General features: G+C 43.7%; 3 protein-coding genes and 1 pseudogene across 59 annotated transcripts; 3 read left to right on the top strand and 1 right to left on the bottom strand.

Annotated features, from left to right (window-relative positions):
• The first annotated feature begins 19,185 nt into the window (after positions 1 to 19,185).
• MOSPD1 (motile sperm domain containing 1) lies at positions 19,186 to 43,015 on the top strand. 2 transcript variants are annotated; one of them, XM_005654294.4, is made up of 6 exons: positions 19,186 to 19,260; positions 31,918 to 32,172; positions 32,284 to 32,359; positions 33,774 to 33,991; positions 39,135 to 39,296; positions 41,570 to 43,015. In XM_005654294.4, the coding sequence occupies exons 2-6, from the start codon at positions 32,019 to 32,021 to the stop codon at positions 41,599 to 41,601; spliced, it is 642 nt and encodes a 213-aa protein (XP_005654351.1). In that variant the 5' UTR covers positions 19,186 to 19,260; positions 31,918 to 32,018; the 3' UTR covers positions 41,602 to 43,015.
• Positions 43,016 to 54,317: 11,302 nt separating this feature from the next.
• On the bottom strand, positions 54,318 to 117,376 carry PABIR3 (PABIR family member 3). Of its 7 annotated transcripts, none has more exons than XM_013983825.3 (10): positions 117,204 to 117,376; positions 114,506 to 114,601; positions 113,871 to 114,048; positions 108,756 to 108,831; positions 96,387 to 96,443; positions 84,405 to 84,448; positions 84,227 to 84,281; positions 81,582 to 81,640; positions 78,327 to 78,425; positions 54,318 to 54,430 (listed from the first exon to the last, which is right to left on the bottom strand). In XM_013983825.3, exons 1-8 carry the CDS (start codon positions 117,250 to 117,252, stop codon positions 81,614 to 81,616), a joined length of 582 nt encoding a protein of 193 aa, XP_013839279.1. In that variant the 5' UTR covers positions 117,253 to 117,376; the 3' UTR covers positions 54,318 to 54,430; positions 78,327 to 78,425; positions 81,582 to 81,613. The 7 variants fall into 7 exon arrangements, with proteins under 7 accessions (XP_013839279.1, XP_084862803.1, XP_084862805.1 ...); XM_085006677.1 differs by having other exon boundaries at positions 117,286 to 117,368; XM_085006675.1 differs by lacking the exon at positions 54,318 to 54,430 and adding an exon at positions 77,208 to 77,882 and having other exon boundaries at positions 117,204 to 117,363.
• Positions 98,782 to 99,308, top strand: LOC146394794 (annexin A2 pseudogene; annotated as a pseudogene).
• A 1,404-nt stretch (positions 117,377 to 118,780) lies between the features above and the next one.
• Positions 118,781 to 142,608, top strand: PABIR2 (PABIR family member 2). Of its 50 annotated transcripts, none has more exons than XR_014834687.1 (12): positions 118,781 to 119,797; positions 121,882 to 121,960; positions 126,078 to 126,134; positions 126,437 to 126,480; positions 126,564 to 126,618; positions 126,896 to 126,997; positions 127,462 to 127,544; positions 128,322 to 128,383; positions 130,889 to 130,985; positions 135,006 to 135,049; positions 140,851 to 141,037; positions 141,129 to 142,608. XR_014834687.1 is itself a non-coding variant. In XM_085006670.1 (11 exons), exons 1-10 carry the CDS (start codon positions 119,700 to 119,702, stop codon positions 135,019 to 135,021), a joined length of 693 nt encoding a protein of 230 aa, XP_084862796.1. In that variant the 5' UTR covers positions 118,781 to 119,699; the 3' UTR covers positions 135,022 to 135,049; positions 140,851 to 142,608. The 50 variants fall into 50 exon arrangements, 40 of the variants coding, with proteins under 40 accessions (XP_084862796.1, XP_084862792.1, XP_084862794.1 ...); XR_014834686.1 differs by having other exon boundaries at positions 128,319 to 128,383; XR_014834685.1 differs by having other exon boundaries at positions 127,459 to 127,544; positions 128,319 to 128,383.
• The last annotated feature ends 1,178 nt before the right edge of the window (positions 142,609 to 143,786 follow it).

Here is a 143,786-nt window from a genome sequence, read left to right as displayed (position 1 = left end):
GAAGTTGATAGCCTGAGAGCTAAATTAGATTCTTAGGAAGACAGAAGTCAGAACTAGATTTCATCTTTAACATCAAGCTTGTAAAAGAAACAAATATTTTCCAAGTGGTTTCTGCAACTGTTCCGGGCATCCCTGCTTTTGTTGTCAGTGTTGCTGGGCTCTTTGCAACACTTGTTTCCATTATTGGGTGGCACAAACATGGCTGTGAAAAACAGCATCCCTCAGATTTGGAAGCTCTCTTTGAAAGTTTCGCTCTTCATATCATAGGCAACATTGAGACTTAGTAACTGATTAAATAATGACTAGCTATTTATGGGAATTATCTAGTGGCATAGCAGGTTAAGGATCTGCTATTGTCACTGCAGTGGCTCTGGTCACTGATGTGGTACAGGTGAGATTCCTGGCCTGGGACCCATGTGGCATGGGTGTGGCCAAAATAAATAAATAAATAAAAATAAATTAGCCATTTATAAGGACTAGAGTTATCCAGATATTTCAAGAGAATCCGGGAATATTTCAAATTATACAGCTAAAGCTGGACAGAATCTTAAGATATCATCTCAATTTTAGGAAAAGAAAGCTGAGTAGGTGGTTTTTTCAAAGTCACTCAGAGCCTTACCGTGGAATCCGGCCTCCAGATTTCTAACCCGCTCCAGGATGGAAATTAGTTTAACGCTCATGAACAAACCAAGTTAGATGATTTTTGAAACTTTAGGCATTGCTTCAATTGAATAGTCTTTAATAGCAAGAACAATAGCTACCTTACAAAGTAACTTTGAAAAAGAACCCACACAAAGAGTTTTAGAGACCCGTGCATCAATTCCGTTCACTAGCTCTCAGGGTAACAGGGGCGCCATTGTGGTCTGGACCAGGATTTATATGAATGTTCTCAAATAAACGTGCCCAGATTCCAAATGATATTCTAAGGCTTTTAGACGCAAGTTTCCGTAGATATAGAATGACCTATGAGAAATCACTTAGTGGAGTTCCTGTCGTGGCGCAGCAGAAACCAGTCTGACTAGGAACCATGAGGTGGTAGGTTCGATCCCTGGCCTTGTTCAGTGGGTTAAGGATCTGGCATGGCTGTGGCTGTGGTGTAGGCCAGTGGCTACAGCTCCGATTAGACCCCTAGCCTGGGGACCTCCATATGCCGTGGGTGTGGCCCTAAAAAAGACAAAAAAAAAAAAAAAGAGAGAGAGAGAGAGAGAGAGAAAGTGTTGGCCAATGAACTGGGTGGTAGAATGTGCCACCAGATGTGACTGTGCTACTTGCAAGCCAGATGACCCTGCTGCCTTTCCATAGGTTCACAAGTGAAAGGATGGCCTATGCTGCCATCCTTCCATGGTCGTGGAAAAGACTCCATGAGATATTGTTTATCCCAATAAAGATATTCATAATTGCTAACACTTAACTCTTACCCTACCCGTGAATGAGGCGGTTCCCGAGAGTATCAGCACTGACTGCTGGATCCTGAGGCAGCGGAAGGTGGCCCAAAGCACTGAAACCCCCAAAGGGCTCTGCAAGTGCGGGGGATGGTTGGGATGAGGACGTAGAGGGCTAGACGTACAGATGTGACCTTGGCCAGTCACACCCCCAAACTGGGGTTTCCTATCAGAAAAAAGGAGAACGTTGAACCCTCAAGGTACATGTAAAACTTTCAGAATCTAAATCCAACAGTTTGGAGCAAGGTCCATTGTCTCCACACTAAAAGTAAATCATTTCAAGAACAAACTCCAACAAATTCACTTGTCATGCTCCCTATAGCGGCTCCACTCCGTTCCCACGTTGAAGCCTGCGTGACATTTTCACCCATTGCCAAATCTCTCTTTTCTTTTATGTTTATTCGACAAGCATGAATGCTTCAAAATGTTCTGAATATTTCCTCCTTAGAGCACAATTAAAGGACCAAGGAACATTCCCAGTAAAACCTGCTTAGCGCCGGATTATAATTTAATAATTCGTACGTGGCTCCCTTGGTGTGCCCTGCTGAAATGTCCAATGCGCATTCTACTCTGCGACCAACAGAATGCACTTATTTTCCCATGTTTTCATTGGAAATAGGACATGAAACTTTTTCAGAGAGAAAGAGGAGGGAAGGAAAGGAGGAAAGAAAGGAGGGGGCGTGGGGAGAGCACCTCTGCTCTGACCTAATCTCCATCTCCTTCATTCCCACAGGCTTCCTTCTGTTCTTGTTCACCTGCTTCCAGATGTTTCATCCCTTCGTTGCACAGGTATTTGCTAGGTGATACCATGTGCTCACTGCCCTAGGGACTGAGTATGCAGCAAAGACAAAGTCCTGGCCCTGGTTGCGACCCTGGTGCACGTGCACTTGGCACCTTTATTCCCCCTCACTTTCTTTTTGGCTTAACATTGTCTCGGAAGCATTTTGTCCATGTGTTTGCTCTGAGAGAATGAGCACAGAGACTGCGCTCTGGAGGTCAGAGGGAACTGAAGTTAATAAAACATTTGTGCAGGGCTGTTGGCGTGGAGATTGGAAGCACTCTCTAGATGATATTCATTCGTTCTCTCCTTTAGTTTCAGCTCTTTGGGGTCAGAACTCTCCTTATCTTATTCCCATTTCATGTATAAGGAGACTGAGGCTCAGCGACGTTATTAGTGGCTTCAGATCACATAACTTCTAAAAAGCCAGAATTGGAGTCCCAGTCTGCAGCAGCCCAAACATTTCCCTTTATTTTGGGGATGGAATGGGGCCTTCCAGGTCATCCTTAGGAAGATTTTCTTTCCTTCCTTCCTTCCTTCCTTCCTTCCTTCCTTCCTTCCTTCTTTCTTTCTTTCTTTCTTTCTTTCTTTCTTTCTTTTCTTTCCTTCCTTCCTTCTTTCTCTCTCTCTCTCTCTCTCTCTCTCTCTTTCTTTCCTTCCTTCCTTCCTTCCTTTTTGCCTTTTCTTGGGCCGCTTCCACAGCATATGGAGGTTCCCAGGCTAGGGGTCGAATCGGAGCTGTAGCCACCGGCCTACACCACAGCCACACGGCCACACCGGATCCTTAGCCCACTGAACAAGGTCAGGGATCGAACCTGCAACCTCATGGTTCCTAGTCGGATTCGTTAACCACTGCGCCATGATGGGAACTCCTCATTTCCTTCTTTTTAAGGAAGGTGGGGTTGGAAAATCATTCTGCACCGCTTGTTGCTCAATTTCATAACTCCTTCCAGGTTTGCAAGGAATAGAGGTATTGAGAAAGGAAGTGATATGCAATTGAGCGGAAGTGAAAGACAACAGGACCTGTTCCTTTCTTTTTCTCTTTTCTTGCCTCAAGCCTGCCACTGCATCATTTTCGTTTAGAGAAACAACTGAAAAAAGAGTACAAACCATATACTAGTAATGGCAGAAAGCACAAATGACTAAGCTCTAGCAGCTAGGCTGAAGAGTCGAGGAATGCCAAAGACCCGCAGCTGTATTGCACACACACACACACAAGTGGTAAAGGGAGGCCACGGTCACCTTGAACCTTTGAGATATCTCCAAGGTAATAACGGCAACAAAAACAAAATTCCAATAACTGGAATCCCCAGATAGTCATGCAGCTCTTTATAGTATTTAACTCCCTGTATGGCAGTTTCTCAAATATGAGCAACGTGTCAACACTTTCTATTGGAAAAAAATTCCTTCGGTCCCTCAGCTGTGATCTTTTCGTATAATATTACTTAAATATATGGAAACGTAAAAGGAGACATTAGCTCCTTGTGCTTATACTCGTTAAACAACTAGAAAACCAGAATGATTTGGCCTATTAAGTGCCAATGAAACTACAAAGTCAATAAAATTCAAATCACTGACATTAATTTAAGGGGATGGATGATGTTGTTTTGCCAAAACTAAATCGCTTTCCCCAGTGTGAAGACTGGTACGAACATTATTGAAACACTTCCTCTGAAGTAACTATGATACGATCTGCCTTCGCTTGGAACAAATACATCATTTATGCTTTGGGTCCACCTCTGCGCTTTTCTCTTGGCTCCAAAACAATTAAAACAATGCTCTTTGTCCTATTTGATTGTAAACAGAAATGCAGATTCTGGGGCTGAAATTGCCTGGCAGCACTTGGTTAGAAGGTGGCCATCCGCTTAATACGGTTCTGGGAGACACTTTAGGACCACCCTTCTGGACACACTAGAGATTAAGGGCAAAGGTTTTGGAATCCAACAGATGGGAGTGTGGATCCTGGCTCTGGCGTTGCCAGTTTCTAGTTGGGCAAGGTATTTAACCTTCTGTTCCTCAGGTTTCCTCCTCTATAAAATGGGGATGATAATAATAGTGCTTTACTTTTGCCAGCAGAAGCAGGCACCGTGACCCACTTTCTAGACATGCGTGTTGTTTTTAAGCCTGAAAGTGTAGAGAAACTTCTGAGCTCCTTTGTAACTTGAGAACATGGAGTTGGGCAAGTCAAAAACAAGAAAACAAAAAAACCCAAACATTTGTCTGGCCTCCCACCCTGTCCTCGCCGTATCTTCATGTGCTGTCCCAGGTCCATGGTTTAGAGGAGAAATGGAAACTATGATTGAACCTAAGAAAGGGAAACAGCTGGCAATGCCTGTAAATACACAGTCGAGGATCAGTTGAACCCATGCCACAAGACAGCTGTTTTTATCTGAAGCCCACCAATAAGGGCCCACTTTTTTGCTTCCTGGCCTGGAATGAATCCTTTGATTCCTGAGGCCCCCAAGGTTGAAAATAGCCTAGCCACCTGCCAATGTTTGGTATATTTTTAGGACCAGCAGGATTGGAAACAGGGCTCTGTATGCCTGGAACTTGAGCCAGGCTGCTGGGTGGGTCTCTCACCTCCGCTGGGTCCTGAGTTGTTGGATCAAACCCAGCAGCTGGTCATGGAAGAGAGGAAGCTCTGAGAGGAGCAGCGTGGAACAGTGAATGGCCGCGGGTTTGTCTCTCTTAGATCAATTTAACATTGATCTCTTAGGACAAGGATTACAGGAAGAATGGAGTCAGTAGATGGTCTTAGCGGCTATTTGGATAAAGGTATAGGAAAGTTGTATAAATGCCAGGACCCCACAATAAGCAGAAACCACAGCACTAGACCCTTTTCTTTGCTTTTTTTTTTTTTTTTTTTAAACGTAGGTCAGGGGAGTTCCCATCGTGGCGCAGTGGAAACGAATCCAACTAGGAACCATAAGGTTTCGGGTTCGATCCCTGGCCTCGCTCAGTGGGTTAAGGATCGGTGTTGGCTGTGACTGTGGTGTAGGCTGACAGCAACAGCTCTGATCGGACCCCTAGCCTGGGAACCTCCATATGCCATGGGTGCGACCCTAAAAAGGACAAAAAGACAAAAAATTAAAAAATTAAAAAGTAGATCAATTTAACATTGATCTTATTGTCTCTCAACCTCTGAACAAAAAAACCAACTTCTCAAACAAAAAACCTAACACACTTGAAATTGTCCCCAGAGTGCGCATTCATTTTTATAACAGACAAATCCAAAGATTTTGTTTTCTCCACCCTCCTTATCCCCGTCTCACTCAAGAGGAAAATTAGTTCTTCTTGTCTCTCTTTGAATCTCAATGTTCTCAAGCCACTTACGAAAAGCATTCTTCCAAACCAGCACCACATTCCTCCTTAGCAAATACACACAAAGAGAAGATGTGTAGACAAGAGAGCAGAACAGGAGGACCTGACAGTCTGGGAGATGGAAAACATTTCCCTAAGAAAACAATAGGAGTGGAGTTCTCACTGTAGCGCAGTGGGTTAAGAAGCCGACTGCAGTGGCTTGGGTCCCTACGGAGATGCGGGTTCGATCCCTGGCCTGGGGGTTCAGATTCAATCTCTGGCCCAGGAAGATCCAATCCACATGCCTCAGGTGCAGCCAAAAAAAAAAAAAAAAAAAAAAAAAAAAAAAAAAGAGGGAGAGAGAGAAAGAAAAGAAAGGAAGAAAATAATAGGAATAAACAGACGGTTACAAACATTCATAGCAGCTTTATTTTTAATAGCTGTAAACAATAAACGGCAAATGTCTGTCAGCTGCTGAAAGAATAAAAAAACTGTGACATAGCCATACTGCTCAATAATGAAACAATAATGAAACACTATTCAATAATGAAAGGGAATGGGGAGTTCCCGTCGTGGCTCAGTGGTTAACAAACCTGACTAGGACCCATGAGGTTGCGGGTTTGATCCCTGGCCTTGCTCAGTGGTAAGGATCCAGTGCTGTCGTGAGCTGTGGTGTAGGTTGCAGACAAGGCTCGGATCTGGCGTTGCTGTGGCTGTGGTGGAGGCCGGTGGCTACAGCTCCGATTGGATCCCTAGCCTGGGCACCTCCATATGCCTCTGGTGCGGCCCTAGAAAAAACAAAAACAAAAACAAAAACTAATAATGAAGGGGAATGAACTACCGATACACATAACAAGAGAGATAAATATCAAGATAATTATGCTGGAGTTCTCGTCGTGGCGCAGTGGTTAACGAATCCGACTAGGAACCATGAGGTTGCGGGTTCGATCCCTGCCCTTGCTCAGTGGGTGAACGATCCGGCGTTGCCGTGAGCTGTGGTGTAGGTTGCAGACGCGGCTCGGATCCCGCGTTGCTGTGGCTCTGGCGTAGGCCGGTGGCTGTGGCTCCGATTCAACCCCTAGCCTGGGAACCTCCATATGCCGCGGGAGCGGCCCAAGAAATAGCAACAATAACAACAACAACAACAAAGACAAAAGACAAAAGACAAAAAAAAAAAAAAAAAAAAAGATAATTATGCTGAGTCAAAATAGCCAGACCAAAATAGAGAGGACATACTATCTGATTCCTTTGTATAAAACTGTAAACATGCAAAGTATAGACATGAAAGGTGTGCAGCTTTTCGTATGTCAATCATATCCCAATAAAATGCAAAAATGCAAACGAATCTATAGGGACTAAAAGTAGATGTGTGCTGGAGAGACCGGGGAAAAGCAGAAAGGCAGGGATTAAACAGGGCCATGAGAAAACTTTTGAGGTGGTGTGTGTGTGTGTGTGTGTGTGTTCACTACCTTGACTGCGGTGATGGTTTCATAGGTGTGTGTGTGTATATATATACGTAAAACTTACCAAATTATACACTTTAAACAGGTGTCGTTTGTTGAATATGCATTCTACCTCTATTAATCTGTTTGAAAAATATTTTTTAGGATTGAATCTGAGACCCGAGGAATGACTCGTGCGAAACGGTGCTGCCCACGTGGGTGGAGGGGGGGCGGGCTGAGGAAGCGAGAACTCCAGCCGGAGAGAACCGTGTGCGGAGTCTCTGAGGGGGAAGGGTACGGCGTGTCCGGGGGGTTCAGAAAAGACCTGTTTGGAAGGAGTTGAGAGATCTAAGGGCAAAGGGGCAGGCGACGAGGTCAGAAAGGGCAGCAGAGGCCAGATGGCGCGGGGCCTCGCACTCTCTTACTGGTTCAGCAAAGACTTGCTGAGGGCATCCTACGTGCCAGGAGCTGCTCTGGGGGTTTGCGATTGTTTGAGTTCACGGGGGCTGCCGTGACAAAGTAGCACAGACGAGGGGGGGGGATCAAACAACAGAAACTCAATCTCGCCCGGTTCTGGAGGCCGGCAGTTGGAAGTCAAGGTGTCCGCAGGGCTGGTCTCCTCCGAGGCCTCGTGCCTTGGCGGCCGTGTCGTCCCGCCGTGGGTGGCCGCGGTGTCCCAACTTTCTCTTCTTATGAGGGGCCCAGTCTATTGGATGAGGGTCCAGCCACATGACCTCATTTTACCTCAGTTACCTCTTTAAAGGGCCTCCCTCCAAATACAGCCACAGTCCGTGGGACAGGGGGGTGAGGATTTCAATGTATGGATTTGAGGGGGGACACAGTTCAGCCCACAGCAGATAGAGCTGTACATAAAGCGGAGGCATGGGCTCGCAGAGAAGGTCTCAGTCTAGACAGGGGAGGCCCAGAATCCACTGTTATAACAAAGGCTATGGCCTGTTAGAAGGTGAGGAGTGGTACTGGGCATATGAACTGGGTGGCGGAAGGTGGGGGAGGGGGTAGAGGGAAAGAGGGAGGGTTGTGAGTTTTGTTCTTTATGGGGGGGGGGCAAGGAAAAGCTCTTGAAGGGTCTTAAAGGGAGGTATGACATGATATTTGCTTTTGAAAAAGGTCACTCTGCTTATGGAAAATAGACTTAAGGGTGGGGGAGGCACGTTGGAGGAGTTGGCCATGGTCCAGATACAAGGTCAGCCTGGTCTGAACTTGAGTGGTAAGAGGGGACCGGGACGAGGGGATGGAGTTCAGGTATGCTAAGGCAGTGGACTCAGTGGCACCTGCTCATTGATTGAACGTAGATGGTGAGGAAAATGGACAAAACCAGCATGACTCCTAGGATTCTGTCTTGTACAAGAAGACGGATGATGGCTAAGAACACTAAAGAGGCCCTGGTCTGGGAGAGAAGATCATGAGTTTCACTTTGGATGCAGCGGGTGAAATGCCTGTGTGGTACCCAAGCGGAGTCACCCAGGGGTCAATTAGACATGTGGGCCTGGAGGTCAGAGGAAATGCCTGGACTGGAGGTAGAGGTCTGGGAGCCAGCAGCATATAAATGGTAGAAGCAAGTGGTGTAGACGAGATCAACAGTGCCTGCAAGGAGTTCCCACTGTGGCGCAGTGGAAACGAATCCAACTAGGCACCATGAGGTCGAGGGTTCGGTCCCCGGCCTTGCTCAGTGGGTTAAGGATCCAGCATTACTGTGAGCTGTGGCATAAGTTGCAGAGGCGACTCGGATCTGGCGATGCTGTGGCTGTGGTGTAGGCCGGCAGCTGTCACTCCAATTGGACCCCCTAGCCTGGGAACCTCCATATGCCCATGGTGCAGCCCTAAAAAGACAAAAACAAACAATGCCTACAAGACTGCTTTGTTTCTCTGGTCTGCTTGCTCTCCCACTTTCTGCAAGGACAATTTCACACTTTCACCACCCTCTTCGGCGTGGGTATACTCCTCCACCAGCACACAAACACCGCCGCTGCCACCGCCTCAACAGAGCCCCAGATCCCAATCTCTACTCCTCAGTTCTGCCTGCTATTCCCTCTGCTGGTTCTTCAGTCACTACTTCTCTATTTTCTCTGTCCCTTACCGTCTGTTAAATATGCTCAGGTCTTTCCCATCTTTAGAACAATCTTCCTTGGCCCCCCTTCCCCCTCCAGCTGTCAGTCTCTTTGCCCCCTCCTCACGGTTTAACTTCTCCCAAGAGCTGTCTATTCTCACCACCTCCATTTTTTGTGAAGTGCTCACTCACTTCTCAATGTGCCCCAACCTGTGTTCCACCCTCACCATCCACTGCGACCTTTTGAGAAGGTTGGTAGGACCTTCATGTTCCTAAACCTAATGGGCAGCTTTTGACTCTCGTCTTCCCAGGTAACTTGGGAGTGTTTGTTACAGTTGACTTCAGTTGAAAACAAAGCTTATTCTCTTAAAGTGCCAGGCTGACTTCATTCATTTATGAGAGAAATATCTGCCAAATACTAGGTTTAAATAACCTAGTCTTAGTTACCTTATCAGTTTGCCTATCATTCTTTCAAATAAAAATAGAGTTCCATGAAAAAAGCAGCTAGTTCAGTTTGTAACTCAACTGAGCAAGTTGATTTTTTTTTTTTTTTTTGTCTTTTTGCCATTTCTTGGGCCGCTCCCACGGCATATGGAGGTTCCCAGGCTAGGAGCTGAATCAGAGCTGTAGCCACCGGCCTACACCAGAGCCGCAGCAACGCAGGATCCGAGCCACGTCTGCGACCTACACCACAGCTCACTGTGACACCGGATCCTTAACCCACTGAGTGAGGCCGGGAATCAAACCCGCAACCTCATGGTTCCTAGTCGGATTCATTTTCACTGAGCCATGACGGGAACTCCCCGTTCTAATTATTTTAAGTTGTCCAGGCTTCTACCAGAGCATATATTCAGTTACAAAAAAATCATTATCAAGTGCTATAAACAGAACACAAATTTAGTTAAAAAAAAAAAAAAGGTTATAGGATTACTATTACCATGGGACTCAAAAGAGACAGGATTTGTCCTTGGTTGAAATATTTAGATACTGCTCTAAACAAAATAAAGAGATTTGTTACCTATACCTAAATAATCTCTAATCTCTTTTAATCTGGTCACTTGGTTTGTGCTGATGTATTAAGGCAATATGACAGCTAGTCACTGCCATTGCAGTCGGTCTTACCTAAAAGCCTGCAGCACTGGTAGCTGACTACAGGCAAGGAAGTGGTTTGAGTTGTTGATGGGAAAACTGTCAGAGCAGTTTTTTCTTGCCTATTATCAGAGGCTCACTAATGTGGCCACAGAAAAGTACCATTTGGACCCAAAACGCCTTGGTTCTTTTCAAAAGTCATGGACTTTCCATCACTGCTGAGAATATACAGTTACGCAAGCTTGAACAGCCCAGCTTAAAAGTACCACTGGCTAATCAAAGTGTTGTTTTGATGACATAATCCTTTGTAATAGTTTCTTATTAGTTAAATAGGGTTTCATTGGGGGGGGTTGCTTCAAAGACTAGGAGGTTGTTTGTGTGTAACCAGATTAAATTAGAATTGGTTTCTTTGCTTTGCTTTCTTTTTTCTTTCTTTTTTTTTTTTTTTGTTTGTTTGTTTTTTTTTTTTTTTTGGCCTTGGCCTTTGGCTTGATGTGGGATCTCAGTTCCCAGGCCGGGGATCAAACCCAGGCTGCAGCAGTGCAAGCACTGAATCCTAACCACTAGACCACCAGGGAACTCCCTAGAATTGGTTTCTTAAACATGGAGTTTGGGTCTTTTAAATGTTAGATTTCACTCATTTAGTAAAGTTACTGATTCTAAATATATAGCTACACGCTTATTTGACTCCAAATGTCAACGTAAAAAATGCATTTTGGGAGTTCCCTTTGTGGTTCAGTGGTGAACGAACCCAACTAGAATCCATGAAGATGTGGGTTTGATCCCTGGCCTTGCTCAGTGGGTAAAGGATCCGGCGTTGCCGTGAGTTGTGGTGTAGGTCACAGACACAGCTCAGATCCTGAGTTGCTGTGGCTGTGGTGTAGGCCAGCGGCGGTAGCTCTGATTCGACCCCTAGCCTGGGAACCTCCATATGCCACGGATGCGGCCCTAAAAAAAAAAAAAAATGCATTTTGCGTAGTTATATTGAGACCTTCAGCATTTGTATAATCACTCCCATCTTACAGATAAGAAAACCAAAACTACAAGAGACAAACTCGCCTAAGGTCACACACCGCTGGCAAATGTCAATGATGAGGTTTCAACCCGGATCGGAATGCTGCTTCTCCCTGCTCTTAAAACCACTACCTGCCGTCTGCAGTGGACATTTGGAAAAGATTTCAAACTGGATTATAGGGTTGGTCACTTTTGAAGTACAAAATCCCATGGGCTGATGTGAAGTATAATTACATACAAGCTACATCTTAAGTATGTGTTACTGCAAGATGTCCCCGCCAGGGCTCACGCATTCCAGTCACTGCCATCCGCCCTCTTCCGTGAGGACAGCTTCTCAGATGCGCTGTGGCGCGTGCCCACCTCGGCGTGGTCCTCAGCTACGGTCGTTCCGCCCGCCTTCCAGGGTTGCCGCGAGGGAGGAGACGGATGGGTGCGAGAGTGGGACCGGTTCTATGTCTTGGATGCTTCAGAGACTTGAGTGCAGCCCTTTGGCATGGCCCCTCCACGGAGTGTCCCAAAGCTTTTAGTGTGGTTTTAAGCTCTAAATATACATACATTTTTTTTTTGTCTTTTTGCCTTTTCTAGGGCCACTCCTGCGGCACATGGAGGTTCCCAGGCTAGGGGTCGAATTGGAGCTGTAGCCACCGGTCTACACCACAGCCACAGCAACGTGGGATCTGAGCCGCGTCTGCGACCTACACCACAGCTCACGGCCACGCTGGATCCTTAACCCACCGAGCAAGGCCAGGGATCGAACCTGAACCCTCGTGGTTCCTAGTGGGATTCGTTAACTACTGAGCCACGATGGGAACTCCTAAATATAAATACATTTTATTGAACACCTACCAGGACTAGATAGAAAAATCCCAGGTTGTTCTATCATTTATGAGAGAAGCCATGGGTCACAGGGGGTAGAGGCTTTGGAAAGGAGCAGAGTGAGAGGGTGGAGACAAGAGAGCAGGGGTGTGAAGCATGACCCCTCTGACAACCTTGACCACTGGCAGTCAAGTTACCAAATTTAGGAAATGCTGAGCCTCTGGATTTCTTGTGGAAAATGGCAAAACCTCTCCGGGTTGGATGCAGGCCCGCCAAAACGGCACGCAGTGTCCGAGGGCAGGGAGGCGCTGGAGGACGAGGGCGTTAAAGCACGGAGGTCCCTGCAGGCTGCAGAGACCTAGCCTGCAAGCGGGGAGGAGGGGGCCCCAAGCCAGTGGCTGGGCTACACTGTCACTAGATAGTATGGCTTTCCCTTGAATTTGTTTGACAGAGTTGACTAGTCTCAGTGGCTCATGGCCTTTCTTTCTTTATCAGGTCTCAGATTTTTCATAACAATAACAGTAATAATTTACTGTGTACGGAGTGTCTTCCGTCTATGTTCCGGGCTCTTTACAAATGGGCATTATTTCCTCTATTGAGGCCAGTGTCTGAAAGCAGGTTTTATAGCTGAAGGATCTGAGCCCCGAGAGGTTAAGCAACTCACCCCAGTTTCCACAGCTACTGATGCCACGCAGCTTCTAGGAAAGCACACGGTCTCCCGTGTCTCTCCCCACAGCTGTTTTCTGTTCTCAAAAGGAATTCCTGACTTTTGCTTCTTTTCCCTTAATACTATGCCTAAGGCCATGTCCTTATCTCGGTCAGTTTTTTTTTGATAGTGTACTGCATAGACTTGTGTAACTGCTGTGACCTGACAGGTGCAAAGAGTCCACGTACCTTGGTTGCCACAACAGAAGATAAAAACCATCCTTAGCTCTGCCCACAGGCTCACCAAGTCATAGGTTCCTCTTGGTGTCACCGAGGCCACCTCAAGTTCCTGGAACATGGCGAATGCTCCTGCTATTTAAAGAATAAACCCAAATCATTCATAGCTGGTTTTGACATCCAGCAAGTCAGTCAATAGACGGTCTTGACGAAATGGGAATTTATCCCATTTTATTTTTATAATGTGGGCTGTGAGGTGGAAGGGAAGAGAAATACAGGACAGTTTATTGGTAGTAGCTTCTATGAGTTTGGATGGGGAGTCGGGGCAGGAGAAAATCTATTTTCTGGACGTTGAACAAAAATTTCTGGCAGGCCTGCCCTAGACTTGTAGTTCAGCAACCTCACTGCACAAATGGGTGAGTTTTTTGGGTTTGTTTTGGCTGCCCCAGGACATGTGGAAGCTCCTGGGCTAGGGATCAAACCCGGGCCGCAGCAGCACCCCAAGCCACAGCAGTGACACCACCAGGTCCTTATGCTGCTGTACCGCAAGAGAACTCCCCAAACGAGTGAGTTTTGAGGCCCCGGGGAGCTGACAGTCACGAGGCTGTGGAAGTGAACTGTGACTGTCCCCAGTGAGCTCCCAGAAGGTGAAGCAGACAGGAAACAGTTTCATAGATCAGCTCAACAGACGCACCTACACCGCTTCAGGCACAAGGCCACCCCCTCGGGGTGCGAAGGTGGGTACAAGTCCAGCCCTCACCACCCAGAGACAAACAGCAAAACACCGGCCATGCTGTTTAACCGCTGCAGTAAAAGGTCTGCTTGCGAAGCTGGGGGAAACTCTGAAACGTCTCAAGAGAGTGTCGGTCACACTGAGAGAGTCCTGGGAAGCTGCCAATTGCATGGAAGCAGTAAAGACCCCGTTTTCTTCATCTTGCAGCGGGAAATCAGATTAGCTGCCAGCTACACGGCCTGAAGCCAGTTTCTGGGCGCTTGGGGCGAGGACACGGAAACCCATGGGGAGGTTTTGCTTTACTCGTTGCAGGCACAGTTGTGATGCAAAGCAAGGTTTGTCTGCTCTTCTGGAGGCTCCTCCTAGGTTCTGTTCCAGTCCCCCCACCCCACCCCCCGCCGCTGTACAGCATGGGGATCAAGTTATTCTTACATGTATACATTTTTTTCCCCACCCTTTGTTCTGTTGCAACATGAGTATCTAGACAAAGTTCTCCATGCTACTCAGCAGGATCTCCTTGTAAATCTATTCTAAGTTGTATCTGATAACCCCAAGCTCCCGATCCCTCCCACTCCCTCCCTCTTGTTGTTTTGATTTCCCCCTGTTCCAGTTTTGATTTCCCCTTATCTGAAAGGCCTCTCCCAGGAAGAATCCTAAACCAATTCCCTCTGACAATGTGACTAACTGGTAAGAGCCCTGTCTCCCAGGCTTACCTGAGGATAACAATCACCTGATGTCACTCCTAATTGTACTGTTGGCCTTGTTTTCCTCCTAGTGTGATATTGTGATTTATAATAAGAAACACGGGGAGTTCCTGTCGTGGCTCAGTGGTTAACGAATCTGACTAAGAACCATGAGGCTGCGGGTTCGATCCCTGGCCTTGCTCAGTGGGTTCAGGATCTGGTGTTGCCGTGAGCTGTGGGGTAGGTCGCAGACGCGGCTTGGATCCCACGTTGCTGTGGCTGTGGTGTAGGCCGGTGGCTACAGTTCCGATTCGACCCCTAGCCTGGGAACCTCCATATGCTGTGGAGCGGCCCCAGAAAAGGCAAAAAGACAAAAAAAAAAGAAGAAGAAGAAATATGTCTTTGGTCTTCCTCCTCATTTCTGGCACCGAACTCCTAAAACTCTTGAAATATCCTAAGCGATGAGAGTGCTCAAGGTGTCTAGAAATTCCTAACAATCCCTTTCAACCCAATGGAGTGGCTTTTAGGAAGCCCCTGACGGTGGGGGGAGGGCTGGAGGTTGCCTCAGTCACCAGTGGCCAGTAATTTAGTCAGTGATACCTACGTAAAAAATGAAGCCTCCATAAAAACCCAAAAGGGCGGGGTTCAGAGGGCTTTCAGGTTGGTAAACCAGAACGCTTCCATGTGCCACCATGCTGGGGCCCCAACTCCAGGAGGACAGAAGCTCCTTGGCTCAGGACCTTGCCCTCTGTATCTCTTCATATGGCCAGTGGTGCATATTCTTGACTATGCTTTGCAATACATGGGTAAGCCGGTGAGTAAAGTGGTTTCCTGTGTTCCATGAGCTGCTCTAGCAAATTAATCGAACCCAAGGGAGGAAGTCGAGGAAACCCCTGGCTGATAGCCAACGGGTCAGGAGTGCGGAGGGCAGTCTGCTGGGACTGAGCCCTGAACCCGTGGAATCTGACACTCTCTGGGTGCTGAGGGTCAAAGTGGCGTGGAATTGAGGGCGGTCAGCGTCAGAGTGGCATTTGGTCAGTGGCAGAGTGGCATGGAGTTGGAGGACACCCAGCTGGCATCAGAGAATGAGCTAGTGGCCTGGCAAAGCTCACGCTTCAGGATTGTTAGAGCAGAATCTTACCTGGAAATTTTTATTCAGGTAAATAAATTTTATTTAAGTCTGGGCGGCTCAGGAAATCTGTTTTTTGTTTTTGGGTTTTGTTTTTTTTTTTTTTTTTTGTCTTTTTGTCTTTTCTAGGGCCACACCCTCGGCACATGGAGGTTCCCAGGCTAGGGGTCTAATTGGAGCTGTAGCCACCGGCCTACACCGCAGCCACAGCAACGTGGGATCCGAGCCGCATCTGTGACCTACACCGCAGCTCACGGCAATGCCGGATCCTTAACGCACTGATGGAGGCCAGGGATGGAATCCGAAACCTCGTGGTTCCTAGTTGTTAACCACTGCGCCACAATGGGAACTCCCAGGAAATCTGTTTTTAACAAGGGCTCTGTGACACAGAAGAACAAAGAGAGTTGCTCACTCCCAGCTCTACAAGGGTGAAGTTATAACCCATTGCATTCGCTAATGGACAGTGCACCCCGAGAGAAACTCAGGATGAAAAACTGGATGCGGCATTCCGTGCTTTGGACAATCAGGCCCCATAGATATTTAGATGCATATTTTAAGAGGAATTTCAATGACCCCAGATGCTTGCATCTTCTCATACGCAGTAAAGCACTAAACTCATTAACTTGAGTTATCTGTTCTTTGTGATTAGCAGTAATCTTTTACCAGGAGGTCTACTGACTGCACATATTTCCAGTCTAAGAGTCATAGATAATTTGGCTTCTCCCCTGCCACTGCCGAGCACTTTCCTCAGAGCTAACGGAACGGTGGTCTCCAGGGCACGTGTCTCAGCAAAACTTTGAATAAAACTTAAACTCATTGGAGTTCCCATCGAGACGAGGAGGAAACGAACCCAACTAGCATCCAGGAGGATGTGGGTTCAATCCCTGGCCTTTCTCAGTGGGTCAGGGATCCAGAATTGCTGTGAGCTGTGGTGTAGGTAGGTCACAGACGCGCCTCGGATCCCGTGTGGCTGTGGCTGTGGTGTAGGCCGGCTCCTATAGCTCTGATTCGACCCCTAGCCTGGGGACTTCCATATGCCGAGGGTGTGGCCCTAAAAAGCAGACAAACCCCTTAAACTCACAACTCTTGTGTTGTGTCTTTCTTTAAGCCAACAGTTTCAGGTGATTCTTCAGGCAAATTGGGGAAACCATGATTTATTATTTTATTTTTTATTTTTTTGTCTTTTCTAGGGCCGCACCTGGGGCATGTGGAGGTTCCCAGGCTAGGGGTCAAATCATAGCTGTAGCCACCAGCCTACACCACAGCCACAGCAATGCCAGATCTGAGCTGCGTCTGCGACCTACACCACAGCTCACGGCAATGCCGGATCCTGAACCCACTGAGCGAGGCCAGGGATCGAACCTGCCACCTCGTGGTTCCTAGTCGGATTCGTTAACCACTGAGCCACGATGGGAACTCCGGAAACCATGATTTAAAGCGTTATCCCCAGGACTTCACAATAAAGGTTTGGATTTCTAATGTGGCATCTCAAACACATGTACCTAAGTGGTAGCGTGTACAGGTTTTAAAACATGTAATAATAAAAGAGCTCTCACACTTGAAGCGCATGCGTAGTTCTGTTATCACATATGCTCTAGTATTACCACATTAGAACCTCCTAACAGCCTGTCACCTGGGTAGGGCAAGGATTCTTGTCCCCATTTCAGGGATAAGGAAACTGCCAGAGTGTGGCTGGTAATGTAATTAGGGAGAAAACAAATATGCGTTCAGTGATGCAAGAACAACCCAAAGCAAGATGCCTCCTTTCATAAAAGCAGTCCTGGTAACATCGTTTCCAAGGTCTGAAGGGACATGGGTGGAGCCCAGGAATAGCCCGAAGCAAATAGGAGTCCGAAGCCATCCCAAAGCAGGAGATACGTCTGCATTTGGAAACTCTGTTATCCTCGAGGGCACCATGAAATCTTTCTACTCCGGACTGTCATTGAACTATACCAGCTACATTATCCACAACCACATGTTGTACCACAAACCAGTCTGACCTGCAAGGGAAGTGCAAGCTTTGGTCCTTTTGCAATGCTCTTCGGCCTAACCAGTTTGTGTTTGCAAGACGACACGTGGCCGGGCCACGATGGAGATGTCCTAGCGAAGGAAGGGTGGCGGTTGTATGAGGCTTTGCCGAGGATCCCTTCTGGGCCTGCTGAGGGCTTCACATGCAGTGAAGCTGAAGGATTCCGTTCGTTTCATCCAACTGTGTGATGTCTCCTCCGGATCACACATTCTGCTGCCAGCGATGCGTGGGCTTGGAGGAATTCTTAGTCTAGGCAGGAGAGAAAGGAAGACATATACACGACTCGTGGTTACATAAGTCAAGAATTGCAGGAGTTCTCATTGTGGCGCCGCGGAAACGAATCTGACTAGGAACCATGAGGTTGCGGGTTCGATCCCTGCCGTCGACATCAGTGGGTTAAGGATCTGGCATTGCCATGAGCTGTGGTGTAGGTCGCAGATGCAGCTTGGATCTGTCGTTGCTGTGGCTGTGGCATAGGCTGGCTGGCAGCTGTAGCTCCGATTGGACCCTAGCCTGGGAACCTCCATATGCTGCGGGTGTGGCCCTAAAAAGCAAAGAAAGAAAAAAAAAAGACTTGCAAAGCATGGAGTTCCCGTTGTGGCTCAGCCGTAACGAACCCAACTAGTATCCATGAGGACGTGGGTTTGATCCCTGGCCTTGCTCGTTGGGTTAAGGATCTGATGTTGCTGTGAGCTGTGGTGTAGGGTGCAGAGGAGGCTCCTATCTGGCGTAGCTGTGGCTGTGGTGTAGGCCACAGCTACAGTTCTGATTCAACCCCTAGCCCAAGAACTTTCATATGCCAAGGGTGGGGCCCTAAATAGACGAGGGGGAAAAAAAGAGAGAGAGAATTACAAAGCAAAATAAGTAACATCCTATGGTGGTGGAGCAGGAGTTAATTGTTCTCAGGGATGATTCTGGAAGGCTTACTGGAGGAAGTGACACTTCCACTGGGCCTTGAAGGATAAGCAGGTACTCCAAAGACAGAAGGGCATTATAAACTGAGGGAATCTATGAGCAAAAGCATCTGAAGTCTGGGCCCAAGAGAGATTTACTGGCAGCCTATTGCTTGGGTAGGACAACTACTTCGGGCATTATACTTCTGGGGAGGGGACCTGGCGTGACTGTACCTTGCTCTCCTTTATGGACATTGTTAAGATCTAATTTTGAAAATTCTATCTTTAAGGATACTCCAAGGGGCCTATAAGCATTACTGACAATGAGGCTGGCTTTCAAGGGGGAATAACTTGTCACATATACATCTTAAATCTCTCTGGTTGCTGTCTGGGAAATGGTTTATACAAAGACAAGAGTGGAAGCAGAGAGCGTGATCAGGAGGCTACTGCAATGGTCCGAGCAAAAAGTCATAGGGTCTAAACAGGGCCCGTAGCACTGAGGATGGCGTGGAGAAGGAGGTGGTTTAGAAGCCTCGTCTCAGAGGTAGACTCGACTAGCCCCTGTCCTCACTGGATGTGTGTGTGGGGGGGGGGGGTGTAGGGCAACAAGACAAGAGAGGAGTCAAGGGTCACAGCGTAACAAGTGCGATGAGAGGTGGCCCTCTGTCAGAGCCCCTATTCTCCGCATGGGGCGGCAGGAAGCTAGGGGAGGGGTAGGTTAGAGAGAGAGAAGGGAGAAACCGAGAGGCCAGGTGGCAGTAAGGAAGCCCCGCCCCCGACTCCGGCCCCGCCCCCGACTCCACCTCTTCCCACCCACCCCCCCAACCGCAGCTCATCCTCGAGGGCGGAGAGAGGTGGCATTTGAGTCCTCCGGTATCCCAGCAGGCAGTGCAGCCTAGAGATGCTGACAAAGGACCGGAGGAGCAGTCGCAGCTGCTTTCCGAGGAGCCGGTGTTGCCGAGGTGAGAGTCCCCCACCGTCCCGTCACCCACTTCCTCCGACTTCGGGAAGTCGTGGAAGTTACGTTGCCGCGAGACCCCGCGGAACGAAGGAGCCTTGCCCAGATCCCGAGCTCGGCTCTGCGACTGACCGCCGGGCTCCGCGGCGCCGGGCTGTGGGTGGGAGGTGGGGGGAAGGCAGATGGAGTCCTTTCTGCCCCCCTCTCTCACTGGCAGTTGCCCCGCCGCCCGCCCGCGGATCCCCGCCCCAGGGTCTGGCCGGCCCGTGTGGGTTTCGCTTTTGCCCGGGCGGAGGCAGCTGGCTCGGGATCCTCCCGGTTCCTGCCCGGCAGAGTTCGGTTGCCCCGGGGATGCGACTCCAGGGACAACTCTTCGGCGGATGTTTCGAGGAGGGCTGGGGGAGGGAGGTCGATTCCCTGTTCGAGGTGACACCGTCCTTGCCCTTCCTCCGGCCCAGCCGGTCCCCGCGGCGAGCAGTTGGAAGGAAATTGGCGAGGCTGGAGCGAGGCGTCCCGGGATGGCTGGAGGGCGATGAAAGTGGGGTGGACAGGCAGCGAGTGAGAGCAGACGCCTTCTTGAAATAATGGGGGGAGGGGGTGGCGGCCGAAGGGGTACGTGGCCTGTATCCTTTGCCTTCCCTGGACCTCCGCGCGGATCCTGATGGTTGCACCAGCTGCTCGGCTGTAAACAGGCTCACATGACCGGTTTCACATGGAGCCGGCCGGTGTGGGGACGAGGACTGGAAAGACTGGGCCCCAAGCAGGTGGAGCTGAAGTCCTAGGATGGACCGTTTGCTTCTCACTCTTCAGCCTTGCAGCCCTTCATCTGTGCTATGTGGTCTCCCCTCTGGGTAAAGTAACTGACATCTGTCCTCTCCAGACTGAAGTAGCATTTCTGCCCCAGTAGAATCGAAGAGCCCTCACTTCGGGGAGCAACAGGGCAAATGTGAAGTGAAAAAGGTCCCAGATTTTTTTTTTTTTTTAACCTTCGAGGGAAGTAAGATAAGGATGGAAACCTGAAAGATTGAGTCCTTTGGATCTTGCCTAAAAAAGCAGTCCCGTACTTGCGGAATGCATTGCATTCTTCATGTGGATTCCAGGCCGAAGGGGGCAAATATCTACCTCTTCGGGCAGGGCACGCACGGGATTTCACGTATTCTTGATGATGCAAGCCTTCTCCACTTGTTTCCTCTAAGTGCTGGGAAATCGCTACCTCTAAAATATCACATACAGGATGGTGGATAGGGAGTGGGGACACCACCTTTGAGATTCTACATGTATTTGGTAGAATAAAGCAGTGGGAAATTTGGAAAACAGGAAATGGATCCAGATGTGCCTTTCAAGTTGTTCTCATCCACATCTCCAAACAGGATTCGATATTAAACTAGTTTCTGAAGCATTTCTAGAGCCCTCAAAATGAGAGGTTTACTCAGATACCAGGATATTTGAAAATTTGGAGTGTTTCAAATCTATGTATAGATGCCCTTTATGTATAAAATACAATTAAATGTAGTGGACAATATTCCGTACAGAGTTACCAGGTTATAGGCCAAGACAGAAAATAGAACAAAGAGCTTATAAAGTACTGCGTGTTTCTCCCTTTAAATTGTTCATGCACCTTTCCTTCCCCAATTTGGTATTAAATTTTTTTTTCTCATGGACCTTTTACATTTCACTTCAGTTTCTGAAAAACAAAAATGATTAAACGGTAGGAGTTCTCTTGTGGCACAGCGGGTTAAGGATCTGGCACTATCACTACAGTGGCTTGGGTCGCTGTGGCACGGGTTCGATCCCTGGCCTGGGAACTTCCACATGCAGTGTGGCAAAAGAAAAAAGAAAAACTTCAAGAAAAGCTTCCCAAGCCTCTAATAGCCCAATAAAGTAATTTTCTATTCTTCTGTTTTTAAAAAGATTAAGATGGAAAATAGAAGAATTTTAAATCTTGTGTAAAACTTGGATTATTAGTGTTGCTCTGAATCTTGTTTTGCCACCTTGTAGTATTCTGGAGAGAATCTTACCCTACAATAAAAAGATTAAATAGTTGGGAGTTCCCAAGCCCTGGCTGCAGTGAAGCAATCCAACTGGGAACCATGAGGCTGCAGGTTCAATCCCTGGCCTCCCTCAGTGGGTTAAGGATTCGCGTTGCTGTGGCTGTGGTGTAGGCCCACAGCTGTAGCTGTGACTCAGCCCCTAGCCTGGGAACCTCCATATGCCACAGGTGTGGCCCTAAAAAGACAAAAAAGACCAAAAAAAAAAAAAGATTGAATAATTTACTCTTGGAGTTCTCGTTGTGGCTCCATGGTTAAAGAATCCAACTAGGAACCATGAGGTTACAGGTTCGATCCCTGGCCTCGCTCAGGGGGTTGAGGATCCAGCATTGTGAGCTGTGGTGTAGGTCGCAGAAGTGGCTTGGATCTGGTGTTGCTGTGGCTGTGGTGTAGGCCAGTGGCTACAGCTCCTATTAGACCCCTAGCCTGGGAGCCTCCATATGTTTCGGGTGCAGCCCTAGAAAAAGACAAAAAAAAATGTTACTCTTTGAGGCTCTCCCTTTCCTTATCTGTAATACGAAAGTTTTGTTTTAATCTCTGGAGCCCCTTATAGCTTTCAAATTTCATAAAATGGTGCAATTTTTGATTGGGAACTACTCTTAGAATTAGCTGGTCAAATAAACCACGATATTGGTGTCAACTAAAAGAACACGCAGTAAGCAACGCGAAGTCCCCAGAGCCCCAACGGAGCGAGGAGTTGCCTTCCGCCGCATTCTCCTCAGGGAACTCAATCATGTAGGTCAACACGTACCTGTCTCCCTCCCTCTCAGGACGCTCAGGATTGCCTCAGCTGAATGCTGTCTCCAGAACTGGAAATAACAGTTCCACCTGACTTTCGTGAGCTCCTGGGCACAGTGCAAAGTCTGGTTCTTTCCCTCATTCCGGCTTCTTCCTGAATTAAATGGGCTATGTGACCAGAGATGAAGTTAGAATAAAAAGAAAGTTCTAGCAAGGTCTCACCTTGGCAGTACCTTGATTAGATCACCCGAACCAACGTCTGGTTTTCAGTTTTTCAGGGTTCAAAATGAACGTTTGCCAGTCCCTCCAGAAATGATCAGACTCGGGGATGGATTCATACTAACAAAACTCACAATTTCTATGTTAACATGCATATGCCAATTTATTCACTCAAGTCAGACGCAGAACTGCCAAGCAGACCAGAAGACTCGTGTACGAGCCAGGGTACCCTTCGCTCTCGACACTGTGGGGTTCACAGAGACATTTCTCTTGACCTCCCCTTTTTCTAGGGCCTGTGGGCCACTTCCTTCTTAAAACTCTTAGTAGTTGATACATTCGACAAACTAACAGCTTGCTTTTTCTTTTCTTTCCTTTTTTTTTTTTTTTTTTTTAGGGCTGTACCCGAGGCATATGGAGGTTCCCAGGCTAGGGGTCAAATTGGAGCTGTAGCTGACGGCTTACACCACAGCAATGCCAGATTCAAGCCATATCTGCGACCTAAACACCACAGCTCACGACAACGCTGGATCCGTAGCCCCCTGAGCGAGGCCAGGGATCGAACCTGCAACCTCATGGATCCTAGTCGGATTCGTTTCTGCTGCGCCACAACAGGAATTCCTAACAGCTTGCTTGTAAATAACAACCATTTCAGTCATAGCTTTGTACGGATATAGCTCAGTCACTAGATTTAATGTGGGCCACCTGCAAAGCATCTCTAAACTCTCTCCTCTGCATTCCTACTGCCTTAGTGTAGCCCCTCGTCTCTCCACCCCACATTTGCTCAATATTTCTTTTTTACTGCAACTACTCTGGAGTCAGGCACTGTGCTTGACTGGCCAGCGGCAGCTAGTTTCCTACCTCAGATCTGATCCAGTCAGTTCCTGCCGAAGACCCTTCAGAGGGTCCCCCTCCGCTGCCAGCAGTGGTTCTCAGAGCCAAGTGTACAGCAGAAACATTTGGAGGGCTTATCAAAACACAGGGAGGAGTTCCCGTCATGGCACAGGGGAAACCAATCCGACTAGGAACCATGAGGTTGCGGGTTCCATCCCTGGCCTTGCTCAGTGGGTTCAGGATCCGGCGTTGCCGTGAGCTGTGGTGTAGGTTGCAGACGCGGCTCGGATCCTGCGTTGCTGTGGCTCTGCCGTAGGCCGGTGGCTACAGCTCTTTTCCACTCCTAGCCTAGGAACTTCGATATGGCACGGGTGCAGCCCTAAAAGGCAAAAAAAAAAAAAACCCAAAAAACAAACACCCACAGGGGGCTGGGCCCCAACCTCAGAATTTCTGATATAGTAGGTCTCGGGCGGGACCCAAGAATCTGCATTTCTAGCAAGTTCCCAGGTGCAGCAGCAGTAGCTGCTGCTGGTCTGGTACCACATTTTGCGAGATAACTGGCGCATCCAGAATCAAGTGTAAAGCCCTCCAACTTGGCTCACCGGACTTTTGGCACCTGCCTCCAGCTTACCTCCCCAACCTTCCCTCTTGTCGCTCCCCACACACGCTATTTTTTCACCACAGGCAGCGCCCAAGCTCCTTTCATCACAGGCAGTGCCTCCGCACATACTCTTCCTTGTAACTCAAGTCCCTCTGCCTCCACCCCTACTGCAAAGCCCTGCGGAAGGCAGACCGTCTCTTTCTTTATGCTCCCGGAGCATTTTGTATCTGTCAGCATTTTAACACTTGTCACATATGCCAATTACCATATACATCCATTGTTCCTGCTAGACTGCGGTTTTTGGAGGGCTTGAGACCATGTTTTCATGTTTTCTCCATTTCCCTTAGCACAGCGCCTGCTGTGCACTTAGCCCTCGGTGAATGTTTGTTGAAGTAATTTGTGACTTCTGAGAGTGCTCTGGGTAGCAACGTATGTATTTCATATAATGAATGCATGTGGACTTTGCTTTGAGAAGTACACACACATCTTGAAATACCCGAAGACATGTTGGCATATTGTAAAACGAGGCTTGGAAATAACTAGTTGGAAGGAAATGTTTTGTTTATTTTTTATTTTTATTCATTTTTGGCTGCCCCACAACATGGAGTTCTGGGACCAGAGATGAGATCCAAGCTGCAGTTGCGACCTAAGCCGCAGGTGCAGCAACGCTGGGTCCTTAACCCACTGTGCCAGGCAGAGGATCGAACCCGAGTCCCAGCACTTCCAAGACGCCACCATTCCTGTTGCCTCACTGTGGGAGCTCCTTAAGGGAAATGTTTTTATTTTAATTTTTTAAAAAAATTGTTTGCTCTTTAGGGCCGCACCCAAGGCACATGGAGGGTCCCAGGCTAGGGGTGGCATCAGAGCTGCAGCTGCCGGCCTACACCACAGCCACACCAATGAGGGATCCAAGCCTCGTCTATGACCTACACCACAGCTCACGGCAACGCCGGATCCTTAACCCACTGAGTGAGGCCAGGGATCGAACCCACAACCTCATGGTTCCTAGTCAATTCGTTTCTACTGCACCACGACGGGAACTCCCAGGAAATGTTTTTAAACATCGCTGGAAGGCGTCCTTGTTTCTTTTAAGTCTCAAAACATACACTACTCAACTTCTACATCTTAAATCTGTAATAGCCCATCACTCCATAACATTTCTAGCAGTCAATCCATTAGTGAGACGTGAAATTATACCATTAAACTAGAAAGTGTATAAAAATAGAATGGCCGAATATCGAGGGGTGGACCATTTACAAATTTTAAAAAAAGTGAACATTATAATGTCGCTGGTGAAAGAGTTAATTTTAGAGACATACCAACCATTAAAAATCCCAGTGGACGATACTAGAATGAGGAGAGAGGGTTTAACAGCAGCGAGAGTAAAGCAAAAGGACGTAGGAGTCGTAACTGTGTCGTGCCCAGCGGGCCATTGGCAAAGACTGCACCAAGCGTGCAGGAGAGAGATAGGCGCTGTGCCCAGATAAAGGGGAGCTGGCCTGAAGGTGGGGCTGGGAACCCTGAGCAGTAGACACAGGAGCCGGGGCCAGGGAGTGAGCAGCTCCTGCACTGTAGCCAAGTGGAGGGGTCAGTCGTTTCTGGGGACATCTGTACCTGGAATCAGCCTTAACTGTTTCAAGCTTGGAACCCCTTTGGTCCAGGAATCCCCAAGGTTCACTTATTTCATCTGATTTTTCTCGTAGTCTCTTCTCCCCGCTCCTCCAAGAGTCGGGAGGTGGGGCGTGGAGGGGCAAATGACTATGCTTTGAAAGTGGTTCCTGTGCTCTTTAAGGCTCCAGGTTTTAAATCTATGGGGATAAAAGATTTTGAAAGTCCCCTGTTTATCTCAGAGTCTTATCTTTTCTTCCTGTGATCCATCCACAGGGAGAAAGACAGAGAAAAATGATCTCACTTTGGGGTATGGGTCTCCCTGGACCAATGCTGGAAAGTCTGCGAGGATTTCAGTGTGTTGAGGGTTTTTTTGTTTTGTTTTTTGTTTGGTTTTTTTGTTTGGTTTTGTTTTTGTGTGTGTGTGGGAGAGAGTATTTATTTTGCAAACCGGTCACAAGGTGGTGTGCACACCTAAGGTTTTCTTTCCAGTTTCATTCCCGGTTGCATTTCTGTGCTTCGGGTACAGAGGAAAAGGATGAGGCCGTTTCCTGCACCGCCAGCTCCCAGCTGCACTGTCTCCCTGTAAGGTCCGGGGTGTGTCAGGGCCTCAGGTTTCCAAACTTGGCTGGCCCGGTTGGGTGTGGAGGAGGCAGCCGGGATGATGCGGGGATGATGAGGAGAGGGAGGGAGGAGGGCAGAGGCAGCTGGAGGTGCTGATTCCCTGGGCTCTTGCCCCAGCCCATGGCAGACAGCCGCCCTAGATGTACTGTCCCTCCAGTCGGGCCGCTGGCCCGGCTTTAGCGAAGGGGGGTGGTCAGCTCTGGGGAGAGGCATGGTCCCTGATGGAGGAGTCACTTATTAGCGGGTACCTGTGGGTTGACTGCTGAGGTCCGTATCTGCTAAGTGCTTTGCCCCGAGTCTTCAGATGCAGAGAACGAAACGAAAACAAATAAGCAAAACTCCTCAGAAAAGCAATAGGGTGTTATTGTTAAATCTGGGGAGTCCCAATTGGTCCACACAAAACAAATGTCCAAATATTCACTCCAGGGAGCTCCCGTTGTGGCTCAGTGGTTAACGAACCCGACTAGCATCCATGAGGACAAGGGTTTGATTCCTGGCCTTGCGCAGTGGGTTAAGGATCCGGCGTGGCCGTGAGCTGTGGTGTAGGTCGCAGATGCGGCTCAGATCCATGTGGCTGTGGTGTAGGCCAGCGGCTACTGCTCTGATTTGATCCCTAGCCTGGGAACCTCCATATGCCATGGGTGTGGTCCTAAAAAGACAAAAGACGAAAAAATTCACTCCATCCAGTAAGTACATTAAAAAAAAAAATGTAATGGTGAGATCCATGGAGATCAGGGTGGTAGAAGAGGCCCACAAAGAAGGGACATTTGAACTGGGCTTTGAAGAATGTGTCAAATTGTGGTGTGCAGCGAGCAAGAATAAAATAATAAACCTGGGTCACTACCGCCCCAGCTATGCGTTCATAATCAGGAAGAGTGTGTGCAACTTAGTAAGTGAAATTGTCTCTCAGGGTTTTTTTTTTTTTTTTTTTTTTTTTTGGTCTTTTTGTCTTCCTAGGGCCGCTCCTGTGGCATATGGAGGCTCCCAGGCTAGGGGTCTAATCAGAGCTGCAGCCACTGGCCTACACCACAGCCACAGCAACACCGGATCCTTAACCCACTGAGTGAGGCCAGGGATCGAACCTGCAACCTCAAGGTTCCTAGTCGGATTTGTTAACCACTGCGCCATGACGGGAACTCCCTCAGGGTTTTTTTCTTGATAAAACTGAAGGGGAAACACAGGTATCAGGACTGAATTTTGAATCATCCTTTGAGAAACTCTTCTGGAAACAGCAGGGGAATTTTCTAGAGATGAGTGCAGGCGTGGGCATCAGCATCAGGGAGGCAGGACTTTTGAACTGAGACAGAGATGGTTTCTGTAGAGTTTTCGCCACCAGTACCACCCTGTGCACCCTTGGTGAGGACCCTTAACCATCCTGGGCCCACTTTCCTCGTTGGTAAAATGAGAAGGGTTAGCTGACATCCTTTGACTGTGTGTGCTCGACTTTGGGAAAGCAACGTTCTTAACTGATCTGCAGGGAGGTTGGTTGGACCAGCTCAGTGTGTAACCTCTCCACAGAATCCGTGCGCTCTGTCATTTTGCACTATTGACTGGGGGGAAGAGAAAGCGTTAGTCTCAGGAAAACCATCGATGAAAGGCAGGTGTCATGCTCTCGTGTTTGTTGGCAAGAGTCTGTACTACTGCACTGGTGACCTGGTGCCAACATCCTCCCTAATCTTCCCCTGGTTGGAGTTTCGGTGGTAATTTATGTCTTAGCCAAGATAAGTGAGAAAGGGGAACAGAGATCCGAAAAGAAGTAACAAACTGCTGAAGAGTGAGTGATTCGATGCTTTTAACATGGTGATCAGAGGACAGACAGCCTATTCCTGGTTCACGGCACCGTAGCTTGGAAAGAGAAAGCTTCAGAAGTCAAAGAATCAGAATTTCCACTAAGCCATTATTTAAAACTTCCATAAAAATTCACCTCTCACCCGTGCCCACTAACGCACTGAGGTTCGAAGCGGGAGTTTAGTACTTGTTCTGTGGGTTTAATTTGGACTCCCCAGCCAGATTTATAAACCATCTCATACTCCCTAAGGACAAAGTCTTACATTTATTTCCTTAAGCTTGCAAGTTGCCTTAAATAAATCTCGGTTTTTCTCATTTTGCTGAGTTTCTTTTGCATGTAAAATTTTAAATAATTAAAATCATTCCATTTAACACACAGTTTGTTTTTGGTCTTGTTAAAAGCTCATAAATTGGAAAATGCAATTAACAGATTTTTTTCACACATTGTTTCTAAATTCCTTCTTATGTTTCAAAACTGGCACCTTTTCTAAATTAGGCTCTAGTAAGGTTGTTGTTTGATTCAACTTTTCTCCTGAATGCTGCTGCATTTGAAGATCCGTCCATATCCACATCACACAAAGGGCTTCCTCTTTCTTCTTGACAGGTAGCAGGTATCCCAGTGAATGGCTGTATCTGACTTTATTTAACGAATCCCCTATTAATGGCCGGTGCGGCTGTTTCCAGTCTTTTGCTTTTGACAGTAGCAACAACGAGCTCTTACTGCGTGCCAGGCTTTATTCTGTGTGCTTCCCATGAATTATTTTACTTAATCCTCAGTGTTGCAAAAAATTAAAACCCTTTTCACATACATGATTTCACACAAGAGTTTTACTTATGGCCGATAAGTTCCTCGAAGTAGAATCTCTAGGTCTCAGGCTTTAATTGTGCATTTAATTTTGGCAGATATGGTAGATGTGCCAATTGGTGTTTATGTCCCTGCCAGCAATGTAAGAACATGCCTGATTGCTCCCACCGTGTGCTGTCAGACTTGTTGATTTTTGCTAATCCAACAGGAAAAAAGCCTGTATTTCAGTTTAGCTTTAGTTTGTATTTCTCTTGTGAGGTTACGCATCCTTTTGTAAGTTTAAAGACAATCTGTCTGTCCTTTTCTATAAAATATTATAGGGCTTGCTCAGTTTTTTAACGATTTGAAAATATTTTTTCGACTTTACTTATAAAGTTGTTTTTTTTTTTTCTGCCATGCAGAACTTTAAAAGTTTTCATGTAGTTGAATTTTTTATGATTTTTCAGCTTCTGGTTGTTAGAAAGCCTAAGATTATAAGAAAGAAAGATTTCCCATGGTTTCTAGTGTTTTTATGGTTTTAATTTTTTATACATTTAAAGCTTTGAGCCATTTGGAATTTACCATAATGAAATTTTGGAATTTTATAAGGAGGAATGAGAGATAAATTCAACTTTTTTCCCCTAGATGGATACCTGGTTTTATCAACATTTATTGGTTGAACTATCTTCCACAAATTTTTATCTATCTTGTCTCTTGCTAATTTATTTATTTGTCTTTGTAGGGCCGCACCTGCGGCATATGGAGATTCCCAGGCCAGGGGTCCAATTGGAGCTACAGCCACAGCAATGCCAGATCCCAGCTGTGTCTGCGACCTACACCACAACTCATGGCAACGCCGGATCCTTAACCTACTGAGCGAGGCCAGAGATCGAACCCACACCCTCATGGTTCCTAGTCAGATTCTTTTCTGCTGTGGCACAACGGGAAGTCTGTCTCTTGCTAATTTAATCATCACAATGAATCCTTAGAACATCGCCTTGCCTAGAACAGGTGCTAAAAGCTTTACATATATCAAATACTTACAGTATGTGTTACTACAAAGTTTGTAATCTGTTATGAATTAAACAAATGTAACAGCGTATTGCTAATAAAACTGCCGATAGGCGCTTTCAGTTTAGTTAAAAACAAAAACCGAAGAAACGGACCAGCCCAACAATGTCATGAGCTTCATGCCTGCTCTAAAGTATATGAATAAAAAGTGGAATCCGAGAGTTCCTGTTGTAGCTCAGCAGGTGAAGGACTGGACATGGTCTTTGTGACCATGGGGGTTCGATCCCTGGCCTCTCTCAGTGGGGCTGTGGCGTAGGCCTCAGCTGTGGCTCGGATTCGACCTCTAGCCTGGGAACTTCCAGATGCCGCAGGTGCAGCCCTGAAAAAACAGAAAAAAAGAAAGAAAGTAGAATCCGGGGCCGCTTTAGCCATATTCTCCCCACCTTCACATTCCTGTGTCTTTACTTAATGCTGGTCACTAGGTCTGAGCGCCTTCCCTCCTCCCCCCAACACCAAAGCACCCCATTTCTTTCAGGACGACCCCAAATGTTATCTCCTGGCCTCTCATCCAGGTAGAATTATTTATGCAGTCTTCTTTTTTTCTTTTCTTTTTTTTTTTTTTTTTTTTGTCTTTTTGCCATTTCTTGGGCTGCTTTCGCGGCATATAGAGGTTCCCAGGCTAGGGGTCTAATTGGAGCTGTAGCTGCTGGCCTACACCACAACCACAGCAACAAAGGATCCGAGCCACGTCTGCGACCTACACCACAGCTCACGGCAACGCTGGATCCTTAACCCACTGAGTGATGCCAGGGACCGAACCCGCAACCTCATGGTTCCTAGTCGGACTCGTTAACCACTGTGCCACTACGGGAACTCCCTATGCAGTCTTCTAACTGCCTAGCATTGGTGTACAGCAGTACGCGCTGTAATGATAATAAAGGCAGCATAAATATTTCTTTTGTCCTCTCAACTAGACTTGAGTTTCTTGAGGGCGGGGCCTTGTGCCTTATTCATTTTTCTATCTCTGTGCAGCTCTTGACACAACTGGCCTATCACAGGTGTTCAGCTAAGAGAAAAGAATAAACATTTGCAAATATGATTATACAGTTTCTATTTGATAAAAATTGCAAAGGCCTCAATCAGAATCCGAGCCCCTATAGCGGGTGACACCCAACAGTTTAATCATTTGTTATATTTCTCTTTGCATGAGAACCCGAGGGCAAAGTATTAAGTGGTTTGTGGCCTATTTTCAGGGTGAAAATCAGACATTTTCTGTGATTGTACGTTGTAGCTTTCACATTTTATTTTAAAAAGCCACCCTTGGGGTGCTCGCTAAATAAGTAGTAGGTAGTTGATCAAAACTGGATTAGGAATATAGAAACCTTCTCAGACAGTCAGACTTTTACCAGCTACAACTTTCTGGAACATATTCAGAAACCCCAGAAGGAATCCAAAAAGGTCTCTAAAGTTGGAAGAAAATAGCTCTTATGAAGCCTGTGTACTTGACGTAGGAGGGGAGGCATGGTGCCACTTGCATGCCAAAGCCTGCTTACTGACTTAGGATTTTCATAGAAAACTCTAAGGACTGCTTAAGAAGTTTGAATATTTGGCTTCTTTTCAAGACATTTTTGCTTGTCTTGGGTTTCAGTAGGGAAAAAAAAAAAAGGTAAAAAGAACTTTTCCACCCAAACTGCCAGAAGGTACTATCTAAAGCATTGTGGAAATGAATGTAGAAAAAAAAAAAGTCTCATGTTTTTCCCCTGTAAATCATGGAAGCTTACTTTGTTTGACATTTTTTCGTCTTTAAGAATTCTCATTGGCTCACATACAATCAGCTGTGGCAAAACTGAATTTATTCTTTTGTAAAAATCTGGGGTGTTTTTTTTCCTTCTTCTGTTTTTGGTCACACCCACAGCATATGGAAGTCCCCTGGCCAGGGATCAAATGGAGCCACATCTCTGACCTACATCGCAGCTGCAGCAGTGCTGGATCCTTAACCCCCTGTGCCAGGCTGAGATCGAACTGGCAATGCCCTGGAGATCAGCCAGATCATTAACCCACTGCACCCACCCACTGAGGTTTTAAAAGAGTCATAGCCCTTTGATCCCACCTCTTTGAGGGTGATTAATTTTAAATAGAAAGAGTTGTTTATTCCCATCTTCAAGTTTTTATGTAATTTATCATAGGTTGGTATCCAAATGCGAAAGGAGTGTGTGTAAGTTTTTCTGCAGAGTTTGGTAAAAGCTGTATAGGTAAGCCAAGAGGAAACGTCAACAGGCAGGTTCAAATGATTTGGGGACTCTCTTGAAGCACGCTTCACAGGCTCGTCATAGCTAACTCATGAAAACAGGATCACTCAGCTTGCTTTCCTCTCTTCTCTTTCCTCCTTTTTTTTCCTTCTCTTTCCAGATTGCCAAAATGCTTTGGAGTTTTTAACTGTTTTTGAGAAAAGCCCCAAATCGATTTGAGACTGTAACAGCAGAAGCTGCAGCAAGAGGGATTCAGTGCCAATGCATCAACAAAAAAGACAGCCAGAGTTAGTGGAAGGAAATCTTCCCGTTTTCGTGTTTCCCACGGAGCTAATATTTTATGCAGATGACCAGTCAACACATAAACAAGTGTTGACTCTGTATAATCCTTATGAGTTTGCCTTAAAGTTCAAAGGTGAGTCTCCTAGGTCTATTTTATGGATTTTAACTACCCCCTACTAATTTTTTACTTGTAGAAACTAATTTTTTAAAAACCACTAATGGCTATTGTGACTTTTTCTTTCAGTTTTGTGTACTACTCCAAATAAGTATGTTGTCGTTGATGCTGCAGGTGCAGTAAAGCCTCAGTGTTGTGTGGATATGTAAGTCAAAAATCACTTCCTGGTAACATGTTTTACGTGTGTTAATATTTACGTGTTTAACTTGCAAAGGCTCTTTTCTTGAAGCCGCTGTCACAGAAGGCATTCATTATATTTTGAATTTGTGTGGAACGTTTAAGTCCATCCACATCCTTTTAAAGACATTTCTGAGAAGTTCGAGACAGGTCGGCCAAATAATAATTCATGACGTTGGAGCTGATGTGTTTGTTAATATTTCCACAAACATTTCCTCATTTTGATGTTTTGGTCATGGCAGGGACCTTGATGGAGGTGAAGGTCTAACTTATCCCTTTAAATATCTCTGGCTATAACAGCTAAGTGAGCCTTCTTTAGATCATTTTGCTGTTATTGTGACATTTGGGAAACTAATACTACGGTGCTTTCAGAACACTGCTAATAGAAATTCATCTGAGATGATTCAGCTCTTAAGCCTGAAAGTTCATCTGTACGAACAGGAAGCCAGTGTGTAACTACTCATCTGCAAAAGGTTATCTGCGCTCTTCCAGATAATTTCATCCTGGAGAGTCAGATAAATGATTGTGTGTTCAAGCTGTTCGTATGCTGCGTTCACTTTAGAACTAGTGCTGACCAGCTGGATGCAGTGACCAAAGCTCAACTTAAGCTACCACGTAAAGTGTATTTGTTTAGATCTGCTTTTCTTCGGCACACAATCTCACCGCCTCGGCGCCATGAAATGATGGATCTTTGCACACGAGGTTTTGCACATTCCTTTTGATTTTCACCCAGTACACAGTAAGCAAGGCCTCTTCCAAAGCAGTGCGGGCCCTTGCCAGATACATGTGTTACCTCTGACCTAAATGTTTTGTGTCCTCTATTAAGAATGAAGTAAAATAAATGACTTTCAGAAACATTAAGGTGCTTTCTGGTCTTTTCAGAGAAATGCAAAAACGGATTCTTAGCCTTCCGTTGCCTTGGTCTTACTGGGTTGCTTACTTATTCGATTGCTTGTTTTTGCTTTCGGCCCCGGACTTCCATTTGAAGGCTAGAGTGAGGTTTGTTACTTGAACAAGAATTAAGTGGCAGTAGGAATTGACACGATTGTTGTGGGGAAGGAACGACTTCATCTATCCTATTTAGTGAACACGGGGCTGCACACAGATATCCAGGAAAAAATGTCATTGGTAAAAGGAATTTTCTTTGCTTATCATCCTTTTACTTCAGACTCTTATTCATCAGCCATTTCAGAATTACCTATTTCTTTTGGAGTTACACTGTGATTTTTTTTTTTTAAAAAGCATCATTAGCAAATTTCTGTATTTGAGTATCTGGTTATAGTCAGTTAACATGTGTGAAATCTCTTGCTGAATTCTGCTTGACGGGCCTCTGGGAACCTAACCAGCATTGTTATTTTTTTTTTTTTTTTTAACATTTTCAGTGTGATTCGTCACAGAGACGTTCGATCCTGTCACTATGGTGTGATAGACAAATTCCGTCTCCAAGTGTCTGAGCAGAGCCAGAGGAAGGCGCTAGGAAGGAAGGAGGTTGTGGCTACTCTCCTCCCGTCGGCAAAAGAACAACAAAAGGAAGAAGAGGAAAAAAGAATAAAGGAACATTTAACTGAGAGTTTATTTTTTGAGCAGTCGTTTCAACCAGGTAGTTTGGGTTGCTTTTCAAGCCCTTTCGAGGTCTTCCTTTAAAATAATTTCTGGGAGTTACCACTGAGGCTCAGGGAGTTAAGAGCCCGACTCGTATCCATGAGGATTCGGGTTCGATCCCTGGCCTCGCTCAGTGGGTGAAGGATCCGGCACTGCCGTCAGCTGTGGTGTGGGTCGCAGATGCGGTTCGGATCCTGCGTTGCTGTGGCTCTGGCGTAGGCAGGTGGCTACAGCTCCGATTCGACCCTTAGCCTGGGAACCTCCATATGCCGCGGGTGCAGCCCTAGAAAAAAAGACGACAGTAAAATAACTTCTTACTTTAAAATAATCAGGGAGCAAAGAATCATTACTGGAACCATGATCTGCCCCTTGTAAAGCTAGCTCGACTACTTCACAAGTGAATGTAGGGATCAGGTACCTCGAATTGAACCAGAGGCCTGGAGCTGGCCTTTCAGAGGAGAGAAGCCCTCCCACTGGACCGGCGGTAAGGAGCCGGGGCGGTAAGGGGCCGGCCAGCCGGCCGTTGTCGTTCTAGCCTTTTTAGTCGCTAAAGCCTGAGAGTGCAGGCGCTGTGCTTTGTAATGCGGCACGATCTGGCAACTCTCTACCTTTGTTCCTGTGACTTTCCTATATCCTTTCTCGTTTAATGAATTCCAAGAAGGAGAGACACTGTGTTTGGCAGTAGGCCAAGCTCGGTGCACTGTTCATATTATTTTGAAAAAAAATCTCATTAAAGTAGAAGTTAATTAAACTAAGTAGATTATAATATCCCCTACGGGCTATTAATTGAATCCCTCTCCATTCCTCATTTCCTTCCAGCTTAGACGTTCAGGAGTGTTATGATATATTCTTCCAACGTTGACACTAGCCTCATCGGCAGCTCTTCGGACGTCATTCCCCTCCCCTCCCTCTTCACGTCTCATTATCTCCCTCCAGCCCTAGTATAAGGGGAGGAAGATAAAATTTTCCATGGAAAAAGCATGGAAACTTCTTGATGGTGCTGTACAAATGAGATCGCAGCTGTCCCTGAAATTGCAGCATTACACAGGAGGGATTAAAGCCACCCAGAGACCGCTATCCGTTTGTTCATCTTGGAATGTTTATTTCGACAAGACAGAGTCATGCCTCCTTGATGTACTTAGCCAAGGGTTTTCTCAGTCCAAGCAGGGAGTGCCCAGATTTTCTGGTGACACCAAGCCTAGGAACTAGGTAGTAGCGAGTAGATTGTTTTCTTCTCAGCAACTATTATTAACTGACAGGACTAGTTTTTCATGTTTTGAAGCTGAAAGAGAATCTCAGTCAAATGTCACTTCACTGTGCAGTCATTATGGTGAAGTTGACTTGTAAGTAAGTATGAAATGCAGGATTCCTCTTTGAAAAAATGCCTCCCGTAGAACAAGAAAGGCCATTTTGAGTACTGGGATTTTGGTGTTAATTTTGTAATTTAAAATAAAGGGGTCACTGTCAATCATTTTTGTATTTAAAAGACTGGTTTAATGGTCAAGGATAATAAGGGTTTAAAGTTTAGTGTTTTACATATCTTTTCTATTATTTCCAAATGTATTAGAATTCAGTTAAAATCATCCTAAAAGGCTAATTACAAGTGTATATTAATTGGGCATCTTATTTTATAATGAACCTTTGTTTCTGAAGTGTATTAGAGACTTCTCATTGTAAAGTTGGAGTGGGTAGATGAATAATGACAGGTGATAGTGGCCTAGTGCATGGTTGCCTCTTTTCTGCTTTTCTCTTTTGGCTGGCCCTCCCTACGTGGAGTTTATGGGCCAAGGAGCAGATCTGAGCTGCAGTTGCAACCTACGCCACTGCTGTGGCAACATTGGATCCTTTAACCCACTGTCCTGGGCTGGGGATCAAACCTGCGTGCCAGGGCTCCAGAGACACCCCTGATCCTGTTGCACCACAGCGGGAACTCCACGGTGGTCGCTGTTTTGAAAACCAAAACCAAAACCCCTCTCCAAGGCATCCTTGTCCCGAAGCTGAAGAAGGCAGGCACCGAGTAGTTACACAGGGAACATGTCCATGGACTTGGCTAGGAAGGCTGGACTTCTCACTTGGCAGGGGCTGTGGGATTGGCTTTCTTTGTCTTACAAGGTTTCCAAGGCTCCTGCTACTTTCTAGAGCAGCGGCGATACCACAGGAGTCCGCCACCGCCACCGTCTCTGCCAGCGAGTCCCATTTCTGAGTAGTTACCCTAATGCTTCTAATACGGCAGGAAATTAATATGGCAGTAAAGGAATAGAGCATAATAGTGACTGATTTAGTCTCTGCTGATTTAACTTCTGTTTATTAAGTTAATAGCAAATTATATGTTTTGCAGTATGTAGAATTCTAAGGTTTTTCAGTAAGTTTCTCCAAACTACAATGTTGAAACAAACTGAGATTATTTAAGGAGGTTTTGAAATGTCATTATCTTTGCATGTCTTTAACTTTAGGAAGTATTTATTAGACATGTTACAGGCACAGCAGTGTTGCAGGGTTCTCTCTGTGAGTGTAGCTAGAAAACGGAGGCTGTCTCATGAAAGATTGGATTTTTAAAATGAAGTGGGGAGTTCCTGCTGTGTGGTTCAGTGGGTTAAGAACCCTACATAGTCTCTGTGAGGATGTGGGTTTGATCCCTGGGTCTCGCTCAATGGGTTAAGGATCCCGCGTTGCTGTGGCTGTGGTGTAGGCCGGCAGCTGTAGCTCCGATTCGACCCCTGGCCTGGGAACGTCCATATGCCGCAGGTGCAGCCCTAAAAAGCAAAATCAAACCAAACCAAACCAATCGTGTGTGCGTATATGTGTGTTGTATGTGTGTATATATATGTACACGTATATGTATATACATGTGTGTATATATACATTCATTTTTGGAAGTTGAAGAGAAACTTCCAAAGCATACTTTCACAAAATACTAAAGCCAAGGTCATTAAAAAAGTCTTTTTAAAAGATTCAGCTGAATTCTAGTGGGTTTGTCTTAATTACATCACTAATGAACTACTGTGTCTGTGCCAGGTTTGAGCCGGTGCCCTCTGGCTTAAGAAAATTATGTTATTATTGTTTGCAATAATAAAGACTGAAAATGACCTAAAAGTCTATCAATTGGGATTGATTAAATTATGACTATTCATAAGATGGCATGTCAGGCAGACATTTACCAAGATTTCACAGACTGGTAGATAGTTAAATACTGACGGAGAAAGAGGTTCCAACATATTTCCAGGTTGAGAGGCAAAAAGTTAGAGATCAGCATGTGTAATATGGTCTCATTTATGTAAAAGTTATTTATGTTGATATGGGCACTGGTAAAATCTAAAAGGATCTCTACCAAGCTGTGTAGAGTGTCATCTCTAGGAGGAACCTTTATGTTTTCTGGGTCTCTCAAATGTTTACAACCCTGTAGTATCAGAAAAACTTTCCACTTTGAAAAATGTCAAGCATTTATGTGAATGTTCTTGGAATTTCTCTAAACAGTAAAAATTCCTTGAAATTACCTTTACTGTGCTTTTGCATCCAACAGCGCCTGTGTCGTTAAGTATTTTCCTTGAAAACTTACCCTTGCAACAAGTGTAAATATAAAGTATTACGTTCTTTTAGCAAAAGACAGACTCGTTTTTAGGTATTTATGCTACTCTTTCATCTCAGGCGTAATCACTGTAAGATCTGAATTTGTTTCCACCTATCTGGCATGGGTGAGCTGCAGTTAAACTTCACACACACAACAGCTAAGGTATCAGTAATTGAGAAAAGCCACGTTTAATAATCAAATGTATAGCATTATTTCATTAGTAAAACACAAAGACTGTGTTGCTGTTGGCTATTCCTCTTCATGAAAGGAAGGGTCATGGGAAAAGCCATATTGACAGAAAATGCTGTTGGGTTTCCTGAAACCGTGAGGAGGAGTGTGGTAGGTGTACAGCTGGAACTGCAGAAGAGCAGGCCTGGTAACAGATGTTTTTACAATTTTATTTTATGGTGGCACGCACACGAGATGTACTCTTTGAACAATTTTTTTTTTTTTTTGTCTTTTGTTGTTGTTGTTGTTGCTATTTCTTGGGCCGCTCCCGCAGCATATGGAGGTTCCCAGGCTAGGGGTTGAATCGGAGCTGTAGCCACCAGCCTACACCAGAGCCACAGCAACGTGGGATCCGAGCCGCGTCTGCAACCTACACCACAGCTCACGGCAACGCCGGATCGTTAACCCACTGAGCAAGGGCAGGGACCGAACCCGCAACCTCATGGTTCCTAGTCGGATTCGTTAACCGCTGCGCCACGACGGGAACTCCTTTGAACAAAATTTTAAGTGTGCAATATAGCATTTCTAACTACGGGCGCAGTGCTGTACAACTTCCCTTTCATGATTGAGATTTTATGCCCATTGATCAGCAACCCAGCCCCTGGCAGCCCCCGTTCTGCTCTCGGGTTCTATGGGTTTGGCTATTTCAGATTCCTCGTATAAATGCACCCATGTAGTATTTGTCCTCTGGGCCTGGTTTCTTTCATTTAGCATGATATTTACCAGATCTTGCTTCTGCTGCTTTCCTCTTTCTGTGCTATAAATGGGGGTGGAGTGGAGGGGCCAGAATTGTCATAGGCAGCTTTAATAACATTAAAGTAGTGCCTTTTTGCCGCCTTAAAAAAACGGTGGCAGGATGCTGCAGTTATTAGGAACGAACCTGTCTTGAGGCACAGCGAAGGTTCTTCCAGAAGGCAGTGGCGCGCCATTACAGTGGGCTCCAAGATGGAGTACACGCAGGCAGTGTGGGGTACAGGGGGAACCTGCCAGAAGCTCAATTTCTGTCTCCTTTTAGCCACTCTCTTAAAATTCTCTTTATGTATTTTATATTAAACATAATAGTACAGTACCTCTGTCTGTAATTCAGACACACACACTTTCTACAGACTCCGGCTCACTCCCTACCCCCCAGTGCCCTTTCCACATTCGGGCCTGTAATGACTCAGCCGAGTAATGGGCTTCCGGTAAGGCCAGCAGCTAAGGCCCCGTGGAATAGGAATGATGGGAAAGAGTCAGAGAAATTAGACAAAACCAGAGTCCCGGGGAGGGGTGGCCCGTCACTGGGAATGAACTTTTGTCTTCAGTGGTTTTAGAGGCCAGCTCAGAGAGTTTTGTCTTTTTTCAGAAAACAGAACTGTCTCCTCAGGACCCAGTTTACTGACCGTCTTCCTGGGAGTGGTGTGTATTGCAGCTCTGATGCTTCCTACGCTGGGGGACGTGGAATCGCTGGTGCCTCTCTACCTCCACTTAAGTGTGAATCAGAAATTAGTGGCTGCTTATATCTTAGGTGAGTGTTTTAAAGAGGCATTTGGGGCATATGTGTAGGCAATTTTTTTTTTTCTTGAAAAGAACAATACATTGTTCCTTTATTTTTTTTTTCCCTTTATTCCATTATTTCTTCCAAAAAATCTACTCTGGACTACATCGCGTCCTAAGTACTTCCCATATGCATTTGTAAAGCCGTGAAGGTGTGGAAGCGCTAACATGAAACCTCAGTAGGCGCAGGACCCCTAACATGAATCAAGGCCCCAGATCTACAAGTGCCTGGCCCGGGAGTCTGTTGATTACCATGAATTTTCTTAAAAATTAAGAACAAATTTTTAATATAATTTGGAAAGGTTACTTTCCATTTACACTTATTACCAAATGTTGGCTCTCTTCCCCGTGTTGCGCCTCTGAGCCTGTCTCAGACCCAGTGGTTTGTGCCTCCCGCTCCCCCACCTCTGTACCCCCCCACCTCTCTGTTGGCAGTTTCTGTGGCCTGGAGGTGGTAGCGGTGGTCTTATGTGTGTATGAGGTGATGGTGGTGGCTTGATTTTTTTTTTTCTTTTTAGAAAAACAGATCAGAGATTGTTTCAAAAGCATGTTGAGGTAAAGTACAGTTTAATTTTTGGCTCACATTTGGTTCTTTTCAGCTTATTGATCTAGTACCCAGTACTCCACTTATTCAGCTATTTTCCTTTTGCTGATTTGCAGGGGTGTCTAGGAGTTCCCTGGTGGCCTAGTGGTGGAGGATTTTTGTCTTTTCAGGGCCGCACCCACAGCATATGGAAGTTCCTAGGCTAGGGGTCGAATCAGAGCTGTAGCTGCTGGCCTACACCACAGCTACTCGGGATCCTTAACCCACTGAGCGAAGCCAGGGATTGATCCTGCGTCCTCATGGAGGCTAGCTGGATTTGCTTCTGCTGAGCCACAATGGGAACTCCTGTGGCTTGGGTTTGATCCCTGGGCCCAGAAACCTTTGTATCCTGCGGGTGCAGCCAAAAACAACAACAGCACGTGTATAAGACAGAAAATACATATACCCCCTTTTACAGCCTTTCTGCTTCGAGGACTTGATCTTAGGGGACCACGTGGACGAAGTGTGTGCAGTGCTAAAGATGAACAGTGTGGCCTTGTTTAATATTGTGACGCTCTCTGTAAACCATTTCTGTGCTTCCTGTTGAATCCCTCTTTCAGTCATCCTGGCCTGAACTCTTAGCGTTAACTAGTTCAGCCGAACAAACATTTACTCAGTAGCCAGCATGTGTCCAGAGTTAGGATGCTGGCGGTGAATGACTCCCAGAGTCTCCTCTCATCTCTTCCTGAGATGCCAACTCTTTTTGGTATTTTCTCTTAGAATTCCTTGGTGTGCTCGCTTTTCAAAAAATGATCAAATTTGTCTTCTGAATTGTCTCTCTGCCTCCTGTCTGTGTCCCTTCTCTTCCTGTTCCTTCCCCGCATGCCCAGAGCATGCATCACATCGCTCTCAGGCTGACTTCCATTCTGTGTTGGCTTCGCCACCACGGCTCCCTGCGTGCACACCTCCAGGGAGTCCCCCTAATCCGCAGAATGAAGGAAAACTCCATAGTCTGGCATTTAAGACTCTGCACACTCTCGAGTCCTGACTTAATCTCAACTAGCTGATTAGAGCCCCGGAGATCACTGATCCCCCGAAAAGCTCATCTGGGGCCACTCCCTGACCCGAAATGCCCGCCCATCTCCTTGCTCTCCATCTTTGCTGTCCGTGGTTTAGGCTTATTTCAGCTTTCCCTTTTGAGGCATCTTCTCTGTGCGATGTGATTCTTTTCCTTCTTTTATGTTTAAATTTTTTTTTATGCTGTTATGTATGGAGTCTCTTCAAAAGAGACGAGCCAAGCGGGAATACTGTGCTTCCATCTCTCTGTGGTCCTTAAGGCCCTGGGATACAGATGGGCTCGCCTTGTTTCTGTTGCTGGAGTTGGCTGGCTTTACTGACCCTATAAAATGCCATGTCTGCTATTATTACAGCTGCTGTGACTGGATCAAGTGGGAGGTATAGCTGACGGTTAAAAAATGAGCTGTGGCCAGACATGAGTGATTTAATTAAGTCTATTCAGTGACCGCCTATTGCTATAAATTGGCTTTCTTCTGTATAGTATCAACTAAATTCAAGTTGATGGAGTTCTTGGTGGAGCACCTGTGTTATTTATTTTGTCCTGTATTTTATTTGCTCATTAAGGTCCAAACAATTATTTATCGAATGGAAGAGGTGGTGAAATGCATGTCTTTATAAGTGCTCTCCAACTTTTTTCCTTTCAGGTCTTATCACAATGGCTATACTTAGAACATGAGCAAGGAATTCAGTTGACTTCTGAAGTAAATTTATCTTGAAAATATGAATGTGGACTGCCTTTTATCTCTATTTCACCCCCTTGCCATGCTACAAACTATTGAATGACTTACAATCATTGCAAATGTATAATATATATTTTAAATTACTCTATAATTTTATTCCAAGGACTTCAGGCACATTATGTTACAGACAGCAAGGATGCTTCTGAGTGACACTTAGGAAATTATTTGAAGAAATTCTTTTTATATTTAAGCCTATCCTGCAAAAGACTTTAATTAAGACACTTGTTATTTTCTCATCTTTTTTCTAATTCACTCTGATTGTTGAGGTCATGTGTCCTTCAAAGTTAAAGGCCTAAAAGAGCAAACTGACCAGCCTGAAAATAAAATGACATTTATTTCCTAGCTGCGAACATCAATGTTACTATGTAAATTATACCTTGTCCTCTAGCATTATAAGCAGTTGCCATGGTGTTTCTAAAATAAGAGTTTTACAGTTAATGTGTAGAGGGTGAAAAAAGAGGCATCAAGTCCTGAGGGATCATGCTTACCTTAGGGTCTCACAGAAGACAGGCCGTATTTAATTCATCCGGTGAACTACAGAAGAGCTTGTGGTCCAGCCACCAAGAAGCAGGGTGACCATTTTGTTTGGTCTAAGAATCCAAAAGGAAGGTAGGCATTTGGTTCGTTAGTGGGTACACCCTGCCTTTCCCTCTGGATAATGCTTTATGTTGATAGGAGGAAAAATCACCTTAACTTGGCTCCTCGGCCCTTTGCCTGCCTGGAAGCTCCTTGTCCAGAGTGGGACTCGCGATGCCTGGTGATTTATGTGGAGGTGATTTTTCACCTTTAAACTCTAAGCCAAGTTCAAAAGAAAAAACCTTGCTATCTGTGTCTATTTTGTATCAGTCACGGAGACATTTTTTAAGTTTGTATTTATGATGAAGATAACTTTACCAAAAAAAGGTCCCTGAAGCACAACTACTTCCAGTTCTTTATAGCCTCTTCTGATCTCTAACATATATATGCAGTTTTACCTGTTATTGTTATAGTAACTGGTCTTTTGACTTGGGATTTTTATCTTGAGAGCACAATGCAGCGAGTCTCTTGGAAATCATCGTCCAGGTCTTGTTGCAGGATGCGCTCACGCCCGGCTACCGCGGCGGCCTCCGGGAACACACGCGAACACAGACGTGTATGCCTGAGGCTGGTGTTTGCAGGAAACAGCAATTTACTTCTCATCTAAAAGCTTTTATGTATAGTCTTTCATAGAAAATCCTCATTGTGTAACCATTGGGGGCATAGAAATCATCAAATGGATCATGTCTGTACATTGTGTGATGACTGAAAAGCACATAAATGTCAGTCTATTTTGAACTTTGTAAAAAAAAAAAAAACAAAAAACAAAAAACACCTCGAGTTTGAATGCTATCCTTGTTTCTCTGTCCATCTCAGGTCCCGTGTGTGTGCGTGCACGTGTGTGTGTGTGTGTGTGTGTGTGTGTGTGTGTGTGTATGTAATAACACTGTAAGAAACAAATTACTTTAAAACAATAAAAGCAAATGGAGCCCTAAGCTTCACATGGATTTACACATTTGGGGTGGGTATACCTCTGAGGAGCTCGGTTTCTTCCTCCCGTGTCCTAACGCCGTCTCCTATTCCTGTGAGTTAAAGAGCAAAAAAAAGAGAAGTGACATATGAGAGCTAAAATCATTTTTAAATCTACCAAGGGAGTTTATTTGTTTTTAACATTTTTGAATAGCTAAGCATTACATGCTTCGAAAATAAAAAACTACGAGTTCCCGCTGTGGTGTAGTGGGTTAACCTGCTGTTGTCTCTGTGGCGGCGTGAGTTCCATCCTGGTCCAGCACAGCGAGTTAAGGATCTGGCATTGCCACAACTGTGGCTTGGATTTGATTCCTGGCCTGGGAACTTCCATATGCTGCAGGTGTAGCCGTTAATAAAAAAAAAAAAAAACTATAAAAAGTGTACAGTGAAAAATCACTCCTCACCATCTCTTTCTACCCCATCTCATATCCACTCAGCCCTTTACAAGTGATCGCTTGTATTAGTTTCAATATGCTTCATTTCTTCTTTGTCTTTCTAGGGCTGCACCCCTGGCACATGGAGGTTCCCAGCCACAGCAATACCTACATCGTAGCTCGCAGCAACGCCAGATCCTTAGCCCACTGAGCGAGGCCAGGGATCGCAGCCACGTCCTCATGGATACTAGTCAGATTCATTTCTGCTGCACCACAACGGCAAGAATGAAATATACTCCATTTCTGTACCCAAATATATATTCTTATTTTAATGCTTTTATAGATGAGTGGTAACATGTTTTATTTACTATACTGAACCTAGTTTTTTTTTCTACTTAATGCTATATCCAGGAAAAACTTTCTATCAGTAGTTAAAGAGTATCCTGATTCTTACAGCTGCATAATATTTTGCATGGCTTAGAGCAAAGTTCATTTTAACCACTTTTTTCCTGACCACTTCTGCCAGTAGCACATGAGCATGTCTCATTGGCCATGTGTTTTGCCAATCTGGTGCGAAGTGGCATATGAGTGTGGTTCTAATCTGTATGAACTTAAAGGCGAGGCTGCCCACATGTTCACAGAGCTCTTTGCTCACATCTTTGTCCCCTACCCTCTGCTTTCTGGTGGGTGAGTGGGTTTGTTCCTTATTGGCTTGTAGGAGCTCTTTGTGATATGAGTTGCAAATATTTCTTTTCAGTTTATCATTTTACTTTGACTTTGCTTATGGTGTCTTCACTATGCAAAACTTTATTCTGAGATAGCTGAATTTTTTTTTTTTTTTTTTTTTTTGCATTTTAGGGCCTCTCTCGGCATATGGAGGTTCCCAGGCTAGAGGTTTAATCAGAACTACAGCTGCTGGCCTACACTACAGCTCACGGCAACGCCAGATCCTTAACTCACTGATCGTGGCCAGGGATTGAACCTGCAACCTCATGGTTCCTAGTCAGATTCATTTCCGTTGTGCCACAATGGGAACTCCTGGGATAGCTGAATTTATGAAATGTTTATGACTTCTGGATTTTGAATCAGAAAACCTTATCCCACTCCAATGTAACAAATTATACAAATACACATATGCACACAGACACCAGTTAGAAGATAGAATGAAGAGAATCGTCCATTTACAGCAGCAAAACATTAAATTAAAAAAACCCTAGGTTGGAGTTCCCATCGTGGTGCAGAGGTTAACGAATCCGACTAGGAACCACAAGGTCGTGGGTTCGATCCCTGGCCTCGCTCCGTGGGTTAAGGATCCAGCGTTGCCGTGAGCTGTGGTGTAGGTTGCAGACGAGGCTCGGATCTCATGTTGCTGTGGCTCTGGTGTAGGCTGGTGGCTACAGCTCTGACTCAACCCCTAGCCTGGAACCTCCATATGCCGTGGGAACGGCCCAAGAAATGGCAAAAAGACCAAAACAAACAAACAAACAAACAAAAAACAAAAAAACAAACCCTAGGTTTAGGAGTTCACTTTGCGGCTCTGTGGAAATGAACCCAACTAGTATCCATGAAGACGCAGCTTTGATCCCTGGCCTCGCTCGGTGGGTTAAGGATCCGGTGTTGCCGTGAGCTGTGGTGTAGGTCACAGATGCGGCTCAGATCCCAAGTTGCTGTGGCTGTGGTATAGGCTGGTGGCTACAGCTCCGATTGGACCCCTAGCCTGGGAACCTCCATAACCCGCATGTGTGGCCATAAGAAGACCAAAATAAAGTAAAAAATAAAGATTTCCCTAAAAAAAAATTTCCTATCTTTCAAAGTTATGTAAATTTAACATGATCCCCAAAAGAATACCACACAGTTTTTGTTGCTTTTTTTTTTTACCTAGACAAGTTGATTCTTGAGTTCATATGAAGAAATAGGAGTTCTCGCTGTGGCGCCAGTTCCATCCCCACTGCAGCTTGGATTTGATCCCTGGCCTGGAAAGGTCCATATGCCACAGGTGTGCCAAAAAAGAAAAAAAAAAGTAGAGGTGAAGAAATAGGTTTAGCTAGGAAAACTTGAAAAATAAAGGGAGAAATTTTTCCAGAAATTAAAACCTTTATATAACCCCAATAATTCCAAGTGTGGCAGTGGCCCATGAGCAGACCAATGAAAAAAATTGGAAGTACAGAAAGAGACCTACATAGAGCCAGGAATCTAGATAAAGCTGCCATCCACAAACAGTGGAGGAAAGCATGTACTGGTCAATGGGGTTGATGATGCAAAGTATTCCATCGAGAAGGGAGAAGCCTTGAGGTCCTACTGTACTGCACAGGGAGCTAGAGCCAGTCTCTTGGGACAGACCATGATGGAAGACAGAATGAGAAAAAGAATATATATGTATGTGGGACTCGGTCACTATGCTGTACAGCAGAAATGGGCACACCGTTGGAAATCAACTGTACTTTAATAAAAAACTTTTAAAAATAAATGGCGTGACAACTGGATAGCCATCCAGAAAAAATGAACTTGGATTGATGCATCCCACCAGGATAAACTCAAAAGGGATCAAAAATTTAAATGGAAAAAGATGAAACCATAAAGGTGCTAGACGACAATATGGGAGAATTCATTCCTTTATAATCTCGGGGTTCATTCTTGATGCCACATCTAAGACCAGATTTGGAACCAGCGGCTCCCCTTGGCAGTGGTCATTCCTCTCTCCTCAGCAGGTAATTTTCCATTTTGTCCAAGGACCCCCCCATGAGTTTTCAAAGTAGATTCCCAGAACCATAAAACGGTTGGATTTTTCCTTATTAGAGATGACTTGATTCAACTCAAGTCCTCCCCTTTAATTCAAACCTGCCGCATTTGGACAGGCTGTAATCGACGAGAACTGGGTGACTGGCAAGCGATCATACACTGGGCCTGCACTGTCTGGATTTACAGCCCTGGTCGGAGTGTGCGGTGGGCGGGGGGAGGGTGGAAAAGCAAACGCAGCTCGAACAGCCTTTGATCCAACGCACACCCCACAAATGTGGCAGCAGTTGCAGAGGCCTGAGCTAGTCTTAAAAGGGGCTCGATTCAGCTGGAGTTGCAGGAAAAGGCAAGGGTGAGTGTGCCATGAGGTGAGGCCAGTTGTGTTGAGACAATTTCCAGGGAGATGTCTGCGGCTGTGATGTGGGTGCCACTCTTTCCTGTCTACCCTGAAGCAAAGCTCTTTCTGCTGTGATTAAAGGGGCTGAACACAGGCTCGCGAGCCAAGAACCAAGCTCGCCACGGGGCCAGAGGCCTTACAAAATGCAATCAGGAAGAAGAAGAAGTAGCTGTCACGGGGAAAATGATTATGACTCATCCCGAAGACAGCTAGTAAACAGGAAAGCGAGAGGCATGGCAATAGTGAACATTATTTGTCACTATAGCTGTCCTTTCTGCCACCTTGAAATTGTTCGGTCTGTACAATTCTGCCCCCCAAGTCCGCTTCAGAAGGAGGTATACAAAGTCAGCGTGTAACGCTTCAGGTTTCGAGTAGGGATTCTGGAAACGAGTGTCTCCTTGATATTTTCATTCCCTTAACAATTAAGTCGAACGTCTGTATAGCAGCTGTTGAGGAGACAGCTGCCGGGTCTCAACGTGAACATGGAAACACAATTCTGAGGTATCGAAACATTGCTATTATGAAAGAGACTGAAGAATTCAAGCAGCACCTAAAGCACTGACATTCTGCGAGAACACGCCTCATAGGAACAATTGAAGATAGACCTAAAGGGGAGTTCCCCTGCGGTGCAGCAGGTTAAGGATCTGGCATTGTCACTGCAGTGGCCTGGGTTGCTACTGTGGCATGGGTTCGATTTCAGGTCCAGGAATTTCCACACGCTGGGGGCACAGCCAAAAAATAATCGAAAAATAAAATAGGCGCTCCAGCTGTGGTGCGACAAGATTGGTGGCATCTCTGGAGCACTGGGACACAGGTTTGATCCTCGGCCCAGCACAGTGGGTTAAAGGATGTGGCACTGCCACAGCTACAGCTCGGATCTGATCCTGGCCTGGGAACTCTACATGCCGTGGGCGGCCAAAAGAGGAAAAAAAAATTAAAAATTAAAAATAAAATAGACCTAAAGGAAATTGTCGGGCAAAGTGGGCTTCTGCAGCTACACTAGAAGACTCCACGGAGGGCCCCGCAGAGCCTCAGCCCCGCTGCATTATCCCTGCAGCAGCAGGTCAGGTTGGTGATTATTTCATTAGGAAAATATTTGCTACACCTGTAATCTTGAGGCGACCCACAACATACCAGAGCAGACCACTGCTCCCCAGGATTAACCACCAGACCAAATAACAAAGAGGTGACCCAGCTACACGCCACTGGGATGAGACCCTGTCCAGTGACCACATCAAAGACCCTTAAAGTAAAGCCATAGGCAGAAAAAGAAGCCTCAAGACCCTGGTTTGCAGAGGCTTTCGATGACTGAGAGAACAAAGAAAGGCAAACAGACAACTCAAGCTGGCTGTTGCCTTTATTTCGTGCATTGAGTTTCTCCCTAATTTGCCCATCACTTGGTTCATCAGAAATATGTCCAAAAAATTAGAGTGGCGCCGCCCCTGGGCTGTGTGGGCTCGGTATTTGAGAAAAATTTGGCCCAGTTCAGGGAAGATGATGGGGAATGTCCTGTCCACTGAATGCATTTTCCAATTAGCTGGGAGATTGCGCTGTGACTCAGCGACTTAAGGAACACACGAGCTGGGCAGTTCAGGACGTGATCCAGGTAGGGGGCGGTGAGGGCTGCGGGGGTGCTGATTTGCAGAATGTACAAAGAATAAATGAAATGAGTTTACAGGGATGTAGTCAGACTTTAGTCCACCGAGGTAGAGAAAAAGAAGGCAAAAACTGTCTTGACAAAAATGCAGTGTGAACTGTGATAATGTTAGGGGGAAAAACAGGTGTTAAGCCCTGGGATGCAGAGGGAAACCGCTTTTGCAGAATTCTAAGTCAGGAGAGGTCAGGTTAGGCATGGGTTTATTTTGGGGAACTGAAATGAAAGCTCGCTCTCAATGAACAGGTCTGGAGCTCACTATACTAGGTAATCCAGTGTCCCAGACTGTTAGGAAACAGGTGTTTTCTGTTTGTTTGTGGGTTTTCTTAACAGACCTTTCTATTTATAGCAGTTCTGGGTTCATAGCAAAGCTGAGCTAATGGTACAGAGAGTTCTCGTCTAGCCCGTCCTCACCCCCAACACACGCATAGCCTCCCTCACCATCCGCCCCCCACAGAAAGGCATTGGTTATGACGGCCGAACCTACACTGACCCAGAATTATCAACCAAAGGCCATAGTTTGTGGCAGGATTCACTCGTGCTGTATATTCTATGGGCTCCGACAGATGTGTAAAGCCACGCATCCACCTTTAGAGTATCATATGGAATAGCTTCAGGACGCCCCTGAAGTCCTCTGTCAGAGTTTTCCCTTTTAACTTAGACATCTGATTACGGGAAACGTTCACCATGCACAGAAGCAGAGAGAGCAGTATACTGAAACCCTCCCACGGACCCGTCACCTGCTCTCAGAAATCGCCACCCACGGCCAATCTCAATGAGGCCTTCTGCAAAGGCTGTAAGAACATAGCTCCAGGCAGACCGCTATTACTGTTGTGGCCAAAGGGTTTCTTCTCAGTAGGTCTTAAGCGAGTGGCTTCCTCAGCGGGCCCGTGTATTACGCATGCATTGCGTTAGGCACTTGGCACATGCTGTCTAGACCCTTGCTGCTCCTAGTGTGGTCCGTGCACCAGGAGCATGGCCATCACCTAGAGCTTGCCGGCAATGAAGACTCGCCAGCCCCACCTGAGACCTACTGAACTGGAGTCAGCAGCTTAGCAAGATCCCCAGGTGCTTTGTATGTGGCTTAACAGAAGCACGCAGGAGTTCCTGTTGTGGCACAGTGGGTTAAGAACCTGACTGGAGCAGCTCTGGTCACTGTAGAAGTGCGGGTTTGATCCCTGGCCTGGCACCCTAGGTTAAGGATCCAGCATGGCCGAGGCTGGGGTGTAGGTCACAGCTGTGGCTCAGATTCAGTCCCTAGCCCAGGAACTTCCATATGCTGTGGGTACAGCCATGAGAGAAAAGGAAAAAAAAAAAAAAAAAAAAACACCGACTCCCCAGTCCACGGCAGACACTTAAAACAGCCTCCCAACAATCCTGCAACAACACCTCAAGGCAGATATTATCCTGCCCAATTTACAGATGAGATAACTGAAGCTCAGAGATATTGGCTTTTTCAAGGTCTCCACAACGAGACTTAGATCTGTCTGGCTTCAGACTTTACGATTTTACCTCTTGCAGCACGCTGCCTCCCAGCTAGGGGGTTCGCTTTTGGGTCAAGTCAGGGAAAAGGAGAAAGGCGATACAGTGTGTGTTTACACAACACAGGAACAACCCGTCACCCTGGCAGACGACGGCAACAAAAGCAACAACAAGGACCGAAAACCAAACTGTTGGTTATCATGCAAGCCATCGCTCGCTCCACTGAAAGACCTTCTCACTTTCAACCAGTTATAATGGTATCACGTAGACAGCTGAATATTTCAGTGGTCAGAGAGAATAAAATCTCACTGGAGCAATTATCAAAGTTAGTGTCCCTTGGATTTCCTGTTGTGACGCAGCAGAAACGAATCCGACCAGGAACCATGAGGTTGTGGGTTCGAACCCTGGCCTCACTCAGTGGGTTAAGGATCCGGCATTGCCGTGAGCTGTGGTGTATGTAGGTCACAGACGCAGCTCGGATCCCAAGTTGCTGTGGCTGTGGTGTAGGCCGGTGGCTACAGCTCCGATTAGACCCCTAGCCTGGGAACCTCCACATGCCGTGAGGTGTGGCCCTAGAAAAGGCAAAAACATAAAGAATAAAAAAAGACAAAGTGAGTGTCCCTTGACAGTACCTGGTAACCCAAATACGAACCAAACTGCCAACCACAAGCTCTCCCAGAATCAACAGAAGATGTGCTATAGATTCAACTGACTGGTAAGTACATTTTAAAAAATCCTTCAGGAGTTCTCGTCGTGGCGCAGTGGTTAACGAATCTGACTAGGAACCATGAGGTTGTGGGTTCGGTCCCTGCCCTTGCTCAGTGGGTTAACGATCCGGCGTTGCCGTGAGCTGTGGTGTAGGTCGCAGACGCGGCTCGGATCCCGCATTGCTGTGGCTCTGGCGTAGGCCGGTGGCTACAGCTCTGATTGGACCCCTGGCCTGGGAACCTCCATATGCCGCGGGAGTGGCCCAAGAAATAGCAACAACAACAACAACAAAAAAGACAAAAAGACAAAAAAAAAAAAATCCTTCAGACCCACTGGACATCATACAGACAGGAAAGACAGGTAGTTGACTGTCATTTTCACTTTCCAACCAGCTGGGCGGCTTAGCTTACAGCTCTGCTTACACCGAGAAGGGAGCCTTAAACGCAGAGCACTGCTGGGCAATGCAATCAGCCGCTTTGTTTTCTGGGCAGCCTTTACAGGAAAAGGTCGAGAAAAACATACATCTGAGAGCACCCCCCACGTTGAGCAGAAACTGATTAGATCTCAGGAACATCTCCCCTCTGATCCTGAGAGAAGAGCAGGCCGTTTCCTTCTCCCTCTGCTGCCTAATGACTCAGGGGATCAGCATGGTGACTTGCTTTTGCAAAGAGCTGATCTGATGATTAATTGGCCTCTAATAGGAACCTGATGATGTTCTCAGTTCAAAGCCCCAGGGATCTAGTTCAGGGCAATCTGTCCTGGCTAAAAAAAAAAAAAAAAAGACCAGGTGAAGAGGCGTGCGAACTGGCCTGGTGAGAGGGCGCCGCAGGGGTTATGACTGCCTTTCTGCTTTACAACCAAATGACCCGAACGCAACCTGCTCTTCTGAAGCAGTATTCCTACCGAAAACCAGCAAACCCACGGGCTCAACAACGCTAATTGTCTTTGTGCATGAAATCAAATTCCTGGTGTATCTTCTCTGCCTTATAAACACCTACTTGCATTACTTTATCCCACATTCTTCTTAAAAAAAATCTCACATTCTAATGGATTTCCTAATACTTTATGGCCAACTTTGCCCTCATGCTAAAACATATAATGAACAATAATACTAAGAACTGAGTTGAAATAGGTTCCCCCACAAAAACCACCAAAGGTAAAACAGGTAAGACTTACAAAAGTAATTTTAAGCCTGTTTTTCTGGAGTTCTCTTGTGGTGCAGTAGGTTAAGGATCCGGTGTGGTCACTGCTGTGCTTTGGGTCACTGCTGCGGTGCGGGTTCCATCCTTGGCCTGGGAGTTTCCACATGCCGCAGGCATGGCCAGAAAAAAAAAGCAAATATTTTTCTAAACATTAAAGAACATTTTAAAATCGTATTTTGGGGTTCCCGTCGTGGCTCAGTGGTTAACAAATCCTACTGGGAACCATGAGGTTGCAGGTTCGATCCCTGGCCTTGCTCAGTGGGTTCAGGATCCTGTGTTGCTGTGAGCTGTGGTGTAGGTCGTGGAGGTGGCTTGGATCCCACCTTGCTGTGGCTCTGGCATAGGCCGGTGGCTACAGCTCCGATTGGACCCCTAGCCTGGGAACCTCCATATGCCGCGGATGCGGCTGTAGAAAAGGCAAAAAGACAAAAGAAATAGTATTTTAATACTATTTGAATGTTTTGATCACTATATTTTCCCTCTGAAAGCTTCCCAAAGATGTTTCTGCTTATTGACAGGACCACCTCCGTGAGGTCAGGAGGGCAGTTACGATTCACCCCTCTTTTGCAGCTGAGGAGGCTGAGGCTCCACCAGTTGAAGTTCACGGCCCTCCCTAAGCAGGCCTCCCGGCGAGGAAGGCGCAGGGCCAAGATCAGCGTCCCGACCATGAGCCAGTCCTGTCTTCTTTCCACTCACCACAGGGTGAAGAAAACGTGAGCACAAGAGTAGCCCCCACATTACCCCCTAAAAAAACGAAGGCCGCTGAGAACACAGCAGGATTATTCAATTCGCCGGAAATAGCTTTTTACTTTGGAAATTAGACCCACGGGTTATTGGGTGAGGGGGGACACTGCGACATGAGTACCGAAGGCCTTCGGGCTATAAGCTGCATGTGCACCCGGAGGAATGGCACTGGAGGTGGGCACATAGCTAGCTATGTTCTCTCCTTTCCTCGCTGCTCATAGGCTCTCCACCTAAGGGGATGTGAGGAATGTTCTAGAAGGCAGGGGCCCCTACTCAGAAAGTAGGGAGCTGGTGCACTGCTGCCTCAACATCGAGAGAAGAGTGCATTGACTAGACTGCAGCGTCTTCAGGGCCAAAGTCAGGTCCCCGCCCCAACTCTGCCTCTAGGTCTGGCAATGGGGGGGACCATTAGTTTGGAGTCTTTTATTCTAAAGGACACGTCCTAATGGGGCTGAGTCTGAATCTGGGTATGTGCTGCTGTCCAGCTGAGGAGAGCACAGCGCTCTGTGTGAAGTGAAGAGCAAGTTAAGTTTGTGAAGAGATTTCACAACAGGTCAGGGGAAAGGCAGAGGGGGAACTGAATTAATCCCAGCTATGGAGCTCCCATTGCCTCACTTTTGCTCGTAGCATGACTTTGACTTGTTATTTTCTGATGTTCTTACAACGGGCTGTAGAGTGCTCTGTAAAGCTCTCTTGCCCACAAGGGAGTCCTGGGGAGCGGGGCTCCAGGTCAGGTTATCTCAGAACGACCCTTCTAGCTATCACGTGGATAACATAGTCAGCCCAATAAATAAATTCCACACATTAACCACATACATTTGAAAGGCCCCGATTGCTGGGAGCCAGACTAATCTCTAGTTAAGGAAGGGATTTCTGGAATTTTCTGTGAGCCTTCCAGGCTTCTCACATCTCATCTCTGTCGTTACGTAAAAGGAATGGAAAAAGGAGATGTCTGTTTGGAACAGGACAGTGTGTGATGGGAAAAACAGCAGGCGAGAGGGCATTTTGTAATATTTAATCTAAAGGTGAGGGTTTTGCTAGTTACTGAACTACTTTAGGGCAAGAAGCAATGTCCTTGCTCTGAATATTTATATCAAGTACCGCAGCACTTCTAAAATGCTGGAGAAGCTTCCCGTCTGCATGTTACGGGACTAACTGGACGTTAGGAAGAGATGTCACTGATGGAATTTGGGCGAGCGATGGGAGATGGGGCTGGAGAAGGGACTCCTTCAAGTCTGAGATTCTGTGAAAACTAGAGGTGCCGATCCTTTTTCTTAAGGAAACAGCACTTTCTAAAAGTAGAAAATTACAGAGATGGAGAACGAACCATCACCAGAGGCGGAGGGATGCTGGAGGGGGACAGGCGGGTGGGACTAGAAGGAGGTACACCAGGGAAGTCTTTGTGTGACGGAACAGTTTTGTGTCTTGAATGCGGTGGTGGTTCCGCAGATGAATAGGGGTCATAAAGTGGCACAGACCTATACACGCGCCCTGTGCCTGTGCCAATTTTCTGGCCTTTATATGGTACTGTAATTATGTGCCATGTACTCACTGGGGGAGACTGGGTGAAGGGCAACTTCCTATGAGTCTCTAATTATTTCCAAATAAAAAGTTAAAAACCATCAAGCACAATCCTGCGTTTAAGTGCCCTACAAAAGCCTTCATTTATCCAATTTTTCTTTCAAAGAACCCCGCCCCCACACGCCGTCACTCCTTGACTCTCGCGGATTAGATCTATAGACTTAGGCACAAACTTTGCCTTTTCCATCGTCATTTCCTCATTGGCGAAAAAAATGTCAGAGAATGCAAGTGTCGCTTCTAAAAGTTTAATCTACAGGTGGGACGATTCCGATGGAGCTATTCAATTGGTAATACCTTGAGCAGGCTGAGAGGTTCTAGATCTGACTAAGCCAGCTCTTCTCCCTGTCATGAAAAAAAAGCAGAAACACGTTAAATTCCTGTCATGCCTTCCCTGTGAACAAAAGCATGAGTAGGCGAGATGCAGAGGACAGGTCAGGAGGGTGCGGGGTCTCGGTAAAGCGAGAGGCTCCTCTCAGCTCAGGGGAGCTGCGCGCCTGGCCTGGAGAAGCGTGGAGAAACCGCCCCAGGAGGATGAGCCCTTGGAAAGATAAACAGTTCAACTAGCCTCAGACAGGGAGCCCTTGGAGGGGAAGGGAGAAATGCGACCTGGCCTCCCCTCGCCACCTCCCCAGTGCACCAGCAGAGGAGACAGGCAGAGCCCGAGCCCTTCCGTGGGAACAGGTGTAAGGGGTTTGGGGTGGGAGTTTCCCAACACACCCTCCTTCCCAGAGGCCCCATCTTGGCCTCTGTGGATTCCATGGGCGTCTCACTGAAACTTGTTCAATACATCTTATCTGGCCCGGAGCACAGGGGTCTAAGTTGTCTATTTTCCTCTTATTTTAGTCGTAGCGACCTGGGTTCAGATCCTAGTTCCACTGCTTATCAGTTGTGTGATCTTGAGCAAGCTGTCTTAACCCCTCTGCCCCTCAGTTTGCCCATCAGGTCAGTGGGGATCATACCTGCCTTACAGGGTTTGTAAAATGTCTGGCACCCAACAGGTGCTTAGCAAATGTCTGCCTTCTCCTTGCCCTGCACATTGTTTCTGGCGTGAGTGCCACGGTATTTACTAGACTGGAAGCTCCTTGAGAGAGCTTCTTTCTTGTTCTTTCTCCCCGTGTACCCAGCACAGGGTTGAGCACACAGCATGCTGTTAACGAGTCTCTATTGGCTAGGCTAAGTGGTGCCTTCCCGGCTGCCTCAGTGATACCGATGGAGATGCAGAAACGGGCACATGGGAATATCAACATTCCATTTGTTTTGTTTGGTTTTGGTTTTCTCCACTTGCTTTTTTTAAAATTATTTTTTTAACTGAGGTATAGTTGATTTATAGAATTTAATGTTCCAGGTGTATTGACATCCCATTTCAAAGATATGAAACCAACGTGCTGAATTCTCTACTTCTTTGACATGCTGTGATGGTAAAACTCTCCATGTGCTAAGTCCCGCCTTTAGTGCAAATATAATTTTTTGTCTTTTAGGGCCACACCCATCGCCTATGGAGGTTCCCAGGCTAGGGGTCGAATTGGAGCTGCAGCTGCCAGCCTACACCACAGCCACAGCAATGGAGGATCCCTGACCCCACTGAGCGAGGCCAGGGATCGAACCCGCGTCCTCAGGGATCCTAGTTGGGTTTGTTAACCACTGAGCCATGATGTGAACTCTCGCAAATATAATTTTAGATAAATATTATGTAGCTCAAGTAAACTTAAAGTCAGTGGCTTAAGTATCTTGACAAAAATGGCTTTTTGATCAGTTTATTAGGTACAAAGTATGAAAAAATCAATTACAGACTGATATGCTTTTACCACAGAATTGAGAAGGTCATCAAACACAGCAAAAGAATCTGCGAAGGACCCAGTGACATGTGTACTCCAGTCACTGTCTTGGGACCACACCTGAGTCTGCAATGTTCTGCGAGGTACAGTGGAAAGAGTAATGGATCAGGAAGCTAGGATCAGAGCTCTTGGCCCAGAATTGGTCATGCCCTTGCTCATCCGGCCCATGAAGATTTGCTAAGTGCCTACTGCGGGGCTAGAAGGTTCTGTGCTTCACAGGCATGACTCTGGCCTGCGTGGCATTTACTAGCAGTAACTGTGTGATCTGTGGGAAGGTACTTTACCTCTCTGGCTTTTGTGCTTGCCATCTGTCAAATGGTGACAAATCTATTTACCTCCTAATTATGTGAATTCTCTGAAGGAACGCAGGGGCCAGAGCCTTGCAGACTGTGACTGTTCTCTCTTGTCCTCCCCTATGTAATGGTTCCATGAATAGCTTGTGATCACTTGAAAATTGTGTCTGAAGTCTGTTTCAAAGGGGCCGAGCAGGTTCTGCCCATCTCCGTTTGCTTTTCTCGCAAGTTGGCAAACCAACCAAGACGAGAGCCAGGAGGAGGGACAGAGAGCTGTCCCACTGGGCCGAGGCATTAGAGGGAACAGCACTCCACTCTGTGTTCTCAGATGGACCGGATTTCAGACACGGGTCCTGTTATGGGCTGATGTGTGTCCCCACCCCAAATTCTCTGCTGAAGTCCTAGCCCTGCATAGCTGTGACTGTGGCCTGATTTGGAAATAGGGTCTTTGCAGATATAATCAGATTAAGATAAGGTCATTAGGGTGGGTCCGAGTCCAATGTGACTGGTGTCCTTATAAGAAGAGGGAAATTTAGACACAGACACAGACACAAAGAGAATGCCATGTAGGGACACACACACACACACACACACACACACACACACACACGAGACAGTGCGCACAAGCACCTCCCTCTGCCCTCCATGCGACCACACTGCCTGTCCTTTTCTGTATGTAAACCCACATGAAAACGCTGCCTTGATCCCAGCGCCTAAGAATGTGGGTCTCCAGGATGGCAGAGGAGCTTGTGCGCAACAGGGAATTTCATTCTGTGGCTTTCCTTTTTTTTTTTCCTTTTTTGGCCCCCCGTGGCATGTGGAGCTCCTAGGTCAAGGATCAGATCCGAGCTGCCATTGCAACCTAAGCTGCCGCTGCAGCAACGTGGGATCTTTAACCCCACTGTGCAGGGCCGGGGAGTGAACCTGTGTCTCACAGTTCCCAAGACACCACTGATCCCATTGTGCCACAGTGGGAACTCCATTCTGTGTTTTTCAAACCCGTCAAAATGGAAGGCAAACATAGCCCTGTGACCTCCTCTGCCCTCGAGTTCGAAAGAAAGTAGTAAGAGCAGGCAGGGGTGGGACATACCAGGCAAGGGGCCTCAAACAGCTGCTGCTGTTGGCCATCAGCATGGGGACCAGCTTGGGAAAGCCACGCAGTCTACTCTGGGCCCTGCCAAAGGCCAGCGGGGCCTGCAGGAGAACCAACCCCATCTAAGGGTTCCAGGCACTGCAAAGTATCACGGTGCTTTAGAGCCGAGCTGCCCACCAGAGGCTTCTGTCCTAGCAAAGGAAGCGTCCCTTCTGTGAGACAAGTGAGTGATTCATTTGATCAATACACATGTATTATTCTGCAAATTTCTCTTTGGCAACCACCAGAGTAACAACTGATTTAGGGACAAGCTGCCCACGAATCCCAGAACCAGTGCGTGGACGGTTTATGAGGAACACGGTGTCCACGAAGCCTCGAAGGGCTGCCCTGTGCTTTCGTTACTCAGCACAAAAGGAAGAAGAGTGAACACACTGTCTGTTGTAAGGTACACCATTATCTGATAGGCTATAAAGAAAAAAATTAAAAATTTAAAAATTAAAAAAAAGAAAAATGGTTTTCCTCACAGTGGAAAACCATCTGAGCCAAGTAATCTAGTTAACATCCCCCAAATCATCATGTGCCTTTTTATGTTTTACTCCTGCCCCAAATGCAGAACCTCTCATTGTGACACTCACCAGGAAACCCCAATTGAGGGACATTTCTACAAAACAACCAGCCCGAGTTCTTCCAAAATGTTGATGTCACGAAAGACAAAGAAAGGTTGAGGGCTGTTCCAGACTTAAGGAGATTTAAGAGAATTAAGAGACGTGACAACAAAACACAATGTGTGATCCTAGGACTAGAGAGAAGGGGCCATGAAGGACATTCTTGGGACAATTAACAAAATCAGAATATGACCCGTAGCTTACAGAACTGTCTACTGTATCAATGTTACATTTCTTGAATGTGCCAACCTTACTGTGTCTATATGACAGAACCTTCTTGGGAAACACATACTGAAGTTAAGTATTAGGGGTGATGGGACATGATGTCTGCAACTTACTCTCAAGTGTTTCAGAAAAAAAAAAGGGTGTGTGTGTGTGTGTGTGTGTGTGTGTGTGTGTGTGTGTGTGTGTAGGGAGAGAGAGAATGGTAAATGTAACAAGATGTTAACAACAGATACATCTTCATCAAGGGTATGTGAAATTTCTTTTTACTATTTTTTTGCATACAATTTTCTGTAAGTCTAAAGTATTTCAACTTCAAATTTTAAAAAATATATGATTTTGAGCATTTAATCTTGGGACTGATGCTATGTGCTGGGTGTGAGATAGCCAAGGGACAACAGACAGAAGGAAGCTCACAGCCTGGGGCAGGGGAGGACAGAAAAAGAGGCCAGCATGATAAAGGATGCTGTGACAGCACAGAGGAGGTATGCTAAAGCCAGGCTTCCTAGGGTGAGGGCATTGGAGGAGGCTCTTTACAGAGGAGGGAAAGGGGAAGCTTAAGGCTGGGGAAACTGAGTTGGGGGTGCCAATGGGACATGCAAGCAGAGCTGACCAAGAGATGGTGGATTGTAGAGAAGATGTGCCTGGGACTGTAGGCAGCAAGAGGAAGCCACCTGCCTCCTGGGGACAGACAACAAGGTGCGGATTAGCAAGTGCCAGGGGCCAGGCCAAAATCACCACAGCTGCAGAGGTGACAGAGGAAGGGCAGCCTAAGCAAAACCACTTGAGGCTGAAAGGTTGAACACAAGTGTGCTTAGGATGAACTTTGTGGTGCTATATACTGAATGTCTGAGAGACACCCGCCCCGAGATGGATAAACATAAGTAGCCTTGGGTAAGGGCCGGCCCCAGATTAGTTACGATTGCTAAAAATAGACTGCAAGGCAGGAAGAGGACAGCGAGTGATCAGGAGAAACTAAAGAAGTGATTTTTCAGGAACAGGAGGAGCTTTACCAGCAATAAGGATAAGGTAGTACCCAATTAACACACAACAGGATGGGGAGAGATTGTTGTTAATAGGAAAAATCCCCAGAACAGCACCGGGATCCATAATAAAGGGAACTCAGCAAGGCAGGGCTGCTGTTTCAGAAGTCAATGCGGGAATGGGAATTTCCACTCGATTACAAGACAGAAGAGCCAGGATGAGAAAGTACATGAACGGTGGGAGCCTGGTGGGAGCTCATTTTTTGCCTTTCTTTGAAAACTTTTATATTATGGAAAATTTATAAAACTAATGAGAACAGTCAAAATGTGGTAATTTTTGACCTACAAAAATGGCATGTCACGTTTCAAATGAAAATGAACCCCCATATACCCATCACTCAGCTTCAGCAACTATTGACACATAGTCAACTTCGTTTCATCCAAATCCCCACCCATTACCCTGGCAAACCGAATGATGTGAAGCAAATCTCTCATGGAAGTTCTTGTTGTGCTTAAAAAAATGATTTAATATATATATATATGAAAGATTCAAACTACATATACACATACATATTATATAGACACACGTTATATATATTGTTACATATTATGCTTTTACTTAGTACTTAATTTTCTCAGTAAACTATTCCTGTGGCTCAAAATTCAGAAGATACATCAGGTTGAACACCTTTAATATACACAATTTTAATTTTGTCATCACACTTCCATAAGGCAAAAAAAAAAAAAAAAAAAAGCACAAAACAGAAGGACAAGTACCAAGTTGCCTTCCCAAACCCTGGCACCTGGCCAACAGCTTTCCCTCCTCAGAGGCGGCCAACATTAATGGTCTCTCTATGTATCCTTCCAGACATAGAGAGACACGTTTTATGCACATGCTAGCAAAGAGACTGCCAGCCATGCCTGCTGATCTGTACCTTGCTTCTTCCAATTCACAAAATCTTTTAAGAGATCATTCCGTCTCAACACATAAAGAGCTTCCTCCTTTTCCCCAGCTCCCCAGCATTCCACGGCAGGACCCTAATTTATTTACCGAATCGAATCACTATTGATGGCCTTTGAGGTGGTTTCCAGTCTGCTGCTGTTACAGACTGTGTTGCAGACGCACCTCCGGCATTCAGCTTGCACCCAAGCAAGTGAAGTCTATCTACCTGTAAGAGAAACGCCTCGGAGCCGAACTGCTGGATGAAAAGGACCGTGGGCGTGTAGGTTTGAGAGATGTTGCCAAGCTGCCCTCCATCGGGGAGGCGTCAGTTTCCTGCTGTCCTTGTCCTTTCCCACGCACGGTTTTCCTGCTCCTCCTGCCCACGTACTCTAAGCGCCCCGGAGCGGAGGAGGGTCTCAACACATCAAACTCAGAGACACTCCTCTGACCTCAGCCTCCCCTGGGTCTCTCTCTGCCCCTCTGCCCCCACAGCCCCCAGCCTGTCCCTCCTTTCCTGTCCTTTCCCAGAGGTCACTTGCAGCCTGCCGGCTGGCCTGCCTCCACACAAGCAGGCCCTGTGCGCAGCTATCTTAGCCATGCCAGCCTTGACCCCTAGGCTCGCCCTCCCCATGACCTTCTGGAGCACCTGCTCTGCCAGTCCTCAGCCCCGTGAACACCCCCCATCCATCCTCTCCATCCCCCACTCCCGGCCTGCTAACGACTGCCGGTGAAGGTCATGGGGTTGGCCCCGCTGCAAAGCAGCCAGCCAGCCTCCGTGGGGCCCCCAGGGCGACGGGACCCGGCAGTCCTTTTCCAAGTCGGTATCACACTGCTCTCAGGCATTGTTCCCAACCCTCCCCTCTCCTCAGATCCCCTCGCCTGCCCTCACCCTGGGCCCTCAGGGGTTTCACCAGGCAGGGACTGCCTCGAACCTGCGCTCTTCACTTCGCATCTCCGCCTCGGCCTGCTCGCCCCCCAGCCCTCGGCCTCAAGAGATCGAGGGCCTTCCTCCTCGAGGCCGCCTCTGCCACCGGTCCCTGGACCCTAGGTTCTCTCGCCTTCTCGTGCCCTCGGCCCCAGAGGCCTCCCTCTGGCCCTTTGGGCAGGCTCTCCCTCCCCGCTGGCTTTTCCCTCTCAGCCTCCAAACACTCCCCTCATATCCATGTTACTGTTTCACACCACCACCAAACCGAGAAACTTGAGCCATCTTTAAAATGACACATGCCTCCTGGCGTCACTTCTTCCTTCCAAGTCAGCTCCCAAATCTGACTGAAAACTTGGAAAAGAATGATAAGCAAAAAAGAAGAAAATAAAAACCACCATGTAACTGGTAATATTTTACTGTATTTCTTTCCCATCATTTTATATGCATATATATGTTCACATATCTATACGTATTTTTTTCCTTACAAAAATGGATCACAGTACACAACGCGTTGTCGTAATATATTTCAGACATCTTGGTTTTGCTATTTATCAGTGGTCTGATTCTGGTTAAGGAAATTAACGTCCCGGAGTCCATTTCTGCCTGTGTAAAATGAGGACTCTGACAGTAACCACCTTGCAGGGCAGTTATGAGGATGAAATGAGATAAAAATATATAAAAATACATATCACAGTGCCGGACACATGGCAAGCTGAATTCATGTTTGCTATCACGATCTTCCCACATCAATAAATACAGCTCTACAGAACAATTTAATGAGTTCTGTCAGTGCTGTGTCTAATAGGAGTGACTAAAGCATGGCAGTGACTCACCGACACGTTTGCATTCGGCACACAAACAGCATATCTTGGGATAAACTCCTTGAAGAACAACTGCCAGTTCAAAGGCTCTGCACATGTGTAATTCTGACAGATGTTGCCCAATTGCTCTTCGTCAAGGAGACACGACCACGATTTCTCTAACTTATCCCTTACGGACTGAGAGTGAGGCTCTTTTCAAACATTTCACTGATATTAAACCCAGACTGTGAAGGACATTCTTAGAACTAAATATTGGCCTAGATCTATGATTAGTTATTCAGGGCAAAGGAAAGAGTATGAGTAAATGCACAGAGATGGGGGAGCAAATGGTGTGAAACTGCTAGCGTCATGCACTGTTTTAGGCACTTGATGCACTCAGTGAACAAAAACAGAAGATTCCGGCCTCGGAGAAGCTTACATTCTAGCAAAGAGAGACAAACAACAAAAGGAATATGTAAACTGCAGAGGATGTTAGAAGGTGCTAAGAAAAAAGAAAAGGTAGAGCAGGCTAAAGGGGATCAGAGGTGCTGGATATGGATTTATTATATTATAGTAATAGAATAGTATATTATTACTAAATATTAATAGTTAATATTGCATGGTACAATATTAAATAGAATGGCCGCCCCATTACAGAGATTGAACACGTTGTAGAATGAGGAGTCACTGAGGTAGACACTCATGCATATTCATCACCATCTGTGCCATAGCCACATAGCACCTGATACCTGATACCTTATGATTTCTTTAAATCAATTTGCCTTTCCCTACTTAAATTTGCTTTATTTTGTTTTTGCTTTTTAGGGCCACACTTGAGGTATATGGAGGTTCCCAGGCCAGGGGTCGAGGCAGAGCTGCAGCTGCCAGCCTACACCACAGCCATAGCAACATCTGTGACATCTGCGACCTACACCACAGCTCACAGCAACGCTGGATCCTTAACCCACTGAGTGGAGCAGGGGATTGAACCCGCATCCTCATGGATACCAGTCAGGTCCATAACCCGCTAAGCCACAACAGCAACTCCTTAAATTTATTTTAAAGGAAGCTTTATAACATCAGCATAACTAGAAACCCAGTATTACAAGCCATGAAGGTCTAGGGGAAGGTACCAGATGACACCTAGGACTGGCCTCTTCTCTTCATTACAGACACTAGCTAGTAAATAAGAACAATAACAACTAGCAGTTTTAAAACTGCGTGCTTATTATTTTCCAGGTAGCTTAGCATTTTACATGCAGCAGATACTTTTATCTTCACAAGAATTCTACATGGTAGGCACCATTATTTTCCGCATTTGTTTGGGAGGAAATTTGGGCAGGTGATTAACCCTCTCAAGCCTCAGTTTCCTCCTAAATAAATGGGAACAATAATGACGATATAGATTTAACACCTACCCGTCTCAAACTTTTCCAAAAATTACATAGGAAGAAGTGCTTCCAAACTCATTCTATAAGGCCAGCATCACCCTGATTCTAAAATCAGATAAAGACACTGCAAAAAAAGAAAGTTATAGGCCACTATCACTAGTGAACATAGATGCAAAAATCCTCAACAAAATACTAGCAAACTGAATCCAACAATACACTAAAAGGATCCTTCACCATGATCGAGTGGGGTTTAATCCCAGGGATGCAAGGATGGTACAATGCCCATAGATCAATCAATGGGATACACCACATTCACAAACTGAAGAACAGAAATCATATTGATCTCAGTAGACGCAGAAAAAGCTTAGGACAATTCCACATCCAAGTGTGATAAAAATTCTCAACAAAGTGTGTATAGAGGGAACATATCAAAACATAGTAAAAGGCATATATGTCAAGCCCACAGCTAACATCACATCCAATGGTGAAAAGCTGAAAGCATTTTCTAAGATCAGGAACAAGACAAGGATGCCCACTCTTACCACTTTTATTCAACATAAAAATATCTTGGAAGTCCTAGCCACAGTAATCAGAAAAGAAAAAGAAAGAAAAGGAATCCAAATTGGAAAAGAAGTAAAACTACCATGGTTTGCAGATGACATGTACATGGAAAATCCTAAAGACGCCACCAGAAAACTACTAGAGCTCATCAATGAATTTTGCAGAAGTTTCAGGATTCACAACTAATATACTATAGTACTAGATATACTATAGTATATATAGAAATCTGTTGCATTGCTATGCACTAACAATGAATTATCAGAAAGAGAAATTAAGAAAACAATCCCATTTACGATTGCCAGGAATAAATCTAACCAAGGACGTGAAAGGCCTTCTTATAGCAGAAAACTGTAAGACACTGATAAAATAAAATGATGACAACACAAACAGATGGAAAGATATACCATGTTTGTGGACTGGAAGAATTAATATTATTAAAATGACCACACCCTCCAAGGGAATTTACAGATTCAATTCAATCCTCATCAAAATAGTAATGACATTTTTCATTGAACTGCAACAAATAATTCTAAAATTTCTATGTAAACACAAAAGACCCTAAATAGCCAAAAAAATCTTGAGAAAGAAGAAGAAAGCTATCATACTCCCTAGTTTCAAACTATAGAACAAACCTATAATAAAACAGTATGGTACTGGCACAAAAACAGACACATAGGTCAACCGGGCAGAAGAGAGAGCCCATAAATAAACCCACACATATATGGTCAATTAATCAATGCCAGAGGAGGTAAGAATATACAATGAGGGAAAAGACAGCTTCTTCAATAAATGGTGTTGGGAAAACTGAACAACGACATGCAAGAGAAGCAAACTGGACTGATTACGTTCTCACACTATACACAAAAATCAACTCAAAATGGATTAAAAGACTTAAACGTAAGACATGAAACCATAAAACCCTTAGAAGAAAACATAGGCAGTATGCTCTTGACATCAGTCTTAGTAACATTTTTTCAGATATGTCTCTTCAAGCAACGGAAACAAAAGCAAAAATAAACAAATGGGTCTACGTCAAACCAGAAATGTATGTACAGGGAAGGAAACTATCAACAAGTACATCAAAATATTATTATTTATTATCTTTAGGAGTTAAGATTGTTAGTAAATTTTTAATCTTCCAGTTCTTTGGATTTTCCCATCTGAGTATTGTTTTATAAAAATAAGCTTTTTTAAAAATAAAAAATTGCCCTCAAATGTGATATTATGTGGGTTCTATGTCACAAAGGAAAAAAAATATTGGATCTGCTTGGTGTAGACCATCTATGATGGGACAGACATCTCTAAAGGCAAGCACACTTATCCCTGCTTTTACAATGTAGGAAAGGAAACAAGAAGATTTAACTTTCTATCACCAGTTGATAGCCTGGTGAATGTGGTACCACATTTTCTAGTACATGAATGGCTTCCTTCTCCTGCTCAACATTTGACGAGTTGTAGACAAGACTGGGACAACTCTGGCACTTACGCGGGAGCTCCTAGTTGGTAAAAAAGTGAAATTAACGAAGCTTGTTGCTTGGTAATATGTGCTCTATTAGAGGCTTAGATCGTGGCTATGATGAAATAGACAAGTACATCTACTATTTTGTTCTGCTTTTTTCTCCTTTCTTCCTTGTCACCAAGATCCAAAGGCTGATATCATGCTTCATAGTTTTCAGGGTACCCACAACCCCTAGCCAACAGGACACTGGAGAATATCCATAAAGTCAGACCCTTCTGCCAATGAGTGAGGAGGGTTTGGGTGGCTGCATACACATTTAGTATGTCACTGGGACTTGAGCAAGCCATAGCTTCTCTTCAACTGACTATAATTTATCTACGATTTTATCTTGAAGTTAATTAAAAGAAGTGGGAAGTCATATGAAGCTATTCCTAAGAATCTTAGACTCCTCTGGAGAATGTCAGGTCAGTTTATTTTCTAAATCAAATAGGATTATCTTTTGAAGGAAGTCTTCCCTTTAGCTGTTCCTTTTAAACAGTAATGAATAATTGCACTTGGCCAGATATCAAAACTCAAGATATACAAAATAAAGTCCCTGAAAACAAGTCTAAGCTGATGAACATTTTAAATAAAATAAACATATTTCCTCACCCTCATTGATGGTGTTCTTATCTCAAGCAGCATTTAACACAACAAACCCTTTTGAAAAACAGGATTTCAAAGTCAAAACACTGTTTAAAGAAACTATATACATGAACCACATAAATGAACATGCATTGCTGGTGGGAATATAAAATGGTGCAATTACTTTGGGAAACAGATTGGCGATTTCTTGCAGAGTTAAACATGCACTCACCATATAATACATCAATCCTACTAGGTATTTACTCCAGAGAAATTAAAACATATGTCTACACAAAAGCTTGAACACAAATACTCGTAGCAGCTTTGTCTGTCATAACCCCCACTGGAAACAACCCAAATTCCATGAAAAGGTGAATAGATAAACAAATTGTACCTTATACATACAATGAATCACAACTCAGCAATAAAAAGTAATGAAGTACCGATCAAGAAGCCACATGAATGGATCTCAAGGACATTCTAAGCAAAGGCAACCAGACACAAGAGTATACACTGTGTGATTGTATACATATACAGGAAATTCTATAAAAAAGCAATCTAATCTACAGTGATAAAGAAAAGGAGATCAGTGGTAACCTGGAGCCGGTGGTAGGAGTGGAGGAAGACTATCTACAGAAGGGGTAATGGACATTTTCTGCGACAATGGAAATGGTCTTTATCTTGACTGCAAGCTTACAAGGGGTGAAATGTGTAGTAAGTATGTAAATGATATCTCAACAGAGTTGATTTTTAAAACAGCAAAAGTGAAAACTCTTCAAAAGTTGAAATTGTAGTTATTTCTGTTTTTCAATAGAAGTATTAAGTATCCTGTGCAAACTGTATACCAAGATGCTGTCTCTACAATTGGGAAACTACTCTCTTGAAAAAATTAAGTCCACAGGAACATGTGTGTAGTGGAAGGCATTGGGCCTGATGCTATTTGGAACTGGTATGCACAGTTTATCAGATTCTTCCAAACAATGCCTGCCACGTAGGAGAAATGGCAAAAGGAATAAAGGCAAAGCATTCATTAGGCTGGAAAGGAGACCAATATACAGTAAGTTGGCTGGAAGATCAGGGATCAGATCAATGACAAGAAATGAGATTCTACCTCACCATGAACCAGAGCCTGTCACTGTCATTCACTGTCATCTTGTGAGGTGCCCCCCCCCTTTTTTGTCTTTTTGCCATTTCTTGGGCCGCTCCCGCGACATACGGAGGTTCCCAGCCTAGGGGTTGAATCAGAGCTATAGCCACCAGCCTACGCCACAGTCACAGCAACGTGGGATCCGAGCCGCGTCTGTGACCGACATCACAGCTCACGGCAATGCCAGATCCTTAACCCACTGAGCAAGGCCAGGAATCGAACCCGCAACCTCTTGGTTCCTAGTTGGATTCGTTAACCACTGAGCCACGACAGGAACTCTACGAGGTGCCTCTTAATAGAGAGGCCAATCAATCTGGATGCAGATTGACCTTATCTAAAAACTGGTACCAAATGACTGGGACAAAGAGATTCTTCAGACTCCTTGGCCAGATTACAGGGAATCCCTTGCCTTCCCCATCACCGTGGAAGCTCTCTCATTCTCCTTTCAGTGTTCGGTAAAAAATTCTACTAAGGTTTCAATAAATGTAGGAGATTGGGGGAGGAACTGATCTGGAATATTTTAATTTAGAAAGTAAAAGATGGGGGAAGTAGATCATTGAGTATCTCTCATATATAATCTTAGGATACAATTCAGAGTATAGTCACACCACACTGGGAAGTATTTTGAACTAATAATATCACAGTTTTTTAGGAACTGATATTCAAATGTGAAAAAAAAAAGTGTGGAAGGTTGTGGCCACTTCTGAGTGACAAACTGGAGGCCAATGGCCAGGTTGGTAACAAGGCCTGGAAACCATCTCAGAGGGGAAACAAAAAAGATTAGAATGGGGACTTTGAGGAGGAAAGATCTGTCTGGACGTGGTAGCTGTTGCCAAATATCTGGAAGTGTCTATGGGAGAGGAGATGGCATTCTCTCCTCTTATTTTGCGGCATTCTCTACGACAAATTAGGACCAAAGGATGGAAGGTAGATTTTAGTTCAATATATGAGGGAATTTTTGAATGATTAAAACTTTCCAATAGCAGAAAGCCTCTTTGACTCTTCTCCAATAAGAATTCAAATACAAGTAAGTGAAGAATCCAGGTGCAGTAAGAGAGTCCTGATCCTCTCATCCCTTCCTTCACATAATTAATAACTGCATATGAGTTTCTAAAACATTTATTTTAACTTCTGTTACTTCTTGACTATACAAGTAACAGCTATTCCATGTGCAAAAAAAACCCTCAAAATACAGACAAGCAAAGAGAAAAGCAAGTGAAAACAAAACCATGCATCTTCCTATCTCCCAGAGATTTAAACATTCTGGCACATAGCCTAACAGACTTTTTGCTGCTATACAGCCCTATCAAATACATACATATACATTTTAAAAATACAAATGAGATCCCACTAATTGCACTTCTTTTTTACTTTACAATACAGTGTACACATTTTTTCCATGTCAAGTGATATATGACCACGTCATTATTCTTAATGGGTGTGGAGATTTCCATGGAATGAAATGTACTATAATTTAACCTAATGTTTCCCAAAGAGGATTCTACAAGACATCAATTCTACACGATGACCCTCAAAAAAGAGAACTTAGGTTAATAGTTTAAAAATGATCCATATCATATCCTCTTTCTTGAGCTTTCACAATGTTCAAGACATGAATTAACTGACTTGCCCAAACTTACTTTAACACAGACTCCCCGGGGCCTCCCCGATCTTTAATCCTTCAGGACACCTACTTGTTCATATTTTACAAAACACCCTGAGAAGTGCTGGCTTCACTGATCTTTTAGTGTTAGATACTAGGTTTTTTTGTTTTTTACATAAAACTTGCCATTTTGGGAGTTCCTGTCGTGGCGCAGTGGTTAACGAATCCGACTAGGAACCATGAAGTTGCGGGTTCGATCCCTGGCCTTGCTCTGTGGGTTAACGATCCGGCGTTGCCATGAGCTGTGGTGTGGGTCGCAGACACGGCTCAGATCCCTCGTTGCTGTGGCTCTGGCGTAGGCCGGTGGCTACAACTCCGATTCGACCCCTAGCCTGGGAACCTCCATGTGCCGCGGGAGCAGCCCAAGAAATAGCAAAAAGACAAAAACAAAAAAGCAAAACTTGCCATTTTAACCATTTTAAGTATATAATTCAGTGGCATTAATTATCTTCACATTGTTGTACAACCATTCCCACTATCTATTTCCAAAAATTTTTCCATCATCCCAAACAGATACTCAGTACCCATTAAGAATAACTCTCCATTCCCCCTCCCACCAGCCCCGGGTAACCTGTAGTCTACTTTTTGTCTCTAGGAATGTGTCTATTCTAAATAAGAGGAGGCATGCTATATATTTGTTCCTTTGTGTCCAGCTTATTTCACTTAGCGTCATGTTTTCAAGGTTCATCCATGTTGTAGCATGTGTCAGAATTTCATTCCTCTTTACAGCTGAGTAATACTCCATTGTTTGGATATACCACATTTTTATCCATGCATCTGGCGATGAACCCTTGACTTGTTTCTACCTTTTGGCTATTGTGAATAATGCTGCAAGGAACATTAGCATGCAAGTACCTGTCTGAATCCTTGTTTTCAAGGAGTGGAATTATTGGATCATAATATGGTAATTATGTTAGTATTTTGAGGAACTGTTAAAATGTTTTCTACAGTTGCTACATCATGTTATATTCCAACCAGCAATGTGCAAGGATCCTATTTCTCCACATCCTCACCAACACTTGCTATTATCGGTCTTTTTGATTACAGCCATCCTCGTGAATGAAGGGGTATCTTTTTGTGGTTTTATTTGTACTTCTCTAATAACTAATGATGTTGAACATCTTTTCATGTGCTTATTGGCCATTTGTGTATCTTTGTTGGAGAAATACCTATTCATAAAGTCCTCTGCTCATATTTTAATTGGGTTATCTTTTTGTTCCTGAGTTAGAGGAGTTCTTTATATATTCTGGATTAAACCCTTATCAAATATGACTTACAAATATTTCACTTATTCTGTAGGCTGTCTTTTCACTGTCTTGTTCATGTTCTTTGATGCACAAAAGTTCTTAATTTTTATAAAGTTCAATTCATCTATTTTCTTCTTTTGTTGCTCATGTGTTTGGTGCTATATCTAAGAATCCATTGCCAAATCCAAGGTCATAAAGATTTACCCCTGTTTTTTCCTAAGAATCTAATGGTTTTAACTCAATATTTAGGTTTAATTTAACACATTTCGAGTTAATTTTTGCATATGGTATAAGGTACAAATCCAACTTCCTTGTTTGCAGGTGGATGATACTCAGTTGCCCTAGCACCATTTGTTAAAAACGTTAGATTTTTCACAGTGACAAATAACACAACAGTAAACATTTGTTTCAACCTGTCCCATATTTGTCCCTAATAAAAATTCCTAGAGGAGTTGCTATGTCAAAAGATGTACGTGTTTTGAAGGCTTTAGATACATACTACCAAACTTCCTCCAGAAAGGACATTAGGAAGTGAATTTAAATACCGCTTTCCCCACACTCTCAACAGACTTGAATATTATAAAAACTTTAAAAGTCTCTGCCAATCAATGTGGCATGGTAAACACCATGGCCCTGCTGTATAGCACAGGGAACTATATTCCAATATCCTGTGATAAATCATAATGGAAAAAATATGAAAAAACACACATGTATAACTGAATCACTGCTGTACAGCAGAAATAAACACATTATAAATCAGCTATATTTCAATAAAATATATTTTAAAAAACAAATACGCATTTTGGGTGGTCAAAAAAATGTGGTGTGGGAACGTATTCCACATCAGATTTAAGGAAGTTTTAGCTGAACTTCTTTTTTTGTGTGTGTCGTTTTGCCATTTCTTGGGCTGCTCCTGCGGCATATGGAGGTTCCCAGGCTAGGGGTCAAATCGGAGCTGCAGCCGCCAGCCTACGCCAGAGCCACAGCAACGCGGGATCTGAGCCTCGGCTGCAACCTACACCACAGCTCACGGCAACATCAGATCCTTAACCCACTGAGCAAGGCCAGGGATCGAACCCGCAACCTCATGGTTCCTAGTCGGATTCGTTAACCACTGAGCCACAACGGGAGCTCCTAGCTGAACTTCTCTTGACAGCCCCAATACACTAGGCTTAGCACCTTCCTCTCCAATGACCTCACACGTATGAGAAGACTATCTGAGAGTTCCCGTCGTGGCGCAGTGGTTAACGAATCCGACTAGGAACCATGAGGTTGCGGGTTCGATCCCTGCCCTTGCTCAGTGGGTTAACGATCCGGCGTTGCCGTGAGCTGTGGTGTAGGTTGCAGACGCGGCTCGGATCCCGCGTTGCTGTAGCTCTGGCGTAGGCCGGTGGCTACAGCTCCGATTCGACCCCTAGCCTGGGAACCTCCATATGCCGCGGGAGCGGCCCAAGAAATAGCAACAACAACAACAACAAGACAAAAAAGACAAAAGACAAAAAAAAAAAAAAAAAAAAAAAAAAAAGAAGACTATCTGAGAATAAGACTTGATGTAAACCACAGCAGAGTTGAATATAAGTCTAGTTAACGAAGCCAACTAAACCCATCCTCTCAGAAGAGCTGGACTAGAAATGGAAAGTATAGTTAGGTTCCTCTGCTGGATAATGTAATTTTAAAATATTTCTTTCCTTAGCACAAAGTCACAGATCAGCTGTTTGTGACTTTCAAGTGTGTCCATGGAGAGTTACCATACGAGCACAAGAGTCATGCCAGGAAATCAACTAAACTGGTTAGAGGTTTTTCGTACAGCCATATAATAATTCTTAAGGAGAAAGAAAAGGCTGTTGTACCGGTAATCTGCTTTTTAGCACTAGCTGAACATTTTTTCAAATGTGTACTGGGATAGAATTTTTATAGTTGATGTAGCTTTTGGCCCTGTCTCCTTTGCTTCTCTGAAACAAATATACCCAGTATATCTCTACTTTGTCTTAAGGTGAGGTTACAATAGAAAGAGAATTTTACGGTAGTGCTTTGCCAGTAGGAACTTGTTATTAATATGGAAATCCTGAGAGGATAATTTATCCATACAAAACAAGAAACCAAAGGGAAATTAGCTTTCCATATTTCATCACAAAGCATGCATGATTCATAGAAGAGAGGAAACTATTGATGAGGCGGAACAAAATGAGTTGCTTGTTGCCAGAAAGAGTCAAAATATTAGGTACAAAGCTCTCTAATTTCCTAAATATTTTCTTAAAGCCTTCTGGAGTTTAATGTCATCATGACTTCGCTGTCGGGCTAACAAAGGTGAAGGCAGATGTTTTTACAGAATCAATAAAATTTTAAGAGGCAGAAGGGATCTTATAAATAGCCAGTCCAACTCTATTTTGCAGATTAGAAACATGAAGCTCAGAGAGGTGACGTGACCGGCCCAAAGTCCTGCAGAGCAGGAGCTACAAGTCAGGCTTCCTGACTCCTGTACTCCCTCATAATCTTGGCTGGTCACTGGCCTGGAAGGTTGGCATGAACGAATGTTACCAATCTACTCTGCTGTCAGTAATGCCTCCAATGTCATGCAATAACTTATGGGTCAATTTACAGGGTTTGGTTAAAAAGTGCATGGATTTAACATTGCTTCTGGGAGACGAGGGTCATTAAGTCTTCCACTATTAAGAAAGTCGAGCAAGTTGCCGAGATTCCCACATAATGTCTGACGACTCTCTCCACCTATACATTATGGACATGTGTAAAAATCAGTCTTACTTACTCTTGGGTTAAGAAGCACATTTTAAGAAATCTGTGAGATATCATGGAATTTAAGGGAAACTAAGCTCCTTTTTTTTTTTTTTTTTTGCTTTTTAGGGCTACACTTGCGGCATACGGTTCCCAGGTTCCCAGGCTAGGGGTCAAATGAATTGGAGCTACAGCTGCCAGCCTACACCACAGCCACAGCCACGCCAGATCCTTAACCCAGTGAGTGAGACCAGGGATTGAACCCACAACCTCATGGTTCCTAGTTAGATTCCGCTGCACCTCGATGGGAACTCCAGGGAAACTAAGCTACCTTTTTGCCAGAGTAACTTAAACTGTTCTCTGGCTTTTTTTTTTTTTTCCTGTCTTTTTTAGGGTCATACCTGTAGCATAATGGAAGTTCCCAGGCTGGCGTTTAATCTGAGCTGTAGCTTCTGGCCTACGCCAGAGCCACATCAATGCCAGATGTGAGCTGTGTCTGAGACCTACAGCACAGTTCATGGCAACACTGGATCCTTAACCCACTGAGCGCGATCAGGAATCAAACCCATGTCCTCATGATTACTAGTCAGGTTCGTTACTGCTGAGCCACAACGGGGAGCTACCTGGCCTTTTTTAAATGCACAATTTCAAGTATCTGAGAGTGAAGTCTACCTAGATGATAGATTTTTCACGCTCAACTTTTACGATCTAAAATACTTAAAAATACTTAGGGCAAATTATAATTAGTTTTCTCCATAGATATCCAAAGCACCATACATGCATTTTCATCATGGATATTTATATATAGTTGCTTCTAGGTGAATTTTAAAAATTCATTTAGGAGATGAGATTAAATATCCTATAGTGGAAATACTAATAATTCAAGGAGCAGGGACAAAGAATGCAGAATTAGAATCTTAACTCATGTGCTTTTAATAGCTCATTTGATTTGCCTCAATTCTAAAGAACCAGTGAAGCAGGCTACCTAGATCCTGACTCTAACCGCATCCCCCCTTTTAAGGTAAGACCTTTCTAACAGTGAGAGTTGTCCGACAATAGAATGAACTGGCCTGTGAGGGAGTTTACTTAGAAATCAGAGGATTTCAAAATAAGGCTAAAAGAGAACCTGTCTGGAGTTCTCAAAAGGATTCCTATATTGAGAGGTAGATTAAAAGACTTCTAAAATCCTTTAAGTTCTAAGATTTTATGATTTGACTACTGTCTTTCTCTCCTACTTTTACAGTACAGAGGTCCTTTCCTATGTGTATTTATAGTCATATTATCTTAGACTGCCTTGTATTGTTATTATTTTTATACTTGTGTTATCGTGCTTCAAGACAGAAATGGTATCGCACTCATCTCCACAGAACCTACAGTTTTAAGTATAGTTTATGTACACAGAAAGCCTTCATTAGATACTTGAATATACTTGAAATGACAAGCTTGATTAGTTGATTTAGTCATTATAAATTTTAAGAACCATATTTTTTCCCTGATCTGAGAATCTAAGTTTTTACTGCAATGAGTTTTCACGTTAGGATGAATTTGGAGGGCTATTCTTTTATAAGATTATAAGTAAAACAGGAATACTTGATTGAATATGAACACATATTTAAGGGTTTAAAAAGACGTTTTCAAAATATTTGAAAAACATTTTTTCACTTATATTTATCCTCTTCGTGACCATGTGAAAACTAGCATATACATACACAAATATGCATTTTAAAATATATTTATATATTTATAATGTATAAGAAGACATATGGGAGTTCCTGCTGTGGCTCAGCGGTAACAAACCCAACTAGTATCCATGAGGATGCAGGTTCAATCCCTGACCTTGCTCAGTGGGTTAAGGATCCGGTGCCACCTCAAGCTGTGGTGTTGGTCGCAAAAGTAGCTTGGATCTGGTGTGGCTGTGGCTGTGGCCTAGGCTGGCAGCTACGGCTCTGATTCAACCCCTAGCCCAGGGAACCTCTGTATGTTGCAGGTGTGCCTGTACAAAGAAAAAAAAAAAGGATAATGCTTAAGTTCTAACCCCCAGCACTTGTGCATGTGACCTTATTTGAAAATCAGGTCTCTACAGATGTTATCAAGTTAGGATGAGGTCACACTGGATTAGGATGGACACTAAAATCCAATGACTGCTCTCTTTATAAGGCCATGTGAAAACACAAGGAAGAACACCAAGTGATGATGGACAAAGAGGCTGGAGTGATATGTCTGCAAGGCAGGGATTTCTGACAAGCACCAGAAGCTAGGAGAAAGACATTAACAGATTCTCCTTTGAAATGTCCAGAAGGAACCAACATCACTGACACCTTGATCTTGGACTTTTGGTCTCTAGATCCATGAAATATTCCATTTCTATTGTTTTAGGTTACTCAGTTCATGGTACTCTGTTATGGCAGCCCTAGGAAACTAGTATGTGTCCTTCACTATGGAAAACTGGCACGATAATTACTTGGCACATTCAGGATAACAAAACATAGTCTTAACAATGATTTTTAAAAATCAACCACAAGGAGTTCCTGTCGTGGAGCAATGGAAACGAATCCGACTAGGAACCATGAGGTTGCGGGTTCGTTCCTTGGCCTCGCTCAGTGGGTTGAGGATCCAGCATTGCCGTGAGCTGTGGTGTAGGTCGTGGATGTGGCTTGGACCCTGCCTTGCTGTGGCTGTGGTGTAGGCCGGCGGCTATAGCTCTGATTTGACCCCAGCCTGGGAACCTCCATATGCCATGGGTGCGGCCCTAAAAAGCAAAAAAAAAAAAAAAAAAAAAAAAAAAAAACCAAACCCACAAAATATCTCAAGGAAAAGTTACAACTAACTGCTTTGGTCTAAAAATTAATAGATTACTTATGAAATGGATCCTCCCAATATACAAGTCAAAAGGTAATAACAATGGAAAACCAACTACAAAATCCTCGATTTTGTGCATATTATAGTGAGTTGTGGCATCCTAGGATCCAACTAAAACAATAAAAATTAACCAAATAGAGAAAAAGAAATTGTCTGAGTTGAGAGAAGTATATTGAGATGAGATAGTCAAGATTACCAAGGTTTATTGATGAAAGTTCCTCACACAACTGAGGAGTAGTCTCAATCCCACTGTTCGCTTTCTCCATCCTTAGTCTTTTTAGGGCTGCACTCATGGCATATGGAAGTTCCCAGGCTAGGGGTCAAATGGAGCCATAGCCGTGAGCCTACACCACAGTCACAGCAACACACAATCCAAGCCACATCTGTGACCTAAGCCGCCGCTTGCAGCCATGCCAGATCCTTAACCCACTGAGCAAGACCAGGGATCGAGCCGACATCCTCACAGACACTATGTCAGGTTATTAACTCACCGAGCCACAATGGGAACTCCCCATCCTTAGTCTTTGCAGTTGATCATTCTGAAAAAGTTTATTTTTGCTGAAGTGTCAATAGGGCATGATCTATAAATTTCAGCAAAGAACATCACTGCAACCATACCTCATTCCATGAGGGCCCCCTTGTATGTTGACAATCGGTTCACTAAATTCCAGCAAGTAAAGAAGCCAAGTAACAAAAGCAATATTGATAGTTCACTTGTCTTCAGCCAATTTGTAGACTCCTACCCCAGTTTCAGGAGACTAACACGATCCCGCTCATCTCATAAATATTGTTTGACTTATTCATAGGTGAATAAACCTCTCCCCCAAATATATCCATTCTCATCAATTCCATCAGGGCCATTGCCAAAAAAATCTTGGTGTCAACTTTTTCCCATGAAGGGTACACCTACATCAGATTTCCACCATTCTGATTATTTCTAATGACAAGGAAAAACTTTTAATAAATATTTTAGATAATCATTCCTACCTTCATTAGCTGAGGAAATTTAAACCAATTCTCAACTTCATTTCATGAAGATACCTTTCTATCTTTCAAAATGCTAATACTACCCCCAATTACTTACAGCATTAAATTTTTTAACACATAATTTTTCTCATTTAAAAAAATTCTAAGACTTTTGAATAGAAAATTGAGTTTTAAACAAACCTTTTAGCCCTTAGGGAGCAACTGGAAGCACGTGATTCTTACAGAAAATCCCTAACATATTAAGCATGCATTTAATCAAATCAGTAGTCATGATGATGAATAAAAGGTAATTCACAGAAATATAAAAGACCACAATTTATCCACATTGTCTTTTTTCTGCACTTAATTAGAATACAAAATTGATCAGGGATAATCAGGTTAAGTACAAATTCAGTGAAGCTCCAATTACATATTATTTTCTTGCTGTTCAATTAGCTTCCATTCATCTTGCTTCCCCTACCTATTCCTTCCCAACAAATTAAACATCTAAGGATTCATGTGAAAAACTGGCAATTCTTGGATCAGTACAGTATAACTAGCTTGATTTTAAAAACTGTTTTTGATAGGTGATTTTTCCTTACCAAGTGGAAACTAGCAATTACTGGAAATATTAAAAACTAGCACAGATATTCAGTATATAATTTGAAAAATCCTTTTACATGTTGATTAATGGAATAATTATATTTCATTAGAATGTATAAATTTATTTTTTTATTCACATACATAGAGCTCTCAATTTTTTTTTAAAAGTCGAGGTACAGTATATTTCTATACATTAGCAGCTTGAAGATGTATGATTGTGTATGATTGTATCTTCAGCATAGTTCTTATTTGGAAAACATCTTTGAAAGTGCTACTACATTGCTTTTAAGGGCATACAAAGCAATTAGACATGCAAGCTCTGTAGATAAACAGAATTTTAGGAAATTTAGAGAAAAAGGTAAATAGGATATAGTTTAAATGATAATGCATACAATTCTGTTATTGCGCCAGCATATGTGTGTGTGTGTGTGTGTATGTGTGTGTGTGTGTGAGAGAGAGAGAGAGAGAGAGAGATCAAGCAAGTGTGTGTGTGTTTCACCGTTAGTGAGAAAGTCTTGGGATAGGTGAATTGCTTAGTTGAAAGTTCATCTTCTAGAATAAAGCAACACAGGAGAGTTTGTGACAGTGATTGTAGCTGGTGAATTATGAGAAGATCCTGCATTGCTGTTGTTTCCACCAAGAGCATATGAAGATAGACTAAGGAAAGAAAATGCCACTCACTGATAACAGAATTCAAGAGATCTCTGTGCATTCTGCTTTGTCTACAAACGAATGTAAAATATACGAAGCAAAGAATCAGCACCAGTTACAAGGGCAGTTTCCTAAGAGCAGTAAAACAAAAGCGATAATAACAATAAATAAAAACCTATTCATCGCAGTTTGCAATATGATTATTAAAACATGCTTTCTTGGCACACTTTCCAATAACATGCTCGGCCTAAATAACACAGCACACAAAATCTAAGGTAGAAAAGATGGGCAGAAGATGCCTTTTTTCCAAGCTTGCATTTCTATGTATTTCTAAATCACTCTTAATCTAATGCCAAATCCCCACTTGAAAAAACGTGTCTATCATATATTAATGTCACACATAAATGTTAGGGAGAAGAATTAAAGTTAATACTATCCGTTTGGGGTATTTGTTTTATAGCTTCTAAAATATTAATAATATAGCATACTTCTGAATATACACAATAGCCAAAGTAGACTTAAAACCCAAGTGAAAAGTAGCCGATGAACGCTTAAAATCTCATGTTAATACTCACCACGTATTCCTATCAGACAGTTGGGTATTATCAGAAGAAAAAGCACGTTGGTTGTGTCTTTGAAAAATCCCTTTGACTGCTGTTCAAATGCCATTTCACCTATGACAAAAAAAAAATGCAGACCAAGGTAGATATATTTTATCCAATGTGTTTATTATGCTTTTAATTACAAAAGAAAAACCTGTTCATTGCAATTAATTTATAAAATAAAGACAAAAGGAAAAAGTTTTACCTCACCATTATCCAGGGATAATCACTTTTCAGTAATTACTGTATATGTGTGTATACATAATTATTTCAAAAAAATGGATTTGTACTGTATATAATACTGATACGTAATCTACTTTTTGTTTTTACTGCTTATAATTTTTCTCATAAATTCTACAAGTTTATATAGCTATGTAGTAAAGATGTACCATAATTTAATCTCATTCCTTATTTTAAATAAGTTATTGCTATCCTTACATTGCCATATACAATGAACTAAATAGATCAATTCTTATAGCGTACAATTAACAGAATAAATACATTTTTAAAGGTTAGGGGAAAACATTTAATCTCAAAGTGCCGCCCTGCTATAATCTTCACTTTGAAGTAAAGGTTGCACGTGCATGTGATAACCATGTCCAGACATGAGAAAAACTGCTGTTCAAGCCCATAACTTCAAGGGTGGAATATATCTGAATGATAAAGTGCTACAGCCACCCACTCATTAAAAAATATCCCTAGGAAGAGAGATTTCACAGACCTTCCTTAGGCATATAATCATGGCTCATAAAGCTCAAAAGAGGTCTGGATAGTCTGTTCTATGCCAGATACACTGACACCATTACAGAAAAATTACTCAACTCTCCTTCTCGGTTTAAATTAAAAACAAGACAAATCAAAAAGTTCATCACAAAAGAAAATGAAAATGCTATTTGCTAAAGTAATTATTACTTGTAAAACAATATTTACTGCTGCCCAATTTCTGTAGCTTTCTCAGAATTCCCCCTTGAAGCCTTGTTTTTTCTTGCTTATTCTATTGGAAGTAACTGCTGCTAATCACCAGAAAATATGCCTTCATATGGTTGGAGGCTCTAACCTTTACCTCGCCTTCTCCTCCACTTTTCAGAAAGTCCTCATTCTCCCCCCCCCCAGGATCTCTTTTTGATTTTTTATACCATCTTTCCCCACATTTCACTTGCATTAATGGGCTCCAAACAGGACATAGTTTGTTGTTTCCCAAATAAATATTCATATTCCAAAATATAGAAATAAAATTGAATTTCTTTTAATTTGTTATTACGTCTGAAAAGTCCGATGAATTTTGACCAAATTTGCATGGGCTACATTTGGGAGGGTCTGACTTAAAACATATAGACCATATGGTATCTACAGACTTTGCTCTGGAGTTCTTAGGGACACCCCAAAGAAATGAGGTAGTTAACTTCCCGAGCAGTGGAAAACCAGGTACAAGAAGCTTGTGTTGGACATGCTACATCCATCAAAACACTGGGCAGAAACCAAGTCTTTAATGTTAAAACGAAATGTGAAAACAATTTTTAAAAGCTTAAATTCTAGAGTTCCTGTCGTGGCTCAGCAGAAACGAATCTGACTAGTATCCATGAGGACGCAGGTTTCATCCCTGGCCTCAATCAGTGGGTTAAGGATCTGGCGTTGCTGTGAGCTGTGGCGGAGGCCAGCGGCCATAGCTCCGATTAGACCCCTAGCCTGGGAACCTCACAGGTGTGGCCCTAAAAAGACCAAAAACAAACAAACAAACAAACAAACAAACAAAAAAACTAAGAAAATTCAAGCCATTTTCAATGTCATAAAACCTTTTATGAGTTAATGTCTTAAAGAAGAATTAATTTATTAAAACACTGTCTTCAATTTAAGCATATTTTATTTGAAGTACTCAAACAACCCCCAACTTCCTAGCAAATGTTAATACATTTGAAGGTTTTTCAAACCTTAGGCCTATCTTCGCAGCACAGGCAAAAGATCATCTCATAAAACAGTGTGCTTAGTTTATAAGAGAGTGTTTTCCAGAATTGATCTCATCTTAATCTAGAATATGAGTACACACTAGTTAGGTATGTTGTTATGAAGATTGCCATTAATTCACGCCAAATGCGTGGAACAGTGAAGACTATTTCAATCTCCTGCCCTCTGGCTTTGCTCTCCGCACCCCTTTCCTCCTTTCATTCCTTCTTCTCTTTCACCTTCTTCTTTCCCATCTTAGTGGATTTTTCACAAACACACATTTTTAAAGTTTAACCTCCTTTCCCACTTATCCATTTTCCCTCCTTGTTATCGTTAAACTTTGAATTAATCCTATAATTCAGAAGTGGTATTTAAAAACTGGAGGAAGCACCTAGCTTGGGGAGGCAGGGCTGAGAAGTGGGACCCAGGACTGTGGGAGTTTAAACAAAACCACTTCTGTTCCTCCCACTGCCCTTTTGTTACTGAGTAGGTGGGTCATTTTCCATATATTTAACCAAAAGTAACCCCCATAAGCAAGTGAAACATCAAAGAACATACACCTTAATATATATTTTTAGTGTTGTGAGTGGATCTAATTTGTGTCAACTTCTTCATATGATTATCAATGTGTGGTGTGGTGGTAGGGCAGGGCAGGGGTTGAGATACAGCAGAATACTTGATGACTGACTCACTCTATTTATTTTCTCATTTCCCACCTTGTTTCAGAAAGTATTTAAGGCAGTTAGCTTGGTGAATTATATAGTGAAAATCATAACAGTCAACTAAACTGGGATTCTCAATTCACATTTATGTGGCACTTTATCATCTTCAAAATGTCCTTCTAGGGAGTTCCCATTGTGGCTTAGCAGGTTAAGAACCCAACTAGTATCCATGAGGATACGAGGATGTGGGTTAGATCCCTGGCCTCACTCAGCAGGTTAAGGATCCAGCTTTGCTGTGAGCTGTGGTGTAGGTCCCAGATGTGGCTTGCATCTGGCGTTGCTGTGAGCTGTGGTGTAGGCCGGCAGCTACAGCTCTGATTAGACCCCTAGCCCGGGAACCTCCACATGCTGCAGGTGCGGCCCTAAAAAGACTAAATAAATAAATAAATTTATTTCTTAAAATGTCCTTCCATATAGTTTCATTTAAGTAAAATGAAAGGCCTCTAGTAACTTATTAAATATATTCTAAATAAATAAATCTTTAAAAAGGAATTCTTGTATAATACTTGCTTTTGTGTGATATCTTACAAAAATCACATTTATTTCTGTTGGTAGATAAAAGTACCTGTTCTTTTTAATGGTCCACGGATACTTGGTCTATTGTTGGTGGGGCTTTGACGACTTCTAAAATAAAATTATCACAATCATTACAAGAAAATATTTGAATAGTCCCATCAGCTGGGACTATTTCGTTATAACAGATCTAAGGACATACAATAAAAGAGGATGCTGTAGTACCCCACGTCACATCATTTCATTGCTTTTCTCTAAATCTAAGTAAAACCACGAATGCCTCTGGACAGCAAACGGTCTTGTAATCTATAAGAATTCAGGATTTTCCCAAGTTGTGGAGGGAAAAGCTAGAAGGACCCGTAGTCCTGACTGTGACTTGCCTTGAGTCAAGGTAAGAATTGTGGGGGAAGAGAGGGTACGGTTGTCAAAGGTACATTTTAGCTCTGATCCCTATGAACAAGCTGGGTCAGAGGAAAACTGCTCGAACAGGGCTAATGAATTACTGATTCTTCATCTGTTCAGATGGTCTTAGTCCCTTGATTCTTTTCAATATACAAAATGATAAACCAAAACAATGACATGTTAATTTAGCTCAAAAGACATCTTTGTTGTCACAGAACCTGGAGCTATAATTTCTTTTAATTTTGTAAAATTCTTTTTTATAAGCAATTTGGTATTTTTATACAATATAAACTTACATTGTAAATGGTCACATAGCCCTGGGAATAGGACTTGGAGGCAAGCCAGTACAACTCACACAAGTTTGTAAGATGGAGAAAAACATTGCTCAAACCAAACCGGAACAGAGGTTTTAAAGCTGCCGCTTTTCTCGGAAAGTAGATCAGTGATTTCCTAGGGTAGCCAGGGGTTGGGCGGAGGAGATCAAGTGCAAAAGATCACAAGGAAACTCTTTGAAGTGTGGGAACTGTTCTATATCTTGATTATGGTTCCAGTTACAGGACTGTGCAGAATTATGAAAATTAAATCATATATTTAAAAATCAGTGACTTAGGTACTGAGTAAATAACAGTTTAAGAAATGAAAAGGAAGAGAAGATTGTCATTCAGAATCAGATCCTATAGCAAAATACATCCTCCCAAAGATTTGGGTGGTAAAACATTAATGTTTCACGAATATTTCAAGGGACACAGACTTTTAGGCACTCCTTTCTTACCTTCCTAATCCCCCAGGTCACAGATGCTACTGGGGATACTGGAATTAAATCAGTGCACTTTGGAGAAGATGGTTTCTCTAAATCGTTGTTACTCTAAGCAGAGAGCAGTGGTCAACTGCAGCCCCCACGGCTTACTTAGTAAATACCTAGGGTGAGAGCTGTTGCGTGGGGTTGTGCCAGGGAACTCTCACCAACCCAAAGCAAGCAGGGAACCCAAGGTTCACTGCATTAAGCAAAGGTGCCTTTTGCCTTTGGGGAAAGAGAGCTACATGCCGGATGAAGGGCTTCCCTAACAGCCTAAAAAGACCTCTTGTGAGTCCTCAATATTGAGCGATGCCTACTCTATACACAGACCGTAAATTTCAATTTTTCTCTTCAGGTTTGACTTGTGCTTTATTGCTGAAAACTATAAGCCTATGTCCAGGACAGGGTCCAAAGAGATTTGGTTGGAACTGAGATACAAATGGGACAGTAAAAATAAAGAGCTGTGAAAATGTTTTGAGACTTTACGTAGACAAAATCAAGGCTGCACAATTCAGGATTTTAAAATGGGCTCTTTTCTTCTCCAAGACACAAGTAAAGTTATATGACACGTTCCTTTCCTCCTTCTAACACACCTGCAGATTCACTCACTCACTCACTCAAACCAAAAGTAATTAGAATTGGGTCAGTTAAGGGAATCCAACAGCCTCTATAAATTGTAATTAGCACCAAAAACAGGAAAAGTGACAGGCTCCAGAGATTGATTATCTACTGATTCTTCAGCACTTTCTCCCAAATCTGGGAGAGCTGCCCATCGAAGGCAGTCACAGCTCAAAAGAAAACAAGATGTCACTGCTGCTGATGACCCAGTTCCCTCTCTTAGTAATCTCCAAATCTAGAAACTGACATCTAATCAGAATCTCTTTCACTCGAATTTCAGCGCAATTTTTATTCCCTCATTATCTGTTATGTCCATGGCAAAGAACCCCGAACATCACTAAATTACTGCAACTAAGTAATCATATTACGTACAGGGACATTAAAAATTGTTAACAAGGAATGTAACTAAACGCCAAACGTGTTTAAATGAAAAGCTATATACTAAAATGTTTGTAGGAATATATGTGTTACAGTCATAAAAATTTGGTATTTTCCCAGTAACTCCATTGTCTGTGGTTTAAAACTCAACATAAAGGTAATAAGTTATGTAGAAGGGAGTGAAATCATTTATTGTTTTATCAGCTAAGCAATTTAATCAGCACATCTGAACATTTTTTTAGACCCACTAGGTCAGAGAGGAGGTTAATTCACAAAAATAATGGTTTTGTATCAAACAACTATTTACTTTGAACCCCACTCTGTAACAGTTATAAATCATAAATTGCTTCTTAAGAGCAATAAAAAATATAAAGCATATGAAATTTTAGCTTCAAATGAGAGCTTAAATTTCTAGAAATTACGGCAAAACTAGGTAGTGCCAATATTAAAAATCAGTTAAAAAAATTCAAATTTTTTACAAAATGGAAGTGCTAATACCATACCAGTTTCAAACTTTCTTTCCAAGATTGATTTAGCTGTATTACAGTTTGTACCTCCCTACAAAAGAAAAGACATCAGTACTGAAGTTTGCCAATCTAAAAAACAAGATATAAACTTAAAATTTTTTAAAAAAGATATAACTGAATATGATCAGAATAGTAGTTCAACTACACTGCTCACCATTGATACATTGTTTCTTTATTTGCTAAATCCATGCCTTCTTCCTGAAAGGTGAGAACAAGAGGACAAACTGAATATCCAGTTCCCATGATTTTACAAAGTTTTATTTCATTTGGCTGTACTTCTATTCACTGCACTACAGTAGAGCTAGAGTATAACAAATCTCTAAACAAGTGTTTGGTTCCCAACTTTTCATTGTTGTACCTACATCATCAGAGATCTATTACGCATTATAGAACATTGAATAGATTTGTAGGAACAGATTAGATGAAAAACTTTGCACCTTTCTTCACCCAAAAGAGAAAACATCAAACATTTAATATTAACCTACTTTTCCTACCATTAATACTATGTATGATATTAATAAATGTCATTCACAGTCCAATGAACTAAATGCCTTAACAGCATGGGTTGGCTTACGTAAATGATGGTACAAGCATGATTTAAATCTAGTCACCGACACTGAAAAACATGCATTACATATGAAGTAGAAAAAACCCACAAATGGTATTTATGTAAAATTATAAATGAGAGGTGCTCAGAAGGCGAAGTTCACCAAAAATGTTAACAGTACTTATCAATGAGCAGTGAGATTTGTGGCAATTTGTCCTTTCTTTCTCTGTGCTTTACCACATTGTTTGTCTTTTTATAGTATGTAAGTACTTTTCACATAAATAGTTACTAGATTTGAAGATTGGAAGCCTCAGTATTGTTAAGAAGGCAATACTACCCAAAGTGATCTAGGGACATAGAGCAAACCTCTATCAAAATCTCACTGGCACTTTTTTCGCAGAAATTGAAAAACCATCTTGAGAAAGAAGAATAAACTTGGGAGGACTCCCACTATCTGATTTTAAAACTCACTACAGAAAGCCCAAGTGTGGTTCTGGCATAAGGACAGACATATAGACCAATGGAATAGAACAGAGAGAGCCTAGAAATAAACCCTTACACACATGATCAATTGATTTTCAACAAGGATGCCAAGACTCTTCAGTGGGGAAAGGACAGTCTTTTCAATAAGTGGTGCTTGGAAAACTGAACATCCACGTGTAAAATAATGAAACTGAACTCTTTCCTTAAACTATATACAAAAATTAACTCAAAATGGATCAATGTCCTCAATGTAAGACTTGAAACTATAAAACTCTTAGAAGAAAACAAAGGGTAAAAGCTTTATGACACTGGATTTGGCGATGATCTTCTTGGATATGATACCAAAGCACAGGTAACAAAAGAAAAAATACATAAATTGAATTTCGTAAAAATTTTTAAACTTTTGTGCATCAAAAGAGAGTGGAAAGAATCACAGAATTAGAGATGTTTGCAAATCATCTATCTGATAAGGGATTAACAGAATTTATAAAGGACTCCTACAACTCAAATGACAACAAAACAAACAACTCAATTAAAATACAGATGGTCCAAAATTTATAATGGTTCTACTTATAATTTTTCAACTTTACAATGGTGTGAAAGCTACATGCATGCAGCAGAAACCCTACTTTGAATTTTGAACTTGGATCTTTTCCCGGTCTAGGGATATGCAGTAAGATACTCCCTGGTGATGCTGGGCAGCAGCAGCCACATGGTCACGAGGGAACTACTGATACCCTTACAACCATTCTGGACCCACACAACCATTCTGTCTTCGCTTTCAGGACAGCATTCAATAAATTACATGGGTCCCCATCGTGGCTCAGTGGTTAACAAACCTGAATAGCATCCATGAGGACGCGGGTTGGATCCCTAGCCTCGCTCAGTGGGTCAGGTATCCAGCATTGCTGTGAACTGTGGTATAGGTCTCAGATGTGCCTCAGATCTGGCATTGCTGTAGCTGTGGCATAGGCTGGCAGCTGCAGCTCCGATTCAACCCCTAGCCTGGGAACTTCCATATGCCGCAGGTATGGCCCTAAAAAGCAAAAAAATAAAAAATAAATAAATTACATGAGATATTCCACATTTTATCACAAAATAGGCTTTGTGCGAGATGATTTTGCCCAGCTGTGGGCTAATGTAAGTGTTCTGAGCACACTGAAGGTAGGCTAGGCTAGGCTAAGATGGGATAGCCAGAAGGTTAAGTGTATTAAATGCCTTTTTTTTTTTTTGCTTTTTAGGGGCGCACTTGTGGCATATGGAAGTTTCCAGTCTAGAGGTGGAATCGGACCTACAGCTGCTGGCCACAGCCACAGCCACAGTAACATGGGATCCAAGCCACATCTGAGACCTACACCACAGCTCATGGCAACGCCAGATCCCTAACCCACTAAGCGGGGCCAGGGATTGAACCTACATCCTCATGGATACTAGTCACATTCCTTTCCACTGCACCACAATGGGAATTCCTTAAATGTACTTTTAACTTAGGATATTTCCAACTTATAATGGGTTTACTGGGACATACGCCTACTGTAAGTTGAGGGAGATCTGTATGGGCAAAGGCCTTGAATAGACGTTCCTCCAAAGAATATATACAAATGGCCAATAAGCACACAAAAAAATGTTCCATGCCATTGGTTATTAGGGAAATACACTTCAAACCCCACAGTAAGAAATAGTTTCACATGCTATTAGGATAGCTATTATTTAAGAATATGGGGGAAAAATGAGTGTTGGTGAGAAGGGGGAGAAACTGGAACATACATTGCTGGTAGGAATGTAAAATGGTGCAGACTCTGTGGGAAAAAAATAGTTTCTGAATAATATAAATTATTATATGATCCAGCAATCCCATTCCTAGGTATATACCTCAAATAACTGAAAGCAGGGACTCAAACAGATACTTGTATACCAACGTTCATAGCAGCAGTGTTCACAGCAGCCAAATGGTACCCTCCACCAAATGAACAGATTTTAAAAAACAGTATATACATAAATGGAATATTATTCAGCCACAAAAAATGAAGTTCGGACACATGCTACAATATGAACGAATCTTGAAAATATGCTAAGTGAAATAAATGCAAAAGAACAAATATTGCATGGTTCCACTTATATGAGCTACCTAGAACAGAGACAGAAAGTAGAACAGAGGTTACAGGAGGTGGCGGGTAGAATGGGAAGTTACTAATGAGTGGGTACAGAGTTTCTGTAGGGATGATGAAAAAGTTCTGAAAATGGAGGCTGGTAATGGCTGCCCAACATTATGAATACATGTAACACCACTGAACTGTAGTCTTAAAAATGGTTAAAAAAAATAACAACCCATAGTCCAAATTCATTCTGGCATTCTTAAAAACCTATTTCACAAATAATAAAGGACCTAGGATGGCGCTAGGAAAGTATGGTGCTGAATATTATGGGGAACATGAAATAAGCCGATGAGCCTTCTGTGAAAGAGGCCTAGAATCATATTTGAGAGACGAGATTTATATAGATTAACTGGATGCTCTCCAAAGTAAGCAGAGTCACAGCCCAGAGGTGTATAAGATGATCCACCGAGAAGCAAAAAGAAAAAAAGAAGAAATTCAATTTATACATTTAAAAATCTAAGACAAGAAAGCTTGCTGATATTAGACATACAGGTTGACACTGGTGCTCTCTCTCGGCCCACAGTGCCCAAAGATCTTGTGAGAGAAGAACATTTTGGGGGCCTTTAGTTAAGTACGACTAATTGTAGTTCACCTGTGCCAAGTTAGGTGGGCATATAGATACATTATCTAGTTTTAACTAAACCAAGGTCCACAAAATGGACACGTGCCTTAACACAATTCCCACAAGAAACCTTGGACAGAGATTAGCAATGCAGAGCTAGGCAAATGACATGGAAACGGCAACGGCGAAACTCGTGCCTCTCCCACCCCAACCCCTCATCCAACGTGACCAAAAACACAGTGCTGAGCCAGTCTGCTCTGTCAAGGAGCTGGCTAAAATCATTTTCATCATCAAGACTATTGGAAATATGAATTCACCACTCAAGGATCTGTAATTAATGCAATTTAAAAATTTCTAAAAATACCCTTTCATCTTCATCTCACCCTTTGCCTATTTCTATTTTGCATACATTCTATGAGTCACACTATATGCTAGCTCAGTAGTATTATGGCCGTAATTTTAATACAGTATACATAAACTGGAAGCATGTGTTCAAACAGTTTTTATTGACGTAGTGTGTGATCAAAAGAGTTTAAATATTACTGTCTGTAGTATAAACAATAAATGTTATAAATAGTCTGTAACAGAGGAGTGGTGTGAGTTGTGTGAGTTAAAATTTGAAATAGGCCTTGGAAGATGTTTAAAATCGGGACAAGCAGTGGGTGGAGGCGATGGCGGAAGAACAGAAGGAGCCATATGAACCGCAGTTTAGAGGAGAGAAAGAATATGTCACGTTGCAGGATGGTGAGACTCGCTTGGCTGGAAGGGAATTTGTGCTACGAAGCAATGACAAAGAAAACTGGAGTGCCAGATTTATAGGATCTTAAATAATCGAAGCGATTGCCTTTAAAGAGTTGGGGCAGAAGAGCATAGCTGTTTGGACCACAGGCTTTAGAACCAAACAGAACTGAGTCAAATCCCAGCTCTGTAACTTACTGGCTGTGTGACCTTGGGCAAGCAATTTAACCTGAGCCTCGATTTCTTCTTTCTATGAAAATGATGATAATAATGATAATGAGGCGGTGGTACAGTTCCTATCACAGGGCCTGGGACGGGAAGTGCTCCCTACAGCCTAGCTAGTCTTCTTATTCCAAAGGTAATGGGAAGCCAATGTACCTTTTTGCACAGGAGAGGGAAAGGTGAAAACCCTATTTTCAAAAAGCTATCTTGGTGCTGGTTGTGGACGCCGGATCAAGCTGGCAGAGATAGGAAATCTACTAGAATATTATTGCAGTAATCTGGACCCAAGGGAGGAGGGAATAGGAAGGGGAACTGAGAAAATGCTGTCGAGGAAGAATTAATAGGATTAGGTGCCTAACTGGATACAGCAGAAAAATAAGGAAGAACCAAAGATGAATCTAGGGCTTTGAGTCTTAAAACTGTGAGGCTGTGACGATTTTGATGCCATCATGGAAAATGAGGGAAACTGGGAAAGGAAGTTTAAGAAGCTCTCTTAAAACAATGGAATAACAGTAATCTTTTCAGCAAAATGTAACTGTCAGCAGAGTTCTTCCATTTAATATTTGTGTAGATGTTTTCCTCTAGTGAGAAGCTCAAAGTATTTTGTAATTTGCTCCATCCGCAAGTAAAGAGCAAGTTTTCCCAGAACCAGGACAGGATTTTGCTTATTGTTTCTCTCACTGAAAGGTGGAACACACTCCAATATTGGCTATTTTAGCGTCATCAGTAAGAGTGGGTTTGACTTTATTATTTATATCTTGCGTATTTCTAAAACAGATTTGAAATGGCTTATGATAAAATAAAATGGTTAGAATAAGGATAAAAGGTCACAAGCTATCTAACTGTCAATGGCGAAGACGACTTTATGCTAGAAACTGAGGTTAAAGAGGGTTGCTGCACTTGAGCCCTGAACTTAGCTTTTTTTTTTTTTTCTTTTTAGGGCTGCACTGCAGCATATGGAGGTTCCCAGGCTAGGGGTCAAGCTGGAGCTGCAGCTGCCAGCCTACACCACAGCCATAGCAACTCAGGATCCAAGCCACATCTGTGACCATAGCTAATGACAACACTGGATCCTTAACCCACTGAGCGAGGCCAGGGTTGGAACCTGCGTCCTCATGGATACTAGTCAGATTAGTTTCTGCTGAGCCATGATGGGAACTCCCCTGAACTCAGCTTTTCATTTTTTAGTATCTAAGGTAAAAATGGAAATAGTAAGTCACCCACTTTCGCTCTCTGAAGGAGAATATGCCTGAAAGATTTTAGTTGCTCGCTTGCACACTGCCCGATAAATGCTTGTTGAAAGAATGAAACAATTTGTAAACTAAGATCAAATTAAATTTCTTTTAAAACAAGCTAGGCTAGTCCCTTAAAAAAGGTCACTTCAGGGAATTCCCTGGTGGCTCAGCTGGTTAAGAATCTAGCATTGTCGGAGGTCCTGTCATGGCTCAGTGGTTAATGAATCCGACTAGGAACCATGAGGTTGAGGGTTTGATCCCTGGCCTTGCTCAGTGAGTTAAGGATCCGGCGTTGCTGTGAGCTGTGGTGTAGGTTGCAGACACGGCTTGGCTCCCGCATTGCTGTGGCTGTGGTATAAGCCGGCGGCTACAGCTCTGATTGGACCCCTAGCCTGGGAACCTCCATATGCCGTGGGAAGCGGCCCAAGAAATGGCAAAAGGACAAAAAAAAAAGAATCTGGCATTGTCACTGCTGTGGCTCGTGTTGCTGCTGTGGCACAGGTTGGGTCCCTGGTCTGGAAACTTCCACATGTCAAGAGCATGGCCAAAAAAAAAAGGGGGAAAGGGGCCACTTCATAAGGGAGACTAAGTATTTAGTAGGTTCCAAGGAAAACTCAAAAATAAATCACAGAAATCTAATGTCATTGCTTTACTAGACTAAAAAGTGGTAGCAAAGTCCATAAGACAGGCTAACTGACACCTGGCGGCAGAAGAGGACGCTCAGGGGCACACCGTATATAAGAGACAATATCAAAATTATCCCTGTCACAATCATGCCCTGTACTCCAGAGGGTATAATCTGTTTTCAGCAGCTTCATCTCATAAATGTCCCTTATATTTGTGTCTAAATCCAGTTTAAAGCAATATAAAAATAAGACTGTAATACGTGTGGCTAAAGTTTACATTTGTGAAGCTATAAATAAAGGGATGCTAAAAATGCAGTGGTAGTATCTAAGTAGATCCTTTTTTTTGGGGGGGGGTGTCTTTTTGCCATTTCTTGGGCCGCTCCCGCGCCATATGGAAATTCCCAGGCTAGGGGTCCAATCGGAGCTACAGCTGCCAGCCTACGCCAGAGCCACAGCAACCCCAGATCCGAGCCGCATCTGCGACCTACACCACAGCTCAGGCAACGCCGGATCTTCAACCCATTGAGCAAGGCCAGGGATCAAACCCGCAACCCCATGGTTCCTAGTCGGATTCGTTAACCACTGCGCCATGACGGGAACTCCTAGGCAGATCCTTTTTAAATTGATTTACTGAAGACTCTATAGAGAAAGTCATGTTCTTACTGGGTAGCAACAATTTTATGTCCTATTTAACAAGTCGGGAGGTAAATGTAGAATTATAGAATAATACACTGCGAGCAAACTGTTACGGGTTGAATTGTGCCCCCCTCAAACCCATACGCTGAAGTCCTAACCCTTGGTGCTTCAGGATGGGACTTTACCTGGACACAGGGTCTTAGCAGAGGAAATCTGCACGTTAGGATAAGGTCCTTGGTGTGGGCCCTGATCCATTATGATTTATAAAAAAGAGACGTTTAGAGACAAATGCTTGTGCAGGGAGAACACGTGAACATGAAGGCGGCCATCTACGAGCTTAAGGAGAAGGGCCTAAACAGATTCATTAATTACAGCCCTCAGAAGGAACCGACCCTGCCCACCCCTTGACTTCAGACTTCTGGCCTCCAGAGTGTGAGAAGATGAACTTCTGTTCAAGCCTCCGGGGGCAATCCTAGCAAACTGACACTCAGACTATTTCTGCAGGCCGCTTACTTGTTTAGGGGTCTGGAAGAGAGGGAACTAAAGGCTGAGTGCTTGCAAACTTCCTGAAGAACAAGCTCAATTGTTACTAAGAAAGGAAAATGCCATAGAAGAGAATAATTCCTGAATATTTAGGAAGAATAACTATGTTTAGAAAATTAACTTCCATGGTAATCATTTTGCAATGCATACACGTCAAATTATCACATGACACACCTTATACTTACACGATGTTATATGTCAATTATATACCTCTAAGTTGAAAAAAAAGAGAAAATTCTAGCTTAATGTCCTCAAGCTCTCTAATACCTAGAAAACCAATAATCAGTCAAGAAGAAATTGTCCATTAACTAACAGGAAAGGACAACTTAAACTATACAGTTACTTAAATCTTGACCCAGAATCTAATATTGCCTTGGGGCTATGTGCTTATTTAAAAACAAAAGCAAACATAATCAAATAAATTTATCAGAAATACAGAAAATAAAACAGCGTATTAAACACCACATGGGGAGTTCCTGTTGTGGCTCAGCAAAACGAACCTGACTAGTATCCATGAGGACACAGGTTCAATCCCTGGCTGTGGCGTAGGCTGGCAGCTACAGCTCTGATTCAACCCCTAGCCTGGGAACCTCCATGTGCCGTAAGTGCAGCCCTAAAAAACAAACAAACAAACAAACAAACAAACACATGGAAGCAGAATCAGAATGTTGGGCTTTCTGTAGTACAAATGGCCTAGTTCTCTCAATAAGTAAGTGGTATGGGATAAAAACAGAAGGGGAAAGCTGTTTTAAATAAAAGGGACCTAGGAGATCATGGTTGGAACATGTTTGAATCAGTGAAAAAGGCATTTTTTTTCTTTTTTGTCTTTTTAGGGCTGCACACGCAGCACAGGGAAGTTCCCAGGCTAGGGGTCAAATGGGAGCTGCAGTTGCCAGCCTACACCACAGCCACAGCAACACCAGATCCTTAACCCACTGAACAAGGCCAGGGATCAAACCTGCATCCTCATGGATACTAGTCGGGTTTGCTACCACTGAGCCACAATGGGAACTCCCAAAAGGCATTTTTTTTGAGAATCAGGAAAATTTAACATGTACCAGTTATTAGATAACATTAAGGAGTAATTCTTAGATAAGATATGATTATGTAAAAGTCCTCAGAGATTCATGCTGAGTATTTAAGGGTAAAAAGATATCAGAGATTTACTCTAAAGCACCTACCTCCCCCAAAATAGAAAGGGATAGATGAAAAATGATGTAGAAAACGTAAACAATAGTTAAAGCTGGATATTGACTACATGGAGGTTCTTTTTTGCGGGCTTTAAAATTTTCACTAAACAATTTTTAATGTAGTGTGCCAGGCACCATGCATATATTAATTAATTTTGTCCTCCTTTCATTCATAATCCCATGAGATAGCTACTAATATTTTCCCCATTTTACTAAAAAACAAACAAAATTAACAAATTTTATACCTTTATTGAGGCTATTAGAGTGAGAGCTCAGAATGTAATGAGGCAAAAACCAGACATTTCTGTTTTGTACTTACAAGATTAAGTTCAATAGCTAAAAAGAAGTCATGGGTAAAGGTATGTAAAGAAATATGCAAATTATGCGATCTATCAGACTGTACACTGCTGAAAATAAGTCTGCATTTTCCATTCAACCAGCACCTTGATTGAAAGTTAATGTTATTTTATTTCCCCACTTCATTCATTTTCCACTTGTGTTTCATCTTATTTTAGTTTTAGTTCTTACTTTGTTTTACAGTTTTATTTTAATTTTTTAAATTTTATTTTATTTTTTACTGAAGTATAATTGACCTACAACACTATGTTAGCTCCAGGTGCATGACACAGTAATTCAATATTTCTTTTTTTTTTTTTTGTCTTTTGTCTTTTTTGTTGTTGTTTTGTTGTTGTTGTTGTTGTTGCTATTTCTTGGGCCGCTCCCGCGGCATATGGAGATTCCCAGGCTAGGGGTTGAATCGGAGCTGTAGTCCCCGGCCTACACCAGAGCCACAGCAACGCGGGATCCGAGCCGCGTCTGCAACCTACACCACAGCTCACGGCAACACCGGATCGTTAACCCACTGAGCAAGGGCAGGGACCGAACCCGCAACCTCATGGTTCCTAGTCGGATTCGTTAACCACTGCGCCACGACGGGAACTCCCAATATTTCTATATATTACAAAATATGATCACCACTTGTGTTTTATGTTATTTTATTTTAATTTTTCTTTTTAGGGCCACACCCATGGCATATGGAAGTTCACAGGCCAGTGGTCGAATCAGAGCTGCAGCTGCCAGCTTACACCACAGCCACAGCAACACCAAATCCAAGCTGTGTCTGTGACCTACACTGCAGCTCACAGCAATGTCAGATCCTTAACCCACTGAGCAAGGCCAGGGATTGAACCTGCATCCTCTTGGATACTAGTCAGGTTTGTTACTGCTGAGCCACAATGGGAACACCTTGTGTTTCATTTTAAATGTTTATAATATACATTCTGTCAGTATGGAAGTAAGTTGCTTTATAGCTTATACTACTAACCAGTTAAATTAGCCCCGATTTCAATCTTCGTAATCAAATAGCAACATAAAATCAATTTTTAAATACTTGATCCAAAAAAAAACCCTGCATGGAATAAACTAGAGGTCACTTTAACTATAGTTTTAGGCTCTTTCATTGAGAATTTCTTAGATAGATAGCTACATACAAACAGTAACAGAATACCTTAACTACTAAAAAGAATCTTTGAGGAGTTCCCATCGTGGTGCAGTGGTTAACGAATCCGACTAGGAACCATGAGGTTGTGGGTTCGGTCCCTGTCCTTGCTCAGTGGGTTAACGATCCGGCGTTGCCGTGAGCTGTGATGTAGGTTGCAGACTCGGCTCGGATACCACGTTGCTGTGGCTCTGGCGTAGGCCGGGGGCTACAGCTCCGATTCGACCCCTAGCCTGGGAATCTCCATATGCCGCGGGAGCGGCCCAAAGAAATAGCAAAAAGACAAAAAAAAAAAAAAAAAAGAATCTTTGAAACCATACTTTCTTCTCTGTTTTTTTTTTCCTTTATTACTTCTGCCTGTGTAACATTTGGAACTTCCCAGGCCAGGGGTCTAATTGGAGCTGCAGCTGCAGCCTACACCACAGCCACCGCAACACCAGATCTGAGCCATGTATGCAACCTACATCGCAGCTTGAGGTGACACGGGATCCTTAACCCACTGAATGAGACCAGGGATTGAACCTGCATCCTCACAGAGACAACATCAGGTCCTTAACCTGCTGAGCCACAATAGGAACTCCCTAAACCAAACTTTATTGCTAGTGGGTAAGTTTGGCCTTAGGGAGGTCATGGTGTGGGGGAGAGAGGGAAGGAAGCAGGAGCTGGAGTACTGAAAACTAGGGTTCCAAGATACTCTGGGTTTTCTGCCGCTAAAACAGAGTGCAGGTAGCTGTAAAAGAATCCAGTAATGTGGGGCTAAGTCATGGCTTGACGCTTGCTAACTCTGGACATTGGAAACATTTCTGCCATCTTTGGTGTCTGACCTCACAGGTTTGGTGCAGGATGCAATGAGACCACAGATGTACCTATGAGAGTGCTAAGTGAATAATCAGTGCTTCGTAACAGTTAAAGTGCGCCCCTCTCCCCACCTTAAACAAAAGTCTGCTTGTAGTGGAGTCAAAAAAAAAAAAAAATCCTACCACCTGTGGTGGAGTGGTGATTTCATCTTTTGAGTTCTGTGACTAATCCTTGGATAAATCAAAGATTTAATTCTGTATTAGGCTTCTGTTATTAAACACACACCCCCCACAGACACCCATAATTCAATGAGGTACAATGTATCCCTGAACTCAGATGATTGTTTAAGAAAACCATGATAACTGTGGCTATTATGAAGCTGAAAATTAATTTCCATACATAGCATTTGTCATCTTCTTTGGGATCTAGGAGGAAAGCTAGATTCAAGGTAAAAGAGTGTGCAGGAGTTCCCACTGTGGCGCAATGGGGATCGGGGGCATCTTGGAAGTGCTGGGATGCAGGTTTGAGCTCCAGCCTGGCATAATGGGTTAAGGATATGTTGCCGCAGCTGCAGCTTAGGTCACAACTGCGGCTCGGATCTGATCCCTGGCCTGGGAACTCTGTATGCCACAGTGCGGCCAAAAAAAAAAAGTAAAAGCATGCAGTGTTTCAGGAAACTAGCAGCTTATTAAAATACTTAATAATCGAAATAAATAGAAGACTCCTTAGTTGCTTGTGGTTCCTTCTTTTTTTTTTTTTTAAGAAAAACCATTCACTCCTGGAATTAAAAGCTTATTCGCATGTGACATCACTGAGGATTACTGAATCATAGATATTTTTAAAAAGAAAAATAAAATTTACTATTTTTAATGAACAGCTGTCAGTTTTGAAAGTCTTCTTACCTGTTTGTTTTGATCAAGGCAACTGACAGAAGCTTGACTGGGAGAAGACAGCACAAGCTGAAAATTAAAATATAAAAGTCAAGTTTCCTTTAATGTTTCTGATTATTTCTAAACATCAGTTAAGTCAATGTTGGTTGAATGGCCTAAAATATTTATTGAGTGCCTAATGCATGCTAGCAACAGTATTAATTAAATTTAAAGTTTTTAAAAGTCAAAAATGCAATTGCATCTTGACTGAAAATTATACTAATCGGAAGTCTATATATATAGTAACAGATAAAATAACTTGACATAAGAAATATAGGGCAGAACATCAATGGGAACATTTTGTTTTTTCCTACATTTCCCTTCCCAAGGCACTAAGATCTTAAAATCACCTCAGTTTTTCTTGCCAGTTTTAGCCCCATTCCTAAAGCTTAGAGAGAGGCAGTACCCAGAAAAACCAGAAATAGTCATTAAATCAGCAGCTAATAAGCACACAAAAGAAACAAATGAAAATAACTCCAAGTATCTTGGAATCCAGCTGGGGAAAGTAAACTTTCATTTTAAGGAATGACTAAAGGCCATGGCTTTCAAGTAGTTCAGCACATTTAACTCTTGCTTGACCAGACACTTGTTGTCTAGGCTCTTTCTCTTCTGCAAGACTGCTTTCTCCTTTTTGGTCGGTCGTTCCTTGAAGCTTATGAAGACCCACACAAGAGGGAAGTGAAAGAATGGAGAGATTTAAAGGTGTGTGAAGGAGTTCCTGTTGTGGCTCAGTGGTTAATGAATCTGACTGGGAACCTTGAGGTTACAGGTTCGATCCCTGGCCTTGCTCGTGGGTTAAGGATCCAGCGTTGCTGTGGCTGTGGTGTAGGCCGGTGGCTACAGCTCCAATTAGATCCCTAGCCTGGGAACCTCCATATGGGGCGAGTATGGCCCTAGAAAAGACAAATAAATAAATAAATACATAAATAAATACATAAATCTGTGTGAAAATAAGCTTTGGGAATTACCTGCAGAATTCATTCATTCATTCTACCTATAGCGTGGTTAGTTCTTGAAGTGCAAGATGATGAATTTACCATACATCACGTTCACATATTATATCTAAGATCATACTGAGCTGTGTGTGCAAACATATTTCATGAGCACCTACCATAGGTTAAATCATTGTGCTAGGCTCCGAGGAGCCAAAGATAAATAAGACATTTTCTGTCCTTGAGAAACTCAAAGTCTGGGTAGGGAAAACAAGGCCACAGGTAAGGGCCAGAACAAGTTAGGATTTGTAGGAGCTCAAAGGACAGAGGATATTATTCTGCCTGGGGACTTGGAGACGGCCTCACAGAAGAGGGCAGGAATTTATTAGGTATCGAAGAGGAAGGAGGTTATTTCCGGGAATGGGAAGAGATGCTCAGGCAGAGTGGCCTGCCTGGGGAACAGAGAGGTTCGGGGTGGCCGAAACACCTGGCACATGACGGGACAGGGTAGGAAGCAAACTTGGGGAAATTTGGCTGAAACCAGGTTGCGGTTTTGGATTTTAGCCTTTGGGCCCAATAGGACACCTAAAGCATAGGGCCCTCTGAGTTCTTAAACTTCAAAAGTATTTTTGACAAGAAGATCGTATCTGGTTTAGAAAGGCAAGCCTAGCAGTGTACACAGAACAAGTTGAGGGTGGAGGGAAGAGGGACAAGAAGCAGGGTCGCCAGCCAGGGAACCGATGACGAACGAGGGTTTGAACAGAAAAGAGAGGGAGGGAGACGAGGAGGCAGATGGGAGAAATGATCAGAAAGTGAAGAGCTAAAGACGGACCTGAGGGTTCTGGCTGAAACTGCAGAGGGACGGTAGCCAAGAAAGGCAGTGAGAGGAGCGAGTTAGTGCGAAGACGAGTGTTCAAAATATGTGCATTGGATAAATAAATGTTTTGATGAAGCAGAGAGTCCGAATTTTTATTAGGTTTTAAAGTGTCATATGGCTTCTTAAGAAGACATTACCTTTTTTTTTTTTTTTTCCCACTGTACAGCAAGGGGATCAAGTTATCCTTACATGTATACATTACAATTACATTCCCCCCCCACCCTTTGTTCTGTTGCAACATGAGTATCTAGACAAAGTTCTCAATGCTACTCAGCAGGATCTCCTTGTAAATCTATTCTAAGTTGTGTCTGATAAGCCCAAGCTCCCGATCCCTCCCACTCCCTCCCCCAGATATTCTTTTATTTTGCTTAAAAAAAAGTGTTGAAATCTTTTTTTTCCTAATCATTTGCTAGAAGGTGGAGGAAACAGCCAAGGTTTAATGACAATTACATAGCATCGACCTTACACTGGCTTCCACTAGCGTTCATTCTCAGTGTTATACATCCTGCGGGGTCGGGCAAATGTGTAACAACACATATCCCGCATTACAGTGTCATCCATGAAGGGGCTGGGGACTGATGAGAGCTCTCTCATTGAAACCACCTGCTCAAGGACCAACCAGGAGCTGCAAGAAATTAACAGTCTACAAGGAAATGTACAAGACTGATCTGGAGAAGGACACTGTTTCTGACACATCTGGCGACTTCTGCCCTACGAAGGGTAGAAGAACAGAGGATGCCTCTGTCATTGACCATGAACTGACCCAGGACACCTGGGATCTTTACAATGCTGGAATGAAGAGGAAAAGAATCGATGTTCCTAAGTGGATCAGCATCATGACCGCACAGTGTGTGTCACCTCCAGAAAGTACTTGAAAGGTATAAGAGCATAGGCCTCATGATCAAGGAGGAGATTGCAGGAGACCTAGAAAATGCTTTCCTGAACCTGGTCCAATGTCTTCAGAACAAGTCCCTCTAGTTTGCTGACTGACTATATAACTCCATGAAAGGCAAGGGGGCTCATGATAAGGTCCTAATTAGAATCATAGTCTCCCACAGTGAAGGAAGGGGACACATTGAAAATTAGGTCTTGGAGTTCCCTTCGTGGCTGAGCGGTTAATGAACCCAACTAGGATCCTTGAGGGGTTCGAGCCCTGGCCTCGCTCAGTGGGTTAAGGATCTGGTGTTGCTGTGAGCTATGGTGTAGTTTGCAGATTCGGCTCAGATCCCAAGTTGCTGTGGCTGTGGCTATGGCTGGCAGCTGTAGCTCCGATTAGACCCCTAGCCTGGGAACCTCCATATGCTACAGGTGCAGCCCTCAAAAGCAAAAAAAAGAAAAAAAGAAAAAGAAAAAGAAAAGAAAAGAAGAGAAGAGAAAATTAGGTCTGAATTCAAGAGAAAGTATGATGGATCCCTGTACTACCACATCTAGGAGGAGAGCAAGGGTGACGACCAGTAAATGTCACTGTGCCGGGGAGATGCGGGTGAAGCTCGAGATGGCACAAGTGTCCAGGAGTGGGGCTCCTATGCTTGCAGCTGACAGGTCTAGAAAATCAGTTTGTGATTAACAGCCCTCTTGTGCTCATCCCTGAGACGGTGACCGTCCCTGCCTCCTCCTCCACCTTGTTTTAGTTGCCTGAGCACTGCCTGGCTTTCCCAGCAAGTCTCTCCTTCGAGCCAAAGAAATGAGCATTCCAAGGAGTTGGGAATGAAATCTAGGCTGTGAAACACTTCGCATCTCTTTACTGTATGGTAAACAGATGAGTACGCTGAATTTTTTTACTTTAGCAACAAAACTAAAGCAAAATACATTCCAAGTATCTTTCCATGTAAAATGCACGTGCAACAATAATCTTAAAGGCCGAATATTCTACTATATAGAAGAACCATAAGAAGAAGCACCTATTATGCTCCAGACATGTCTTACCTCACTCAATTCACAACTACTCCATGACACAGGCGTTATTATTTGTCCCCAGTTGAAAGATGAAGAAAACTGACGGCCAAAGAAATCAAGCAATGTGCCCACGCTCACACAGGTGGGACGCAAACACAGATGATGAAGGCTCATTCACTTGACCTATCCCCTGTTGCTGGATATTCATACAGCCACATTTTTTGCTTGTGCTTATAAATCATGCTATGATAACAGCCTTTAAGCTAATCTTTGCACACACACCCTTAATGAATTCCTTAGGAAAAATTCGCAGAGTTGGACTTTCTGGGTCACAAGGCTGACCGATATGCATTGGCTGAACTACCCTCCAGAAAGCTTATACAAATTCACTTTTTTACAGTGTATGAAAATACTGATTTCCTAAATCAACTATTCAATTTTTTTAAAATCCCCAAAAGTAAAAATATCAATTTCCTGGTACTTCTCCAACATTAGATAGTACTACTAATTTAAAAAATTGTATGTTCACTCTTAAGGCATCCTGTAAAAATAACCTATTTTCCAAATCAAGTAGAAAATGTGATTTATCCAGAGTTTTGGATATCCTCCGCAATGTGCCCCTCTATTAGCACTGATCACTGAGAAGGTGTGTGGTAACATGCACCAAAGCTGAAAATTTTAGGTTTACCTTTAAAAAAGCCAAATGCGTATATCCACATGAACACATCTTTAAATAAGCAGAATCTTAATAAGTTTAATTCATGCTACTGATGCTTATATCATCATCATTCAAATGCCTGGAGAGTTTACAATATAGAATATGCAACACTAAGGTTTATGTGATTTGTAGTCTAACTGAAAATACACACTAACCTGAACTTAAATACACTCTATATACTCAAACTATGGGACTTTAGGTGTATTATAAATGACTGTTATTTAAAAACAAACCAAAGAAAATTGCATGGTGTGGCAAACTGTTCTAAAATAATTACGAAGGGCTTCCTGGAAGATATTATTTTTAATTGCTATCTAAGGGATGGGAAGGAACTGGTTTAGTTCCAGGCAAAGGCTCAGAATTTCCTGTTAGAAAACTTTATCCAGGAAATCCTGAGATGACTGCCTGACTGCAATGGATGCCCTCAACAGGGATACACGGTGAAATGTCTGGGGAAGGCAGGGTTTGAACGTGAGCTATAGACTTCAGAAGCCACAGTAAACATTTTTTTTCTTCTTTTCTTTTTTTTTAGGGCCACACCTTGGCCTATGGAAGTTCCCAGGCTCGGAGTTGAATCAGCAACACCAGATCCAAACCACATCTGTGACCTACACTGCAGCTCAGCACAATGCCGGATCTGTTAGCATCACTGAGCGAGGCCAGGGATGGAACCCTCATCCTCATGGTACTAGTTGGGTTCGTTACCACTGAGCCACAAAAGGAACTCCGTAAACTTTTCAAATTGGGCAAAATGTGGATCAAATACTGGACTTGGTTGGTTTCTTTAGTAATAACATGGAAAACTGTAGAAAAGAAGGCTTCTAGAAGAGAATTCTCCCAAAGATTAAGTATTGTAGGTGGCATGTACAAGGGAATTGCCTCAGATAATTTTTCTATATGAAATAAGGTATTAAAATAGAAATAGTTTCCTGAGATGTAAATAAGCCCCATGGGTATCTTTGCTGTGAATTTCCCATTGTGCCATTCTCTCATACTTTAGGGAAAAAAAGTTCCGGGGAGGAAGCAAGAGGACCAGCACCAAGAAATGATGTCATGGGGGGAGAGGGGAGGAGTGGGAGTGGGGACGGTGCTGGCGAAGCTGATTCCCAAGTGTTATCTTCAGTGAAGAAATGAAGATAGAAGGAAAGATCAAGCTTAGTTCCATTTAAAAGAGAGACCACAAAAAGCTAACATTGTAAAGACAGCAAAAAAAATTTTTGGTCGCACCTGTGGCATGTAGAAGTTCCCAGGCCAGGGGTGGAATCCAAGCCACAGCTGTGACCTATGCTGCAGCTGCGAAAATGCCAGATCTTTAAGCCACTGTGCCTGGCCAGGGATGGAACCTGTGCTGCCACAGAGACAACGCTGGATCCTTAACCCTGTGCCATAGCAAGAACTCCAAGACATTAAATTATTAAAAAATAATTTTTAACTGTCCTAGGTTTGCTATTTTTAACCCATTTCCTACTGTAGTTACTAGAGATTTTTTAAAAATTTTAGAAAATCCTTGATCCTAGAAAATTCTGAATCACTTTGCTGTATACTTGCAACTAGCACAATATTGGAAATCAACTATACTTCAATTTCAAAAAAAAAAAAAAAACACTTAGAAAATCCTGAACAAGGAGTTCCCGCTGTGGTGCAGCAGAACGAATCCAAGGAACCATGAGGTTGTGGGTTTGATCCCTGGCCTCACTCAGTGGGTTAAGGATCTGGTGTTGCTGTGAGCTGTGGGGTAGGTCACAGACATGGCCCAGATCTGATGTCGCTGTGGCTGTGGTGTAGGTCGGCGGCTGTAGCTCTGATTCAACCACTAGCCTGGGAACCTCCATATGCCGTGGGTGTGGCCCTAAAAAGCAAATAAATAAATAAAAATTTAAAAAAAGAAAATCCTGAACAAGAGTTGTATGCTAAGTTTATAAATGTCTCCACCTAGTTCCTAAAATGATTTAAGGTGGCTCATGAAGATACGAATGTGAGTGAACATGAACCAAAGGACAGAGCATTAGGCGGGGCAAGGATGTATTACACACTCAGGGCCAGATGAGCCACGAATTGGACTGAGGGTTTGTACTTGCCAATGGGAAAAGCAAAACCTAATCAGGTAAATATTAGCAGCCATAAAATTAAAACGGACAAATTGCTCAAGTAAAGCACAACTGTTTCTGCTAGGAAGAGGAGGTCCTTTTCCTGCTTCTGTTGCAGTGGGAAGGGGTGAAGATGGAGAAAAGACCAGGCTGCACTAAATTCAACAGAGGAGCCTAGAAGAGAACTGGAAGAGGGAGGAACAGGCATGTCAACCTTGGAGGCCTTCAGGGGTACAGCAAAGGGGTAATTTGGGGGGAAGGCCAAAGAGGCTTCTCCATAGTCAGAAAGGGCCTCAGGCTTTGGCTCAGCAGAAGTGGAGTGGAGGAGTTCCTGTTGTGGCTCATCAGAAATGAATCTAACTGGTATCCATGAGGATGCAGGTTCGACCCCTGGCCTCACTCAGTGGGTTAAGGATCTGGCGTTGCCACAAGCTGTGGTGTAGGTCACAGATACAGCTCGGATCGGGTGTTGCTGTGACTGGGGCGTAGGCTGGCAGCGGAAGCTTCAATTTGACCTCTAGCCTGGGAACCTCCATATGTCGTGGGTGCGGCCCTAAAAAGAAAAAAGAAGTGGGGTGGAGTGATTTCCTGATAGTGGTGAAAAAAAACATTTGAGCTTGATTAATAAAAAAAGTGTGAAATAGACTTTTTACAAGGTTTGGAAATATGCATCACTATTTTTGTGTTAAATGGCACCCATGGTTCTTCAAGGCCTTCTAACACTGCGATTTTCTCTAAAACACTTTTGTCTACATTGTAATACATGGAAAGCAGCACCAATTTAAGAAATAATTTTGTTTGGCTATGCCTGCAGCATGTGGAAGTTCCTGGTCCAGGGATCGAAGCCACACCACAGCAGTGACCTGAGCCTCTGCAGTGACAATGCTGGACCCTTAACCCGCTGCACCTTAAGAGAACTCCAAATATTTTTTAATTGTGGTAAAATATACACAACATAAAATTTACCATCTCAACCCCTACCAACCATTTTTTTGTGTCTTTTTTTTGGGGGGGGGGGTTGCCAGCATATGGAGGTTCCCAGGCTAGGGGTCGAATCAGAGCTGTAGCTGCCGGCCTACACCACAGCCACACCAACACAGGATCCGAGCCACGTCTGTGACCTACCCCACAGCTCATGGCAACGCCAGATCCTTAACCCACTGAGCGAGGCCAGGGATCAAATCCATGTCCTCATGAATCCTAGTTGGGTTCGTTAAACCACTGTCTCACGACAGGAACTCCCCCATTTTTAAGTGTGCAGTTCAGCAGTGTGAAGCACATTGATGTCATGTAACCAATATCCAGAACTCTTCTCATCTCGCAAAACTGAAACTGTATCCATTAAACAACACCGCCCTCAGCCCACGGCAACCACCTTTCCACTTTCTGTCTCTGGGAATCTGAATACTCTACATTCCCGCTGCACCAATTTTAAGGCCAGTCTAATAATGGAATAGGATCCCTAAACTTAGGGTTCATGATACTCAATAACACTTTTCAAGTGTTACAGCTGATACTTGACAACATGGGTTTGAAACACACAAGTTTACTTATAGGTGGGTTTTTTTTTCAATAAATATAGTCTACCCTCCATATCGGAGGGTTCCCATCCATGGATTCGACCCTGCAGATTGTAAACTTAATAATACACAACCTATGGTTGGCTGAATCTGAGGATTCAAACCCGCAGATGGGGGGGGGGGGCATACTATGGGACTGGATGACTTTGGTATCATCTGTGGGTCCTGGAACATCTGTGGGTTCTGGTATCATCTGTGGGTCCCCCATGGAGATACCAAGGGACGACTTGATTTTCAAAACAGTATTTTTTCAAGAATGATGTTTCTATTTTGCAATGTGATATATCAGCTAGAAATGGAAACACCTCTACTGTTAACGGTTTGCGAAAATCAATCAAGGGGAGTTCCCACTGTAGCGCAGCGGAAATGAATCCGACTAGGAACTATGAGGTTGCGGGTTCGATCCTTGGTCTCACTCGGTGGGTTAAGGATCCAACGCTGCCGTGAGCTGTGGTGTAAGTCACAGACTCAGTTCAGATCTGGCGTGGCTGTGGCTGTGGCTGTGGTGTAGGCTGGCAGCTGAAGCTCCAATTTGACTCCTAGCCTGGGAAGCTCCATATGCCGCAGGTGTGGCCCTGAAAAAAAAAAAAAGAAGAAAGAAAAACACTCAAATAATGTAGAAATGCATCAAGTGGAAATAAAATTATTCCTATAATTCAATGCTCTAGAGATGACTACTCCTAATAGGTTGGTCCATATCGTTCTCAACACCTGTAAATATAGAGAAGATCACACTATACATGTGATTCTGAACCCTGGGTCTAATTACTGGGTACAAAGGTTAGTGAGGCTGCTCAGGATGGTAGAGTGAAAAGATGAAAGGAAACTGGGTCTCTGATGACATCAGTGATCCACCTGGAACCTTCTTTCTTCTTCTTTTTTTTTTTTTTTTTTTTTTTTTTTTGTCTTTTTAGGGCCACAGGTGCAGCATGTAGAAGTTCCCGGGCTAGGGGTTGAATCAGAGCTGCAGCTGCCAGCCTACACCACAGCCACATCAATGCCAGATCCTTAACCCACTGAGCGAGGCCAGGGATCGAACGTGAAACCTCATGGTTCCTAGTCAGGTTCTTAACCCGCTGAGCCACTATGGGAACCCCAGAATCTCCTTTCATAAGACTTCTTGTTATGTGAACTAATAATGTCCCTTAAGTTACTTCTAATTGAGCTTTGTCACCTCTGCCAAAAACATTATAATTATCATGTCATTCTCCTAGACAACTCAGCCTATCTATACTGAAGGCAAGGCTATACCTCCGTAAGTTTTATAATTATAACGAGGTGATACTTGGAACAAAATAAAAGCACATGCATAATGCTGTTACAGCAAGCCAAACCAATAAGCCTTGAAATTCCCATCATCAAATAAGTTAAAATGACTTCCGTTCTGCCAAACGCCATCCATGGTTTATTTTAAATACGCACGATACTAAGCTGAATCTTATGGGAATTAAGAGCCTAGAAATCCTAAAGAAAATTATGCATTAAAAAATGCCAGGTACACAGTTGCTCTACATATACATAATAGTTTACGAACAAAGGCATAGTTATTGAGCATTTAGGATGTACCAGTGCTGTGCTGAGTTAATATAATCACAGCAAACTTAGGAGGCAGATACTACTACATTTCCATTTTACGGATAAGGAAATTAAGGCACAGAAAGGGTAATCTCCCAAATAATCCAGCTCCTTGAGACCCCGGTGTCTTGCCTCTCAGTCGTTCTTTAACCCAATCCAATCTGGCTTCTCACCCTACACTTTTCTCCACTGAACTTTCAAATAAAAGAAATTCATGAATGAGCTTCATTTTGGTAACTCAGAGGACGCCTTTCAGTCTTTATCATGTTTGACCACCTACACAGTAGGTTCCTAAAAATACCTGCTGACTTAGCTAAGTAGAAAAGAAGACAGGGGAGTTCCTGTCATGGCTCAGAGGTTAACGACCCTGACTAGCATCCATGAGGACAAGGGTTCGATCCCTGGTCTCGATCAGTGTGTTAAAGATCCGGTGTTGCTGTGAGCTGTGGTGTAAATCACAGATGTGGCTCAGATCCTGAGCTGCTGTGGCTCTGGCATAGGCTGGTGGCTACAGCTCCGATTGGACCCCTAGCCTGGGAATCTCCATATGCCACAGGCGTGGCCCTAAAAAAAAAAAAAGAAGAAGATGGGATAGGTATGGAGGGCTTTGATAGACAAGCGGTTGCTCAGTAAATATTGATGAGGGAGTAGATGAGTGAGTGGAGAGAGGAAGAAAGATTTACTTAATGAACAATTTTAATTTTTTTCCCAATATACTACTATTGCATTCACAGGAAAAATATTGAATATCATTCTAAAAAGAGGACAATGCCCAGTTTTAAGATTAGGAGGCAATATTTTAAAATGGGTAAGAAGTTATAACATTTCATTAAAATATGTTCTATAGCTCCCATCATATTAAAACAAATCATGTAAGAGAAATCTATGAATAATTGTATATCAACAAACCAAGTACTCTAGATGAAATGGACAAAACTCTAAAACACGCAAATTACCAAACTAAAGAGGAAATATAAAATCACAGCAGACCTGTAAATAAGTGAGAGAATCTGTTTACAAAATCTCCCAACAAAGAAAAGTCTAGGACCAGATGGCTTCGTTGGTGAATCCTACCAAACATTTAAAGAAGAATCAACACCAGTCCTAATAAAACTGCCCAAAATAGAAGAGGAACATTTCCTAACGCTTTCTATGAGATCAGAACTATCCTGGTAGCAAAGCTAGCAAAGATACTGTAAGAAAACTACGGACCAATATTTCTTACGAATACAGGTGGAAAAAGCCTCAACAAAATTGTAGCAAACCCAATACAATAGTACATTAAAAGGATTACGCAGAGGACCAGGAATTCAAAGGTGGTTCAACATAAGAAAATCAAAGTAATAAATCACATTAACAGAATGGAGAGGGAAAAAACAACATGATCATCTCAAGAGACACAGAAAAAGCATTTGAAACAATTCAGTGTCCTTTTGATAAAAAATACTCAGCAAGTAGGAGCAGAAAGAAACTTCCTAACATAATAAAGGGCATTTACCCAAACCTACAGGTGATATCACAGTCAATGATGGAAGACTGAAAGCTTTCCGCTTAAAAACGGGAACAAGACAAGGATGTGTCCTTTTTGAAATGAGAGAGAGAGGTGGTGGTTGACCAACACTGTGAAGGCACTAAATGCCCCTGAATTGTTTATTTTAAAATACTTAACCATGTATGAATTTCACCTCAATATTCATAGAGTGAAGCGTTCATTCACTGTGGCTTATTGATCTACAAGTGTCTTTCCTACACCTATGCAGTGGATTAATGGTCCAGCTTTTTTCTGTGGCAGCACCAGTTGGATCCCCAGCCCCATGCAGTAGGTTAAGGATTCCATGTTGCTGCAGCTGTGGTGTAGGTTACAGCTGCAGCTCAGATTCAGTCCCTGGCCCAGGAACCTCCACATGCCACAGGTGTGGCCTAAAAAGAAAAAGAAAATAGTTATAATGTAGAGATTGCATTAAAACACCATGAAAAACAAAGTATATTTTCTTCTTTTTTTCTTGTCTTTTTAGGGTGGCACCCTCAGCATAGGGAGGTTCCCAGGCTAGGGGTCTAACTGGAGCTGTAGCTGCTGGCCCACACCACAGCAACACCAGGTCCGAGTCGCATCTGTGAACTATGCCGTAGCTTGTGGCAATGCCAGACCCTTAACCCACTGAGCAAGGCCAGGGATCCAACCCACATCCTCATGGATACTAGTCAAGTTCATTAACCACTGGGCCACAATGGGAACTCCCTAAACTATATTTTCAATTCAAGATAAATGCAAGGTAAAAGTCAAACTAAAAGCCTGAGAACTACCCTCAGGAGAGCCTGCACATCTTCCTCTCAAAATTAGAATGTTCTTTTTAAAAGTGGAAGCCAGATGATTTTACATATAAAATCAAATCTCCATGTTAAATCCCTAAGGATTTAAAAGTTAATCCCGCTGCAGCTGCAACAATCCTAACTGTAGTCAGTGTGTTTATTTTTCCTGCAGTAGGGTTTATAGCCGTGTTTCTCAAAGTGGGAACTTATTAGAAGTTCAAATTCTCCGGCCCCGTCCAGACCTCCTGAATCAAAATCTCTGGGGTTGAGGGCCAGCAGTTTCTTCTAATATGTGTTCCGGGTGCACACTCAAGTTTGAGAACCCCTGGTAAAGACCAATAGTGCAAGGCTACAAGCATTTGCTTACCGGACAGTGTTGTGCCAGAAATGCACTGTTTCTTCGAGTTCCTAATGTGTCAGCTTGGAACACCTGTGAATTATCACTAAGAAAAAGAGGAAAACAGGTGTCACTTAAGACCTATTACCAAAAAAATTTACAGAAGATTTCAAATCCTTAAAACAGCAATGCCATTAGTGTAAATAGCTTCTTTGTGGAGACAGCTATGCAGATGTAGAAAATAAAACACACACACACACACACAGCCTGAGTTGGCAGAGGCTAAACAAGTGTCCATGTAAGGTAAGGAATTCTCAAATGTGCCACTTCACCCCTAATCATGCTATCAAGGATAAGGATAATTTATTGTGGCCTTGGAGATACATCATTTTCTGTGTAAAAAACCTGGAAGTGATCAATGTATGCCTGGAGCTATTATGTGCTGGTACCAATCCCCTCTGGATCCCCCAACTTCCACATGCACAAGGGGGAGAGCCAGTAGCAGGGGGCAACAGAACTGAGATCTTCACAGATAGGTTTCATCTGGCCTACACAATGCTGGAAATGTTTTTGAATTCATTGTGTACACTTGGAACAACTATGGAGATTTCCAATAAAGAATGCAGATTCCAGATTTCTGGCTTCTGTTGAAACTCTGCAAGATGTTATCACACTGGGCCACATGCCCACATGGCAGCAACACACTGCAGCTGCCCACTGAAGGTGGTCCTCATTCCCTCGGCTCTGACGGTGCCCACACTGCCAGCCTCAACCCTATTTGAGCTTGGGATCCTGAAGAAGTCGTCTTTTCCTTTTTAGGTTTTCTTCTTGTTAGAACTGTTTATTTTGAAATCATTTAAGATTCAGAAGACACTGCAAAAAGAATATAGAGGGTTCTCGTGTACCAGATGTCCCCAATGATAATGTGAAAGCATCTTTAGCACTTTCTTTTCTGCCACCTATAGCCAATCAGGTCTTTGAGGTTTTACCTCTGTGATCTCTCATATCCGTCTTATTCCTTCCAGGCTCCTTGCCAAAAACCCATCTAAAGCTTCTTCACTTTCCCACCGACTCCACAATAGTCTAATCCATCACCTCACCTCGATTCTTTCCCTACAGCCATCTATTTAACAGACTCCCAGATTCCCTTCCGAAATAACAGCGTGTTCTCCCGCTCACGGCTTTCAGCGACTCTCTTCATCATCTGCTGAATGCAGAAGTTACTTTCTTTACAGTAACATTCCAAGCCCTTCATAATTTAGTTCCACAGACTTTTGGATTTCATCGATGAGGAAAATTTTGAAAATCTTGGCACATGCAGTCGCTACCATTTTCTCTGGCCAAGTAAGGTCATTAAAAAAAAAAAAAAACAACAACTCACTCAACTACCAACACCATCACATCATTTCATTTATAAAAAGGACATTAATAATCTGGGTGAAAAGACAGAACTTCCTGGGGAAGTATGCTGTATTAACTTTTTTAAAGCCACAGATTCGGCAAAATGTCTTTGACCGGGATCAGCACCGGTCAAATGAAGACGCGGGAGCCAGTGATCCAGGCAGAGTTGCTCAGCATTCTGAAATACACTTATGCTTCCCTATGTCCAAGCCTAGTCCACATTCCTGGAATGCTGTCCCAGCTCTCTCAACCCCTTTTCCTCCAGGTTGCACCTCATCAATCTCTTTGTTCGGCCCCATCTCAAACACCACCTCTCCAAAAACCTTCCCTGTACCCTCATCAATCCCTCTGTCACTTCTCCCTCCATTCTTTTAATTACCCTAGCACGCACTTTCCCTCCTGGGCACAGATCTTACTATAGCAGACGTTTAAGTCCTTTGCATATTTATTCTCCCTATTAAACGCTCATTGAGGCTTGAGATACATCTTTGCAGCATAGGAATTTGCACATAACAGGGAGCAACTCAATACTTCATTTGGAGTCTATAAGTACAGGGCTAATGGTTACTTCCTTTCCCATTTTCCCCCTATGAGAACAGGAATATATTTTAGCAGTCACTACTACGAAGCTGGAGGGACACTAATGGGTTACGTATTTCCACTATCTTTTGTATGGGGGGTAATTCTTAAGGCTGACAATTCTCTTCTCCCTAAGTTGTTGTCCGCTAATAAGACAGTAACTAAAAAAATCATTGAGGCAGCGTATCTCTCAACTGATATCCATGACTCAACAGGAATTCAAAAAATCCTAGGCGATACCTAGAACCAAGTGCTACTTACAACTTGGAAAAAGTGAAGGTAATATAACGAATGTTCGATGATCCACATCAAATGAATAAATGATCTGTCTAAACTACAACATTATTTGTATCAATTATATTCCCAAAGCAATCATTCTTCATGGCCACTATTTTTCCAGGTTTGTACAAGTTTAACAAACGATATGGCTGACAAAATGCTTCTGCAAAGAGCCAGATAGTAACTGGGGTTTTGTGGGCCATACCATCTCTGTTACAACTACCCAACTCTGCCTTTGTAGTAGGAAAGTGGCCCAAGGACAGTAAGTAAATAAATGTGTGTGGCCATGTTCCAATAAAACTTTATTTACAGAACGAATCAGCAGGCTCAATTTGGTCCCTAGACAGTAGTTTGCCCTTTAAAAAGAATTGAGGCCATAACAGTTTGAATGCAGGGTCAGTCTAGTGGCATTTAAAGAGGGAAGGCGCTGGCAGAAATCCAAAAACTTAATCTCTAATTCTAATAAAGGCCAGAGAAGTAGAAGAAAAAAAATACTACCTTTAGATAAAGTCATTGACTTTAGTAGTAAAGTCAGTCAACCAGAGGGGCTAAGGAGTATAAAGAACCGAGAGGTTCAAAACTTTTGACGTTGATATTTTTATTAATGCAGGATATACACAAAAATCAAAAAATTAAAAAAAATAGTAATACTTGTATTAAGGAGTTGACATTTAAAGAACAAATTCTGCAAATGCTGGCGCAAGAGAGACTGACTCTTTATATACAAGAAGCACCAAGCAAAATTGGAAAACTGCTTGAAAGAAATGCAATAGTTATTTAGCGAGCTATGAAAGAGGCAAGGCAACAAGCATTAGAGGCCCAACTAACGGGAAGGGGGAAAGTGAGCAGTGTACACATGTAACTGAGAAGAACTAGGGTGAAAGTGAATTTGGCTAAGGCTCAGATGATTCCTAATTCCACTCTACATTTTCTTGCGAATTACACCCCAAACTTGCCACGTCAGTGTAAAATATGCCCTCAGGAGATCACGTGGACAAGTTCCCTGACCTTGGGCATGTCACATATCATTCCTGTGCTACTTCTTTTTGACGCAAGGATCCGGGGCCTTGGTCCACTTTGTGGGTTAACTCTACCAGCTAAATGTGCAGCTGCCCCTCACCTTTACGGGCAAAATTCACCTCCTGCATCAGGATCTTAAGCTATGGAATTCCATACTGTACCTATGCTTTAATATGATAAAAATAAACACTTCAAATCCTTTACAGAACAAAGCAAAGCATGAAGGGATAACTAGGATCACTCTCTTTGCTTCCCTGACTCTGAGAATGGGGAAAATGGGCCTGGTCCCCTCCTGCCCCAGCACTTAACGTATATTAAATAGGACCCACATGATCCTTCAAATATATATCCTCCACTGTCTAGGTATCTGCGACTTGTTTCTTCATTTCATAAAGCCTTTCAATAAAATTAACATCCTCCCTAAGTATTTTCTTCCACTGGCAGAGTGGGTCCATAGCAATTCATTTATTCACACAGCAGGATTAGCGTAGAATCTTGAATTTATAAAATGTTCTTGTTCTCAGCACAACGTGCAGAACTGCTCCCCCTTATTTTTTCTCTCTGCCTATTTGAAAAGGTAATGTATCATTTTTTGGTCACCCTTAGCTTGCTTTTCATTTTGTTATAACATATTCCCCCTTAATGCAAATGACCTGAAAGCTGCATTTGTTTAGTTAATTAGCTTAGATGTTGATTAGTGGTGGACAAAGCACTAGTCTAGGAGTCTGGAGACACAGGTTTCTAGTGTTGGCTCTACTACTAACAATGACACTTTTGGAGATATATGGGCCTGTTTCCTCGCACATGAAACAAGGAGAATAGATCGGGTCTCTTGAGTTCCCTTCTAACAGTTGTGAGTGACAACCCTATCGATTAGTATGAGGCTGGCAAAAGCTGAGGAGCAAAGCTAAGAACATAGGTAGTGAACGCATTTTTCAGATATTGTTTACAATATAGAGAAAACCTTATGACAGTGAGCTATGAGACCCAAGATCTCACTTAAAAATTCCACTTTTAAGAAATAATAAGTTTGAGTCATGCCAGACCTTTGGACACGTGCAGGAAATACAGTTAACAACCGGTTACTCTTTTAAAGCTTTTTTTCATCACCAGATTTCTAAAGAGCCTTTTTAGACATCTCCCCCCCACCCCATTAGCGCCTCCTTGAAAATTCCCAGGAAATTTTAACAGCACAAATGTTACTGTATATCTGTCTATGTGTTGCATATGTATCTGTGCTTTATACATATGAGGGGAAAAAAATTTCACCCACCCCCAAGAACTAAGTAGGGGCAATATTGGCCATTGAGAATGCAAAACTCAGGATATCGGTTTTCTGTGATACTTAAACTTTTGTTCAAATAAAAACTAGGTGTAAAAAAGGCCCAAGCTTATTTGCTTGACAACCATTCCCATTCCAGGTGTGCTGAAGGTGAACGTCAGAGGTGACAAAGCTGCGGAGAGAACGACAAAATTACAGTCATCACAGAAGATCTGGAGGCAAGGGTGGGGAGTGTTCAGTTTCTTCAAAGGAGTGGGTAAGAGATGGGGTGAAGTTAGAAAAAGCCGTGCTCCACACCAATTGGATGCTGCTTTCGGGTCCCGGTGAACTGTCGGAAGAGGATGTTCAGGTTCACGGGTGTGTCAACCTCAGGGTGGGTGTGCAACCGCTCTTTGGCCAGCCCGCCCCGCCCCCGCCCCCTGACTGAGGGTGGGATCTTCGGGCACCAGGAACAAAGGAGAAACCTGCGGAACCGCGAGGAATGAAGGGGCGGGAATGCTTACTGGAAGTCACTTTCTGCAACTCTTGCCACCCCCTCCCCCACCCCCGCCGCTTGCCTCCTCCAGTATCTCAATCCTGCTCACCCAAGCCCACTGATCAAAGGGGCGCTGTTGGATCTTCTCAAGGTGTTGTCGTCTGTGGTGGCTGAACTCGGCTGCAGCTTCAGGGCTACTTCCATTTTCTCCTGTGACAGGTCCGTGCCAAAGCTTACTTCGGAGCTCTCAAGGTTTCCTTGCTCCGGTTCACTTAAGAACAAGTCAACTAAGTGAGGAGATGATAAATAGGGAGAGAAGAAAAGGGGAAAAAGAGAAGAGAGGGGGTAGCTCTTAGACGAGTGAGTGCTCACTTTTGCAGCCCTACCATCCTTAACACCAGTGGACACAAAGACAGGTCTACCTCTCAACATCCTAATTCCCAAGCTCGGGGCCCTTAACACTGAGACCTTCTACCTCCAAGCCTCTAAAGAAAATGAGAAATTTAACTTAATCCGTGAACCCGTCTCCTTTATCTCGCACAGCGAAGGCAACCCGGGTAAGCCTCTCCGGCCAAAACAAAAACCCGCCGCGTTCAAGAATCTGGTGGGTGCCGGCCTTCTACGCAAGCGTCCTGGGTCCCGCCCGTTGGCGCATATTTATTACGCAAGCAACGCGCGTTATTGCGGGCGCCTGTGTCAGCATTGCTGGGTGCGCACGCGCAATGAGAGAGCCGCCTTTTTTACCCCAAGGCAGTGTTCCATCGTCTTTCCCCATTGCAGATTCCTCGTGGTTGTTCTCTGCTCCTCTGTTAGCCCCTGGGGTGGTTTCGTTAACCATTGCTAGGAAAGAAAGGAAGAAGGTGTAACCCTTCTTTCTGCCCGAAGTCTAATACTCAGCTTTGGTCCCCTTATGACTGACACCAACAAGCTTGTTACCTCCCATGACGAATTTTTACGGTAGACACTCTACATAATGTAATTTAAAAAAAAAAACAACAAAACAAAACCCGCTAAAGCTGGGGCGGGGTGGGGGTAGGGCGCTTCTAAGTGCTTAGAGGCCACCTGCTCCCAAAGGGTCCTGGTAAGGTGCTAAACGATTGAATTGATTCCTCAAACAAATCATTGTTTTCCATGTGTTTCTTTTTTTTTTTTTTAAACAATCATACAGTGTATATTTTTACACTGAATAAAATCTAGCCCTCAAAGCTTTTCATCTAAGAAAAAGGATTTGGGTTAAAGCAGGGAGGCTTATTTTCTTAAAACGCATCTCAGAATTTAGTATCCATCCAAATCAGTGTTTAACAATGCTGTCATGGCTCAGAACAATTTAAGAACAGCTCTTTTAGAATTTTTCACTGCCAGTTAATTGAGCCACATTGAATACTGAAATCTCAACTCCACGCTAATAATTTTATAAAAACCACACATTTTAGGAAGCATATAGAGGACAGAGAAGGCAAATGAAATGAGTGAAATGGGAGTTAATTAAAACAGTCATAACATGGTATAGCACTTCCTGGCTCAAAAAGTGTTTTCACATACTTATCTCAATTGGTGCGATCATTAACCCTGCTCAGCTAATCAGTGATGAGCTTAAAATAATGAGATTATCTGAAACAGTTCATGACAAGTTATGACATAAAAGATTATAAACATTCTTCATTCAGAGAACAGAATAAAAAAAGTGTAATTATATTGAGCAGAATGAGGTTACCTAAATCCCAGACATGAGAACTATTTGGAGTCGCCATTCCTGATACATGACAGGTTAACAAGATCTTACTATATGCCGGGTACTGTTCTGGGCACTTGAACTATGTGATCACAATGCTTACAATAACTTTGTGAGGGGAGTTCCTGTGGTGGCTCAGCAGTAACGAACCTGACTAGTATCCATGAGGACGGGGTTCAATCCCTGGCCTCGCTCAGTGGGTTAAGGATCCAGTGTTGCTATGAGTGGTGTAGGTCACAGATGTGGTTTGGATCTGGTGTTGCTGTGGCTGTGGTGGAGGCCAGCAGCTGCAGCTTGATTCAACCCGTAGCCTGGGAACTTCCATATACCTTGGTTGTGGCCTAAAAAGACAAAACAAAACAAAGCAACACCCTCTGTGGGGTAAGCATCATCACAACGCCCATTTTTCAAAGGAGGAGACCGAAGCCCAGAGGAGTTATTCAAATTACAACTACTAAGTCGCTAAGCCAAGGTTCCTCTGCTTCTATTTAAATGAAAAGACATGGAGTTCCCATCGTGGCGCAGTGGTTAACGAATCCGACTAGGAACCATGGGGTTGCGGGTTCGGTCCCTGCCCTTGCTCAGTGGGTTAACGATCCGGTGTTGCCGTGAGCTGTGGTGTAGGTTGCAGACGTGGCTTGGATCCCGCGTTGCTGTGGCTCTGGCATAGGCCAGTGGCTACAGCTCTGATTTGACCCCTAGCCTGGGAACCTCCATATGCCGCGAGAGAGGCCCAAAAAATTAGCAAAAAGCCAAAAAAAAAAAAAACAAAAAAAAAAAAAAACAAAAAAAACACCAAAAAGCAAAAACAAAACAAAACAAAACAAAAGACAGAGGAGGCACCTCTTGATATTTCTCTGGGCACTATTTTTGTACCCATAAGCACTCAATACTTATACAATCATTTTATGAACAAATGCAAGTTTAAATAACCCGTCCTTCACAGCTATCTTGTGAACTAGGTAAATCATTTCTATGTTAAAAAAAATTCCAGAGAGATTAATGACACATAACTAGGTAACAGTAGAATCTGGGCTGCTACCAAGGTTCCTGAAAGCCACTGCTAAAGTTCCCCAGGAAAGCTGAAAGTTTATGAAAGATGGCAGCTAATGCTGAGTAAAGTCAGGGCGAATGTGGAAGGTAGTGGTTAAATACAAAACAGAGGGTCAAAACCAAACTGTTTGAATAGCTGAAAAATATGGAGTACATCAGAGAACAAGCAGAATACCCCCACTTTCCTGCTCATTTTCCTTTTCAAAGAGTTTGTTAATATCCTTGGCAGGTAATAAGGTTTAATGGATATACTTTGAATGAATAGACAAGCCAAATCTCATTATGCCTAAACATCTAAACATACCTTATTTTTAAAGATCTAAGTAAATAAGAAAAAAAAATAAAGATCTAAGTACCTAACACTAAGAAAATAGGCATAATAAAATGACATGGAAAGAGTAACTAAGAGATCATTCCTAGAAAAGGGCTAATAATATGAAATGACTAAATACATGAGATGGCAATAAGTTTTCAGCTACTACCAAAGGGAGAAATTCTCTTTAAGAGCAGCTACATATCAGGAACGTTAAGCCTGTTAAAAACAGAGACAGGACTCATAATACATACACAAGTTGGAAAGTCAAAAGGAACAAGTACTGCAAAAACAAAGAATTCTGTATACTATAGTATACATTTCTACCCACACGTTATACAAACCTAGCTGTGTTTCATGATCGTGTCTGCTTGTTCCATAGTCATGTGCCATGACCTTGGATCGGAGGTTTGCTTAGATGTGTACCTTGATCTTTATGCTACTCCTCTCTTTGTGTGTTTCAGTCTGCTGCCATCTTCCCCAGGCCTCTTCCCTATAAAAGGTGTCCCACAAACATGTCATAATCAGCTCTTTATTTTATCAGTTGTCATGGCAACCTTTAAGCAACATGTTAGGTTGTTACCACAAGAGCAAGACACATTCAAGTTAATCCCAATCCCTGAACCACCAACACCCAACACCTCCCAAAAGATTTACATGAAGGCAAGAATGATGTGAATAAAACCTGGAAATGATGGCCAAGGTAGCATCTGCCTTCTCACATATCCTTGAGTTTCTCCTAATTGTGAAGCCCCTGAAAGTCAGGGATTCTACTAAATTGTTTGACTCTTCAGAGTTAGGGACAGTGTATGTGGTCAACAAATGGTCTTTTGGTAGCTGTGGTGAATAACAGCATGTACTATAATTTTTTGGAGCGGATTACTGGGGAGTGGGGGTGTTGCTGAGACCTTGAGATAGAAAAAGAGCTATATAAATTGATCAAAACCAGAGCTTGCATTTCTAATGCAGGTGGCAGGAAAATATAGGCAATTTAAGGGAAACTAAAAGTGGTTTAAAAACTCTCATACTTCAAGTAGAACATAAAACACTGAGGAATAAAATGACAATTGGACTTGCCAAGTTTAATATGGTACAGCTGAATTGAACAAGCAGGTAAAACTATTTTTGCAAAAGATGAAACCAATTTCCTGATTATTAAGTTTCCTGTACTTTCTAGGTAGGTACCACACAGTAAGGTGGTTCTCTCTCTCCCAGGGTCTTTCAAGTGGTGAGGATTAGATGAGTTAATATTTCTAAAGCTCTTAGAACACCACCTAGAGCACAGTAACTGCTACAAAAGTGTTTAATAAAATAAGTAATTCCAGGCCTCACACAATCATGATTGTTAAGAGTCTCCGTAAATCCTAGAAAGAAAAAAAAAAATCTGGCTCTGCTACTTGTTCTTCAGGACTTAATATCACTGAAGCTAACTGGTGCTTGTATAATGGAAATGAGTACTTCTCACTAGCTATATGAACTCTCATTTGATTCTCTTTATTTTTACACCATTGCTTTTTTTTTTTTTTAACTCCCCTTTGGTCTAGTGCATCCAAAAGGATGATCTGAAAAAGAAATCTGCTTTTCCAGACAGAAAGCAACAAAGTCCTGGGATTTGAGAAAGGTGAGCGGGGGAATCGCAAAAGTCAGAACGTACGAATTGGAGTGAAAAAAACGTGGAAACCACGTGTTTCTTTTTCCTTTGAATACTGGCCCAAACTCTTCCTGAAAGATGATGCTCCAGTATCTCCAAACGATTGGTTCTTTTCAAAATTGGGCGGCAGGATCCCTGGTCCAATGCAGGCGAGAAAGGCGCCGGGCTCCCTGGAAACGCTCCACCCCTTTGGAGGAGGTTTGCTGGGCGGGGCTCCCACGCATGCTCCGTGCCCGCGGGCCCATTGGCGCGGCCACCGGGCGCGTGCGCAGGACCGATGGGTGCCCGGACGCGGAAGACCTGGCCCCGCGGAGGTTCCAGCTCCTGAAGCGTGGGAGGCGTAAGAGGCTGCAGGTTGTAGATTTTGGTCTCGGCCCCGAGGGCTTTCCCCGGGCCATTAGAACCCAAGAAAGGAAAAGGAGGCATCGCGGCGGCGGCCGGCCAAACCCCCCACCTGTCCTCCTGGCAGGGAGGGGGGGCAGGAGGGGAGAAGCACCGATCACAGGGCTGAGGAACCTCTGGGGCCAGGTCCCAAAGCATGGGGGACTGGACCGCGTCCCCGAGCATGGGGAGCTGGAGCTGCCGAGGCCGCCCGGCCGGGCCCTGCCCGACTGTCAGCTCTTTGGTGCTAGTGCTGCCCGGGCAGCCAGGGTGTCTGTAGCCCGGCCCCGCTTGAGGTCGTCGGCGAAAGAGAGCATGAGTTCCGCTGCTGCCTAGTTTCCTCCCCCTCCTTCTCTGCTCCCTCCTTCCTCTTCCCCATACCTCCGTCCTTCTTTCCCACCCCCGTGCTCCTCTTTCCCTCCACCCTGCCCTCCTCCTTTCCCCCTAACTTCTTCCTTTCCCCCTCTGTCCTCCTCTTTGTCCTCTTGCTTTTCCATCTTTCCTCCCCCCTCTTGCCATTTTACCTCCCGCTTCGATCCCTTTTCCTGCTTCCTCTTCCCTCCACCACCACCTCTGCATCCTCCTCCCCTCCCTCCCTTTCCTCCTCCCTTCCTCATCCTCATCCTCCTTCCCTCCTCCTCTCCTGCTTTTCTCCGCCCCGCCCCCGCCCCTCAAGCCTCCGCCCCTTAGCCCCCGCCCCCAGCTGCCCGTCCCCAGCAGCTCAGTCCCGCAGCGAGAGTCTGGGGAGTCCATAGCCAAGCACCAGGAGCTGAGCACTGCCCGCTGTGCCTGCCTGCGAGTCTCCGACATGGCTCAGGAAAAAATGGAGCTGGACTTTGAGCCTGACACATCTGATGGGGGCACCCTGAGGAGATCCAACAGCGCTCCCCTGATCCATGGGCTCAGGTGAGCAGGGTTGGGGAGGATGGAGTGCCAGGTTCAGGGGCTCCTCGACCCGCCTGCGAACAGTCTTCTTTCCTTCAAGTGAGAGTTGCAGCTCATTTGGGTTCTCCAGCCCGAGGGGATTGGGACTTGTTTGCTTGACGGTGACTTGGGTCCCAAGGTGGAGTGAAAGTTTGACCCAGACTGGGCAGTGTGGGGGAAATGGGGGCCCTCTCTACCTGAGGCTCTGTTGGCCCACTCTAAAAGGAACTACGAGAAGCTTCTGGCTCTTCTAACAGGTTGCTTGCCCTGCCTGATTTACACCACTGAATGTCAGACTGAAGCCCCTGGAAGTAGGATTGCAACTTGATACCTGCTTCTAAGAGCTGCTATTTCTAACCTTAGTTTAGGAACCCTGGCATTAACTGAGGTTTCCCTCAATAAATCGCAGTTTATCTAATAACTTGTAATTAAATGGCGTGTTCACGTCCCATTAAGTGATTCGGATTTGTCATGTTTTCAGATCCGAAAACTGTCTGAAATGCATTCGAGTGAATAAAACATAAGGGTGACATGTAGCTTAGATCAGTGAATGCACAGGTTTTTGAAAACAATCAACAGAGTTGACCCCTGAATTTTAGTGGTAGGGTCTTGTGTTTTCATGCGAATAAGTCACCAGAGGGTCTCTTTTAAGGTGGACTCTTGTGATAGCGAAGGTTTGGTTGGCAGCCCTCTTGAGCCTATTACATTTCACTTTTGTTAGGTAGACAATCCCTCTTAGGTCGAGAGCCAATTTGTGAGACCCTGTAGAAATGGAATGACTCCAAAAGAGGAGGATGGGGGCTGAATTAGCCAAAAACATTAATCAAGCACAGTGAAGGCAAAGAAAGAGGTAATCCTTGTCTATGAAACTGATTATAATATCCTTATTTTGGAGAAAAAAACAGATTTACTTTTTTTCCTCTTATTAGGAATGGTGGAGTTGACTCTGCTTTCCTAAGGCTGTCCTCATCTCTACATTTATTTTTGATGCTATAGGAATAAGCTGGTGTTTTTTGCTTGTCTTTTTGAAGCTCGTAATCGAGCAGTTGCTGCGGACTGTGGCGAGCCTGTTGACCTGCATTTAGACTGTTGTAGGAATGGCATGATGGGTCTTTGAATCATGATTTAAGTAATTACCTGAAAGGTAGCATGATGTGACAGAGTGAGGTGACCAGGCCTGGTCTCAATTTTCTCCCTAACTAGCTGTGATTAGGAATGAGTCACTCCACCTTTCGGAGTCTGTTTTCTCATTTAAAATTTCAGGGGGCTGGATTAGGTAATCTCCATGGTCCCTTGAAGCCCAATCCAGTTCAGTCGTGAAAATCCATCTTGACCTCTTGTCCTGGGCATGGCCCTCTGCTAGGGACCGCAGGAACGACCAGAACACCTCCACCAAGGGCTTAAAACCACATGAACGCTTGGCTTTAATAAAAGGTGAAGTCGGTGTCTCAGGGAGCCGCTGATTTCCGACTGTGCTCTTTGGGTGCAGAGGAGAGAAGGGCAGGATGGCACTGGGTCTGGGGGATGAAGAGAGCCTGTGTGCCCGCGATGGCATTTCGAGACGGGTGTTGAAGGAGAGGAAGGGTCTTGACAGTTGGTGGCGGGAGGGAGGGCATTTTGAGGCCCAAGGGACACCAGAGAGCAAAACTCCAGGGACATGGGTGGAGTGGAACCACAGGGTTCCAGACTCAAACACAGGTTTAGGGCGCTCGTGGGAGCTGGGCTGCTGGGGCTCATACTGGAGTTTGCGGGCAGGTCCCTCTGAGCTAAACAGATGAGGTCGCTGGTGTCTGGTGGTAACCGGTTTGGGGGTGTGAGTTCTGACCAGAGGCAGCTGGAGGCGACCAGCCTGGAGCTCCGCCCCATACCTCTCCTAGCTGTCCCCCAAGCCGGGGGAGATCAGTATCTCGGTCACCCTGCAACCCGCAGCACAGCACGGGGGAAGCTCCGAGGAGGACGGCGAGGAGCCCTGCAGGATTTCGCCGTGAGCCAGCGAACTGGCATGCGTGCAGTCAGCGGATAGCTGGGCTGCGTAGACATTAATCATTTTGTTTTTGACTTTTCAGTGACCTCTCGCAGGTTTTTCAACCTTACACATTTAGAACCCGGAGGAATAGCACAACCATCATGAGCCGGCCCGGCTTGGTAAGTAAAGGAGTAAGTATCCTTAGTGGTCAGGCCCGGGGGCATCACTTTCAAATGTCATTCTTTCTTGCGATGAGGTGCCCTGCCCACTTGTGTCCGAGAGGAGAAAAATGATTTCACCTGTCTTGTTTGCTGCTTCTGCCGTGGCCATTTTCAGCCTTTGGTGCAAAAAGGAAATCTGGTTCTACATTTTTTTTTTTTCTTGGCCTTGGGACTTGGTGTATGTAAAACATTGTGCATTGTTTTTGGTCACTGCCTGCATCACGCTTGTGAGGGAAGCCTGGATTAATTTCTAATGATAGCTGACGACAGTGGTCTTCATTTGTCTAGGATGCAAAAATCATGGAAATGGCAGCAGAGAGGGTTTATTTGTGTTGGCCAGCGCTATCTATGCAAAGCCAAGTGTCCTTTAAAATGCCTGTATTTGTATTCTCAGGAGAGGGGCTGACGGTGACTGGCTCTATAGCCAGAGCCACCGGGGATCACCTTTTTAGTGGGTCGTGTTGGGAGAAATTATGGTCAGGTTTTTCTAGAGACGTTCTTCACATGCGGAGCCCACTTAGCCTGTCGCTGCAGCCCCCTGGAAGGTATCTGAGATGTAAGCAAATAGACGGCTAAATGGCTGAACCAGATTTCCATAGTCTGCGCCCAAAGGTTCATCAGTTTATTTATAGGAGAGGCTCTCTGACCTCTGAATCATCTAAAATTTATGCACAATTATAATAAGCTTCCAACCCAGTAGTGTGTGAGAAGCAGCAAATCAGACGAGGTACATTTGGGTTAAAGGTGTATCAGCTGCTGCTAGCAAGGGAGGAAGGGGGCAAACAGGAAAGCAGACAGAGGCTTTTTTAAAAAACAGTGAGTCTGTGCCTTAGTATCAGGGCTAAGAGCCTGTTAATCGACCCTGAGGGTGTCATTGGCATTGAACTGGAAGATAACTGACGTTCGTGCGGATACCTGGGTCATTCACCTTTCCCTACGTTATAGGGGTGCCTACACTTGTATGGTATCTTACATGTTGGAGAGCACTTCCACACATTTAGGTCTCATGGCAACCTCTGTGAAGTAGGCAGGGCAAAACATGTTTTTCCCAATTAAAAGAGGCAGCAGCTCAGACTCGGGCGATCGCAGTGACTTGCTGGGAATCACACAATTAGTCAGTGGCAGGGCCATTCTGTTGGACAAAATCTCTTTACGAAAGTGGGCGTGGGGGATGTCACACTTTCAGGAAGGATTTCCAGCTGAGGTGGCTCCACACACCTGAAGAGGGAACTGGTAGCCATCTGGAGGCTTGGTTTACCTCGCCTTCTTCCCTGAGGATGCCAGAAAATACAACTACTGGGTTTTTGGCTGTATGTGTCAAAACCGTTTCTCCGGCTTAGACGGCTGTGGTGCTGATAGCCGCGGCGTAGCAAAGAAGGGAAAATGATTTCTCCCCTCTGCACTTCCGTTGGCTCTTTTCGCAGCTGTGAAGATTGTCATCGGCTCTGGCAGGGCTCATCTCTGAGACCCTTCCCTCTGGCGGCCCGAAAACGCACGTGTTTGCTGAAGGGGCCGTGTGGATCCACTGCGCTTTGTTGATCCCTTTGCTGTCCTCACCCCGTGCCCTCCTCCTTTCTGGTCTGGGATACCTTCCGCTGCCTTTGTCATAATGTCGACTACACCACATGCCTTGTATCACCGTGTACTCACTCTACAAATCTCCATACACTCAGCCTAGGTCTTAACATGCAAAAAGTAAGGTGTTGCTGCTGGAAAGGAGTGGGGGAGGGGGGCTGGTGAAAGAGCCACGCAGGGGACGCTTCCCGATTTGACAACTGATGAGATAGAAAGGCCGGAAAAGGAGGACCCAGGGCGACTGCCCTCTTATTTCGTGGTGACCGGGGGAAGAGCGTTGCCTTGGGCCCAGGGAGGGAACTGAGAGGAGTTGCCGGTTGGAAGGGAAGGCAGACACATTCTTTGTAGATGCGTTGGCCGCAAGGCGCTGGGGGTCCCATGCGGGGGTCCCATGCTGTTCTGCAAAGCGATGTTCAGAATCCCTTCCCAAGCTGGAGGCTTCCTGTTTCTCGGCACCTTTCACTGCCAGCAGATGACCCCCCTCACTTTACAGAGAAGGCTGACACCCCTTCCACAGCCCTCAGCTGCTTCTCCCAAAAGGGCCTGTCCCTCCACACGTGGTGCTTGCTGCTCAAGGCTTGGAAGCCGCGGGCTGCCTGGTGGCTTTGCTCGCTCTGCTGTCTCCTGTCTGTCCTGTGTCCTTGCTCTCTGCCTTGCTGGCTCTTTTCCTCCCAGCTGCTTCGCCCGGCTCTCACATCTCATATCTGGAAAACAAGCTTTCCAGCCAGTTTATAATCTCACTGCAAACCATCCTGCAAAAGCCCCTGCCCCCGGCCCGTGGCCTCTTCCCTCGTCTCTCCAGCTCTTTGCTTTACTTCCCGCCACTGACCGGCGCCTCCTTGGGGATCTCAGCTTCTTGCTTCTTGCTCAGCCCATCCGTCGTCCTCGTTGCTGGTACCAGACACGGCCCTGCTGTCCTCTGTCCCAAGTTGACAAGCTGCGTGGGATGACGATGTCCCATCTAAACGTGTGCCTTTCTCCACAGTCAGCTTCTGGCTGTCCTTCCTTTGGCTTTTCTGGTTATTTCGCTGCCTTTGGGGGGTGTTTGGGTTCCCTGATGGGCACATTCATGCTCTCTGCCGCATGATCCTCCTGGAGCCGCTCCTGCCTTATTTATTCGGCCTTAGCATTTTTTCCAATGACTTGTTAAGTGTTTACTAGCAAATATGTATTAACTTTCATAATGGAAAAACAATTTTTTAAAAGGATTTTATTGGTAAAGTTTTTCTCTTTTCAAAGCCTAGCAGAGGCAAAAAGTAAAAGAAAGGGGTGAGGAGTGAATGGATCTCTTTTGAGGTAAAATCTTGCTTCAGTGGATAACTTAACAAAATTTCACCGGAACTAGCTTTTGCCTGTGAAACTTCGAGCAGTTAATTACCATTTTCTACTACTCGGGTTTTAACAGGATAGGGCCTCTTGTGGCAGGGTAATTGTCATATTTGGCTTTATATTACAAATTCATTTTCATTTCATCCTGGAATAAATAGTAGTTATCTACGTATGGCTCTTAGAACCCCGTAAGATGTTGGTGTGAATTGTACTTTGCATTCTGTGGTCAGATTATGATGATTTTGAAGGAACATAATTTGGCCCCCAAATCATTTCATTTTAGTATCGTCACAAAATGATCTCAGGGATTTCTCCTCGTGGCTCAGCAGTAACGAGCCCCACTAGGATCCATGAGGGATGCAAATTTGATCCCTGGCCCCACTCAGGGGGTTAAGGACCTGGTGTTGCCGTGAGCTGTCGTGGAGGTCGTTGATGCGGCTCTGATCTGGCATTGCTGTGTAGTGTAGGCCGGCGGCTGCGGCTCTGATTCGATCCCTAGCTTGGGAGCTTCCATATGCCACACGTATAGCCCTAAAAGGAAAAAAAAAAAAAAAAGATTCAAGGGGAAGCAACAGTTATCTTAAAAATGCACCGTGCCTTCTACATTGATTTGTTTTTTTAACTAGTAAGGTTTGTGATGATAGCGTTAGTGCTCAAACTTTAGCCTTGACTTAGATCGTGCAAGTAAAATCTCCTTATTGCACTTTTGGAGTGTTTCCGATAAACATTAATCATAGACAAAATGTCATATTGGGCTCCTTTGCTTGTCTTCCTCCGTTGGTGTATTGGTAATAACAATGGATAGAATCAGTGGTTTCGCTTTCTCTTCACACAGAGTTCCTTATTTTGCATAAGTGGGGTAATGGCTCTTTCCAAGACCCGGGATCTCCCTTTACATAAATGTGCACAGCTCTGCATTCATTTGGGAAAAATGTAAAAGTCAGTGCCTGTCTAGCGACAGATGGTGCTCCGAGGTTGGACACCTGGTACCCTTGCTAAATAAAGCCTGAATGTTCTGCCTCTCTAGTGCATTAATGTTCAGTGATTTAAAGAGCTAGATTTCTAAGAAGAAAATGAAAAATTACCTAGGAAGAGGTGGTACCCCCGGCACTGACAGCAGACTGCTGATTTGTGCGTCCGAAAATGGTAAATGTTTACTTTTTCTTTCCAGTTGCTGTCATCCTCACCTAATCGTATTCCTAGCAGCAGACTGCATCAAATCAAAAGGGTAAATCTTACTTCCTGGCTCAGATCTCTCATTGTCTGCATTTTACATTGCGGTTTTAGTCTCACTTTGCAGATTTCAATATTAAAAATGAATCAGGCTGCCCCTCTGGTTAGTGGTGGACAGATTAAAGTTCTTCTGAGCGTGCAGATAAAATACAGATGTGGCCCGGGTGACAGTCTTAGAACGTTGGTCCTGTTCTCCTGTGATGATGCAGATGAAGTCGAAAAGCCCTTCTTGTTCTTCTTGAAATAGAGACCCGCGGGGAGAAATGGTATGTTTTCAGCATATGTTTGCCTTTGCAGGAGGAAGGCATGGATATGATGAACCGAGAAACGGCGCATGAAAGGTTAGTCCTTCACAGGCCCAGGGCGTAGCCTAAGCTATGTCTTACGTGCGCGCACTGATGGCCGTTCGTTTTGTCTGTTCTAGAGAAATGCAGAGCGCCATGCAGATAAGCCAATCATGGGATGAAAGTTTGAGCCTGGTAAAGTTTTCCCGTGTCCGCTTGTTTTTGATTTTCTAGGCCCCCTTGTGGTGTTCATTCTGCCATCATTCATTTTCATCCTACACCTCTCCTGGCCCTTCTCTTTTCAACTTGTGAATCCAGTGTTTGATCTCGGCTCTTCCACCAGACTATGAGTTTGCGACTTTTTAGAGTCTGTACATTTCTACTTTTAAAGTGCACGTGTGTTTGTGTAGTAAAGAAGAGCTGGGATGTGTTGCGTTGTGAATTATGAGAAAATACCGCTGTATGTTTACAGAGTGATAGTGACTTCGACAAGCCGGAGAAATTGTATTCTCCGAAAAGGATTGACTTCACTCCTGTTTCTCCTGCACCATCACCCACCAGAGGGCTTGGAAAGGTGAGTTTAGTGACAAGATATTAACTCTCTTTCACACCCTGAGCTAGTTACTCTCTCAAATACACACACACACATCACCTCATTTAAAAAAAAATTTGCATTTTATTGGAGTATAGTTGATTTGCAATGTTGTGTTAGTTTCAGGTGCACAGCAAAGTGGATCAGTTACACATAGACATGGAGCCATTCCTTTTCAGAGTCTTTTCTCAGATCGGTTATTAGAGAGTATTAAGTTGATTTCCCTGTGCTGTACGTATCCTTGTTCCAGTCACCTCATTTTGGATGAATTCAATGATTGGAAGGAAAATGAATAAAAATCTGTGGTAGTTATTTGAAAAAATACCTATCCATCAGTCTATCATGAACAGCTAAGCAATTCTAAGGTTATTGTTTTTGTCATTTTGAGAAGAACCTTCTGAAAGCTGGAGCACTGGCACGACTTAAATATAATTTTTTCCTAGCAGTGTTTTTCACCATCCTTACAAATGTTTGTGAGCAGCAGTGGGCTACCCCCAAGTCCTGTTTCTAGTCCAAGACGCTTTTCCAGGTAAAGTAAACCTACTTTTTCAATGTGGTTGAAAGACCGTTCATTAGATTTGTCTCTCGGGTGAGCTTTTCTCGCAGCATTTTATGATGGCAATTTTCACAGAGCAAAACTCAAAGAATTTCACAGTGAATATCCGCATACCTACCACCTACATTTTGCCGTTAACATTTTACCATGTTTATTTTCTTGAGACTTAGCACCAGTTTATACTCATGTAAATATATCCTTTGTGGGGATAAGGAAAAATATGTTTTTTTTTAATTTTTAGGGCCATACCCGTGGCCTATGGCAGGGCCCAGGCTAGGGGTCGAATCGGAGCTGCAGCCGCCGGCCTACCCCACAGCCACAGCAACACAGGATCTGAGCTGAGCCTGCGACCTACACCCCAGCTCACGGCAACGCTGGATCCCTGACGCACTGAGCAGAGAACCCGCATGCTCATGGATACTAGTTGGATTCGTTTCCACTGTGCCACAATGGGAACTCCTGGAAAAACATTTTTAAGATTGTAGACCAGTCAAAATCCCAAGTAACTTGTTAGTAAGGTTTATCTTTTTTTAACTGTTGTGGATATCTTGTCTTATAAAACAATTTTAAAAAATAGCTTAAAATGCCATGTTATTCCAGATTGCCATATGCCAGGTCAGATCATGTAGTAGCGTTTCGGTTACTTGACCTACAACACAGACGTTGTGCCTTTCTCCCTGCATGGCTGTCAGTTGTATGAATTTGCTAAACGCGCTTAATGCCATCCTGTTTGTTTATTCTTTAAAGCAGGAGAAGTCAGAGTCCAGTCAAGTGCATTAGGCCCAGTGTTCTTGGTCCTCTTAAAAGAAAAGGTATGCGTCCCCCTTCTGCTGCTAAACCTAGTCAAGCTGGAATTACAGATTAGAATTTGTCTGCAATTAGTTCAAGGCATGACTCCTTTTTTCCTAAAGAAACAGTGAAATATTCTTTCCAAGGTATGCGTTACTGATGGTAACTTCTGTGAATTCGTTATTTGATACTGTCTGTTTTATTTTACACTGTGTAACTGAATCTTATTCATATATTCATATTATCAATATATATTCCAGAAATTTTGCCTCTCAGTGATCTGAATATAAAAGAGATGCAAGTTGATGCATTGCGGAAATTTCTGCTCATGTCACAGCAAATAAGTCCATAAACATGCTGTATACTCATATGTGAGCCGCCACCAAGTGACGCCTTGACGGAGGGAGACTTGCCTCATATTAGAGTCTCTATGGGGGTTTGATAGAGTGGGGCACTCTCCTGATTACCTTGTTCTACATAAACCACAAAGCCCTAAACAAAAACAGTCTCACTCAGTGCTAGTTTTAGATGCTTATAGAGCACACCCGATGGGGTGTGTTTAAAAAAAAAAAAAAGGCAAAGAAATTTAACCCAGGTTTAGTCTTTATTCCTGGGGATGTAATTGCATGATTGCAAGGGCTGGATGTCATTTTAAGTGAGAGTTTTAATGTTTTTGAAAAAGCAATTCAATCAGTGTCTTGTTTTGTGTGAATCACCTCCAGGGCCAGTAAACAAACCTACTCTTCTAAAGTTACGTAAAATGGATACTTGTGGCTTTGGAGAAAATGTTCCACATTTGAAAAGTGCTATATGTCAGAAAACGTAAAGATGGTGTGCTCTGGGAAATAGATGCTGACATGGTGACATTTGTAATTAGTGAATAAATTTTATTTTATAAACCAATAGTCTTTTTTCTCAATCCTGCTAGGCATTATTTACAGTCCGAAGACACTTCTCAGGAGCTCTTATGTGAAAGTAAAACTTGGGAATTAAAGCTGGTATTGTTATTATTATTCGTTTTAAACATGTCATAGGAAATTGGTGGAAATTAGTATGGTTGTTCGGGTTCAAAGCTATTCCAAAATATACCAGCAGATGGAGGGATTCTTTGCGAGAAAGGGCTAAAGTCTTTTGCTAATGAGGTGTTGAAAGTCAGGCAGCGGCTTCCAAAAGCTGCATATTAAAGCATGGAAAAAAGCAAATGAAAATTAACCTTTCTTGAATTTCAGTAATTTTCGGGATAGCTCCAGAGGAAAGATAATATGAATGAATTAATAATATGGAAAAAAATGAATGTTGCCTTGTGTTCTTCTTTGATCTTTTTACATCATGAGAATCCCGGACAGGTCTAAGTTCATGGTTGCTCGTTTCCCACTGGAGTATAGATAGGACCATCGATTAAATTGTCTTCAGCGTTCAGTTTTAAAGCTCAGATAGGTGTTCCCTTGTGGTGCAGCAGGTTAAGGGTCCAGCATTGTCACTGCAGCTGCTTTTGGTCCCTTCTGTGGCACGGGTTTGATCCCCAGCCCTGGGAACTTCCATACGACGTGGGTGCAGCCAATAAATAGATAAATACATAAAATTCGGATAAACAGCTTTAAAATCAAGATGTGGGTGTGTTTTCAATCATAGCTTACTTGGAAGGGAGCTTTTTCGGTCCAATTTAGAGTTTGTTGGTCTTTGTAGTCCTGATGCAAAGTTTTCCTGGTCCCAGTTCTGAGAACATCTATAGGATTGAAGTAGCCAGTCCATCAGTTTTTCACTAAGCAGCCTAAAGCAGCCTTTGACTGGTATGCTCTTCATCAGACTGCATACTTCTTTTATTATTTTTTTTTATTTTTTTTGTCTTTTTAGGGCCACACCTGTGGCATACGGAAGTCCCCAGGCTAGGGGTTGAATCAGAGCTGCAGCTGCTGGCCTACGCCACAGGCACAGCCATGCCAGATCCGAGCTGTGTCTGCGACCTACACCACAGCTCATGGCAATGCTGGATCCTTAACCCACTGAGCAAGGCCAGGGATCGAACCTGTGACCTCATGGATGCTAGTCAGATTGTTTCCACTGAGCCATGGCAGGAACTCCCAAACTGCATACTTTTGAATCCATTTGACTTCTACTCGGGAAATGTTCTGATAGTGAAACATATAAAATGAATAGTCTTTACTAATCATCTAACATAAATTATTATTTATTGCGAGCTTCGGCTCTTGGGAGATACTCCATTTCTACTGTGCTTAGCCTTGATTCATTTTGCCTAACGCAGTCAGGGTCCTGCTCTTCTGTTAAGGGACACGACTATATAGGTAGCTTGCTCCATATAATAAGTGAGAAGGTGTTTTTAAGGGCTGGTGACTTGGGGGTTGAGGTTATGGAAGTATATTTCTTCTACATTAAAGCAGATGGGAATATAGCGTTCAAGTGACACCTCGAAGTGTTCTAATCTTTGGTTAAACAAAGATCGCCCCATTTTGGCAGCAAGTCTGGATCTGTAAAATTGCTTTATGGCAGCATCATCTTTTCTGTTTTAGGTGAGATGGAGACCGAGAGCCAGCCCAAGAGGCTCTTCCAAGGCACCACCAGTATGCTGTCTCCAGAGGCTACCCAATTGTCTGATCTCAGTTCATGGTAAAAAACCTGGAATAAACCTCCAAAAGGATATTAGGGTAGGATGTATTTTAAAAGGACCACATCGAAAGTGTTTGGGGATCATTTCAAATATATTCGACTTTTTATCCATGCTCCCGAGAGGTGAAATCTCCGTGGAGCTGTAGACAGTGTGAGAAACCAGGTGGTTTGGAAGTCCCCGGTACCTCCTTGGGAAGTGCGTGTCTCTCTTTGGCACCTGCACCTTCATGCCCAGCTCCCGTTAGGTCAGCCTCTCTCGAGGGGTGGTAATGGCGTGGGAGCATGGCAACAGCTGGATGGCTGCAAGAGCTTCTGGGTCGCCCTGGGCCACATGCATTGATTTAGCTGCTCTGCCTGCATCTCGTGTTTTATCCTTTTGACTTTGCAGAGACCACGAGCCTTCTCTTCAGCATGGCATTTTCTAAAGAGCATTGTCTGTTTGTTATAAAATGTTTTTGAAAATTTTGGCGTATTCGGTCACAATGCCGGTAACAGGTTTCGTTTTCATGGTAACACATCAGGTTCCTATGGTCTGTTCACGTAAATTGTTTTGAGTCTTACTCATCCAAGTGTAGACGTCTACCTTCAAGCCCTTCGGCGTTTTTCTTCGAAAGGTCCCTTCTTTCCCTTACCTGAAGTTGAGTACTTGGGAATTCCTGTCGTGACTCAGCAGATGAAGGACCCATGCGTGAGGATGCGGGTTCAATCCCTGGCTTCTCTCAGTGGGTTAAGGATCCAGCATTGCCATGAGCTGTGGTGTAGGTTGCAGACGTGGCTCGGATCCTGCGTTGCTGTGGCTGTGGTGTAGACGGGCAGCTGCAGCCCCGATTGGACCCCTAGCCTGGGAACTTTGTATGCTGCAAGCGTGTGGCCCTAAAGAGAAAAAAAAAAGAAAGAAAAATGAAGTTGAGTACTTGAATGCAGACATACATAATGGAAGGAAGGGGGAAGGATAATAGCAGTGGCCAGGTGATATTTTGAAATCCTGTAGTATGTTTTCATCAGCTCACTGAGCACCCGTGTTCTAGGTGCCATTGCGTAGTACCTTTCAGAAGTGTTTTGTTCCCTGAGTTTTATGGCTAAGGATTTTTTTTTTCTTAGAGCCCCAGAGGGCATTCACTTTAAAATAAAAAGATGGTGCCCTCTAAGTGGAAGAATCATGAAAGCCACTTATAAGTTATACAGACTGACAATTCCATCTTTCCAAATCAATTATTCATTGTTTTGTCCAAGATAACCTCTACTTCTGTTTGCCCAAGAGGTCACAGACTATTCGAGCTCATTAGACTCGTTGATCAGTACTGTTCTAACCTTGGAACAGATGCCTTTTAGGTTGTTCTAGCTATTTTCAGCCCCACACTCCCTCTTCTCTCTCATCCCTGTCTGTCCTTGGTAGCCCGGTGCTAATTTTGGTACAGAGTGCCTTTCCAGGTATGTACATGATTGCAAAGAGAAAACGTCTAAAGCTTGTCGAGAGGACTACTGGGTGAAACTCAATACTTCATGGAAACTGCGTATCGCTTTTATGGTAAAGTGTGTTTTAATATAGGCACATGGCATTATAAATAGATCGGTTTACCCAGTTACTAACCGAGTAACCCAGTTCACGTTAAAAGATAGGAAAGCATTTGCCAAGCCTAAACCATGCCGGGTGAGGGGATTGTTTTTATTTTTTTTTAAACGTGGTTGTAGGCTGACTGTGCTCGATGTCATGAAACAGGGTCACGCAAATGAGTAAGAAAGGAAAGAGAACGTATGCTGGTCACCAGAGGCCCTCTCCTTGTGCAGACATCATGCCTCTGAGCAGCACAAGCTAAGCAGTCCGTGGTGGTGGCTGTTAGGAGGCTTCTGGTTCTGTTGCCACCCCTCTCATCCTCTATAGGCCTGGGGGAGCCCCGGGAACGTCAGCATTGGGGATGAAGGGTGCTTTTGATCTGTAAACACCAAACCCGGCGCCTCCCACTGGAGAGACGCGTGTTATTCATGGCCACTCAAGAGTGTGCTAACCAGCCAACGCGTGGCTCCAGTAATAGGTTAAAACAGAACGGATTCACTTTGCTGTACACCTGAGACCAACACAACATTGTGAGTCAACTACACTCCAATAAAAGTGTTTCTGAAAAGGAGAAGACAGGCAGTGTGAACTAACTTTATTCCTCAAAGTTCACAAAACTAGCCGTCCAAGATACTTAGTTGATTAAACTTTCAAGTGATGTTTGATTCATTTTATTTATTTATTTATTTATTTATTGCTTTTTAGGGCCGCACCCGAGGCACATGGAGGTTCCCAGGCTCAGGATCTTATTGGAGCTGGAGACGTCGGCCTACGCCAGAGCCACAGCAACACAGGATCCGAGCTGTGTCTGCAACCCACACCACAGCTCATGGCAACGCCGGATCCTTAACCCACTGAGCAAGGCCAGGGATGGAACCTGCAACCTTATGGTTCCTAGTCGGATTCCTTAACCACTGCGCCACGACGGGAACTCCTCAAGTGACGTTTTTAGGAAGTTTGTAGCATTTGGACTTCTGAGGCTATTAAAGCATAAAATTGCACTAAGATTTTTAGCACACCTTGCAGGTTGATATTGCTGACATTTATGTCTGCAATTAAGAGAATTTAAATATGAGTTGTTCATGATTTGTAAAAATTGGATTTGCTTTTGCAGAAACTTTTTTCCTATCTCTTTAAAGCAGTTTCATTGATCAGACAGCCATATTCTTAGAAAAGGGGACAGAGAGAGGAGCTAGCTGTGTTCTATTGCCAAGGATACCAATCTACTTGATAACTAAGGAGACAGTTTATATACATTTGGGGGAGAGAACAGGTATCAGATCATTAGTAGGTATTAGCTCATCGTTTAAGTCATTACTTAATTTTTAAATAACATGGAGTGGAGCAGGTTTGTTCCACAAAGAAAAGATGGGTTTTAAAACTTGGAAGTTTACCTATTAGATGGTGATCTTTAAAATCTCACATCTTCGAAGTATAAATTAAACGTGAAGTTTGCATCGGGACCCATTTGGAGTTTGTGTCTGGTGTTCCAACTGCTGTCCAAAGGAGTAGTAAGCCTGCTTTTTGCAAACAGATTTTTGACTAAGCACTCGGCAGTCTCTGCCAACCAAGGCTGGGGGACGTTGTTAACCCCAAGGCGGGAATGACGTCATTCTGCCTTTAGTCCTTATGAACATCCAGTTTGACCATAGCTTGAAAGTACACCTTTGCAAGGGGGATTCGCTCCAAGGTTGGGAAGTCTTGTTTTGCTCCTCATTCTTTTTGAAATAGGACTGCCTGTGGCGTGCTGTTGAAATACAGGCGTTTTCAGGGCTGCTAACTGTGTAGTAAGCGACGGTCTATTTCTCTGACAGAAAAGGAGAAAGTCTTCCATGAAATTGCTTGCCCAGTGCCTTAGCGTTACTGTGACTGCTGATTTAACCTTTATGGTGTTTATTTTCATGTTTTTCATTAGATTCAGTGGTTTTAACGTTATTTTTAATGTCATGTGACATGGCAAGACAATTTTTTCATGCGTCTGTGACACGTACGAAGAATAAGGCTTAACGATGGCTTAGTTAATGGTAGAAGCGTTTACACACACTTTGAAGATGTTCGTGTGAGCAGCTTAGACTTCTGTGCTGATACTTTCTTGGTGATAAAGACTAATATTTTTTTGAAGGAGTAACTAGCTATATTGCTTTGCCAGGCAAAAGGGGACACAGTGGGCTCATGCCTTCAAAACCTGTGTGTCTCCAAGAGTAATATATTTATTGATTGACTTTTAATTATTTTTTTTCTTTTTAGGGCCGCACCCGTAGCATATGGAGAGGCCCAGGCTAGGGGTCGAATCAGAGCTACAGCCGCCAGCCTACACCATAGCCACAGCAATGCAGGATCCTTAACCCACTGAGCGAGGCCAGGGACACAACCCGCATCCTCAGGGTTACTAGTTGGGTTTGTTACCGCTGAGCCACAATGGGAACTCCAAGAGTAATATTTTTAATTCAACTTTTTTCTTCCAGTTTTATGGAGATATAACTGACACACAGCACTGTATGAGTTTAAGGTGAGCATCATGGGTTGATTTATAGTATGAAACGATGACCACAGTAAGTTGAGTCAACATCCATCATCCCATATAGGTCTAACATTAAAGAAATAGAAAAAGAATTTTGGGAGTTCCCGTTGTGGCGCAGTGGTTAATGAACCCGACTAGGAACCATGAGGTTGAGGGTTCGATCCCTGGCCTTGCTCCGTGGGTTAAGGATCCGGCGTTGCCATGAGCTGTGGTGTAGGTTGCAGACGCGGCTCGGATCCCATGTTGCTGTGGCTCTGGCGTAGGCCAGCAGCTACAGCTCCGATTCGACCCCTAGCCTGGGAACCTCCCTATACTGCAGGTGTGGCCTTAGAAAAAACAAAAAAGAAAAAGAATGTTGTTCCTGTGATAAGAGCTCTTAGGATTTGACTCTCGGCAGCTTTGTTTTTTTAGCATGTACGGTGCTGTTGTCTTTATCATGTTGTACCTTACATCCCTGTAAGTGACAGTGGGAACGATCGTGTTTCAACACATGCTCTTAAAAACTTAGAGGTTGGGCAGCAAGCTGGTGCTGGGTCTTTGTAAGGTAAGATAGTGGAGACTGGAGAGCATATCCTATGGACCAGTTTAACCCATTCCAAGGGCCGGCGGGGATGCCCTGTAGTCGGACCTTATACCGAAATCTGTGCGGGGGTTGGCAGGGTTGTGGCTAATTCCTAGCACATTTACCTGCCTGCCATTAATCAGATAGAGCCCAGTTTACGGACTGGACAAGGCACAGAGTGGCTCGACCAGATGGGTGACAGCACGAGTCACACTGGACAAGGTATTTTTGTTCATTTTTTAAAGTTTTATTGAAGTATAGTTGATTTACAATATTATGATGATTTCTGCTGTGCAACAGTGATTCAGTTCCATATGCACACATATCCATTCTCTCAGGTTCTTTTCCCACAGAGATGATCACAGAATACTGGGCAGAGTTCCTCGTATTATACAGCTGTCCCCACTGGGCACTAATTCCATAGACCTCAGGGTGCCTATGCCAGTCCCAAACCCCCAGTCCCTCCCTCCCACGCCCCCCACCTGTCCCCTTTTTGTTGTTGTTGTTGTTTTGGGGTTTTTTGGTTTTTGTTTTTGTGCTTTTTAGGGCCACACCCATGGCATATGGAGGTTCCCAGGCTAGGGGTCGAATCTGAGCTACAGCTGCCAGCCAGTGCCTCAGCCACGGCAATACCAAATCCGAGCCACGTCTTCGACCCACACCACAGCTCACGGCAATGCCGGATCCTTAACCCACGGGTCGAGACTAGGGATTGAACCTGCAACCTCATGGTTCCTAGTTGGATTCGTTTCCACTGCACCACAATGGGAACTCCACCCCACCTGTCCCCTTTGGTAACCATAAGTTTATTTTCAAAATCTGTGATAGACAACCTAATTTTGTTGGTACTTTATCATTGAAAGTTTTAATGATTCCCTTATCCTTTCACCTTCAGGTTTTGGTTTTTGTTTTTGTTTTTGTTTAGATAAAGAGCATGACTTTAACAGCCGCAGATATTTTTGGTAGTCCCTATTGCCTCAATATGTATAGTCAGTGGCAAGAATGAATTAGCGTACTTTTGTTTCATGTACTCCGGTGTCCGATTTGTTGTTTAGGTCCTTTGCTTTCCTGCCATTGTCTGGCTTTGGACCGTTAGTGCAAGGTTCATTGGCACCGCCATCGGAGTTTGAACTAGAAAAGAAAAAAGAGAGACAAACAAATCGAACCATGCTTCGTTGCTTTTAGAAGCCCTGGTAGAATGTTTCGTAGAAGACACTGTGAAAATCACTATCGTACAGCAGTGTCTCTAGGGATTAAAGGAACCACAGAGGTCTTGCTGTATTAACAGTGGGTGGTTTGAGAGCTGTCGTCACTGCTTCCATGACCATGTGCTGTCGTGCCAGATTAATTAGAACGGAGACTAGATTTCAGTTTGGAGAAAATACCTGGTTCAGGGTTTAGCAGGCTCTGAATTTAAATTGCACCAGAGACTAAATGTAAATACACTATATTTTTCTGTTAATGAACAAAATTACCTATGTATTATTTTTTGCTGTTGTTGCTTTTGTTTTTGGGCCGCATCTGCAGCATATGGAGGTTCCCAGGCTAGGGATCGAATCGGAGCTATAGCTGCTGGCCTATAGCACAGCCACAGCCACGCAGGATCTGAGCTGCATCTGCGACCTACACCACAGCTCACGGCAACGCCAGATCCTTAATCCACTGAGAGAGGCCAGGGATCGAACCCGCAACCTCATGGTTCCTAGTCAGATTTGTTTCTGCTGCGCCACAATGGAAACTCCAGAAAAATATATATTCTTGAAAAAATATATGAAGCGAAATGGTCAGACTTTTTCCCCCGTAGTAACTTCCCCACTTGCTTGTTTCTTTAAAGTAATCCGCAGTGTTAGAAGACAGATTTCAGGGCGTGAGTCATGTTCTCTGTTTGTGAAGGAATACAGGATTCCCCTCAGCAAGCAGGTCTTATTGCAAATAGGGTCTTTAACCCAGGGCTCGCCAGAACTCTGGTTGGAATAAGAAAGTATTTATATTTGGATTATCTGCTCGGTGGCCAGATTTTAATCTAAGCCTGGTTCTTCCTGCCAAGTAGCGGAGACCGTGTCCTTCGGCTTCTTAGCCAATATGTGCTGGAGGAAAGTAAATTCATTTTAATATTAGTCTGGGCAAAATGCTGCAGGAGGAAAAGTCACATGTGTTCCAAAGGTAAATACAGAGGTCTTTTGATTTTCCAATGTCTTAGATTATCTGTGCGACTTGCTTTTGGTACTTTGAATAATTCATATTTTAGACCCTTTTTGCCATTTGGTGGAAAAATACCAGAGCCAGCTAAATTTTCCGAACTTTGTCCTTAAAAGTGGTATTATTAATGACTCATTTGACAGCAGTAAGCATAGAGTAGGAGTACTGTGGAATATACTGTTTCCATTTTTATTTTTACTTTTCCAAAGCCTATTTGTATTCTGTTTCCACCTAAAAGCAATCCACAGGCAATAGAAAGAAATGATGTTTTGAAGGAAAATAAAAGCGTAGAGAAGCTGGGGTGGGGAAGTTAATTTCATTAAGGGTGTATAGAACCCAGAATCTTCCAAATGTATCGAAGGTTGCTTAACAACAGAAATATATCACCTTGGAAATTCATCAAAACGATAATAGCAAAGACATAACATTTAGTCTCAGAGTGGTTTAGACCAGAATGGGCTTTTGCAAAGGAGCTAGTGATCAACTTACACTGGAGCCCATATTTGCGGATTCTTAATTCCTCCACCAATTCTATGCTTTGTTTCCTTTTCAAAAAAAAAAAAAAAAAAGCATGTGTGCGTAGATCCTAAAACTGCCTGACTCGCTCTCCAGCTTTCTCTGATCGTGTTGCCCTTGCTCTCTGTGCTATAGCCATACTAGCCTGCTTTGGGCTTCTGGAAATAACCCTCACTTCCTCCCCAACCTTACCCGGTTAATGCCTACTCATCTTTCAGATGACTGCTCAGACCTCACCTCTGCGGAGCCCCGTTCCTCCCGATTCCTCCAAATTACGTCAGGTCACCCATGTAACATAGACTCTCAGAGCCCCTTGTATCTTTACCACTTTGATCACAGATTGAAATGATGTATGTATCAGCATGGTCGTGACAAGGTCTCCTGTACGCTACTGTAAATGAGATGAGGGCAGGGGTCACGTCTGTCTTACAGACCATTGTATTTCTGATATCTAGCATACACCCTGCATGTGCAGGTACTCAGTAGATACTGGAGTACATGAGTGAGTGAATGAGTGAGTTTGGGCCAGATAGAGAGCATAGAGCTTACATGTTGGATTGATCAAATCACAGCCAGGAGGGCAGCCTGCAGTCAGATCGTTAAGGCTGTCAGCTGTGAGTGACTCATGAGGCAGGCCAGCTGCATTGGTGGGAGCCCTGGGAGCCTGGGCTGCATGGGTCAGGTATCCCCAGGCTGGGTTCTAGAAGCAATTGCTGCCCAGATCAGGAGCTTTAGTGGAAGGATAAGAGCTGAAGCCAGTTGTCAGGATTAAAGAGCCAGACAGACTGGGAGAGTATTGGGTCTGTGGATATGGAGCCTTTTAGACACTTGACCGGATGGTGACTGGAGGGGTCAAAGAAAGGAGCCTTTCAGAAATAGGATGGACCGACCTTTGAGTTTTTGAAAGCAATAGGAAAGGAGATAATGTAAGAAATTCCTACACGGAGACGAATTTAAAAGGCAAATAATGGAGGAATCAGAAAAAGAAAAAAGAAAAGATGTGTGCTTGAATTGAAGGCTTTTTGGGAGAGGGGAAGTGATAAAATCTAGAGCGGCTGAGAGAGTGTTCTGCAATGGAGGGACCATGGAGCAGTGTACTTGCTAGACTACTTCAGACGGTCCTGGGTCCCCCGGCGGGTAACCAGGCCTCGTACTCTAAGGCTGGTGGGAAGGTAAGAAGCGAAATACAAGGGTGAGAATGTCTTGCGCTGAAGGTAGGGGAACTCGCTCCCGAAAACCACGACCCGTCACGAGGGACACTCACTGTTGGACCTTCTGGTGCTTCCAGGAGCGCACCCAGGTGACACAGAACCTTGAGGGTTTGACTTGGGGTTTCCGTGACTTTGTCCTTGCCGCATGTATCTGGCTATAGTACATTAATCTGGTTTTGCTGTGGCTTTTATGCTCTTTATTATTTACAAATGCTGTGCTGACCCGTGAGTTCCTGAAACCATGTCGTTGCATGTTATGTTTGCCTTTACCCTGATAGATGCATCTGCTTATAATTCTTTTTGTTTGTCTTCAGTTCAGATATTTTGGATGGCAGTAGTAGCGGCAGTGGCTTATCCTCAGACTCGCTGGTTAAAGGCAGCGCAACCGCAGAGGCTCCAGTAGCATGTTCCAATTCACGCGCTCCGTTCATCTTGATGGATGATCTCTCACCCAAGTGACTTACCCATTTCTGACTCAGTGTCCTAACTGCTGTTTCCTGCACAAAACACTCAGTGAGGAGCCCAGGGAACTTTGATCCATAATGAGGATTAAAGTGTTACTGATCGAAACCATTTCTGTGCCGTTCTTTTTTGGCACCTGTCTTCTCCAAAGTGTTGATTTTTACGAGTAGTAGGAACCTTATGTCTCCTTTTGCCGATCTCATTTTGAACTCATGACTAAATCTCAAATACTCAGTTTCTATTGCTTTGAGTGTATATATGTGTGTGTGTATATATATATATATATATATATATATATTTTTTTTTTTTCCCCCCTCAGTGCCTCAAAGAGCACCTATTTTAGGATCTATACGTTTAAGGAAAGCATTCATGTGTCGTTTTGTTAATGGTTCTTTTCCCCAGCAGATGTGACAGCTCGAGTTGATCAGAAATTCTCTTGCTTGAGAGATTTTTTTGGGGCTCTTCTCTCTTTCCGCATCGTTTCCGATCTCTAACTCGCCATATTCGTCCAACTGCTTTTGATCATATTACATTTTTCTTTTTCTGCATCTGCTTAAAGTACCTTATTTCGTTTCCCTTTCCTGTTGGAGCTGCTTCCTTGTCATTCCTCACCGAGGGGAAAAAACATGGCGTTGCTTTCATTGCTGCCCATGTCGCTTCTTTGCTGTTGGGAGTGTGTGACCCGAGGATGGGTTTTAGTGCCCAGAATGTACACGAGCTCAGAGGATGCCTGGGTTAGCCAGCACAGCTGCTTAGGACTCAGCCAGCACAGTTGTTGATGTTTTTCTCCCCGCACCGGTTGCCGTAAGGAATATATAAAATATTGTTAATGTTTCTAGGTGGTGTTATCAAGGAGAAGAAATCCCTGCCTTGACCAGATGTGTGGAGCATCTACAAATGAATGAATAATGTTCTTTACACCCAAACCCCTGTGTAGAAAAGCGTGTGCGGCGCTTGACAGCTTGTCTCAGATGGTGTCACGGGGCCTCGGGGTCCGTGTCGCTCTGTAAAGACCTGCGCCGTCAGGTAGGGTAGAAGGGGGGCTTTCTGTGTCCGATTGCCACAGACTGTGTCGACTGCTGCTTTCTTTCTCATTACTTTTTTTTTGTCATTGGAGCCGTTTGCTCTGTCGTGCGGTGAGTGGTGCTGCCAACTGCCTTTTGGTTCTCGTGCGGCCCCCGGAATCAAAGTCCAGTTCTTGCACACGCTGCCTCCTAGGAGCTGCGCGAGTCAATGTCCTTGTGCATTCCGCTTTTAAGAAGCTGTCTGAGCTGTCACCAGTGTACCCGATAGGACGTCTGCGGTATCATAAATTACTTCACATTTAAAAGAGGAAAATCCTGATTGAGCTTTTTGTAAAAAAACAAAACCAAAACCAAAACCCGAGTGTAACCTATTGCAGTGTTATTTCTTATTTAAAACTCTTTGCAAAAATGTCCTTGTGGTAGATGGCTTTTAATGTTCAGACATGGTGTTTGGATTGTCTGTATTTAATATGCAAATTTGCCTGCTAGGACCAGAATATTCCATTTTCCAATGAATGTAAAAAACGAAAACTACTGCATCTGTGTCTTTTGAAGTCAAAGGTCCTTGCGTTTTAAAGGAAGATGATGGCTTAGGGGGTACTCACTGGTAGTACTGCAGGGCTCGAAGGGAAACCTCTTCTCCTTGAATTACAAGAGCACAGCACTTAGCTTGCCGTAAGTAGTTCTCTTGTAAGCATCGGCTGTGGTGTCTATTACGAATCGTGATAACCGCCATCACAGCCATTCATGGCTTTATTTCTCATCTTGGCTTTCACCTGGGCAGAGCCCATAATCCTTGAAACCTGACATGAATGTATATATCATGAAGATTGTTCTCTCTATGCCATTTTAAAGAAAAATTACTTTGATGGTATTCAGTGTATTTATTGTTTGTGAAAGAACCATGTTGAAAGTTTCTGCTGATATGATACTGAGAGGTGGTTTTCTCTTATAAAATATTTATCCACCTGCAATCTCTTTTCTTTTCCTTAAAGGGACACTTCGGGCCATCACTTTTTGGCTTGAATTTAGGACTCTTAAGACATAACCTTTGGAATGTGATCACTTTAAAAGTTATTTTTGAAATTCAGTGGCGGGGTAGAATTGAGACAGGAAAATAAATTGCTCCAATGGTACGAGAACTAGGCGAGGTGACATTTTTTTCTGTTTAAACCAAGGTTCATCGTTACTGTTTAAAGTGACTAGAAAGTTAAGTTTATGCAGGGATCGTTTTGGCATAAATAAAGAAATAGAGACGCTAACCTTCAGATGAGTTTTGTTGACAGTACTCCTTTATTTTTATAAAAGTTTAATATTTGACAAGTGATCATTGTTATAAAGTAAAAATGTTTCTTCCTATTCTAATACGATATCATATTTCAGGCCTGATTTGAAACAAGTACAAGAGATGATACGATAAAATTTAAGAGATGCTCTTTTTGCCGGACTGACTTATGTAATCACTGTGTTTCCCAATGACTGCTTTTGGAATACTAGGAAGTTTTGTGAAATGCCGACCTTTGTGTATATCTTAGAATGCCAGTTTAATAAAGTGTGTACACGTGCATAGAATTCGGTGACATTTTCTCAGCCTCTCTCTTTTAGTCTCATCAATTATTTTCTGCCTCCGTGTCCCAGTCTCGCATTCTCTAAGTACTGTCCAGCTTTGAAGCAAAGGAGACCTGGAACACGAAAGGCCTAGGAGCTGTTTTGAAGTTGGGGGTCCTTCCCCAGACAAAGAGAAACCTCTGCACATAATCTGTCACGTTTCCAAGAGCATTTTGGAGAACTTGACAGTGTAGAAGGTTCCTGCCAAGGCCACACATATTTCTTACTTGTTTGGGATTTCTTTTATCTTACTACTTTTTTACTCCTAAGACGCTCAGTTGTTTTTGGAACGCGTTGGGGCGGGGGTAGGCAGGCAAAAAATAAAAGCCTTTCTTTCATACATGACTCGGGTTATAAACATTCGTTTTTCTTTTCAGTACTTAGAACATACATAAACTATTTTATTTTACACTTTATTTACACAGAAACGTTGCAAGAATAGCCCAAAGAACTCGCATATATGTCTCACCCGGTTTACCCACATGTTAATATTGAACCACATTAGTTTCATCCCTCCCACTCTCTTGTGTGTGTGTGTGTGTGTGTCTGTGGCACACATATTTTTTCTGAACCATCTCAGAGTAAGTTACAGACATGATACCCTATTACTCTGATGTGCCTCCGTGTGGATTTCCTAAAGACAAGGACATTCTAAATAACCGCCTTGCACACATCAAAATCAGGAAATTAACCCTGATATAAAACTATCTCATCTAGGAAGATAATATAAGAAAATAGTTCCCATTGTGGCTCAGTGGGTTGTGAACCCAACTAGGATCCATGAGGATGCAGGTTTGATCCCTGGCCTCACTCCGTGGGTTAAGGATCCGGTATTGCCACAAACTGTGGCATAGGTTGCAGATGCACCTCGGATCTGCTCAGATCTGGCGTGGCTGGGGCTGTGGTGTAGTCTGGCAGCTGCAGCCCTGATTCAACCCCTCATCTGGGAACTTCCATATGCTGCAGGCGTGGCCCTCAAAATGAAAAAAAAAAAAAAGGAAGTGTGTGCGTGTGTGTAAATATGCGACTGGGTCGCTTTGCCGCACAGCAGAAATTGCCACAACATTATACATCAACTATAATTTTAAAAAATGTTTTCAAACCCATCTTTAAAAAAACTATCTCATCTAGTACACAGCCCC

This window comes from Sus scrofa, chromosome X, assembly GCF_054392235.1.
Source record: "Sus scrofa isolate SSC_HxYL_T2T_F1_AM1 chromosome X, Sscrofa_HxYL_maternal_Yorkshire_Landrace_v2.0, whole genome shotgun sequence".
In the NCBI taxonomy this organism is placed as follows: Eukaryota; Metazoa; Chordata; class Mammalia; order Artiodactyla; family Suidae; genus Sus; species Sus scrofa.
The sequence above is the reverse complement of the archived record's forward strand: the minus strand, read 5'-3'. Positions and strand labels throughout refer to the sequence as shown.

Coding starts and splice junctions, on each gene's coding strand:
- PABIR3 (XM_013983825.3), bottom strand. CDS start 117,252: ATGGCACATGACTATGGAACAAGCAGACACGATCATGAAACACAGCTA. Junction 114,049..114,505: donor CGATGGAACACTGCCTTGGG/GTAAAAAAGGCG, acceptor CTCCTCACTTAG/TTGACTTGTTCTTAAGTGAA. Junction 96,444..108,755: donor TTCTGGCACAACACTGTCCG/GTAAGCAAATGC, acceptor TTTAATTTTCAG/CTTGTGCTGTCTTCTCCCAG.
- MOSPD1 (XM_005654294.4), top strand. CDS start 32,019: ATGCATCAACAAAAAAGACAGCCAGAGTTAGTGGAAGGAAATCTTCCC. Junction 32,173..32,283: donor GTTTGCCTTAAAGTTCAAAG/GTGAGTCTCCTA, acceptor TTTTTCTTTCAG/TTTTGTGTACTACTCCAAAT. Junction 32,360..33,773: donor CCTCAGTGTTGTGTGGATAT/GTAAGTCAAAAA, acceptor TAACATTTTCAG/TGTGATTCGTCACAGAGACG.
- PABIR2 (XM_021080312.2), top strand. CDS start 119,700: ATGGCTCAGGAAAAAATGGAGCTGGACTTTGAGCCTGACACATCTGAT. Junction 126,135..126,436: donor GACTGCATCAAATCAAAAGG/GTAAATCTTACT, acceptor TTGCCTTTGCAG/GAGGAAGGCATGGATATGAT. Junction 126,481..126,563: donor CGAGAAACGGCGCATGAAAG/GTTAGTCCTTCA, acceptor TGTCTGTTCTAG/AGAAATGCAGAGCGCCATGC.